The sequence below is a fragment of the Mastigoproctus giganteus genome, chromosome 8 (assembly GCF_048544385.1).
Source record: "Mastigoproctus giganteus isolate SK-2022 chromosome 8, ASM4854438v1, whole genome shotgun sequence".
Classification (NCBI taxonomy): domain Eukaryota; kingdom Metazoa; phylum Arthropoda; class Arachnida; order Uropygi; family Thelyphonidae; genus Mastigoproctus; species Mastigoproctus giganteus.
Window position 1 is genome coordinate 161,860,487 of NC_143582.1, and position 121,995 is coordinate 161,982,481.

The 121,995-nt window shown below is 37.5% G+C and overlaps 1 protein-coding gene and 1 long non-coding RNA gene across 2 annotated transcripts; one reads left to right on the forward strand and one right to left on the reverse strand.

The window, feature by feature from the left end:
• Positions 1–5,909: 5,909 nt before the first annotated feature.
• lin-52 (DREAM core complex component lin-52) lies at positions 5,910–55,225 on the forward strand. Its single transcript, XM_090379858.1, has 6 exons — positions 5,910–5,979; positions 11,040–11,111; positions 16,229–16,263; positions 32,813–32,888; positions 40,113–40,196; positions 55,126–55,225. Exons 1-6 carry the CDS (start codon positions 5,910–5,912, stop codon positions 55,188–55,190), a joined length of 402 nt encoding a protein of 133 aa, XP_090235984.1. The 3' UTR covers positions 55,191–55,225.
• A 12,342-nt stretch (positions 55,226–67,567) lies between these two features.
• Positions 67,568–116,643, reverse strand: LOC150081969 (uncharacterized). The gene is made up of 3 exons (XR_016547272.1): positions 116,529–116,643; positions 92,298–92,391; positions 67,568–67,667 (listed from the first exon to the last, which is right to left on the reverse strand). It is a non-coding gene; the product is annotated as an uncharacterized LOC150081969 (long non-coding RNA).
• Between the last annotated feature and the right edge of the window lie 5,352 nt (positions 116,644–121,995).

The window sequence follows — 121,995 nt, forward strand, 5'->3', positions numbered from 1 at the left end:
TTGAATTTGCTGTTGGTAACAACATCAGTTGGTCCCACTGTATAGAATTTAAATACTGTCTCAGTCCATCGTAGTCGCCTTTACGGAAGCAATAACCCTTCCCTTTACAACTAATGGTAGTTACCTCTTTGAGTAAATCCCACTTCAGCACACTGTGATCACTGCCACCTAGTGGTTCATTTATCTGCAGATTCTTAATGCATGAAGAATCACTGCCAATAATCAAATCAAGAGTATTACTCCCTCTAGTTGCCTCCCGAACATGCTGATGTAGAAAACAATCATCCAATAAATCCACAAAAGCCCTGCTAGTGTGTGAGTGACCAGCCCCCAAATTCCAGTCAATATCTGGGAAATTAAAATCTCCCATTATAAGACTCTCTTATTTACTGGCCCACTCTATTTCCCTGTACAGTTTCTTATTATACTCTTCAGAGTCATTAGGCCTATAGCACACTCCTACTCTCAATTTTGATCTCCCAATGCTTATGTCACACCAAACTGACTCAACACTGCACTGTCCAGCGATGTTGACTGTCTTCACTTCCTTGGTTTTTATGTGTTTCTTAACTAATAGCCAACCCCTCCCCCCCCTTCCTATCCTGTCTATCCTTTCTGTAGACGTTGTACTCCCCAAATTCCAGTTCTGCATCCCTTATATCTGTGTGACACCACGTCTCTGATATCCCAACAATATCTGCCTTTGATGTTTTGAGCAATACCTCAAATTCATCAAATTTATTTACTAAACTCTGAGCATTGGTGTACACGCAAGTATACCTGCACCTGTTTCTATTCTTAGCTACCCTAACACAACCCATGTGTTTACTTGTACCGCAATGGCTCCCAGCAGTTTCTGAAATATCATGCATCTTGTTTTTCAAGCTTCTGCTCATTCTAATAGAAGCAGTGCAAGAATCTCTTTCACCTCTGCCAGTGGCTACTGTCAATCTATTGGTCTTTGTCTCCCCCCAAGCTAGCAGTTTTCCGACCCACCTAACACTGCCTCGATAGCATCAGCAAATATTCTTGCACCCTTTCTATTTCCGATTCACTCTCATGAATCATGGCAGGCAGGCAGACGTCTGATGCTGAGAGCGAGCTGCCACCATCTGGGTCATCCTTGGTGCATGGGGAAGCCAAAATTTCCATATGACCCACTTCAATAACCAGAATTCCCCAGCAAAAATCCGTCTAAGATGCAAGCTCTTATGCGTCCTTGTGTACATTAGGCTGGTAAACCCAAGCTTTCATGATAATAATAAATAAAATAATAAAAAAAAAAGAAATCCAAACTGGCATGATCTCTTATTTTATGCACTTTACTTCGCCTTTTTTCATTATCACTTTAAGGAACAACACTTCTCATTTGAATTGTCACTCGCCATTCGTTTGAAATACTCTTGTCAAATAATCCCTTCAGCGATGCAAGATTCTTATTGGGAGTGCTTCGGCTGAACATTAGTGAAAGGGCAGTGTACCATCAGTTTCTTCATCCAGAAAACAAACTTCTCTTTTTAAAGTAGGGACAAATAAACAGACAGACAAATAAGTAAAAAAATGCAGACAAGACTTTACTCATAGAGTTACAGTATTAAAATTCTCTGGATCGGTATTAAAACCTGTCTTCCAATTTTATTTTGTCTAATAATTCTGAAGCTTGGTTTTTTTGTAAAGATTATCTTTGAATATGCAAAGGTTGCAAGATTTAAATTGTAACTTGTTAGAAGTCATTAAAAAATGGAAACCTTGGCTAGTGAGGATTTTGCTGAATACGAAGAAGACTAGTTACATTTCTACGAAAATCAGGTGGTGTTCCACCTTTTTGGAATATTCTGTCAAGGAGTCTTCATGTACCTAATTTAAATAAAACGATCTATTAGTGAAGAAATGTTAGCAAAATCCATTCTACTCCCATGGTCATCAATGTTTTTTTTATTAAACAGATTTTAAAACCGTTCTTTGTGGAATAATCAAGCCTCATCGAATATCCCTGACACTGTAGACACCTAAACTTGAAGCAGTTCATTGCAGAGTTTCGGGCAATCTTTTGGCTCTTCATCGGGTATGAGCTAATGATTTATCACTTCGGAGGGGCATCAGACACACACTTCTCGTTCTGTCATATCTTTTCACGAGGGCATAGTGTTCCATGACTTGCGGCACCGGCGGGAGGAATTTCCTCTAACTTCGAGAACTTTGGGGAAACTTAACGTTATGAAGCAATACAAACTCTGCGAAGGCCACAAAATGTAACCGTGTAGTTTGTGACATATTGTGTTCGGTTATGTTGGGTCTGTTACTCATCTGGTATGAACCATGGGGCTCATGGAAAACCAAGGACTTCCGTTGTGCGTCCACAAGAATGGCCCGGGTTCGAATCCCGTCGATGACGCGAGGAACTTAAATGGGCTTTTTCACTCCGTGGCTGGGTGAAAGAGGCTGAGGCGTAGATAGCAAAGTTTTTACCTCAGAAAATAGGGTTTTTCGTCCAGCAAAACAGGCAAATCGACCAGATAACACACACAGTTTATAGACACAATACTTAAACCGGTATATAGAAGAAATTCTGGGTGACTTTAATAAAATTAATTTTACTAATTTTGTTGCTATTCTCTGTACCTGTTCAACAGGACGACGTCCTTCTTAAAATGAGGCTTCGACACATGTATGCAGTATGCTGATGTGACCATTATGTTATACAACAATATAATCACTCCCAATCCATGCTCGCAAAATTCCTGAATATTTGGCTTTAATTATGTCTTTAAATGATACGTTTTCTTGTTGGGTGTTATTCATCAGGAATTTTTTTTTTGATGCTTTATAAGCTTGCTTTCTTGCATCATTTTCCACTACTAATAATAACTGTTCAAACACGTTTCATACCACAATAAATTTAGTGAACAAGAATTACGTTGCAAACCCTTTACAACGTTCTTATTCATATGCATGCCAACAAGAACCCCGTAAAGCGGTTTGTAATGATGCTGGTTTGCTGACATTACGTATAGTGGTGTATAAAGTATTTTAATAATTTTTTTCTTACCATATATCATTGGCATAAACCCTATGATTTGCCCTGGGTGATTGGTTGTTTAAGGGTTTTAGGCACATCGGTAACTTAGACTATATTGCGTCTTATATAATATGTCTGTTAGACGAAAAATCCGACTTTCGTGGAGCGGAAAACCATACTACTCTCGCCTGAAATCAACTAATGCACCCACATTGTGATAAAGACCAATAAAAATTACTTGCGTCATTGACGGGATTCGAACTCAGATCTTTTCCACCCTGTGGGGAAAAGAGGGGCTCACATCTAGTGAGTATGAGCTTGGCACACCCAGGACTCTGATCTCGATATCATCATTTTTCTCTTTCTTGGTGAATCTCTCTCTCTCAGGATAAATCAGAATTTTTTTTTTTTTGGTTGGTGCAGCAAAGGCCTGAGGCTTTCTTGCACCATATGGCTAATGATAATAATAATAATAAGTATGGCAGTTATGGATATAACCTCAAAGAAGGAAGAAAGAAGCTGTACACCTTCACCCACCTGATGTACATGGATGGCATCTAGCTCTACACGGAAACTGAGAAGCAACTCCAGCAACTACTCCGCATCATCGAAGAATTCAGCAAGGACATCATGATGGAATTTCGTCTAGACAAATGGAAGACACACACACTCTACCAGGGAAAATTAGTCGGCTGATGGGATGATGCAGGCTCAGCAGTTAGAGCACAGGGAAATCAAGAAATGCCTGACCGAAAAATATCATCAGAGACTCAGAAGCCTGATGGAAGCAAAATTGAACGGAGGGAACACAGTTAAAGCCATAAACACCTATGTAGCTCCAGTACTAACATAATCCTTTGGAGTCATAGATTGGACTAACATCGAGCAAGAAGATACCATGCTAAAGAGAAGGACGATGACCAAGAGCCGCCAACACCACCCGAAGTTAGCAGTGGAGAGACTACCAATAGCTCGGAAAGAGGGAGGAAGGGGTCCTCATAGACCAACAGAAAACGGTGACAGTTAAGCTGAAGGATTACTTCGAGAGCAACACAGCACCACTCCACCAGGCCATAAGGAAGATAGATAAGTGGAATACCTCGCTCAACCTAAGCGAGGAGTCCCCTCTCGCCCAGACGGCACAACAAACGAAGCTAGAAAGATGGGCCAAGAAGACACTCCATGGCAGACACTACAATGACCTCCATCAAGATCACGTCGATAACATTGCTTCCAATGCATGGCTCAAAAGCGGGACGCTCTTCCCCGAGACTGAAGGATTCATGCTAGCCATCTAAGACCAGGCAATCAACACCAGAAACTATAGAAAATACATTGCAACGGAGTCCGGAATGTCAGATGACACATGACGGTGCCACCTGGCCTCAGAAACAATCCAACATATCACCCGGGGATGCAAGGTGATCACTCAGAATGAGTACGCTGGTAGACACGATTACGTAGTCAGGATATAATACATCAGAAGCTAGCGAGGAAATACCAATTGACGAAAGAAAGTGTACCATACTACAAGTACGAACCGCGGGCAGTACTAGAGACCCCAACCCACAAGTTGTACTGCGACCGCGCCATAATAACGGATAAGACCATCCCGCACAACAGATGCGGGATGGTCTTATCCGTTATTATGCATGAGGTTGTGTCCGGACATAACCCTCGTGGACAAGATGGAACAGGTATATTGTTCACAGCTATATAATGTTGATATAGCTGTGCCCAACACTAGCAATGTCCAGAAAACCCATGAGGAAAAAATTAGGAAGTAAACGAATCTGAGACATGAGGTCAAGGAGATGTGGCATATGCAAGTAATAACGACCATCCCGATCATTGTGTCGACCGCCGGTATGGTGCCAAAGACCCTACATAACAGCCTAGCAGCAATATGTCTCCTAGGGAACACCTACAAGGAACTCCAGAGAGTCGCAATCCTGAACAACTGTAGGACAGTCAGATTTCCTCGACCAACAGTAACACCAGACATAACAACAACAACCACCCTGTGTACTTGGTAGCAGTAACCGTCACGGGGTGGAATCCCCCAATCAGGGAGAAATAATAATAATAAGGCCAACTGTGCTAACCACGAGGATATCTGTCCCTAGCAACCTCTCTGCATTGTTCAGAGAATTACATGTCTGACTGTCCCCCAGTTCGTTTTCGATCTGCAGCTACCCTCAATGTCGTACCACACAGTTGGTATGTTATTCTGGTATGACTGCTCTCCACATGCAGTATTTTGGATTTGTTGGTGATTAAGTTCAAGTTCTCCACCCAACTGTCTTCTATATCTTGTTGCACTAAGATACCCTGATTTTTTTTTTGTCATTAATCACCCTGCCAACTTCTGTATAATCTGAAAACTTAGTCATTAAGCCTGAATGTTTTCAGGCGGCTGTAGCCGAGGGGTCACTAAAGGCATCCGTACTTATGCACGTGGGTTTACGTACGTACTTATGCACATGCCTTTAGTGACGGGAGTTCAAGCCCGTGACTGCTAAATACGGTGCGTTTCTTGTATTCTGTCTATTTATGAACTCTTCTGATCGTTCGGTCGTCCCGGAGTGTAAACAGAAAATTTATTTATTTAATATCATTAATAAATATTAAAAAGACAAAGGGCCTAGCATGATTTTAAATTGTAGAAGTGGGTGTAATTTTTAGCCGCTGTTAACCTTTTTTTTTTTTTTTTTTTACTATATTAACTAACATAGTATTCTATAAGGACACGTTTTTAATTAATTATCTTTCCGTTACTAAGTTTTTTTAAAGTTTTCTGCAGTTCTGATACTATGTTCTTAATGTGTAGCCATATTAAAAGTGAAAATATTGCAAAGCTAAGTGGCATGAGCACGTGACGAGTTTCAATATGGCGTCTCACCGTGGAGGTAAATCTAAATGCCGTAAAGATGACGAAAACATCTTATTAACCCTTGCAAGTACGTACGTGTTAGGATTATTCATTTTTATCCCCCCAAAATATATATTACCCTAATTGTTGTAGTTATTATGTATATGCCCGTTTATTACGTCTATAATTGGTTACATTTATATTAATATGAAATGAAACTGCGAGTATTAAACTGTTGCAGGGCATGCGGAGAATAGAATAGGATGAGATGGATGAAATCCATCCCGTACTATTCTATTTCATCCTTGGAATGAAAGGTTCACCCCTAAAAGTTTTTGGAGATGAACATGAGAAATATTTACTTGCGCATACGAAAAATGAAATTGAATAGTTGTGACCAGTTGGGGGTATACAAACTTCAGTAGTGAAACAGAATTTTGATTTTACTTGTACAGGATGCACTTTAATGGGGAAGGAACAAAAGTTAAATTAAAAAACAAATGCATATAATAAATGACAAATATTAAATAGATAACAGGCATCAAGTGAATTGTAGTATTATTGTAGTAATCGTTTGACCTTGCTTTTGCTTTATTATTTGTTAAGTTTGTATTATTTCTTAAGTTAATAGTAATGCGCATAATAAAAGTTATTAATACTGTATTTATAAAATATAGTAAGTTTTTTTTTTTTTGGCTGGCTCCAGAGGGAGAAAAAGGAATTGAAAGGTGTATCTTGATTTGGCCTCATATGATACTCCTGTGCAGTGTAAAACCTTGCATGTGATGTGACACATCCCCAAGTTCCATTGTGTCCTATTTCAAGATTTGAAAATATGGTAACCCTAGGAGTAAGCAAGAGTCCCAACCCTTCTACAGCCGAACTGCAACTGTAAAATTAGAAATTTTGAAGGTGTAAAATTTAGACTTCAGTGCAGGAATGAAGAACATCATTAAGTTATTACTCATAACTGCCACTTTAACAGATAGGGCTTGTGAATTTAATCTTTGAGTTTGTTGCCATTATGAATAACAGGAGTTAGAGGCCTTTGTGCCCTTGTGGTAGCACTGTTGATATAATCACCGTTTTTTCCACACCATGTGGACCCGAATTTGAATTCTGTCGGTGATGCAAGGTATTTTGTGGGCTATTTTCACAATATGACTGAGTTATTTGGTGTTCAGTAAGATAACATTACTTCATGCCTAACATGGCACTTATAATTTTTATTTTTTAAATTGAGAATAAAAGCATGCCCTTCCCCACAACTTTTCTCCTCAAATAATGGTGGTGCCTGTATTTTCTAGTTTCATTTGATTTACTAGAATTTTGAGGTTAATCAGTGGCTGTGTTACTGAGTGCAGAGATGGGTCCAAAGGGGTAAAAAAGAGAATTACAGTTGCATAAAAAAAATAAGTAAATTACATACAAGTTATATACATACAATAGCTAGTATGAATCAGAGCTGTAATACTCAATATGTTCTACATTGATAATAATATTAGTAAATTAATAAGAGGAGTTTACCTCAATATAGTACGTGGAACACTTCCGTATGATACCCTCCAGAAATTAAAACGGAAAAAACGAAAAAATCGACAACTTACCGGTACATTAAAGTAAAATACAAATAATTAAATAATCAATTTAACACAATTCAAAATCAATTGAAAACAATTAAAATTCAAATTAACGCAATTAAAAGAATCTAACGAAAATATTCAAAACGATTTTCCTTCCTGAAGCTGACAATGCTTTTCGACCGACTGTCGTGATCACAGGAATGAAAATTGATCAGCTTCAGGAAGGAAAATCGTTTTGAATATTTTCGTTAGATTCTTTTAATTGCGTTAATTTGAATTTTAATTGTTTTAAATTGATTTTGAATTGTGTTAAATTGATTATTTAATTATTTATATTTTACTTTTATTATTTAATTATTTATATTTTACTTTAATGTACCGGTAAGTTGTCGATTTTTTTCGTTTTTTCCGTTTTAATTTCTGGAGGGTATCATACGGAAGTGTTCCACGTACTATATTGAGGTAAACTCCTCTTATTAATTTACTAATACATACAATAGCATACAACAAGCTGAGCACCAGTGCTCAGCTTGTTATATACTACTGGGTTGACTGTCTGTTTGGCATCTAATGTAATGTGAATGATTGCATTTCTCCTTTTTTTTTGGAATTAGCTTTAGTGTACTCATTCAGCAGCCATAAACTGTCCCTCCCTGTCCCCCTTTTGCAAGATGTGTGGGTAAATTATGGGAGAAATTTGTAATTAGTTTAATGATATGAAAAGATATTCTGGTATTCCCATCTTTAGAAACTTCCTCGTGTGAATGTAGTTGCAGAATACTTATTCAGCTTGTTACCAACCCAAACAAGATTGTCAGTAGTTATGCCATTCACATCTAGTAGTCCAATGTGGTTCATCCCTTTCCTTCTACTTTAACTTAAGAAAAGCATTCTTTGCAACTTTTCTTTGCATTCTATGCAAAGAGGTTCTTGCTTCTCTTGTACCTTAGCTTGCCTAACCTATTTGGTGGCTTTATTGAAGATTAATTTGTACTTAGTGGAGGTTGCTGTGTTTCCTGATAATTTATAATCATACCATGCATTTTTCTTCTCTGCCACTATTATCATTTTGTGTGACATCCATTTAGGTATAAACCTTGAACAGTATTTCTTAGTTGGTACAAAAAGCTTAAAAGCTTCCTTAACATACTTCCTTAGATGCTTCCCATTTAGAATTTGCAATTGGTAATATCATCAGTTGGGCCCACTGAAAACAATTTAAACTGTCTAGGACCATTGTCATCAGCTTTATGAAAGCAAAATCCCTTCCCTTTACTCTTGACAATACTTATGTAGCTCATCAATATTTTAATAGAGGAACCTCATGGTTCCTTTATATGGAGATTCTGCTAAGTTAATATTCTCTATTATAAGATGTTCTGATTTGCTGATCCACTCTATCTGTATAGTTGTTTGTTATGCTTATAATCATTTTGCCTATGACATACTCCTACACTAATTTTTGTTTTCCAGTGTCACACCAAACTAACTCAGTATTGCACAAGCTGCCCCCATCAATGTGATGGACTGCCTTAGATTTTATGTGCTTCTTAACCAAGAGCATAACTTATTTTCCCTTCCTGATTCCTGTTTGTCCTTCCTATACGTATTGCACTCACCATATTAAATGGCGCCTCCGTAGCCAGGTGGGAAGGAGCAGCAGTGCGTAGCACACGCTTCTTGATTAGACCGGGGTTCGAGCCCGTCACCACCAAATACGGAGGATGCGGAAAGGTCATTCAGGGAATGACCACCGCATATCCCGGAGCAATATGGCCTTAGTTGCTAATGCTCCTAAAAACCAAATAACAACAACCATATTAAATTTTCATATCCTTTTTATCTGAATGGCACAAGGCCACTCAAACATAAGGGATGTGGTATTTGTTTCCTATTTTGCGATGATTGAACCAATACTTCATATTTGTCAAAGTTGTTTACTATACTTCTAATGTTGGTGTATAAGCATGTACCTTTTATTTTTTTGCTCCTGTGTTTCCATTATCCTTACTATGTCTGCATGTGATGACTTGGTCAAATTCATAAAATTTGTTTACTCTGCTCCTAACATTGTTGTACAAAAAAGCAAATATATGTGTTCTCGTTTTTTCTTTTAGCAACCACAGTTTGTTCATGAGGGCCCTCAGCAGACCTTGTAATCCCTGACACTTAGCTCTGGCTGCTGCATGTCCCAACAGGAGCATCACGGGAATCACTTTCTCCTTTGATTGCAGTTGCTGTTAATCTGTCTGTGTAGACAGATTAACACCCTAAGTTATCACTTTTCTGACCCACCAAACACTGCCCTCGATATCATCAGCAAATATCTTTGCACCTCTTCTATTTAAGTGTATCCCGTCCCTGTAAAAGCAGTCTCCTATTAACAAGTAGACAATGCTGAGAAAGAAGCATGCAACCTCCCACATGGTTGAATTAATTGACAAGGCTCTCATCCTGTATTCTCTCAACTTGCAATTTCTCTATTTCTGTGCAAGTGTATATTCATGGGCCAGTCTGCATGTTGTGCAGGCTGAAATCAACTCACAGGGAGGAGGACCCTCTGATCTAGCTAATATGCCCCTGATTGAAGAAGCCTTTAGAAATTCCTCCATTTTATGACATTGTTTGAATCCATACCTCTTTAAAAAGTGACTAAACCAATATATTATCACTAAGGTTATTTAAATATTTAAAGGATTATGCAACTAATTAGAAGGGATGGGCAAACAAGGTTTTTTTTTTTTTTTTATGCTGATGCTGTTTCTGCTTCCTTTCTCTTATCATTTTTGCCATTGTGCTAATGTTGATCAACTGTTAGGCTCAAAAGAAAATGCTCCACAGACTAAGACATCGTTATTCGTTTATGTCTAGCAACTTTCTTCCCTATTGAGTAAGGTATTGGAACCTTAGTACTTTTAGTATCAACTTACACATTGCACTAAGAGTACTAAGGTTCCAATACCTTATTCATGCCAGTATCTAGAAAAGGCGACAATAGAAAACTGAACATCTTTGTGATGGGAATTGAAGAGAATTTGTAAGTCAGGAATTGTTAATCTGACTGCCCTTTATGGGTAGTCTAGGACAGGGACATCCAGCATGTGGCCATTGGAGCCAAACAAGGTCTACCTGACATTAGAATACAAACTGTCTAACACACACCACACCACAGTATGTTAAATACAAGTATTCACTAATCAAAACTGATCAGTGACACCAGAACTGTAACTCTGCACTTTTGTTCAAATAAAGTTGATTAAACAGTTTATTATATTGCTTTTGCATTATTGATATTAAAAAAAAATCCCTATTTTTGAATAGCTAACAGTTATACTAAATTCTATTCATTTATAACAAAAATAATGTTGTGGAGTTGTGTATGAGATGCATTAAAATAAGCTTGAATGATATTCTGGTATTCAGTTTTGAAAATCTTGTTCTGCTGATATGTTTCCTTTAAAGTTAAATTGTATAAATTAATCTCAAGACCAAATCTAAATGAATAGAATTTAATTTATCCATCTTGTATTTTGTAGTATGTTTAATTCATGCACTCTGTTTATAGGAGATTTGGATCCTACTCTTTTAAGTCAAGAAAAACTAGACAGGTCATCTCCAGAATTATGGCCTGAACAGAGTAAGTGGGATAATTCTGTTAAATTTGCTTTAAATAACCTGATATGTAGGTAGTAGTTAAGTATGTATTGAGACTGAATATTGTAAATAAATTAACCCAGTGGTGGGATGAATGTTGGAATCTACTTTAACGTGCTCTCTGTCTTGAGACGTGGCAGTTATATTTCAGCCTTTTCATATGAGCTTCTTCTCACTGCACAGATGTTTCAAGTAGTGGCCTGTGAAACTGAATATAATTTTAAACTTTAATTACTTGCAGCTATCTATTAGATTATTAGGTAGCTTTATATTTCCTTTTATTATACAGTGTGTTTCATAATGGGCCATACTTTTTCTGCACTGGCAAAAAAAAAAAAACCAAGTAGATAAGAAAATACCAATTATATGCATCTCTCCTCATATAGGTAAGTATTCAGTTGACCTTTGAATTTATTCAAACTGTCAGCCTCAACCACCTGCGAGGGCAAATTGTTCCAGCAATCAGTGACTCGCTGGCTAAAAGAAAACTTCCTACATTCTAATCTAAACCTCAACCCCCTGTAATTTGAATTTATGATCCCTAGTTCTGGAATTCTTTATAAGAGTGTGAATTCCACCTTCATTCATTTTACTAATTCCTCCCAGAGCCTTATAAACCTCAATGAGGTCACCTCTGAGGTACCTGATTGCCAAGCTCTGTTGCCCACATAATCAGAGATTTTCTCGTACGGTCGCCCTTTTGCCAATGCCACTATTCAAGTTGCCCGTCTTCAAACTCTTTCAAGAAGCTCACTGCCTTTTTTTTTAAATAAAATCTCCATAATTGAACACAGTGTTCCAAATGTGGTCTTAGAATTGCTTTATTCAACGGAATTATGATCTTCCTATCTCTACAGTATAACATTCAATAAATCATCGATAGGACACAGTGGACTTTCCTGGCTGCCTGTTAATACTGTCCAGATCGTAACCCCCACATCCCTTTCTTCCTCCACTGTTTTTAATTCTACCCCACCAAGTGTATAATTTATTTGGGAATTGCTATTCCTCAAGTTTAAGACCTTGCATTTAGCTGCATTAAAACAGTTGCCACTTCTCTGACCATCTCTGAAGTCTGTTCAAGTCATCTTGAAGAAGCACTGCTTGGCACTGATTATTCACGGCTACCAATCTTTACGTCGTCTGCAAATGTTGATGTTATGCCTTCTAACGTCTTCTTTGTCAATATCATTTATGAAAATGAAAACAACAGTGGTCCAAGAACCGCTCCTTGGGAGAACCCACTCACGACATTACACCAATCGGAAGAATATTCATTAATCACAACCTTCTGCCCTACAGCCACCGAGCAATCCACCTATGAATCTTTCCAGTAATTCAAAGCTGTTCCAGCTTATGCAGTAACCTCTCATGAGGAACTGTCAAATGCTTTGCTAAAATCCAAATAAACTGTGTCATATCCTACTAAGTTAGTTAAACATGATTTTCCCTTAATAAAACCGTATTGTTGCCCATCAGAATGCTGTATCTATCTGAATGTCCCTGGATTGTACTCTTAATCATTGCCTCTAAGATTTTCCCTACCACCGAAGTCTGACTAACTGGTATGTAGTTACCAGTTAGTCAAACAGCTTTACTCTTAGAACTGCCTTTATGTGTTGGTGATACATTAGCACTTGTCTAATCCAAAGGAATCTCCCCTTGAGTTTAAAGATGCCCTCATAATTAACTGGCTCCTCCGTAGCCAGGTGGGAAGGAGCAGCACTGCGTAGCACATGCTGCTTGATTAGACCCGGGTTCGAGCCTGTCACCACCAAATACAGAGGATGCGGAAAGGTCAGGGAGTGATCACCATTATATCCTTGAGCAATATGGCCTTAGTTGCTAATGCTCCTAAAAAAAAACAAACAATCATAATTAACCTGAATGGTTTGATACACTCCCTTGTTGTCTCCCTCAAAACTACCATCAGCTCCAGGAGCCTTACTTGCTTTTTATGATCAAAGATTTTTCTAATAAACAGTCATCTGTACTTATGAAATCACTAATTTTATATTGCTCAGCCTCTTTTCAGCATAAAGGGTCTTTCATCGGTAAAGACTGATGCAAAGTACCTGTTCAATTCATCTGCAACATTAGCTGGGTTACCTAATACTTTCCACACCTAGTGCACAAGGGTCCGATCTTATTAGCTTTCTTCTTCATTGTAATCATGTAAATGAAAAATTCCTTGTCCTTTGCTCTCTCAGACAATGTTTTCTTACACACAGCCTTGGCCTCCCTAACTTTATTTATGGTACTATTACGTAGTATATGTTTCTGATGAATGGCAGTACCTGGAACGTCAGTTTAACTCCGCTGTGTTTCGCTGTGGTAATAATGGAGATGCCTGTAGGTATAATAACAAAGTAAACCTGAAGAAAACCATTTCAAATTACATTAGGAATTCAAATTGAAGAAAATTTGGTTTAGAGTTAGACTTTCTTTAAAAATTAGAGAAACAATTAGAGACAGATAACCTGAAATAGTTAACCACTCAGCTGTTTGCAAGAGAAGGAATTATACAGAAAGTTATACAAAAGAAATTACAAGTAGTTCCTGACTTTACGAGTTAATTTGTTCTTAGCGCGCTTGTAAAACGGGAATTTTTTCCTATAGCTGTAATGTTAAAAACAGGGGTTACGTTCTCAACAGTGAGATTTGACCATAGTAATGTTAAATAAAGGTCAACAAAACAATATTTAATGCTTAAACAATGATTTATTTATCCAAAGAAATGAAAACATATCCTTTAAAATCAAGCAACTTATAATAATAAAGAACTTATGTCATACAAATATTAAAGAATGTTTATTCTTCATCATCATCAACTAAATGCACACTTGTTGATGGTGTTTACTTGTTGGCCCTGCACTCATTGGTTTGTTGGAAACACAAGCATATTCTTCTTCTTCTTCTTCGGAAATGCTTCAAGAGTTATTTGTTTCCAAGAAAGTCTTCTGTTTTCTTTATAAATTTCACGATAGCATGCATAAGCATTTTTTTAAATCTGTAGTAACTTTTCTAGTGCGCTTGAAATTTGAATCTTGTGACTCAAATCTCAATTGCTTTTTCTGTGTTGAAAAGCTTCGTCAAGCCCCTTGAGAGTGAAGGAACGAACAGGAGTTTCAGTTTTTAAATCTTCTCCTTCCTCAGCTTCTTCGCATTTTTCCATTTCAAGGAGGTCTTCATTTGTGAGCGCTCCATTGTATGTTTGAATAATGTTCATATTTTTGATTCTGTTGATATTTGAAAAAAAAAAAGAACTTGTAAAGCAAAAACTCGTAAAGTGGGAACTGCCTGTGTACAGAAAATTTACAGAGTTAGCAAAATTATACAGATACAAAATATTAATAATAAAATAAAAAAAATTACATATTTAAATGGGGGGGATAATCATTACAGTGGATAAATATCCTAGCCCAGAATTAATGTCCAATCAGTTCAAGACATGAACAGGTGTTCAGCACAATAAATTTTTCAAGGTAATGACATAAATTATATTATTGTCATACTTTACCACAAAATCTAAGGAAACAAGTTGCTATTTAAATGGAAATTTAATCACTATTTTCACAATATGAACATACAGTAGACTCAGAATAACGGCACTTTTGGGGATTCAAGGTGCCGTTATTTAGATAATGGAAAAAAATTTTCCATTATCTAAATAGTTTTATTTTTAATATATTTAATGCAGAAATAATAAAACTAAATAAGAAATAGAGAGATTAAGAATGCAATTTTATTATATGCACATAAAAAACATAAACATGTTGATGATCCAATGTGATATATATTCTGCCATTGATACACTCCTACTTACTCCCCATTCTATTTTCTTTATTGTATCAAGTTTATTCTGCATGGGGAGCACAGTGGTATCGTCACCGTCCTTCCTGCACCAGGTGAAAAAGACCCGGATCCCGTCAGTGACATGAAGAACTTTAACATTGACAAATGCAAAGTACTGCATATGGGTAGAAGTAACTCCAGAGAAACGTGCCAACTGTGTCATACTACACTTAGGGTGGTAGAAAATGAAAAAGATCTGGGAGTAATTTTGCAGTTAGATATGAAGTTTTCTGAGCAATGCAGACAGGCCGCCAGAGCAGGTCATGGGGTGTTGTCAATGATATACAGGAATTTTACTAGTAGGGAAAAGATGATTATACCTTTGTATAAGGCAATCGTTGGGCCATGCCTTGAGTACTGCGTACAGGTCTGGACGCCTCATTTTAGGTACCATATGTATGGAGAACTATGGCCATAGTTGCTGATGCACCTAATAAATTCCTAAACAAACATACATACAAACAGCCTCATTTTAGGAAGGATGTAGAGTTGCTTAATTGTGTACAGAGAAGGGTAACGAAGGGGTCCTCTTACCAAGAAAGGCTTACGTTCTGCAAATTGTAGCAGCTGGAGACTGGGCACCTGCGAGGTGATCTGATTGTATAAGGCTTTAAATGGTTTGAGCAAGCTCAATGCTGATTGGATTCTTCCTCTTGCTTAGATTACACACTTGAGGGGGCATAAATTCATATTGAGGAAAGAGTTGCAGAATAGATGTGCAAAAATTTGCCTTTATGCCAGATGGAAGTTTGCTGGAACAAACTTCCATCTGTTGTTGTGGAAGTTGATAGCGTAAATAGATTCAAGGAAGAACTGGAGAAACTTTTGGAGTGGAGAGGTGAATGAGAAGTGGATCATTTTTTTTTTTTTTTTTAGTTGATGCTGTATAAGCTTGCTTTCTTGCATCATATGTCACTTCTAATGCTAATGCTTTTCTGTTGACTATTTTTGTGGATGTGTTTTTATAGTCACATAGAATAAGCTAAATAAGTTTAATAATATTATTTATTTTTTAATAAACATTTACACACATTCTTGAAATACTTCTATTGTTGGTAACTTAAAGTAGAAAAATATCCATTTTTCTATATCTTCATGGTAGAAAGAGCAAATTATGAATTGCAGTGAAAAGAAACAATTTATTATAATTACTATTAGCAATAAATGGGGATAAGTAATTTTATAATCATGTATTATTATACTTCCCTTAAAAAGTGACCTCTAACCGTAGATTTTTTTTTTTAGTTCCTGGTGTTTCAGAGTTTGCTGCCATTGTATCTGTAAGTACATGTTTTATTAGAATTTTTTTATTTTGTTTTGTTCTGCAAAATACAGTTCCATTGAATTAATCATAAAATAAGCTTCACTAAAACAAATAAATGTGACATACTAAGCAAAAATGAATACTCACATGCTGCTTTAACCAATAAATGCTGAAACTGGGGTTACATTTTTATTTATTTATTTTTTTATAAATAATTTCCACCACTGTAAATATTAATATTTCAAGATTTGAAAGCCACTCTTTCATTGCTTTCTTTATCTTTAAGTAGCAGAATTTGATTCTCATCCTGCTGTGTACTTCCCCTTGCAGTGACCTTGGAAAATCACTTGCTGTTTTAAATATTGGCATGTTGTACCAGCACTATCTTATTTTAATTGACCTGAATATCCTGTGGTTTTCCTGAAACATGGTGCACTATGACCAAAATAAGCAGTCCTGTTTCCAAAGCAAACAACTATTTTCATACATTTTTACAACTGGAACATCTTTATACAGAGTCACCAGAAATGACTGACACATTTTGTTAATGTTTTTCTCTTGCCCAGGTAAAGTAGGAGTCACTGCTTTTAGTGAGATTGTGCAAATAGGCTAGGGAGAATCAGTTCATTATGGAGCATTGGTACATTTCAATGGTACACAGGGCGCCTCCGTAGCCAGGTGGGCAGGAGCAGCAGTGTGTAGCACACGCTTCTTGATTAGACCAGAGTTCGAGCCCATGCCCACCAAATACGGAGGATGTGGGAAGGTCAGGGAATGACCACCGCATATCCCCAGAGCAATATGGCCTTAGTTGCTAATGCTCCTAAAAACCAAATAACAAACAAACAAACAATGGTACACAGTGGTTTTCACAATTAAGCCACTTGTAATACAGCATAATTTTTGGCAGCATTTTAATGTTTATAATGTGCCTTTCATAACCACAATCCAATTATGGATAGCTAATTTTATAATCACTGACATTATAACAGACTTAAAGCTGTCGAGCAGTCCACGTACTGTAATGTGCCTGAAAATGTAGAAAACTTGCGAGTGTTGAACAGAGTCCGAGGTGATCCATTCAGTCTCATGCCTGTATGTTACATTTGTCAGAGGCTACTTTAGGATGTATTCTTCATGCACAAATTTCTTTCTTACAAAATGGCTATTCAAAAACTCAGTGCAAATGACAGTGAATTGACCAAACTTTTGTATGCCCTTTATGAATATAAAGTGGACAGTAGCAGGAACTTATAAAGAAACTGTTTGTGAGTGAAGAGGTACATTTCATTTGAATGGCAATGCCACATAAAGAATTATGCTAACTGGGCTACTGATGATCCATACATCAGTTTGATGAACTGCCACCGGTCTGCTGTTTTGATTTTTAAAATAATTGGTCCTTTCTTTTTCCAAAATTAAAATGACCAAACAGTTTCAGTAAATGTAGAATTTACTGTGATATGAATTTACTGTGATATAACATATACAAGAGCAATGTCTCATATGGGAAGAGGGAGTATGAACCTTTTATGTGAAGTCTTTCCATCCAGACTAGCTCATTTCTTGCATTAGAGATGCCTGATTCCCCTGTTCTTACATCACTTGACTTCTTTTCAGGATACCTCCAAGAAACTCACAAATGTGTAAATAAGTATATGTGAGTGAGTTTGTTCTGCATTTTTTTCAATGAAAATTTTCCTATCAAAATATGTCAGCTGTTTCCAATATTCCATGTATAAAGTTGTGCATGAACTGAGCAGCTAGCTATTATTGTATTAGTTAGTGACATCCATGGAGATTGGTGACTTTTTTTTATATATGTCTTCTTTTTTTTTTATCATTATCATTAGCATTAGTTGAGGCATATGATGCAAGAAAGCAAGGTTATGCAGCATAAACCAAAAAAAAAAAAAAAAAAATTCCCATTCAACCCATCGAGTCACTCCAAATGTTTGTCTAGTTCAGCCATAATTTATTTAAGCTATCAACTTCCACAACAACACATGAAAGTTTGTTCCAGCAGTCAACCATCCATTGGCTGAAGGCAAACTTCCGCACATTTATTCTACAACTGTCTTTCCTTGATTTGAATCTATGCCCCCTCGGGTTCTTAGTCCAAGCAAACGGACGTTTCCCGTCGGCATTGAGCCTGCTCAAACCATTCAAGCCTTTATACACCTCAATTAGATCACCTCACAGGTGCTTAGTCTCCAGCCACTGCAATCTGCAGAACTTAAACCTTTCTTTGTAAGAGCATCCCTTTGTTCCTCTAACCAATCTTGTTGCCCTTCTCTGTACTCATTCTAGCAACTCTACATCCTTCCTAAAAAGAGGCCTCCATACCTGTATACAGTACTCTAGGTGTGGCCTGACCATTGCCTTATACAAAGGGATAATCACCTCCTCTAGCAAAATTCCTATATATTGACAAAACTTCATGACCTGCTCTGGCAGCCCACCTGCACTGCACAATTAGGTCTTTTTCATTCTTGACCTCCCTGGTTTTAGTATCTCAGAGTTCTCTTGGGTTACTGCTACCCATATGCAGTACTTTGCATTTGTCAATGTTAAACTTCAGTTGCCACTTCTCAGCCCATCATCCTAACTTTTCTAGATCCTGTTGCAGTAGCATACTATCTTTAGTGTCATTAACAACCCTGCCAACTTTTGTACTATCTGCAAACTTGGACATTAAGCCTGATATACCTTCATCGATATCATTGATAAATACACAAAACAACAATGGGCCCCAGCATCGAACCCTGGGGGACTCCACTAATAACATTAGTCCATATAGAGCAGTGTCAATTTATTATCACTGTCTGCCTTCTCCCACTCAATCATCCTTTTATCCATTGCATTAACTTTCCCTTAATGTCATACCACTCCAATTTGTAAAGCAGTCTTCCCTGTGCAACAGTATCAAAAGATTTCCTGAAATCCAAGTACAGTGGATTCCGGTTATTTGGGCCACCAGTTAATCGGGGCAGCCGTTTATTTGGGCAAATCTAAAAAAAACAGAACCCAATTGAGAAAATAGCCAGGGTTTACTTCGCTTAATTGGGACAACATGCCATTTAATCGGGGAAGGAGACTGCAGCACTGAAGATTACCCTACAGTTATCTCCGACCCAACCACGTGGTACGGTCGGATTTCTGGAGGTCACAACCATAAAACAAAAACAATTAGCAGTCGCCTATTTATTGGGCTTTTCTGTTTAGTGCAATCTATTATAAATGGATAGTAAACTCGATCTTATTGAATTTGCGGTAATACCGACATCTAGAATTCTGTGGGTTATTATTATGGTGTGGGTTAAATGTGTTTACACTTTCATGGAATCTTCAATCATATAAAAAAATTAATTTTCAGAATCTTCTCTTCATTCCTATTTTTAAAGCTTCGTAATTTGTTACTCCGTTCTCACTTGCATGTATTGTGTTACTTGCAATTTGTGTGTGCCGTGTTCTTGGTTATGGATTGCTTATCTTTTTACTGTTTTAAATTTTAACCCCCACCCACAAATGTCAGTTAACAGAAATGTCAACCAGTTAGTATGTACATATTACAGTACGTATTAATTATTCCGATTATCACGTATATTCTTCCGATTTTCAGGTATCATTTAATTTTTTAATTGGTAAAGTAATAAAGGGTAAATTTGTGCTTAATATATCTTTACTTTTATAGCCTGGATAATATTCCTCCTATTTTCGCTAATTAGAATCGCTGTTTAATAGTACTGTATTAAAAATCAATTCACAAACGTGATCACAATGACTGCTGCTTACTGTACATCGTATAGTGAATGGTGCTTTACTATGGTGACTCCATCATAACATGATTTGATTGTACAGTGAATCAATTGTAAAGCAGGGGTCCATTGCATTTTTAACTTTTTTTACGTGAAACTTCGGATAATTGTGGCAGCCGCTTAATCGGGCCAAAATGCACTAGTCCTGATGTGTCCCAAATAACCGGAATCGACCGTATATGATATCAAAATTATTTTTTGCGTCCATTTCCATTGTGATCACATCATAGTATCCAATCAAATTGGTGCCTCCGTAGCCAGGTGGGAAGGAGCAGCAGTGCGTAGCACACGCTTCTTGATTATACCGGGGTTCGAGCCCGTCACCACCAAATACTGAGGATGCGGAAAGGTCAAGGAATGACCACCGCATATCCCAGCGCAATATGGCCTTAGTTGCTAATGCTCCTAAAAACTAAATAACAAACAAACAAACAAACCAATCAGATTGGTCAGACATGACTTCCCCTTAACAAACCCATGCTGCGTCTGAACTATTGCTGCTGTCTTGTCTAGGTGATCCTGTATCACCTCTTTAACCAGTGACTCCATTATTTTCCCCCGAACAGAAATTAAACTAACAGGTCTATAATTATGTGTCACCCTTTGAATCCCCTTTGTGAATTGGGGATACATTTGCACATCTGGTCCATGAGGACCTCCCCTGTCTCTAAGGATGCTCTCATAATTATGGCTGAGGGTTTACTTACTTCCCTTGCTGCCTCCTTCATTATAAATGGATAGATTCCATCTGGCCCAGGTGCCTTTTTTATGTTTAACTTCAATAATTTATTCTCCACTTTGCTCTCGGTTATCACAAAATCACTTAGCTCCCTGTTAGAGTTTGATAAACTTCTGGCATTCTCCTCCTTGAATAACTCCTCATGTGTGAATGTAGATGCAAAATACTCATTCAGTTTATCAGCTACTTGAGCAGGATCATCAATAGTTGAACCACCTATGTTAAGTGGACCAATCTGATTCATCCTCTTCCTTCTAAAGTTTACATAAGTAAAGAACTCTTTGCTGTTTTTCTTTACATTCTTTGCCAAAGATTTCTTGTAATCTGCCTTCACTTGCCTAACCTCCTTTGCGACTTGATTACAGGCTAGCTTATATCTGTCGTCGGCTTCTGTATCGCCTGATAATTTATATACATCCCATGCATTTTTTTTCTCTACCACAAGCCTCATTAATTCATTCGACATCCATTTAGGCCTGGACCTTGAACAGTATTTCTTAGTTGGTATGAAAAGCTTATATCTACTGACTAGCTGATGTGTGTTTTCGGCTTTTGTGTGGCTTGATAATTTATATGCATCCCGTGCATTTTTCTTCTTTGCCACGAGCCTCATAAATTCATCCGACATCCATTTAGGCTTGATTCTTGAACAGTATTTCTTAGTTGGTACGAAAAGCTTATATCTATGCTGATGTGTGTTGTCGGCTTCTGTGTGGCTTGATAATTTATATGCATCCCATGCATTTTTCTTCTTTGCCACGAGCCTCATAAATTCATCCGACATCCATTTAGGCTTGATTCTTGAACAGTATTTCTTAGGTGGTATGAAAAGCCTAGTAGCCTCCAAGATTAAGCTCCTAAAGGCTTCCCATTTAGAATTCACCGTTGGTAACATCATCAGTTGATACCACTCTATAGAATTTAAAAACTGTCTGAGACCTCTGTTGTTACCTTTACGAAAACAAAAACCCTTCTCTTTACCCTTGATCATAGTTATTTCTTTAAGTAAATCCCACATCAGTACACTGTGATCACTGTCACCTAGTAGTTTCTTTATCTACAAATTTCTAATGCATACATCATCACTGCGCCCTCTGGTTGCCCCTCAAACATGTTGCTGTAGAAAACAATCCTCCAATAAGTCCAGAAAAGTCTTGCTAGCGTGCAAGTGACCAACCCACAAGTTCCAGTCAGTATCTGGAAAGTTAAAATCCCCCATTATAAGTCATTCTGATTTACTGGCCCATTCTATTTTTCTGCAGAACTGTTCATTGTCTTCATCAGCATCATCAGACCTATAACATACTCCTACTCTCATTTTCCCTTTCCCAGTGTTTATGTCACACCAAACAGACTCAACATTGCACTGTCCACCCGTGTCAACTGGATGCACTTCCGTAGGTTTGTTTTTCTTAACTATCAGCATAACCCCTCCTCCCTTCATACCCTGTCTGTCCTTTCTGTATGCATTGTGCTCCTCAAATTCCAATCTGCACTGCTTGTATCTGTGTGACATGTCTCTGATATTCCAACAATATCTGCTTTTGATGTCTTGATCAGCACTTCAAATTCATCAAATTTTATGAATGCTGCAGTTTTGTTTAAACTGATTTCTTTTTCTTTGTTTGGGTCATTAGGTGGCACTGCTCTTGTCTCCACATGGAGGGGCTGGTAACCAGTGAGAAAAGACCTCTTAGTGCCAAGGAAAAAAAAAAAAAAAAAAACCTTGAATAATTCACACATTAACTTCTGTAGGCTGCCAGATACAACCCAAGCAACTTAAAAAAAATAATAAAATAATATATATATATGTATGAGGTAAAATTAATAAGTCTGTTAAAAAGTGTGAAGATGGTTGTGTAAATTACACAAAATGCTAAAACTAATAGGAGAAGGATAGCAGAAATTAGAGATGTTGAAGGCATAAGAAAGAGAGAAAGAATGTGAATATCCTATTTTATATAATGAATTAAGCAAAATTATAGGCTGAATGTGATAATCAATTAGAGAGAAGGGAACTGTAAAGCACAAATGATTAAATTAATATATGGAGTCATAGCAAGCATCAGATAAGGGTGGGACATTTTGGTTATAAGTCCAAGAAAGGGGTAAAGAAATTATAAAATTAAAATCTGATGTTAGCTAAAATTAAATGTTGAGACATAATCAGAGAGTACATCCTGGTCATTTGAAATGTAGACTATCAAAAACTGCATTTCTATACTTGTCCATACTTGTGGAAGAAAGGCAAATTTAAGAATAAAACTAAGTGAGAGGAAATAGGGGATTAAAGTAGTAGAACTTCCACAGAAATATGGACAAGGTAGTCAAAATGCAGTGTATGTTGTAGAACAAAATAAAGTAGAAGAAAGTAAATTAAGAAGTAAAATGGTAATAAAATTGAAATAAGTGCTTATGGTAACCAACAGTTCGACAACAGCAATATTTATTATGGGGGGACTCCACTAATAACATTAGTTCACGAAGAGCAGTGTCCATTGATTACCACTCTCTGTCTTCTCCCACTCAAGCATCTTTTTATCCATTGTAGCAACTTGCCCTTAATGCCATACTGCTCCAACAATTTGTACAGTAATCTTCCATGTGCAACAGTATCAAAAGCTTTCCTAAAATCCAAGTATATGATATCAAAATTATTTTTTTCATTCATTTACTTTGTGACCACATCATAGTATCCAATCAAATTTGTCAGACAGGACTTCCATTTAACAAACCCATGCTATGTCTGAACTATAACTGCATTCTTGTCTAGATGTTCTTGCATTGCTTCTTTAACCAGTGACTCCATTATTTTCCCTAGAATAGAAGTTAAACCAACAGTTCTGTAATTACTCGTGTCACCTTTTTTTTTTTTTTTTTTATCTCAATTTGTGAATTGGAGACACATTTGCACATCTCAAGTCCATGGGGACCTCCCCTGAGTCCAAGGAAGCTTTCATAATTATGGCTAGGGGTTTGCTTACTTCTTTTGCTGCTTCCTTTAATATAACTGGATAGATCGCATGCAGCCCAGGTGCCTTTCTTATGTTTAACTTCAACAATTTCTCCTCCACTTTTCTCTCAGTTATTACAAATCATTTAACTCCCTATTAGAGTTTGATAAACATCTGGCCCTCTCCTCCTTGAATAACTTCTCATGTGTGAATGTAGATGCAAAATACTCACTCACGTTATATCAGCTATCTGAGCAGGATCATCAGCAGTCGAACCATTGATATCAAGTGGACCAATCTGATTCATCTTCTTCCTTCTAGAGTTTACATGAGTAATAAGCCTTTACTGTTTTTCTTTGCTTTCCTAATGTCCTTTGTGACTTGCTTACAGACTATTTTATATCTACCATACGCACCTGTGTCTCCTGATAATTTATGGCCCCATGCATTTTTCTTGTCTGCCACAAGTCTCATTAGTCCATCTGACATCCATTTAGGCCTAAACCTTGGACAGTATTTCTTAGTTGGTGTGAAAAGCCTTATAGCATCTAAGATTAATTCATTGAATGCTTTCCATTTAGAATTTGCTGTTGGTAACATCATCAGTTAGGGGAATCTAGTGGTCACTCGCACACTTGCAAGACTTTTGTGGATTTATTGGATGATTGTTTTCGGCGGCAGCATGTTCGAGAGGCAACCAGAGAGGGTAATACCCTTGATCTAGTTATTAGCAGTGATTATTCGTGTATAAAGAATTTGGATATGAAAGAACCACTCAATGGCAGTGATTCACAGTGCTGATGTGGGATTTACTTAAAGATATAATTACCATCAGAGGGTAAAGGGAAGGGTTTTTGCTTCTGTAAAAGTGAGTACAGTGGTCTCAAACATTTTTAAATTCTGTAGAGGGATCAACTGATGATGTCACCAACAGCAAATTCTAAGTGGGAAGCATTCAAGGAACTAATAGTGGAAGCTATTGGCTTTTCATACCAACTAAGAAATACTGTTTGGGCTTAAATGGATATCAGATGAACTAATGAGACTCGTAGCAGAGAAAAAAAAGGCACAGGCGCATATAAATTATCAGGAGATACAGGTGCCTATGGTAGATATAAGATAGTCTGTAATCAAGTCACAAAGGACATTAGGCAAGCAAAGGCAGATCACGAGAAATCTTTGGCAAAGGATGCTAAGAAAAAAGCAAGGACTTCTTTACTTATATAAACTCTAGAAGGAAGAGGATGAATCAGATTGGTCCACTTGTTAGATTTGTTGGTGCATCAGCAACTTAGGCTATAATGCACATTGGTGCACTTGATGTCAATGGTTCGACTGTTGATGGTCCTGCTCAGATAGCTGATAAGTTGAATGAGTATTTTGCTTATACATTCACACATGAGGAGTTATTGAGCAAGGAAAATGCCAGAAGTTTATCAAACTGTATCAGGGTGCTTAATGATTTTCTTAATAACTCTGAGCAAAATGGAGGAGAAATTGTTGAAGTTAAACATAAAGTCACCTGGGGTGAATGGGATCTATCCAGTTATATTAATGGAGGCGACAAAGGAAGTAAGTAAATCCTTAGCCATAATTATGAGAGCATCCTTGGACTCAGGGGAATCCCCATGGACTGGAGATTTGCAAATGTATCCCCAATTCACAAAAGGGGGGAATCTAAGTGATACAAGTAATTACAGACCAGTTAGTTTAACTTCTGTTCAGGGGAAAATAATAATTGTCACTGGTTAAAGATCCGTTGCAGGATCATCTAGACAAGACTGCAGTAATCATTCAGACACAGCATGGGTTTGTTAAGGGAAAGTCTTGTCTGACAAATTTGATTGGATACTATGATGTGGTTACAAAGGAACTGGATGCAAAAAATAATTTTGATATCATATACTTGGATTTCAGGAAAACTTTTGACACTGTTGTATATGGAAGACTACTGTACAAATTAGAGCAGTATGGTATTAAGGTAAGTTGCTACAATGGATAAAAGGGATAGTTGAGTGGGAAAAGACAAAGTGGTAATGGATGCTGCTCTTTGTGTACTAATGTTATTAGTGGAGTTCCACAGGGTTCTTGCACCTGTTGCTGAGAAGCTTGATTTTTTTCTTAAATTTTATTATATTTTTTAAAGGTAGTATATTAAGCTGTACTGTTAATATGGTTGCCATTGCTCCTTTGGAGTGGGCAACAGTGTTCTGGCAGATCTGCACCTGTGTTGACTGCTGAGAAAGAGTGCTCCATTTTCCCTTACTGGGGGGGGGGGGGTATTTTCCTGCCTCTGATTCTTTTGAAGTTCTTGGATGCACTGACTGAAATTATTAAGACACTTGCTTCTATCCATAGGTATGTAAGGGGTGGACAAAATAATGAAAACAAACTGTGATAAGAGTTATAAGTATACAGTATATGGTGTTGATCCACCTTTTGCTTTTAAAGCAGCTTGTATTCTATGTGGAATAGATTCAGATAAATCTTGAACTGTCTTAAGAGGAATATTGGATCATTCTTCATGGAGGAGCATTTCAAGCACCTTGAGTGATGAAGGTAGAGGAAATCTGTTTTTCACTCTCTTCTCCAAATATGTCCACAATGGCTCATTAACATTCAAGTCTTGTGATCGTGCAAGCCATTGGAGATGCTTACCCTCAGTTTCGTACTCCTCTAAGCAAGATTGGACACATTTGGCTCTGTGTATTGGAGCATTATCATCTTGAAGCATGCTATCGTTTGTGGGAAACAATGTTTGCACCATGGGAAGAACTTGATCACTCAGAGTATAAAGGTAATCAGTGGCAGTAATTTATCCATTCCAGGTGATGATAGGACCTGAAGGATACCAAGGTATTGCTGCCACCATCATTGATCCTCCTTTATGTTTGACTGTTGGCACTGGCACAAGGCAGTCAGGATGATGCACTTTGTTTTGCATTTGCCAAAACTAAACTCTCCCTGATGTTGGAAAAAGTTTGAACAATGATTCGTCTGAAAATGTGACATGTTTCTAAATATCAGTTTAGTTTTTGTGCTCCTTATGCCATTGCATCCTCTTTCTGACATTACATTCAGTAATAAGTGGCTTGGAAGTAGTGGCTCTACCACAAATTTCAGCTTTATGAAGTTCTGCAGTTATTTTTGAGGCAGTAGTTTTATGTTTCCAGGCTACAGTCCTTTTCAGTGTCCCTCAGTCTCTTTCAGTTAGCTTTGATTTTCTGCCACAGTTCATCCTGTAAGATTTTGTTTTTTCATACTTTGTGAATGCAGACATCACTTTTGATACAGTTACACTGGATGCATTAAACAGATCAGCAGATTTAGTAATGACTAATGCCCCTGTTAAATGTGCACAAACAATTTGACCTCTTTGGAATTCAGACAGGTCAGTCATTTTCTTCATGTACCTTTTTATATCACCTCCAAATAAACATCAGCTTTTATGATCTTCCCTTCACATTTACTACCTGCAAGAAATAAAAATAAATAAATAAAAATCATTATGTTCATTATAAAATCACACAAATACACATACTTTCATATCAGATATTTCCATTATTTTGTCCAATCCCCTCCCCACAGTATTATATCGGTAAATTGTGTGTCTATAGGCCAATTTGCATGTTGTGTGGACTGAAAAACCCAAAATATACTAATGCTACTATACTGTCATGTAAGATAATTGACACACACAGTATTACTGACAAAATTTTTTGAAAAGTGTATCATTCTTATCACATTTTTCAGCCTCTTGGACAGTCACCCCATGTAACACTTGACACACTGGCAACAACTTAGTATACTGTGTTCCTGACTTTTTATTTATTTAGTTATTTTTTTATTAAAACCCCAAAACGAGAGGTATAAGAACCTATAGTACTCAGTACTATGCTTGGGTTAGAGATTGAGAAGACGAAAGAAGACATTTGTTGACATTAGATTTGAACTTCTGTAGACTGTAATTTTCAGAAATACGTACGAAGGAAATTTGTTCCAGAAAATGGCAGTTGAATGAATAAACAACGAAAATGAAAAGTTGGTTCTGTGAGTTTTAAGTTGGACAGTAAATGGATGTTGGCTGATGGCAGCACATGTTCGGACTGTTTTGAAAGGGAGAGCGGGAATTATAGTAGCCAATTCAGAAGAACAGTCCCCATGGAGGTATCTGTAGAAAATGCATGCAGCAGAAAAAGTACATCTATGAGACAGCGAGTGGAGAAACTCTGTTAGAGATGAGTCATTAATTAACCTAACTGCCCTCTTCTGAATGGAATCTAGAAACCTGAAGAGAGGGGGCACTGCCCCCTCTCTTCAGATTTCTAGATTTTTTGGGGGCACTGCCCCAGATATGGGAACAATATTCCATGGTAGGACAGATTTGTGATTTGTACAGAGAGAACAGCTGTTTGGAAGAAAAATAACTAGAGAGCAAAAGAGAAAACTAAGTTTTTTAGATGCAGAGGAAGCAATATTTGTAAGGTGCTTGTGCCAAGAGAGATTAGAAGACAGGGTAATCCCCAAAAGAGATATATCATCTTGCCTAGAAATTGGCGTCACCAAAGGTAAACATAGGAGCATAAGAATCCTTTTTGCAAGATATAAGACAAGACTGAGTTTTAGAAGTATTGAAATCAACTAAGTTGTCTTTACCCCACTTGAGAATTACCTGGAGATTTGCATTTAAGGAATTTGTAGCGTATATTCGAGAAGTTGAAGCTGATTGAGTGGAGCAAGGTTTCTCAAAATGGAAAGTGGAATGCAATGTGCTATCATCGGCAAAACTGTGGATAGGATTTCCAGCCAATGGAAGAAGGTCATTAATATACATGAGGAAAAGAGTGGGAGAAAGAACTGAACCTTGGGGGACACCAGCATTAGTGGTGAAGTTAGAAGACAGAGCCATCTACCAACACCCTCAGTGAGTGATCAGAGAGAAAACTGAATAACCAATTACAAAAAACAGTTAGCAGACCATGAGATGGAAGCTTGTTTAGAAGACTTATGGCAAACACGATCAAAAGCCTTTCAGATGTCAAGAGCAACTGCTTGTGTTTCACCAAACTTTTCCATTGAATTAGTCCATAAATGGGTAACATAAGCCAGAATATCACTAGTGGATCGACACTGGCGGAATCCATACTGGCAATCATTGATCAGATGGAAGATTTCTAGGTAGTTTAAGAGTTGACAGTTAATTGATTTCTCCATTACTTTAGAAAGAGTAGAAGTAATTGCAATGGGAAGATAATTGGATGGGAGGGATTTGTCACCATTTTTAGGAACTGGCTGGATATGAAAAAATTTCCAAGCAGAAAAAAAAACACCTTTGGAATAAGAAAGTTGGACAAAAAAGGTTGCAAAGAATAGGAGTAAGTTCAGGAGCACAGGTTTTGAGAACAAATGGAGAAATACAATCACGATCTGGAGTTACCCTTCTGACATCCTTTTGGCAGAAGACCACAGGAGGTATTGAATGGAGCATTTTGGGAATGGTGAGAGGTGTTTTACCAAGATCATTAATACATGAGTTGGAAGAAAAATGGAATGCTAGCAGGTCAGCTTTATCCTTGGCTGAAGTGACAACAGAACCATCTGGTTTTGACAGAGGTGGGAGAAGAGATGGGCAAAAGTTGTGGCCAATTGCTTTGGAGACCAGAATGCTTGGCTACCATTAGGGCAAGAAGCAAGTGTTCTACTATTAGCCTGTTCAAAACCTAGTTTGGACTGACTATAACCGCTTTACAGTTGCGAGCTTTGGTGTAGGCAGAAAATGAAACGGAAGAATTGGAAACAAGCCAAGTACAGTATGCAACATTCTTCTCTCGAACAGCCTTAGCACATTTATTGGAAAACCAAGGTTTAGATAAGGGACGAGATTTTAAAGTGGAGTGTGGAATAAAGGATTCCATTCCTACAATAATAATTTCACTGACACGATCTGAGCAGACGTTGATATCAGAAGTTTTGAAACAGTAATCCGAAGAGCAAAAGAAAAAAGGAAATCTTGCAGGTCATCCCATTTTGCGGCGCCTCCATAGCCAAGTGGGCAGAAACAGCAGTACATAGCACACGCTTCTTGATTAGACGGGTTCGAGCCTGTGACCATTAAATACGGAGGATGCTGAATGGTCAGGGAATGACCACCGCATATCCCCGGAGCAATATGTCCTTAGTTGCTAATGCTCCTAAAAACCAAATAACAACAACAACATCCCATTTTGCATCCTTGTAATGCCAGACAACACAAGGTTGGGAATAGCTATGAGATAAAAGCTGCATTGGAGAAGAGACAGTCACTAAGTTGTGATCTGATGTGCCTAAAGACTACCTCACTCACTTCGACCATGTCTTAGATCGGGTGTTTGTGAGAAAAATATCAAGCGTATTGGCTGTATGATTGGGATTGTCTGATATTCTGGTAGGTAAATGAACAATCTGTGTGAGGTCATTAGTAATTGCAAAAGCCTCAGCATCTTGACCAGCTGGATCGGTGTGACTAGAAAATAGAAGCCAGCTGGAGTTGTGAACATTAAAATCACCAAGGAAAATTACCTCACTGTTAGGAAAGTTGGACTGGAGAAAGTCAAGTTGCAAAGAAAGGAAGTTCAAGTGATTAGTGGAGTTAGGAGAATAGTAGAGAGGACAGATGAATTTGACAGAATGACAGATTTTAAGCCAGAGAAGATTGAAAAGAGGAGATTCCAAATTACCAAGTCTCTGACACGGAATATCGGGACGGACGTATGCACAAGTACCACCTTTGAGGGAAAAAGAATCATACAGCAAATCATTTGGGCAACTGAGATGAGCTTTGGGCAACTGAGATGAGCAGTAGTTGAATCAACCAATAACTGAGATTTTGTCAGAAAAAGGACTGGAGTTTGGCAGTCTGCAAGTGGAAAATCGACATCGTTGAGATTAGAACTAAGACCTTGTATATTTGTGAAATGAACTAGGAAGTGTTTGAGAGGTTTAGATATTTTCACAGATAAGCTTACTCTATTAGTTTGACAATTCATGGTGTATTTAATAGTAAGAAAAGGTGTGGGGGGGATGACATGCTGTGTGAAGTAATGAAATTTTTGGATATAGCATACACATGGTAAGAATATACCCAGATCCTTGACGTAATGTGGCCTCAGCAATGTCCCCTGCCTATACATTACTTGGACTCCCTCCAGTCACTATCTGGCAGAGTAGAGGTAACAAGATTATACACTAGCTGATCTGGAAGCCTCCTAGAGAGTTACCAGTGGGTTTGTTCGGTGTACTAACTAGCGGCTGGACTGCAAACACCGTTTCAGAGCTGTTCCCTCAAAATGTAAGGAAGATTAGATCTCGCCATGATGTCCATCATAACCTCAAAAGTCATCAGTCATACTGCATGATGGAAGAGATGGGAAGGGTTGACTTGGGAATATCTTAGATTCTGCTTTGCATCACTTGTGTAAAACACTTTAGCATTGTGTTTTCCTTATTGTGCCTATTCTTAGTTTATTTCGTGTATTCTTTCCCTAACCTGGGATGATAGGTGAAAGAGTGAATTCTTGCTTTGCCGTCTTGCTCAGAGATGGGAGTCAGAATTTGGAAGAGGTGCTGGATAAAATCCTTTCATAATACCTGTCTTGATGTTGTTGAGGTGGTTTGAAATACCATCACATCCATTCTTCTTAATTTTAAGAACAGATGTGCTGCATTTCTGTAAACTGGGGTTAATAAAGGTTCCTGATATCCCCAAAAGCCTAGAAAGGAATAAGATGCTGTGGTTTTGATTCAGCTCCAGGATAACGTTGATTTTTATATTAATTGTTATCAAGGAAGGGAAATTTTTCTGACTCCTCCCTATTATGACATCAAACAATTAGTACATAATCATCATTCTGGAAATGTAACTTACAACTTGGCATATGTGCTTATATGGTTGAAGAGAGTGTTAGTTGTGTGATGTCACCAGAGGTTTCCCCATCTCTGCTGGTTGAAGAGAGTAGTGGATTTAAAATCTAAGGCAAGCACTTCTGCTAGGAAGTGAAAGAGTGCAGTAGTACATGCATTTTAGCCAATTATGGTTTGAGCTCAAATGACTGCTAAATGTGGTTAATGATAGAAAGTTATTAGTTGTAAACTCCTCTGATTTGTGCACTGTGACATAGTATAAACTGAACAGTTCACCACACCCATGCTTACTTCCTTTTGAATATACAGATTCCTTCAACCCAGAAATAGATATTATGCAGTGGTAAATAAGAAGTGTGATATCACTGGTAGCTATTACAGTAGGATGGTCTACATGTTTCTGTGGCCATAATGCACCTCCCAAAGGTTTTGCATTTTACTCTGATCCAAGCCCGAGGCGGGATTCGAAACTGCAACCTTTGGGTCGCCAGGCAGGCACTTTTTCCACCTGGCTAGCCCGTTCGGCACCGCTACCCTTCTACACGGTTTTGGTGTGTTTACAAATACACACCAAACCCATGTGGAGGGGTACTAGCAAACACTTACAATATGTATGTATGTCCCTGTGTTGTAAGGAATTTTATTGGAGTGTGTCTCTGAGGTGTTTAGAATTTTTTTTTTTGGGGGGGGGGGTATTTCTTTTTGGAAAGACAGGAGTTCCTCCTTCTGGATTTTGGTGTTCCCAAAAATAAGCAGGAGTCCTGAATTATTAGGTTTAGAGCTGCTTGTATATCTTGTCATTCCAACTTGCTTTCATTTAGAAATGATTGCAGTATATTGATTATTCTTACAATTTTGCAAGGTCATATTTCAGGGTGTTATAGGTCTGTTATTGCATGATGGGTGCAGTTATGTTGTATAATTTTATTTTTTTGGGATGATCCCTCCACTACCACCTTTGTCAGCTTTGAATGGAAGGATTGAAGAGCTTTGTTTCCTTGGGAGTTGGTCTGGAATTTTGGTTGCAGGTGTGGTTCCTTTAAACAGGTTCTATTTCTTTGTAGAACCCATTTAAAGCTTGAACTTTGTCTGAGGACAAATTTATATGTAATAATAAATTGCATTCACATTTTGCATATCTTGCTTTCTATGTAGCCATCCCTATCGGGTGATACTCCACAACCAGAATGGCTTAAAGATCTTGATCAAGAAGATGTAAATATGTTACAAGGTAAGCAACTTTAAAAAATCTTATAAGATTAATTTATATAATGTCAATATATAGTAAATCTGAGTGAGGGAAGGATAAATTGTCATTGGTACATTTCCTACTCAACCAGCTTTATTTTAGATAAAGTGTCCTGAGATTCTTGCGTAGGTCTCATGGTGCCACGATTTGAAAGAATTTGAAATTTTAAAGAATAATACCTATATAACAGTGCTGAAACCAGGCAGTGTTGAAATTAAGATTTTGACACCCATAAAAGCACTATTTTCTACAAAACCTTTAATGAGTTATGTTTATAAGTCAATATAAATAAATAGTCACAAGATGATAAAATTATGACAAGTGTGTATGAGTGTGTGTTCCAACCCTAACATGTGTTGCACTGCCACCAGGTCAGAGTTTGTTTGGGTAATCAAATTCTGTGCCAGAAGCATTTTTTTAGTTATAAATATGGGCTTGGAACCAGGAATAATAAAGACTGCTGTGTTGGTGTACAGTCTTTACGCCCAACCAGGGTGTTTGGTTTGTTTGTTTTTTTGTTATTTGGTTTTTAGGAGCATTAACAGCTACGGCCATATTGCTCCAGGATATGCGGTGATCATTCCCTGACCTTTCCGCATCCTCCGTATTTGGTGGTGACGGGCTCGAACCCCGGTCTAATCAAGAAGCGTGTGCTACGCACTGCTGCTCCTTCCCATCTGGCTACGGAGGCGCCCAACCAGGGTGTGGGCACCTAATTTGGTGTCCCCATTCCTCTGATGTGACTTTAGATGGAGATCTAAATGACTGTGTTAGGAGTTAATTGTTGCATCAAAGATGGAGGAGGAGGAGTAAAAACTGCCAACTTTTATAGTTTATCCATAAAATTGATATGTAAACTATAAAAACTAAGGCAGCTTTGAAGATGCTGGTATGTGACTCTAGCTTTAGATGGTTTGTTTGTGAATAGTGAGATTACAGATATTCTTACATAAATATATTCAACAACACTGAATAATAAGAGTAAGAAGCATTATTCTGAAATGTTTATGGATGCATATACTGTTGTTTCTCGACATTTTTAAGTCAAACAAGAGGAAGTAGGTCTGAACTTTGTAATAATTTGTGCTGATGTGAGGAAAATTATTTATAACCATATATTATTATGTGGTTATAAATAGTTATTATAGGAACATGTAACCATCTGTGATTACATGCTCCATATGAAACATGTTTGCAACAAAAAAAAAAAAAAAAAGTGAAAAGTAAAAACGCCAGTAAAAATATCTCAGGTATATTAACATATTGGTTTATGGTTATCTTTGAACATAATTTTAGCAGGACCCCAACCTATGAAAAAAAAAAAAAAGATCCAAGAACACAATTTTTAATGGGCAGAACTGTATTTTAGTATTGACTGTTTTAGTGTTTACATGCTTTTAGAACATAAAACAAGGTAGAATCAAAAAGCCCCATCACTGAATTTTTATTTAAACAAATGCAGTGCTAAGCTCGTTCGGAGGAAAACCAATGTAAAATGCATATTATGCAAAAAGTAATAATCTTTTATCAGATAACACTACTCTGCATTTTGAAAAAACTTCACTGATGTTTTCTCAGAGAAGCATGTTTCTGAATCATTTTCTAATGCTGGTTTAAAAAATTACTTCCATTTGTTTCCATAACATCAGGTGTCTTCAAAAATCACGAAACAAAATTTGATTTTTCACACAAATTTTTATTATTTTTGGCAGAATTTGTGCACTAAAATTATAACAAACTGCTACCTTTACTACACTTTTATATTTAAATACCTGTTGAAAACACTATTTAAAAGGGCAGTGTGGTAAAAAGTTCACTAAAACTCTCCTCTCATTTTAAAAACTGATCTACTATGGATCAAATTTTCATTTCTTTGATTTTCTTGTAGATCCTTCAACCTGACAGTCTCACTTCAGCATCTGCAATAGTCAGCCATCATGTTGACATTCTACCTCCTCTAGTACCTCATCTCCATGTCTTTTTTAATGTCCTGGTGAAACCTCTTGCCCTGTTCTTTACTAAAGTTTCCTAGATTTTCTCAGAAGCAGTTGATGTGGGAATGTAAAAAATGTACGTTGTCACTCGCATTGCAGCTCAGCTTCTTGATGTTTGCCAACACGTTTTCAACTATATTCTTGTAGTCAGCCTGGATCTGGATCAAATTGTCAACAACAGATTTGAAGCTATAAGTGGAGGGCATGGAATCGGCAGGTTATCTCTATCTGGGACTGGGCTAATGTTAGATGGAATATTAAGATACACAGTGCCCTTCTTACTCTTCACATTGTACAGTAAACCCCCGCTATTCGCGGGGGTTACGTTCTTGAGAAATGCCGTGAATACTGAGTTATTGCTCCCATAGTAATAAAGGGGATCCGTTCCAAAGTATGAAATATATAAGAAAAACTAGTCTAAAATTTTGTCTATGTATGTATTATATGTACATTCATAATATAACTATGTACATAGACAGTACATAGTGAATTGCAAGCATATGGCATCGAAATGAAAATAAGAAACAATTTAATATTAAATGTAATATTTATTAGAAATTTCAAACAAATCTTTCAAACCAGCGTCTTTACTAGCTAAAAAACTTATCCCGCCAGTGCTATCACCAGTTTCGCTAAAGTGTTGATAAAGGAGTTTTGCCTTTTCATGAATGATAAGTGAACTTAACGGAATTTTATTTTGAGTTCGGTCTTCTATCCACAGATTTAAAGCCTTTTCCATTTTTTTTAAATTTAACATTACGAGTTACAGAGCAAATTTTTGAAGCAATTAGCGCGTTTTCACGGACACTACGACGGATTTTTTCTTCCGATTTTTTGATTGATTGTACCGTCGACTCATTGATTTTATAATGTTTTGCCACTTTTGTGCCACATTAGAAATTTTGTCTAATAACTCAATTTTATTCGCCAATGTCATCACCTTCTTTGATAATTTCACATTCACATTTCCCTTATTATTCGTAGCCATATTTTTGTATGGGTTAGAAGAACGTGTCCACAATAAAGTCACTTTCTTCCGTTAACACTGTTTTACACCCAAAACGGTAGATTTATCACTTTTGTAAGCATATCAATTTATAAATTGATAAATTTATTCAATTTATAAGCATATAAATTAAAAGCAAACGACGAAACCGTCCATGACAAGCGCATAACACACTGAACAAGGATTAGCGAGAAACATCCAAGCTTGCGATTTTGTCACCCCTCTTCCCCCACCCACTGAGCGCTGTTTTGACCGGAAAAGATAATTTTAGCCACGCCTATGTTTTTTTATGGCAGAAAATGTTCACGGCGCTTTAAAATTCACATTTTTTTTTAGGTTTCATTTTATATTAAATCAGCGACCGCCAATATGCGAAACCGCGAATACAGATAACGCGAATAGCGGGGGTTTACTGTATTCCTCTAAATTAACTAAGCAAAAGTAACAGTCATCACAGTGGTTTGTAGGCTCCTGCCAAATCATGGGAATTGCAACTGGCATAGCCTTCTTTTTGCCATTTTTCCACAATCTTAGTGCTTCAACACAGTTTCAGCAAACTTTATGTGGAGCCCAGTGTTTATCTTGGTCACAGAGTTGCACTCCAAAATAAGCACATATGCATTTTTTACACATTCTGTAATATCTTGTCTTTGCTTGTGGGCTATGTAACTTCCACAGATATAACAAAATAAGTTTGGATTGTTCAAACCCTTGCTTGAAGACATTTTACTCACTTTTCAGCACAAGTTTGACACAATAACCTCAAAAATAAACTTAGCCCACACTGATAAATATCATGGTTTGCTGTCCTTGAAATAGTCTTTATATACTGCTGCATAGAGCTCTCAAGGTCAAGAAACCACTGAAGGCAGTGTTGCCAACATGTGGAGAATTAGTTTACAAATTCCCAGCATTTACTTGTAACTTCAATAATACATTACATTCAGTAATACAACTCATGACATTAACTTAAGCAATTTGTGAAAAAACAGTATGTGATAGGGACAAAAAAACGAATAACATTTCTGAAATCAGCATAAAAAAACTGAGTTAAAAACAGCCATTAGTTTACAAACATTGAAAACCATGCAGAGTGGTGTAATTAAACACATTTGGCAACAATGAGTGCCCCCTTGTCACCATCTGCTGGTGTTACTTGGAAACATTAATTTTCAAGATGGCAGCACTCTTGTAGTCATATGCCAAGGTAGAGATCCAAGCTGTAATCTGATTTTTGAGTGCAAAAGGAATAAAACCTATTGAATTTTATTGCTGAATAAAATTCAATAGGTTTTATTGACTCAGTATGATGAAATGTGCATGAGTCAAAAGCAAATTAAGATTCTCCAGGGCAAGACATCATGTTGTGACACCAAAAGTCATAATGGCAGAGGAAGAACTGATATAAGTTCTTCCTCACATAAGGAAACAGATGCTATACTATTAAAGAAATTACCACAGTGGGCAAGATTAGCATTGGTTCAGCAGATGCAATCATTAGCAAGGAGTTATACCTTCAAAAAAGCCAGCTTGATGGATTCCACAGTGTTTAATGCTAGAACTGAAAGGACAGCAACTTAGTGCATGTTCCATGCTTCTTGGATTGTATGAGTGCAAAAGAGAAGCCTCCTTAGAACACAGTTACTAGAGATGAATCCTGGGTAGAGTATTACACACCAGAAAGCAAATGAGCAAGTTTAGAGTGGCACTATACAGCTTCAGTTGAAGAAAGTCTGTATCTAAGCATCATCTGGGAAAGTGTTACTCACTGTATCAGTTGGAAAGTGTTACTCACTACATCAGCTGGGAAAGTGTTACTCATTGCATTAGCTGGGAAAGTATTACTCACTGTATGCTGAGATCATAAAGGAGTGATTCTGGAATATTACTTGGGTGTGGGGGGACGATGAGAAACAGTAATGAATGACATTAACTGCAAAACTTCTGAACCAGTTAAAGCCATCTTCAAAAGAAATATCTTGATTTTCTGTCCTTGACATAGTCTTTATATTATAAACCATACAAATATTTTCTGTTTGCTTGAAATGTATTGTATTTCCTGCAAAATAGTTAGCATTATCACTTTTATATTTATTATCTCAGAGATCTGAATAAACTGTTGCTGTACTAGATGAAGTTGTAACCTGTTCTGATATTAGCTCTAAAGGACCAAACTACTGTGAGTTCCAAGAATTATTTCTCATTAAAGTTGTAATCCATAGACATAATAATTATTATATTTTAGCATTGAAATTTGAAACTTCTTCATTAAAGCTAGGAGCTTACTATTTCTGTGATAGTTTCGAACACACACACACACACACACACACACACACACACACACACACACACACACACACACACACACACACACACAAATAGAATCTTATTAATACAAACTCTTTATTCACAGTTCTTATTTATACGAAGCACATGTCATTCCCTTGCTAAAGGATAGCCTTGTCTAAATAACATATTAGTTTATTACAAAATTTAGTTAATATATATTATAAAGTCCATTTTTGCCTCATGAGATATAGATTATTTTATTTTGTGTGGTTAATACAATTCTGATTAATTAAAGTTTTAATTTATTTCCAAAAAAAAAAAAACATTTCTTCAAACAGTCTTGCAATGGTGGAGAATTAAGTGAAGAAAGCATTACTATTCTGTTATACAGCAAAACAGATTGCAGTACAAAACTAAACCAACTTGTGATTAGAAAATTTTCAAGCCAAGATTTTTTTTAAAGTAGTTAACCAACTTTATGCAGTTGTGAGACCAAGCCAAGGAACACCAAGTTCCTTGGTTTGTAGTCAAAAAATCTTTTTCATTCTTAGTTATTGAATGTTTAGAATAGCATTGGGGGGGGGGGGGGGCAGATTTAGATTTTAGATCATTGTACAGTGCTCAGACATTCAAGCTGATGTACTTCAGCTTGAGTGGCTGAGCTTGTAGTCAAAAATTTTTAGCCTTGATTATTGAGTGTTTAGAATGGCTTCAGGTAAAAAAAGAACATTTGATAATTTTAGATCATTGTACATTGCTCAGGCACTAAAGCTGAAGATGTTGTTCAGCTTTAGTGTCTCAGTCTTTACTTTCTAATACCACCAGTTCTATGAAGTGACTGGATTATGGCATTATTTAAACCTGAAGAGAGAGAGAGTATACAAAGCCTGTCTGATAAGGTACTTGATCCTTAATGTAGGAGAGAACAATTTGCAGACAAAGTGGAATATCTTGGATGCTATTCATAGTTATTTCTTGAAATGGTATTGCATCAATGGCTTTGGTGAGAATATAATTTAAAAACATGACCGAACAAATGAATGTGATAGGATGGGATATTGAAGGACTGGGACTTGGAAGGAACATAGATTTTGGTTGGAGAATTTGGGGAGTTTAAGTTAGATTATAATGCTGCTACTATGGGAACACCAACACTAGAAGAGCTGCTGAACACCAAGCAAAATGAAATTTTTGTTACCAGTGATGAAAGCTAATGTGTGTGCTCTTAAGAATGCCTGAGACAAACTATGCAGATGCAATTGGATTCTTCCTTTAAGTTAACTTATTAAAGAGTTAATACTGCTGATCTTTTCTCAGGGCTACTCTTATAAATGAAGAAAAATCTAAACAAAATACAACAGGACAATTCAAAAAGAATGATACACTTTCATATATTTTTCTTGTGAAGTAACTATTGAACCTACAATCATGTAATATGCACCAGTTGTTAGGAAAACTTTAAAAAATTTTTTATTCAAATCGACATGGGAAAGCATTACGCATTTTCACTGCCAGGGGTAACCTTGTTACAAAAATGGCATAGCCAGGTGGGAAGGAGCAGCAGTACGTAGCACACGCTTCTTGATTAGACTGGGGTTCGAGCCTGTTGCCACCAAATACGGAGGATGCGGAAAGGTCAGGGAATGACCACCGCATATCCCGGAGCAATATGGCCTTAGTTGCTAATGCTCCTAAAAACCAAATAACAAACAACAACAAAGCTACTACTTTCCCATGACGTTTCCGGTTATGGGTTCCTATGCGATTCACATAGGCTCCCCCTAAACGTTTGTACCAATATTTTTGAGACACCCTGTATATGTTACATTAAAATTAGTTAATATGGGGTATAATACCCCATATTAACTAATTGTAGTATATTTTAAAATCATTTTTCTGAATTTCTCTATTCATTAGGATTTGGAAGCTTGACAGCTGCAGCCTTGCTAGAGAAGGTAAAAGACTTGCAAAATTTGGCATATCAGTTGGGATTAGAAGAAGGTAAATTTTTTTAAAAAATATTTGTTAAATAATAAAATTCTTCATTAAAACTATCTGAAACTAAAAAAAATTTCACATAAAATGCAAAAAAGCTGGAAATTATTAAGAAGCCATTCACAAATACACTGTGCTGCCACTTTATTAGGTACATCTACCTAGTAGCATGTTGAGACTCCTTTAGCCTTCAAAACAGCCTGAATTCATCTAGGCATGGATTGAACAAGATGCTGAAAACGTTGTACTGGAATGGAGTACTATGCAGACATCAGTGTGTCATGCAGTTCCTTGAGATTTGATGGAGGTGTAGGCCTTCAGCGAACGACCCTTTCCAGCTCATCCCAAAGATGTTCAATAATATTGAGATCCGGGGAACTGAGCAGGCCACTGCAGCAAAGAAAAGTCATTGTTGTGTTTCTGGAACCATTCCATAGTGATTCGGGCTTTGTGCACCTGGCACATTATCCTGCTGGAAGTAACCATCTGGCTGAAGATAAACTGTCAACATGAACGGATGCACTTGGTCAGCAACAATGTTTAGGTACGATGTGGCATTCAGACGTGAATCTATGGGTATCAATGGACCAATGTGTGCCAAGAAAACATTCCCCAAACCATAACACTGCCCCCACCACATTCCACAGTAATCGTCAGACATGATGGTCCATGGATTCATGTTGTTTTCGCCAAATTCTGAGCCTTCCATCAACATGAAAAGTTGGTTCTGTGAGTTTATAGCTGGACAGTAAATGGATGTTGGCTGGTGGCAAACTGTCTTTCAAAACAGTCTGCGATGTCAGACTGTTTTGAAAGAGAGCGGGAATTATAGAAGCCAATTCAGAACAGTGCCCATGGAAATATCTGTAGAAGAGGCATGCAGCAGAAACAGTACATCTATGAGACAGCGGGTGGAGAGACTCTGTTAGAGATGAATCATTAATTAACCTAAATGCCCTCTTCCGAATGGAATCAAGAAGCCTGAGAAAGGTTTTGGGGGCACTACCTCAGATGTGGGAACAATATTCCATGGTAGAGCAAATTTGTGATTTGTACAGAGTGAGCAACTGTTTGGAAGAAAAGTAATGCTGAGAGCAAAAGAGAAAACCAAGTTTTTTAGATGCAGAGGAAGCAATATTTGTAATGTGCTTGTGCCAAGAGAGATTAGAAGTCAGGGTAATCCCCAAAAGAGATTATCATTATGCCTAGAAATCGGAGTGTCACCTAAGATAAGTATAGGGCAGAAAAATCCTTTTTGCGAGATATAAGACAAGACTGAGTTTTAGAAGGATCGAAATCAGCTATGTTGTCTTTGTCCAACTGGAGAATTACTTGGAGATCATCATTTAAAGAATTGGTAGCAGATTTTCGAAAAGTTGAAGCTGATTGAGCAGAGCAAGGTTTCTCAAAATGGAAAGTGAAATGCAATGTGCTGTCATCAGCAAAACTATGAATAGGATTTCCAGTCAATGGAAGAAGGTTATTAATATACATGAGGAAAAGAGTGGGGGAAAGAACTGAACCTTGGGGGACACTGGCATTAGTGGAGAAGTTAGAAGACAGAGAGCCATCTACCATCACCCTCGGTGAGCTATCAGAGAGAAAACTGGATAACCAATTACAAAAAACAGTTGACAAACCATAAGATGGAAGCTTGTTTAGAAGACCTTTATGCCAAACATGATCAAAAGCCTTTGAGATGTCAAGAGCAACTGTTTGTGTTTCACCGAACTTTTCCATGGAATTAATCTATAAGTGGGTAGCATAAGCCAGAATATCACAAGTGGATCAACACTGACGGAATCCATACTGGTGATTGTTGACGGAAGGTTTCTAGGTAGTTTAAGAGTTAGCGGTTAATTGATTTCTCCATTACTTTAGAAAGAGTAGAAGTAATTGCAATGGGACGATAATTGGATGGGAGGGATTTGTCACCGTTTTTAGCAACTGGCTGGATATGAGCAAATTTCCAAGCAGAAGGAAAAACACCGTTGGAATAAGAAAGTGAAAAAAGTTGGCAAAGAACAGGAGTAAGTTCAGGAGCACAAGTTTTGAGAACAAGTGGAGAAATACCATCGGAACCTGGAGCTTTCTTAGCATCAAGATTCATCGACATCCTTTTGACGGAAGACCACAGGAGGCATTGAATGGAGTGTGTTGGGAATGGTGGGAAGTGTTTTACCAAGATCATTAATACACGAGTTGGAAGAAAAATGGGATGCTAGCAGGTCAGCTTTATCCTTGGCTGAAGTGACAACAGAACCATCTGGTTTTGACAGAGGTGGGAGCAGAGATGGGCAAAAGTTGCGGCCAATAGCTTTGGCAAGAGACCAGAATGCTCAGCTACCATTAAGGCAAGAAGCAAGTTTTCTAATCTTAGCCTGTTCAAACTCTAGTTTGGACTGATTAATAACTGCTTTACAATTGTTGAGAGCTTTGGTATATGCAGAAAACGACACTGAAGAATTAGAAACAAGCCAATTACGATATGCAATGTTCTTCTCTCGAACATCCCTAGCACATTTATTGGAAAACCAAGGTTTAGATAAAGGATGAGATTTTAAAGTTGAATGTGGGATAAAGGATTCCATTCCTGCAAGAATAATTTCACTGACACGATCTGAGCAAACATTGATATCAAAAGTTTTGAAACAGTAATCCGACCAAGGAAAAGAAGAAAAGAAATCTTGCTGGTCATGCCAAAAAATACGAGGTTGGGAATAGCCATGAGATAAAGGCTCCATTGGAGAAGAGACAATCACCAAGTTGTGATCTGAGGTGCCTAAAAGACCTCTCACTTCGACTGTGTACTTAGAAGAGTTGTTTGTGAGAAAAAGATCAAGTGTGTTGGCTGTATGGTTGGGATTGTCCGTTATTCTTGTAGGTAAATGAACAATCTGTGCTAGGTCATTAGTAATTGCAAAAGCCTCAGCATCTCGACCAGCTGGGTCGGTAAGACTAGAAAACAGAAGCCAGCTGGAGTTGTGAACATTAAAATCACCAAGGAAAATTACCTCACTGTTAGGAAAGTTGGACTGGAGAAAGTCAAGTTGCAAAGAGAGGAAGTCAAAGAGCTCCAAGTGATTAGTGGAGTTGGGAGAACGGTAGAGACAACAGGTGAATTTGACACAATGAGGAAGAGAGATTTTAAGCCAGAGAAGATCGTAGAGAGGCGATTCCAAATTACCAAGTCTCTGACAGGAATATCGGAACGGACATATGCATAAGTACCACCTTTGAGGCGAAAGGAATCATACAACGAATAAATTGGGCAACTGAGATGAGCAGTAGTTGATTCAACCGATAACTGAGATTCAGTCAGAAAAGGTACATGGGGTTTGGCAGACTGCAAGTGAAAATGGACATCGTTAAGACCACATATATTTGTGAAATGAATTAGGAAGTGTTTGGGAGGTTTAAATCTTTTTGCAGATAAGCTTACTCTATTAGTTTTACAATTCATGGTGTATTGAATAGTAAGAAAAAGTGGGTGTGACGTGCTGTATGAAGTAATGAAATTTTTGGATATGGCATACACACATGGTAATAATATACCCAGATCCTTGACGTAACGTGGCCTCGAAAATGCCCCCTCACACACACTACTCGGACTCCCTCCAGTCACTATCTAGCAGAGTATAGGTAGCAAGATTGTACAGTAGCTGATCTGGAAGCCTCCTAGAGGGTTACCAATAGGTTTGGTCCGGTGTACTAACTAGCGGCTGGCCTGCGAACACCGTTTTAGAGCTGTACCCTCGAAATGTAAGATTGGATCTTGCCACGATGTTCATCTTTACTTCAAAAGTCATCAGTCATATTGCATGATGGAAGAGATGGGGAAGGGTTGACCAGAACTTAGCTCTAGAGACTAATCATGGGTTCCACCACTTCAAGCCTCCAATAAGCAAAGTGTTGGTATTCACCGGTTGATGAGAGTCATGTACACCTAGTACTGCCTGGTAACACAGAGGGACAGCATTCCTCCATGTGGTGTGGGTGCCAAACCTTGACCCCTGCTTACGTTAGTTCACACCTGGGTGGTCACCCACCATGTGTTTGTGCATGGAGATTATACGGGTGTTGCCCTTGAAACTGTGGTGTGCGAAAAGTTCAGGAGAACTGCCGTGTCAGAGATGTTTGGCCAGCACATCTTGTACCTACTACCATGCCATGCCATGTTCGAAGTCCGTTAGATCACTCCTTTTCCCCCTTCTTGCTACGGTTTGTACACTTAACTGATACTAGAAAGGTTGTTCTGCTGCATTTATATCCACAACTGTGGTCATGTGACTTGCAACGTTGTGGGATAAACCATTTGTGTGCACAGCAGGGGTGTACCTAATAAAGTGGCAGCACAGTGTAGATTATGCTATAAAGATTTTTTGTGAGATATCACAAAATATAATATTATTCTTATAGTAGCTATCTTGTAAATATATGACCATTCCAGAGTATAAACAGTTTGTTGCATTTAATTTTATTTGATTATAAACGTATACATTGTTAATATTGTTTGATGTAATCTTCTTCCATTGATCAAAATATTTAGAGGTCTTTTGTGAGTGCTTTTAGATGGTCTGTTATGTTTGATTGGATTTCTTGGATCTAATGAAATTGTTTCTATGTCCTGTTTTAATTTTGAGAATAGCCAAAAGCTGTATGGTGCCATGCCAAACCAGCAATTGAGGTGGATGTGGCTGAGGGAAATATTTTCCAGTTAAAAAATTGTCTGATGGCAAGTGATGTGTGATACAGCATATTGTCATGGTGAAGAGGCCAACCATTTTGCCATTTACAGTGGAACATTTCTCTTAACTGTTTTAAAACTTCCTGATAGTAGAATGCATTAACAGTGACATGACACCTTTTGGAATAAATTCTGATAACACCATACATTCATTTTTCAAAAAATGTAATCGGCATAACCATTACATGATTTTTACCTGTTTGCACCATTTTTGGCCTTAGTGATGATGTTTTCTACTGGGAGGATTTTGGACCTTGGTCTCTGGGTCATATTCATACACCTAAGATCATAAGCTGTTGTAATGTTTGCTAACATTAATGTTCATACATCCAAATTTTGTAATTTTCAGTACACAGCAACTTTTCACTTGGCACGTAACAAGTTAAAACTTAGTGTGCCCATGCTCAAAAAAATTTACAATTTTTTTGAGCCCAGCTCACAATCTTTTAGTTACCACTAAGCATTCAAGAGCGACTGAAATGGCCGCTTCCAAGCGTGCACGTGTGTGTCACAGCTCCGTAAATTGTGACCTGGTTTACTAGTTTAAAGTTAGCGCCAAACTCTGGATTTGTGTTAGATCAAAGCCATTAAGGAACTGGAACACCTTGGTGAGTTTTGTTTTAACTTTTTTTGGGTAGAAGTGAGATTCTTTTGCGTTATTTATCCAACGCTAACGACAATGGGTCTGCCGTTAAAAGCGCCATTGGCTTAGAATTGGAGAGAGTGACCACGTGACAACATACGGTTACCACGCCTGAATCACATTCTTAGACTGGGGATTAGTGCACCCCTGTGTGCTACCATAGCGTAGGAATGTGCTCTTCACTCTGACCTTGTAAACAACATAGTGAAGTAAATGCGTCTCAAGTTATCCCCCTACCTCCCTTGCTCCCTAAATAGTCAGTGCATGGGCGAGCTACAACTTTTCTTCCGTGCTCCCGCACCGAAATAACTATAATTTTTGTGATCGGCGTCACCACAACTCAACCAAACTGTACCGTTTCAGTACTTCTGTTTTTATAGGAGCATCTTTTTCACATCCATTTATCCCCCCCCAGTGACCTAAACAGTTAGGGGAATTTCTACACTCGGCTGTTTCCCCCATGTGTTTCGGTGGGGGAAGGAAAAACACACACATAGTAGTGTACCTCTCCAAATTAACGTACGGACTCGTGTGAGGCATCTTTCAGCGACTCCCGAAGAGGCCTGTGTAGGAAAACAGCAGCACCTCGATAAACCAGACAATTCCGATTATCCGGAAAACAAATAAAATGCATGAAAACGACATGGAAGTCATTGAGATTGGTACCCTCAGCCAAACTGAAGAGAAACAGGAAGAGGCTGAGGATCATAGACCAATTGCCAAAAGAAAAAACAAAAATGGAACAGTACCAAAATCTGACCGGAAAACCCGGAGCACCAGCCAAATAAAGGATCAGCATGAACACCCAGGAGGGACAGATGACCAACCCATGCCTTCAGAAAATGCTAAACTCGATCCAACATTACCAAAGGGAACCGTACCAGAGCAAACATTACTGCTGAGAACGGCCTTAGAAAATCTGATGAAGGAAAACTGCAGCAAAATAACATCCGTATTACGAGCAGAAATCGTACACCAATGGAATAAACTTGAAGCCATCTTAATGAACACATTCGGCCAACTACAGAAGGCAGAGGCAATATTGGAAGCACGAAACATGGATGGAGACAACCAAATGCTACAGCGCGCTCCGTCGTATGCACAAGCGCTGAGGACACCAGCAAGTGACTCGATAGTGGCCGGCAAAGCACCCGAACCCGAAAGAAAGATCCCACCTAAACAACCACACTTAGTGGTCCTACGACCAACAAAACCCCACGACAACCAGTCCAGTGAACAACTCAAATCCCAAATAATGACTAACCTAAACGAAGAACTTAAGACAACAAGAATAAAGGCCGTAAGGAAAACAAGAAATGTCGGACTACTGATAGAAACGGAAACAAGAGAGGAAGCACAAAGAATAATAGAAAATCCGAAAATACCTGAACTAGGACTAACCGCTGCTGCGCCCAAAAACCGAGGCCCTTCAATCGTAATATATGACCTGGCCAAAGACCTTACCCCAGATCACCTATCAGAGGAGCTATTCCAAAGAAATCTACAGGCCATATTTCCGGACAGGAATAAGGAAGACCTAGTGACGCCCAAGTACATAACCAAGTCAAGGGACGGAAGCCGCCAAAACTGGGTTGTCGAGCTCGCGCCCATGGCATGGAGGGCTTTAAGCACCCAGAACAGAATCTTTGTTAACTGGGGCAGTCACCGCTTTCGGGAGCATGTGACTGTGCCCAAATGCTACAGGTGCTGCAAATTTGGGCATACAACCCACACATGCACCCAGACAGTTCCCACGTGCGGGCATTGTTCGGCAAAAGGTCACGCCTTCCGTGACTGCCCAAACAAAAACAACGACCCAACCTGTGCAAACTGCAAGAGTTTAAAGTTAGATAGCGCACATTCAATCAGAGATGGTCAATGTCCTACATACCTGAAAGCAAAGAGTTTATTCCAATCAAGACTCAACTATGGGAACACATCCTAAAAAATATAACATCACAGAGGTTAAATTCATGCAGATAAATGCACATAGAGCCAAGGCGGTCGCCGACCAAATCCGCAAGAAGGCGGAAGAAGAAAACATTGATGTAGTAATATTACAAGAACCATATGTACACATGAAGGCTGTCAGGGGCTATCCCATAACATACAAAGTAGTCCAAACGGGGGATGACACCCCATGGGCAGCAATTTTGGTAAGAAACCCAGATATAACGGTGACCAAAATCACTCAGCTATGCACATCTTGGGCCGCATGTGCCCAGCTCACCACGGCCTTGGGCGCGTTTTATGTCATAGCCCTTTACTGCCGTCCGGGTGAGGACATCGACTTCGCAGTAAGGTACCTAAGTCTGGCTAGTGATATGCTCCCAAATGCTAAAATCATCGTGGGAGCAGACGTTAACTGCCGGTCGCCAATGTGGCACAGCCATACCCCAGATAGACAGGGTACCAGAAACGGGACCAAGTTGGAAGAGTTCCTGGCAACCTCAACATTAACTGTACTAAACTTACCCAACAATCTGCCTACATTCTGCAACACATTATGGGAGGCCACTATAGACGTTACCATGGCAACGAGGAATGCTGCCAACAACATTTCCAAATGGACCGTCCGTGAGGCCTGGACAACGTCTGATCATCGTGCCATTACGTTCAGTCTAAACAAATCACTGGCCACAGTACCTGTGAACAGACAAACTGCCCATAGATATGCCATAGCAAAGGCAGACTGGGAACTCTTCCAGACCACCCTACGGAATAGCATACAACAACGACAGAGAGAACTCCAATGTATCGAGGACCCAAGAATCCTCCAAATTAAAACGACTGAAATCATAAAACAAGCCAGCGACACAGCCATCAGGAAGAAAAATCCAACACCAGGGAAAGTGCCCTGGTGGAATCAAAACCTCCAGCGACTCAGGAAGGAGGCACAGGAAAGAAGAAAGGCCTTCCAGCGAGCCAGACGCTCCTGGCCGATGGCGGAAATTGAAACCCTACGACAGAGCTACAAAGAGGCGAGAAACGCCTATACAGCACAAATTAGAGAAAGCAAAAACCAATCTTGGGAGCGCCTGGTCTCCACCACTGGAAACAAGGACCCTTGGGGACTTGTATACAAGATCGTCACCAACAAACTTCCCAGAGGGGAAGTAGTTGAAGCCACTAAAACACCTGAAGGAAACTTGACTATCACTTGGGAACACACCATCAACAATATCCTTGACGCTGCCTTTCATCCAGAGATACAAATAATGACAACAGAACAGAGCCGAGTTTGCCAGGCCAATGAGACTCATCAAACGGCAACAAAAGAGCACCCTTTCACCTTGGAAGAGATCAGCAATGCAGCAGACCTAATAAAGGGAAATAGATGCCCTGGACCGGACCTTCTGGAACCCGAAATTATCAAAAAAACGGTAGAGTACGCTCCGAACTTACTACTAAACCTATATAACCTCTGTCTCAGAGAAGGTATCTTCCCGAATTCCTGGAAGATGGCAAACGTTAAACTCATCCTAAAGAATCCAACAAAGCCACCACACCTTCCGGACTCCTATCGGCCCATTGCACTTTTGACAGTTATCAGTAAGCTATTTGAACGACTACTTTACACACGGATCCAACATTACTATGATGAGGCAGGCCTGGCCTCAGCAAACCAATTCGGCTTCAGACGAGGAACCTCCGCCGTGGATGCCTTAACTCACCTCCTGACCAAGGTAAACAGATGTAATACAAAGTACTTCCTAGTGATAGCCGTGGACTTCGCTGGGGCGTTCGACTCACTTTGGTGGCCGAGCGTCCTGGCGAGGTTGCACGAAGCCAACATGCCGGAAAACCTCTATAACACCATCAAAAGTTACCTAAGCAACAGAACCATCAAAGTCACTGCCCCCTATGGCACACTCTCCAGGCATGTCCATCGGGGCTGCCCTCAAGGTTCGGTCCTTGGCCCACTACTGTGGAATATTGTCTTGGACACCTTTCTTAACATCGATCTCAATGAAGTACAATCTCAGGCATTTGCGGACGACCTCATTCTGACGATACAGGCAAACTCAAGGGCTGCGTTAGAGGTCCTCGCAAATCGGGCCCTGACCACTCTCCAAGAATGGGCAAAGCGAAATCAACTCAAAATATCCTCCACAAAAACAAACTCCATCCTACTAAAAGGACGCCTTGATCTTAGGCGGCCTCCGCAAATAAAAATTGGACAGGAAACAATCAAATTCTCCAACCAACTGAAATACCTAGGCGTGATATTGGACCAAAACCTGTCATTTCAGGACCATCTGAAATATCTCCTTAAAAAAATAAGACGCTACGCAGCCATGGTTGCCAGGGTCACGCGTAAAGAATGGGGCTTGAAAAAGCGAGTCCTCAAACTGTTCTACAAAGCTATCTTCACTCCGATCGTCACCTACGCATCCGGTGCATGGTTTCAAAAAACTACAACAGCAGTAAACAGACGTATCACGGACCAAATTCACAGATCCATCCTCCTAACAATCACTCGCGCTTGCCGCACGGTGAGCACCCACGCCCTGCAAGTGCTCGCAGGCACTCTCCCGCTGGACCTAGAAATCATACAACGCGGCCTACTATACTACCTAGACAAAGGCACCCCACAGACTTTTCTGGGGTTCACTATTGACCTAACCAGCAACAGAAATGTGGAAAAGAAGAGGATACAAACTCACCTGCAGCAGGCATGGCAGGAAAGGTGGAGCAACTCTCAAAAGGGAGAGATCACAAAGAAATTTCTACCCAATATTGAACAAAACTACCCAACCTCACCCAACTGGTTCTCCCCAGGTCTACAAGCAACGTACCTCTTAACTGGACACGGAGCTATTAATGCCAAACTGTCTCTACTTGGGATTCAGGTTGATCCAACTTGCACTTGCGGGGGGCTGGAGAGCTGGCAGCACCTAATGTATGACTGCAGGCTCTATGAAGACCTACGTGGTGTTTTACTCACCAGAATCCACTACTTGCCACAGGGACAAGAACACCACCTCCTAGACACGAAGGAGGAGTATCAAGCCTTCTCGGATTATGCACAGGCACTGTTCACGAGGAGGAGGACGAGGAGAAACCAAATGGCCGCAGCCCACAACCCACTACCATTATAACCAAAGAACATCTGTTCTTCAGCTCACCGGGCTCCCTTGCCTGGTGCCTTTCCACCCCCTCCCCTGCGCCGGTGGTGGGACGGTCACCCCGGCGCCCCCTGCTTTCTCCTGGTGAGGCATGGGCATGCCTCACTGACTTCTGGGGTTGCCTACTCTATCATCCCCATATTTCTGCCTTAACCCCCCCAGCCTTCAGTCTCCCACCCACTCTATCTTTATGCTAGCGAATGTCCTACACACAAAAACTTAATTATGTCAAAATTCCCGTTCGGCCATTCTTTCGGCCGTTATTATGCAAGCATTATCCCCCTCACCTAACGATCATCAAACCGACGATGATGGATATATGTCTCAGTCTGTACGTACGTGCATATAAAAGAGTGCGCGCGTTTTTTTTTTTTTTTTTTTTTTTAGGTCCTAGCCTCTGAAATCTCAGGAAACTAGGTGGCAGGACCTGCCAGAGTGAAACTAAAACTACTGGGTTCCTGGTCTGCCTCCACGGGGCGAAGGTGGGGCAACGTTGGGCCTCAGCAGGGGTCCAGCGGCTAAACGACCAGATGAACAACGGTACACGACATCACACAGATACAAAGCCCACACACTTTTAAATCTCTGGCATTTCCCAGTGAACTGGTACACCCACAATGAAAGCAACACGGAGATGGGGGAAACCCCTGGTGCCGTCTGACACTAAATACACCTTACACCTTACACCTAAGCATTCAAGAACTGTTTTGATCGAACCTTGTATATGATGTGTACTGTGCGAGCTGGTACACAAATAACCAGTAGTCACTGCGCCAAGGGTGATTCTTAATTGCATACAATTAAGGTTCATGTCTACATTTAAAATTATCCAAAAAAATTCTTATAAACATATAGTCGCAGGTGCTTTGTTAGGGTTGGATCAATTACACTATCTGAAGATTATATTTATTAGACTATATGATGTTAAGGGCACATTTATCTATTTTCATTCAACATATCAGCAAATTAATGTCAAATGAATGTTTGCAAAAGATGTACAAACTCTGATGAACACCTTTTGTAAACATTTGTTTATTTTAATATTGGGGGACATTGGCTGTGCAATATGTTACTATTGAATTTAGATTGTTCATTATTTTCCATTCTGTGTCCACATCACATAGGGACATTGATAACATTTTGCAAAACAGCAGTCGACAACTGGAATTCTTGAATTCAGGGACTGCTCTTCTGTCTTAGTTTCAATTCCTTTAACACGTTGACTGCCAAGGCTTATTTGGGTAAACTGGTTTCTGACGCCAATTTGAGTTAGGGATATTAAATTATTCAAAACCCAAATTATAATATATATTCATCACCAAAACTAGTAGAAAAAGCTTATTGTTGTAAAAAAAAGCCTCGCGAATTATCTCATAGTTGCTGTATGTAATAGAAAATTCTTTGTGACAGCCAACTAAGAGTTAACTCAATTAAATCAGATGTGTTGTAACTTGCAGAATTTAGCATTAGTAGAGGCATTTGATGAAAGAAAGCAAGCTTATGCAGCATCAGCCAAAAAAAAATAAAAATAAATAAATAAAAAATAACCACTTCCACTTCACCCCTCTGTTCGTTCGAAATACTTGTCCAGCTGAACCTTAAACTTATTTAGGCTATCAACTTCCACGACAAGGGATGGAAGTCTGTTCCACCAACCAACCACCCGCTGGCTAAAGGCAAATTTCCACACGTCTATCCTACATCTGTCTTTCCTCAATTTGAATTTATGCCAGGTGTAGCTACGAGTATATTATTTGCTGTATATGAGTCAGTGCTGTGTGTAAATCTGCTGCAATGACACAGACTTTGTCGGTTTTTTTTATTTTTTTTTTAATTATCCATATTTATCTAAAATATGGATAAGAAGAGACCACTGACCGAAGAAGCGCTTTTTGATGAGTCATACGGTTCTGGTTCATAGCTCGATCGGATCAAATACTCTCGTGTTATTCAGCGCCAAGAGTAGTGGAACCCGTAACTTGACGGAAAAGTTACATTGAATCTTTGATTGGAGGAAAATTCTAAATGTTCCAAAGAAGATTAGGTCTGAATGTAAAATTCATTATTTATAATTTCAGTTGGCTATACCACCAACTGAAAGAAAAACGTCCGACTAATCTATATTGAGTATGTACAAGAAATAACAAACGCCGCAGAACACGCTATTATTATCCACTGTGCCAAGAGAAACTAGCTCTTTTGTGTGAATAAATTCTGTTTTCTGATGCCATTATTGATTTTTCATTCTTATCCCAGAAGCCTGCTATCCATCTGTTGCACATATTTGCTATGAATATACTCATAGCTACGCCTGAAAGGCAAGTCATACCAGTCTGTGTCATGGGCCAGATCCCCAAATACGAATTAACTCATAGTTGGCAGTAAACGTATAATGTAATATTTATTTTGGTGAGTGTGAAAGTGTGCTTTATTGGCTGTAGTCTTGCATTTGCACCAATACAGGTGTGTGTCACTTTAGGGTTTTTTTTTTTTTTTTAATTTGATTTGGGATATCTTGGTACTCAGGTAGCAGATTGTATCTTGCCAGTATAATCCTAATTATTGCATTTACCCTTTGTGGTCCAATGTCATACTCACCACTTAAAGTCCAATAATGTGTCCAGTACACCCATTAGCATTTCTGATTACAGAATTTGGTTTCCCCTCTGTGCTGGTGCAATTATTGCATTACCATCTATTTACATTTCATATAAACAATCTGAAAAACTAGATTCTTATTTATTGATGTTTATATTCATTCTTAAACAGGTGGTGGTGTGTTCCCCCCTCTTTCATTAGTGGATTGTGGTGCCATAAACATAAGCATTTCCAATTATGAAATTTGTTTTCAGCTGTACTAGCTCAATTATTGTACTGACATCTGTTTATACTTCATGTAAAATATGAAGTATAAATCCAAATCCTAGTAAAGGCCTTCTGAGGGCAAAATTTAGAAATGTTAGGTCTTTTAAAGAAATTGAAACTTACAAATAAGATAGTTTCCAACTGTTCCATATCTTATGACTGGAGTTTAGGTTTCACTAAATGAACTAAGGGAGTTTTTTTGGAGTTATCAATAAGGGACTAAATGAAAAAAAAAAATGTTATAAAGAATGGATAGACAGAATTAAATTTGTCAATAATGTATTTAGCAGGAAGAGACTTCTGCAGATATTAGAAGTTGCTCCTCTACCTACTCACAAAAGGATAATCAAGGAATTCAATTCAAAGTAAAAGCTCTAAAGTAAAAAATATTGTCAATTATTCAGATGGATGGTTTTGTGAATATTTTCTTCTAGGAAAAAATATTGCATTAGAGCTTTTAAACTGTTTTCTCATGCTGTTTTATATATTTGATCATGTAAACCTGAAAATAAATAATTTTTGAGGATCACATTTCAGCTAGTCAGTTATTATTATTTATTATTTATTTTTTTATTGATAGAGCTGGAATGTAGGGTGTTAATTTCATGGTGTATTAGTGTTCTTTTTCTAGAATACTTCTGATAGTGTTTCTCAGCATTTCAATTTTGTCACATGTTCATAGCTGGCAGAAAAGACAATATAGTTTCAGTATGAGTGCCTACTGAGACAAGATAGTTTCTGTAGTCACACATATTGACTTTTAATTTCTGCTTTGTACAATCCATTAAAAATAGAACAGTGTAGCATAAAAAAAAGTGAAACAATACACACAAAGCAAGTTTTTTTCTATTAGTTGGATAGTTCACTAATAATGAAAATTTAATATAAGACAACAAAAGTTAGCTTTGTGGCAAAATGTTTATTAAAATAGCTCCCAGTCTTTAAAATTCAAAAGTTCCAGGTATGATTTCATCTCAAGGTAATGAACCTGTAGCAGGGACTATTACAAATTGGTTCTCCTTTAAACTGTATGTACGTTTGTCTAGGCAGTTCCCAGTGATCACTCTATGGTCTGTCTTCTAGAATGTCTGCATAGCCAATCATGTGTGTGTGTGTGTGTACACATGCGCACCAGCCAGCAGAAAACCACGTGGAAAGCACTGGCGAGCTCCAATCCCTTGCTACAAGGTGGGCTGTTAAACACCATTTGTTGATACTCTATACTGGGCTGCCCTTTGGGAACTTAGGGTTCCAGAGGGTATCCAATGAGGATTTCTAGTTTGTCCTTGTGGCCATGTTCATTTAGCTGTTTTTATAGCTGTTGAGAATGTCAAGTTGTGTCCTAGCAGGAGTGGGTAGCCAAGGGAGCAACCAGCAGGAGTGAGAGGGTTAACTATTTTTAAGTATCTGAAGTGTCTTTTGATCTCATAATTCTGTATTGCTCAAAGTAATGTATTGGCTTAGCTTGATTGTTCCCCCCCCCCCCTAGAATTTAAATCATTATATCAAAATAACTCCTTTGTTCAAGAAAATTGTAATTTTTCTTTTTAGCTCATGAAATGACTCGTGGAAAGTTTTTGAACATTTTGAACAGAAATCCTCAACAGAAGAGGTAAACAGCATCAGCAACATGTGAGATACTCCATCTGTAATTGCCTCATTAGTGTTTTAGCAATATATTTAAATTCTACTAAAAACATTTATAAATATGCAAATTTAAAATTTTATACAAATGTACATTCTGTATATTTTTCTGCATGTTCTCATTCACATTAGGAATGATTAGGGTTTTTTTTTTCCTTTCTCCAGTCTCTTAAGTTTTATGCCAACCCATAAGATTTGGTAGATATATTTTTATTCTTCTTACAGGTAAACTTTGATCTATTGTTAAGTTATAATTTTAAATGTAAAGAAATGTGGGATATCACTGTAAGAATACTGCAGATAGGTAGGCCTTAATTACTTAATGGGGAAAAAAAAATATACCTTGTTTAAATATGCTATTAAATTATTTTGCACACTGACTGTAAACAGAGTTTATATATTTTTTCTTTTTATACTGTAAAATACTTTGATACACAAATAAATTTTATGATGTCATGAGACTTAAATCTTTAATAGCTGCATAACTGAATTTGATATACAGGGTGTCTCAAAAATACACAGGATAACTTCAGGAATGAGTTCCTCATATGTAGACAATAAAAATATTTTATATCAACATAGTTCCAGAAATGCTTGGTTCCCGAGTTAGTAACCGGAATGTCTTATCTGCCACAGGTGATTTCCTTCATCACAAGGTACTGACAGAATCTGGTGGTTTTCCATTCCGACCATGTACTCAAATCAGGTGCAAGAGGATATGCACTTTATGTACGGTTTGGCAGACGGCAATGCTCTGGAGGCTCGTCATTTGTACAATGAAAGGTTCCCAGAACGAAGATGTCTAGACAGGAAAACGTTTGAAGGTATCCATTGCCGCCTTTGTGAACATGGGACCTTTACACCTCATGCTTGTTTGTTTGTATTGAGGTTTAATGGCGCATGGACTACGCGGGTCATAATGTGCCAACACCTCATGCTGCCAACAGAGGATGGCCAAGATCTACGACTCCTGAAGTAGAGGAAGAGATTTTGGGTGTTGTGCATGCCACTCCTGGAATCAGCACATGCAGAATAGCAATGCAACTGGCTGTTCAACGTTTGACTATTTGGAGAGTGTTGCAAGAACACCAACTCTATCCTTACCATCTGCAATGGGTACAGGCCTTGTCACCAGCAGATTACCCTGCTTGAGTGATGTTCTGCAGTAGTTCTTGCAGCAGTGTGGTACAACTCCTCACTTTCCTGCCTTAGTTATATTCATAGATGAAGCACAGTTCATACGAGACGGAATCCAAAACTTTCATTACTCCGGTAGCTAATGTGGAAACTCTCCGCAATCAAATTGTGGCAGGTTGTGAGACAATACGAAACATGCCAGGAATTTCGCATCGTCTTCGCGACTCTATGAGACATCGATGTGAGGTCTGTATTCAGGCAGAAGGTGGACATTTTGAACAATTACTATAAGGCAATGTGAACAGTTAAGTGTCATAGACAGACCTTCAAAACTCGGAAACCAAGCATTTCTGGAACTATGTTGATATAAAATATTTTTATTGTCTACATATGAGGAACTCATTCCTGAAGTTATGCTGTGTATTTTTGAGACGCCCTGTATAGTAGAAAGAGAGCAGTACATCTTTAGAAGACTAGTTTTTTGGTTATTTCCTAATAATGTATATAACATCTGTGTTAAGATTTGGATTTCAAAGAGCTCATACAAAGGAGTTGCATACAAAGTTATTTGGAGTAAAATATTTGAGATTAAAAAAATGTTTTGCAGAACAGGCCTATTTCAGCATGCTCTGTATCCAAATTCAATATTAGTATGAGCTAGCTGATTAAATATTTGGAAGATTTTTTAAGCTTTCTTGATATGTAGAATGAAGCATTGAAATGTTCTGTGAAATTATTTATCATAAGTTGATAAATTTTTATTTGTGAATGGTTGCATTCACTATAAGAAAAATTCCAGGACTAAGGAATTATTTCCTGGAAAAGTGATGCACTAAATTCCACATCTAAAAAGTAGCACGATTTTCCTATTCATTTGTTTTTTTTTTTTTAGTTGGCAGGATTTAAACTGCATAATTAAAAAAAATGCAGGGCTATTTATGATCACAGCAGAATGATCTGCATGCTGTCTGCTGCTCTACCCCCTCCCCTGTTATTTTCTGAAATTTGAGCGGGATCAAATCCTGCTATGTGATAGCAGGATTTATATTGCTATCACATAATACTGCAAGTTCCAGTGGTCGTAAATTACAGGCAGTTCCCACTTTACAAGTTTTTTCCCCCCAAGTATCAACAAAATCAAGATGAAGATTAATTGCAAAAATGAACATTAAACATTCACATACACCGCATTTCAAACTATGCTTGTAGCTATACAATACAATGCACCCCGTTTTACGATATTAATCTGTTCCAGGGACATCATATTGTGACCCCAATAACACTTTTTTCCTCTTTTTTTTTTTGTAATTCATTCCAAGACCTCGAAAGTTGAATTTTTTTCTATATAACTATGCTTTCATCGTTATCATAATTATGTTCTCTTATAAGAATCAATTTTGAACGACTTTGTGATATTTTTCTAAAACACATTTCTGGAGGTCATGATCATAAAACAATAAAAACAATTTGCACTTTCCAGTTTATTTTGGGCTTTTCTGTTAGTACCAGCAATTATAAAAGAGTAGTAAACTCCATGTTATTGCATTTGCGAAAATACCGAAGGCTGGAATTGTGTGGTTTTTTACGTTATTATGGTGAAATGTGTTTCCCCTTTATTGATCTTCAATCAGAAATCTTCAATCATATAAAAAACAAATTTTCAGAATCTTATCTTCATTCCTTTTCTTTTTTTTTTTAAGCTTTGTGAACTTGTTACTCCGCGTGTATCATGTTAGTTGCACTTTGTGCATTCCATTAAAAAATGCTTATGCATGCTATCCTGAAATTTATAAAGAAAAGAGAAGATTATCTGGGAAACAAATGCCTCTTGAAGTGTTTCTGAAGAAGACTACTCCATTTTGTGCAACAAACCAAGTGCTGAGCCAATAATGAGTGATCAACGAGTGTGCATTGAGTCGGTGATGATGATGATGATAAAGAATAAACATTCTTTAACATTTGTAAGTTGTTGTTGATATTTGGTTTTTAGGAGCATTAGCAACTAAGGCCATATTTCTCTGAGGATATGCAGTGGTCATTCCCTGACCTTTCCGCATCCTCCGTATTTGTTGGTCACGGGCTCAAACCCCGGTCTAATCAAGAAGCGTGTGCTACGTAGTCTTGCTCCTGCCCACCTGGCTATGAGGCGCCCATTTGTAAGTCATAAATCATTTCTCTATTATTATAATTTGCTTGATTTTACAGGCTATGTTTTCATTCCTTTGGATAAATCAATCATTGTTTAAACAAACTAATTAGCTAACTAATCTCACTGTTGAGAACGTAACCCTCATTTTTAACATTATGTCTATGGGAAATGAATTCCCGCTTTATGAGCACACGCACGCTAGGAATGAACTACATGTATTTATGACCACTGGTAATTTACAAATTCTACAAAAACTTCAAGCCAACTCTGTTGGGATAGCTTGTATGGCATATGTGGTCACACATATCAAAAGGACTTTTTACTTTGATCCCAATACCTAAGTGAATACATGCCCCAGCTCACTAATTAGAAAGGTTTATGATGGTTTTTATCATTATTCAAATTTTATAAAAGAAACATCTAAGTTGTGTATATCCCCATGTTTCTTGCATGGGGGATATACAACTCAACCTAACACAGAAATGCATCTAACATATGAATCATTCTTTGAATTTTTTTGGATTTTCTTTGGTGACTAAAGAATTTTCTTAAATATTAGTCCCCTATTTACAGCAGAAAGATTTTTTTTTCAGCATAACCTGTATGCTGAATCAAAACATACTCCATGTTTCCAGACTTTTTAATATCTGTAAAGTGTGTTTTACTGGTGCATAGTTTTTAAAATTATGCACCTCTGTTATTTGATTACCTTGTCCATTTCCATATGAACTGAAGTAATGCTCCACTATGAATACTTCTTCCAGACTATATTTTATAATGCATCACAGTATAATAGAATAATATTGTAACATAGGGACTTGTTAAAGCATTAAAATGAGAGATTCTTATTGCACATGATAAGTTTAAGGCTGTTCAAGAATACGGCTGTGTGCATTTGTTAATACTTCCTATGTTTTCAGATTTTTTCACTAATATCTGTAAATCTCCTATAATGTGGATTTGATTTTTGGGAACATGTAATAGTCGGGAAGGGGAGGATAAATCAGGCAAATAAGGGAGTGTTTTAGTTCCATGATCTTATACTGCCAGAAGTCCCTTAATAATCAGTGCAGGATCCAGTCTAGCCATGCAACAGGAACCAGTTCCCCCCCCCCCTTTTTTTTTTTCAAAACAGGCCTTGGTGAATTTTTTTTAACTAAACAATCCAGAACTTGTGCACAGCACTCTGTATTCACTGTCTTGCTTGGAAAAACAAATTTCCTTGTGAATGATTCTCTTCTCCTACCATTGAAGAAAGTGATGAACATCACTTTGGTTTTTTGGAAAAAAATTTTTGTTTTACAGAGCATCTCAATCACTGTGCTATGTAGACTGTACTTGAAATACCATGACTTTCTACCAAGCAAGGAGAATCACCAGCAGCTTGAGTGAGTTACTTGCATGCTTCAGGTTTTTCAAACATGCAACTGTTTTTCAAATTATTTGAAATGAAAGCACTTCACCTGTGTGTAGAGTTTGGATCTGTTTATTACTATTAGGCTAAAAATCAAATTTTGAGGATGTTTTTTCTGCTTCTTCAGTGGTAACTGCAAATTTAAAAATAAAATGGTTTGCTTATTAATTTTGTTTTTCAGTTACCTTAATTTCTGGTAATTGACTAATTACCAGAAATTAAGTAATAATTACTTAACAGGTTATGGCTATATATACACGTGGTGACCACTTACTTAATACTGTGTTAGGCCAGTGGTCTCCAAAGTTGGGTGCACGAGATAATCTGCAATAAATCAATATTTATAAATTATGAAAACTTTCATTTTTCAAAACTCAATTGAAAATAAAAATTATAAATAAATGTTTTTTTAATACTTCAATATGCAGCTTTATTTGATCATGCTGTCGGTTTCGCCCATGTCCGAAATGAAGCAGCCACGTGCTTGCTTTGGCTCTGAGGATATCTTCCATCCTTGTTTAACTTACTGAACAAATGTAGATTAAGAAAGGATGGATCGAGCTTGCTGCTATCACTGAGCTGTACCGCCACCACGAGCATCGTAGCTGTATTCGTCCATAGACTGCCATTACTTATGGAATTGTGTTTATATTTAAAAAAAAAAACTATGGTAAGAATCTTCATGTGTATTTATCACCAGTGCTGGGAAGAATTTAAAATAATATTAAATAGTTATTCTCAGTATCTTGTATTTAAAATGAAAGATAATTTTGAAAAATATTTGGTATATTTCAGAAAAAAAAGTATTTAAGGTACTTAAAATGTATATTAAGTGCTTTGAGAGTATCTTAAATACTTAAAAAGTATCTAAAATACTGTAAATTATTTAGATGAAGTATTTAAAATACTTTTGGAAAAAAGTATCTTGTATTTCATATTTAAAATACTTTTAATAAGTATCTTTCTCAGTTCTGCTTATAAGACGTTAATTCACTAATTAAATTTATTTCTTATTAGACACCACCACCACAAAATGGACAGCTGGCTTATTAAAATAGGTGCAAAGAAACCTTGAATTGATACTTCCGCAAACACTCATCAACAAGAACATACTGAGACTGATATTTCTCCTAGTACGAGCACTTCATCAACCACATTGTGAACTAAGAATGATGCCAACTTAATTTTGAACAAGAACCTTTCTAAGAAAATTCAAAATTATCAAGCAGGCTTTTAAAATTTGGTTTTACATTTATCATCATCAATTGTGAACAATGTCCCATATGTGTACTGTCTTGAGATATTAGCTAACGATAGCATGAAATTATCATGCTTAACAAGACATTTAAAAACTAAGCACCCAGAGCATGAAGAGAAACCTGTACAATTTTTCAATGACATTTAAAGTCATACAATAATCAGACCACTGTTTTTCAAAACTTTACGAAAATTAATGACAAATGTTTGCATCTCTTGAGATTTCCTACCTTATTGCAAAAGAGAAGAAGCCGCACACCATTAGTGAAACCCTAGTTCTGCCTGCTGCAGTAAGAATGATGGAAATCATACACGGTAAAGAGTACACTGACAAACTTAAGTCAATTCCGTTGTCGGCAAATACTGTTGGAAGACAAATGGAAACCGTAGCCAGGTGGGAAGGAGCAGCAGCAGTGCATAGCACACGCTTCTTGATTAGACCGGGGTTCGAGCCCGTCACCACCAAATACGGAGGATGCGGAAAGGTCATTCAGGGAATGACCACCGCATATCCCGGAGCAATATGGCCTTAGTTGCTAATGCTCCTAAAAACCAAATAACAACAACAACAAATGGAAACCAGTACAGAAGATTTAAAGATGCAGATAATAGAACAAATAACTGTGTGGAAAATTTTCTCTGCAGTTGGATCAAAGTACAGGCATAGCTAACATGTCTCAGCTTTATTTGTTAGATTCGATTTTGATAACGAAATACAAGAAGACTTGCTTTTTTGTGAGCCACTCAAAGAAAGGTGTACTGGAGAAGATATATTCTCAACAGTGGACAGTTTCTTCAATAAAAACAAAATTGTGGAAAAACTGTTTGAGTATTACTAGCGATGGAGCTGCTGCTTTGACTGGAACAAAAAAAGGATTTATGGGCAAAGTTCTTAAGATAGCACTACACACGAAATTCATTCATTTTATCATCCATGGGCAAGCTATTGCAGCAAAGAAGTTGGAACCCGAAATACACAAAATGTTGCAAGATGTGATTAATGTGGTTAATTTTATTAAAAATAGCCCTTGGAGTAATAGAGTTTTCAAAATACTTTGTAGTGAGATGGGGAGTGACCATGAATATCTTTTATATCACACAGAGGTACATTGATTATCGCATGGTAAAGTTCTCAAAAGAGTTGTTGAACTCAAAGGTGAGTTACGGATTTTTCTTTTAGAAAAAGAGAAAGGTTGCAAATGGGCCGTTTTTTGTGGCGAGAAGTGGTTGTCAGTACCTCGCACACATTTTCAAAAAAGTTAACAACCTTAATCTATCTCTCCAAGGTAAAGGCGATGTTTTAAGGATGTGCGAGAAGGTAACTGCTTTTAGAAAAAAACTAACACTCCGGAGAGAGCAGTTTGAAAAAGGATGTTTGGAAATGTTTCCATTGTTAAGTGATTTTTCTGTCAAAAATGATTTGAATATATCACTAATAAAAACAACTATATTTGGGCACTTACAAAAATTGGAAATATCAATGTGTTTTGAGTCCATTTGTTGAAACTGTAAAGATTCAACAGCTGATTGACATCAGGGAAGATGAAAATTTAAGAGCTGAATTTCACAAAAAACTGTTGCATAATTTCTGGATGGGTTTGAAAAATGAGTATCCTGTTGTAAGCAGAGCGAGCGATTCAATCCTTCCATTTGGATCAACATACCTATGTTTGTTATTTGGTTTTTAGGAGTATTAGCAACTAAGGCCATATTGCTCCAGGGATGTGCGGTGGTCATTCCCTGACCTTTCCACATCCTCCGTATTTGGCGGCACGAGCTCGAACCCCGGTCTAATCAAGAAGCGTGTGCTACGCACTGCTGCTCCTGCCCATTGGACGTGCCACATACCTATGTGAGGTGACTTTCTGTGGAATGACTATGGTTAGAAATAAACTTAACTTGAAACCAGATCTTCAGGCAGCTATGTCCCAAAATATGAAACCAAGATATACAGCAATAATGAAAAATATTCAAGCACATTGTTCTCACTAAAAAGTGCTGTTGATTTGATTTATACCACTTTGTACTTTAATTTCAGTTTTGTTTTGTATTTTTGGATGGAATTAGATTGTGATCTTTTCAAATTATGTGATTTAGAAAAAAATATTTTGAGACCACTGTGCTGGGGCACTGTTTGCCTGGATAACAGCCACTATTTGCCTAGGCATTGACTAGATGTCTGTAGCCATACTACCTGCAAAGTTTTCCACAGTGTTGGAATACATGAAGGATGCATGTCCATATGCTTCACTTCTCGTTTCATTTTCCTCACTTTGGACTGGGGTCGGGTGAATTTGGAGGCCATTCAAGATTGGTGATATCTTCATTGTGTTCCTTGAACCACTTGTGCATGGTGCAAGCCCAATGACACAGCACACTGTTGTCTTGGAAGATCCCGTTTATGTCTGGGAAAAAATGCAACAAGAAAGGGTGCATATGGTCTTTTAAAAGCTGGTGGACCTCACCAGTGAAATGTTATTCCATATGCACCAGGGGTCCTAGTACTTGCCAGCAAAACAGTGGGAATCATGCATGATTGGTCTGTGGACTAGCATTGCTTGCACCGCACAAAGGACATCCTCAGTATGTTGCACCAGGTATTTGGACTCATTTCTAATCTTCCAGTGTCCAACTGGTATGTTGTTGACACCGTAGGGAGGAGAGGATGTCTCTTGGGTTATCTGGTGTGGAACTCTGTGCGTTTGAGTGTGTCACACAGTAATTTGAAATATTGTTCTTGCATTCCCCACATTGTATTGCAGTGTCAACTGTAGCATGGTGACTTGCCATTCAGTCCATACAATGTACTGCACTCTTCACTCACCACAAACATCCACCTTACATAATCCTTTACAGTCCTGTCGATGGGAAATGGTGCTTGACTTGTTCAACACTATTCTTTGTGCCCCTTAATGACGGTGAGCAAACTACAAGACATGCCGTCATTTCTGACATGCGAGCATGTCCCACAACTGTTATTTTATCAATTTGACTTGCATGACCAGGTGCAAATTAGCACTGCTCTAGAGTACAAAGCTGTTTGGCATGGTCCATCATGGATGAAGTGGTCATAAGTGATATGATCACTGATAACACAGTGATCATATCACTGTGTGTACACACAGTGATCATATATATGATTACTCTGGACCCATGTGTTACATTTTATTTTTATGGCTAAAAGTTATTAGAATTAACTATTGAGCATTAAGTACTGATAGATAAAGATCTCCAGGGTTATAGGTTGCCTTGAAGCATTTTTTTAGGGATTAAGTGGGATTTGCTAAAAAAAAAAAAAACTTTAGGATGCGGGGTTAGGCTCTATACTGCCTCAGGGCCATTTGTTGGGATCTCCTGGGGTTATTGATTGTAGTGTTATTTGTATTAGTCTGTTTTTGAATATGTGGATCTGAATGTGATTTATTTGCATCCCTTTGTTTCAGTACCCCAATCATAAAATGCTTCTTTATATAATGTTGTTTAAAACAGGTTTGGGAGAACTTTCAACTCTGCCCCTCTGTCATAACTGGAAGGTGGTATCTGATTTGTGTGTTCCCAAAAATCTAGTTACTATGTTGGGTAGTTTTTTCTGTTTTTTCATTTGTTAAGGATACATATGGAATATGTATAAATTGGTTATTGTTCTTATCTTGGGGAGTATTGGGGTTGTTGAATTTTTTTCCTATAGTGTTGAGGGTCCTGTTTATGAAGTTGCTAGGATACCCATTGTTTGATTGCCAAGCCACTCCACAGGCATCCACCAAAGCAGAACTTACACCAGCTTTAGAAGGCCCATTCATCTAGAACTATAAGTGAGATGAGATAATCTTCACAGACAAGAACATCTTACAGGTAAGATCTCCGGTTTCCATTTTTAATAATAAATAGAGCCACTGCTCCCGTCCCTTGAGAAACCATTACCAAGCATAATTAACCTCAGTGACAAATTAACTGAAGTAGCATCATAAACTCTAAACCCAAGTCTAATTTTGCACCCCCCCCAAGCAAATTCTATACTTAGGTTTCCTGGCTCAGATCAACACCAGTATCCAGAATATGCATAGTACAATTAACTTAAAAGTGATGCAATGTTTACTCAGAACCAATTATAAACAAACATGCAAAAAATAAAAATACAACAATTTTTGGTCATCGTGCACAACGATAAAACAACTACAAGTGACAAAAGAATAGACATCTTAAAAGCAGATAAGAGTAATGCACCAGTAATAATTAATACCAGTGATCATGCTAACAAAATTAAACTTCTAGAGGATGAAACGTATCTGAAAATTAATAATCTGACAAATTTGATCACCAAAAAAGATCAAAACAAAAATAATAAGGAATAGATTGCCACTTTCATAATCCATGATATTGTGCTCTTTGAAATAGTACAAGACTGGGGCAACTTAGTGTGTGATAGAGTTGTCATTTATATGAACAAAAGGGAGAAAAATAATTTTTTTTTATGTGAAATACCCAAGCAACTTATTGTTGCAGATGGAGCTTGCTTTGTTTGAGAAATAATATTTACTGAGAATTGCTTTTTTTTTTTTTTTTCTTTCTTTCTTTCTTTTCTAATTAAAATGTGGAGTTATGTATACAGCAGGCCCCCGTTATAACGCGGTTTGCTTTACGCTGATTCGCTATAACGCTGTTCTTATATTATAACCCGTATCTGACTATAACGCTGTCACAGATCACTATAACGCTCTTTTACAGATCACTATAAAGCTCTTTTACAGATTACATTTTTTGACATATTTAACGAAATCGTTTCATTTGATGGAGTCGATAGCTTGAAAATGAATAGCAAAACAGCATTAAAACGTTTCCCACGCCGACTTGAGGAATTTTCCCACGCTCAGTGAAATTTTCTCGCACGCTAATTTAATTGCAGTACAGTGACTTGTTACGTAGTTCCGAGATCAACATTTTAAAAAATGATCAAATATATTGCTTGTAATATTTGGGTTATATGCATTTATCCGAAGTCTAGTCATCACTCAGTACAGTATTAGACATCGTGCGTAACGGAAAGTTCACTTGAACATTGTATCATAATAAATTCAACCAACGCGGTTATATTTTCGAAGAGCTAATAATGACCGACAGGAATGAAAAAGCAACAACGTCTGGGCGCAGTACGAAGACTATAAATGTAAGAAAAAGACTGAATTTGAAAATTAAATTACACGTTTTGAAGCGAATCGATTCCGGTCAACGACAAGCGGATGTGTGCCGTAATTTAGGACTTGCAAGTTTAACTGTAAGAACAATTATAAAAAATTAATTTTATCAGCGGGAAAGATAGCTGTTCCACTGCAAGCAACTAGGGCTAGGCCGGCTATTAGGATTGAAATGGAAAGACTAATTTTATTTAAGATAATATTCCAATGCAGAAGTCAGTTAAGTTAAATATTTAAAAAAAAAAAAAAAAAAAAAAAAAGAGAGAGAGAGAGAGAGAGAGAGAGAGAGAAAGAGATTAGCCAATATGATGATCTGAAGAAAACTCGCCTAAAAAAAAAAAAAAAAAAAAAAAATGTGGAACCATTTAAAACTGGTAAGGGCTGGTAGAATATATTTAAAATCCAGGGAGAAGCCGCTAGTGCAGATCAAGGAGCCGAAACTTTCAAAAAAGAACTTGTTAAAATTATTGAAGAGGGGTATTATGTGTTATACTTCTCAACAAGTTTTTAACATAGATGAAGCGGGACTTTTGTGGAAACGAATGCCTAAAAGAAGCTTCATATTGAAAGAACAAAAAATATGCCAAATTTCAAAGCGGCGAAGGATCAGTTGACTTTATTGTTGGGTGGTAATTAAACTGCGGGCCATTTAAAATTAATACCCCTTTTAGTTTATTTGGAAGAGGGCCAAAGTTCAACTCAAAATCCACACATTTTTCATGATTAAATTCATCCATTAAATTAAATCAAATAAATTCATTATTTTAATGGAATTTTAAGTTTACTTTTGATACACAAGTAGTTACTACATAATTATACGTATGTAATGCAAAATATTTTATATGTGCAAATATTTGAATATTAAATATTTTGACCGACATTTGTGCATCTTTTCATTACCGTTTATTGTTGATTAGGAAATATCCTATGGCACCGACCGCAGCTCACAAATACATATGTTACTTTATGGGAAAGCGGCGCTCGCTTAGCGCGGATTCACTTAGCGCTCTGTTTTTCCGGAACGAATGATCAGCGTTAAGCGGGGGTCACCTGTAATAGGATACCATAAGACTGGACTAGGAATTGAATGTATGTATGGCTATCATTTACATATTTAATGGTTTTTTTTTTTTAAATTTCAAATAGACCAAAGGCTACATCACACCGAGTAAAGAAGAGCTATAATAAAGCAGTTTATTACACAAATCAGAATGTTGGGTGGTGCTGAGAATGAATCAAAGGCTTCTTTTCAAATATACAGTAGTCCTTTTCTTTGCCTTTCTTGTTTCTTCTCTAGATCCTGAAAGGTTGAAACACAATTAACATAAATGTTTTTTAAAAAAAACATCATTTTAATGCAGTAATTTAATTTTTAGCCTACAAAAAAAAAAAAAAAAAAAAAAAAAAAGTGACATCCCCTTGGAACAGATTCATACTCTGAAATCAAGTAGTACACTATACAGTCAAATGTAGTCCATTGCAAGTAAAGCCCCCACCTTAATATATTCATGCCAGAGGCATATCGTGTAGTTTTATGGGGCATTACAGAAATTTTTTGATGCTGTTTCCCTCTCTCTGTATTTAATTAGATTATTTCTCTCATCCTCCCACCCATACAAATTGTAATTGTCTTGAACCCTCAGTTGTCCTCTGTGAGAGGTGTGGTGGTTTCATCACGTTGACTTTTAGGTACATCAGTGACTGAAAAATTTCCTACAGGTATACCTGAAACCAGCTAATTACAAGCAGGGCTGTAATTAGCTAATCTCCGATAAAAGTAGAGTTTCCTCATTAGTTATTTTGGATTTATTTTCAGCCTGCAAAACATGTAAATTAGATTAACTGGTGCTTTATGGCATGAAGGGATAATGAGAAGGATATGCACCAAAACTCTTCCAGTATTATTCATTTAGTGAGTAGCACAGAAATTGCCTTGGGCTGTGTAGGTACTGTAAAAAATCTGGTGAGGTTTTATATGTAGCAGTTGGTGTGTTTGGGAGTGGCAAAGAAAGAGGCACCCAAAAGTCATTCTGCTCTTAGTAAGCATGACACTTATGATGTATTGTAATTTTGGAGAAATAGAAAAAAGAAGTAGAGGGGGAAAAATGAAAAAGAGGAAAAATTGGTTCTGCAAGTTTGGAGTTGAACAAGTGAATGAGTGCTAACTGACTGCAGCATGAGAACAGCACCCATAGAACAGGCATGCAGCAGAAAGTGAACCTCTATAAGACAGGGGGAGAGATGTACGGGATGGGTCATTGATCAACATAACTCCCCTCTTTTGAAGAGACTAGGTTCCTGAAAGGGGTTTTTGGGAGACACTATATGAGAACAACCTTCCATGGTAGGGAGAATTAGAGATTTGTACAGAGTTGGGTAGTTTAGAAGAAGCAGTATTTGTGAGGTGCTTAAGCCAGGAGTGGGAGTGCAGCGCCACACACTCTATAAGTAGACCAGTGTTCAAGCCCCTTACTGCTAAATATGGTCAATCTGTCAATCCACACTGGACCAGTGTGGCAGATTATGGTCCATTTCCCTCAACATGAATTGAGGAGGCTTCCATCCTGCAGTGGATTGATAACGGCTACTGCATACCTTTTATGTCAAAAGAGATTAGAACTTAGTGTAATTCCAAATAGAGATATGTGACCTTGTCGAGAAATCTGTGTATTATTGAAGATAACTAAGTTGTCCTCACCTCGTTGGAGAAGTTGAGGCCGCTTGTGCAGGGCAAGGTTTCCGAAACTGGATGGTGAAATGTATATAGTTCCCATCATCGACAAGGTCATTAATATATAAGAGGAAAAGAATCTGGGGGAACAACAGCATTAGTGGAGAAATTAAAAAACAGCTCTCTACAATCACTGCAGTGATTGTAGAGAGTAAACTGGATACCCAATTGCAAAAAAACAGGTGGCCATAAAATATGATGAAAAGCCTTGGAGATGTCAAGTGCAGCAGCTTGATTTTCACCAAATTTTTCTAAAGTAACATAAACCAATATAATATTATTACCAGTGAATTAGCCAACCGGGTTAGCCGAGTGGGTAAAGTACCTGCCCAGCAACCCAAAGGTCGTGGGTTCGATTCCCGCCTCGGGCTTGGATCAAAGTACTGCAAAAACCTTGGGAGGTGCAATATGGCCACAGAAGCCGATGCGCCAACAACTACCAAATCAAAAAAAAAACAGCGAATTAAAACTGATGGAATACAAGTTGGCAGTTGGAGTTTTCCATTACTTTGAAAAGACAATGCAATGTAAATGCAATGGGATGATAATTGGAAGGGAGGATTTGTCACTGTTTTTAGGAACTGGCTGGATATGAAAAAGGTATAAAAAGGAGTAAGTTTTAAGAACAAGTAGAGATTTGCCATCGGGATCTCAAGCTGTTTTGACATCATTCAGAATTCTTCTAATACCCTACTGTTGTGAGGCCACAAGGTGCACTGAGTGGAGTGCAGTAGGGATATTAGCATTAGTAGAGGCACATGATGCAAGAAAGCAAGCTTATACAGTATCAGGCCAAAAAAAAAAAATTCTTCCCATTTCACCCATCCAGTCATTCCAATTGTTTGTCTAGTTCTGCCTTGAATTTATTTAAGCTATCAACTTCCACAACAACAGATGGAAGTTTGTTCCAGCAATCAACTACCTGCTGGCTAAAGGTAAACTTTCACACATTTATTCTACAACTGTCTTTCCTCAGTTTGAATCTATGCCCCCTCAGGTTTGTAATCTGAGCAAGAGGGAGAATCCCATCAGCATTAAGCCTACTCATTATAGCAACTCTACATCCTTCCCAAAATGAGGCTTCCAGGTCTGGAAGCCTCACAAGCTAATATATTACTGCATACACAGGATTTCAGACACTTTCAAATTTAACCCTAAAGTGTGGCCTGACCAATTCCTAATACAAGAGGATAATCATCAAATTTATTTACTATACTCCTAGCATTGGTATACATGCACCTGTTCTTACTCTCAGTTACTCTTAACACAGTCCATGTATTTACTTGCTTTAATACTCCCAACAGTTCCTGAAATCCCCAGCAACTTGCTTTCCGGACTGCTGTTCATTCTAATAGAAGCAGTGCGAGAATCATTTTCACCTCTGCCTGTGGCTACTGTTAATCTATTAGTCTGTGAATTCCCCCACCCCACCTAGCATTGCTTCGATAGCATCAGCAAATATTCTTGCACCCTTTCTATTTAAGTGTATCCCATCCCTGTAGAAGCAATCTCTCCTGTTAACAACCACAGACCATGCTGAGAAAAATTTTACCCCATGAGCCCTGTACAATCAATCTCTCCAGGGCTGAATTGATTGACAAGGCTCTCATCATATACTCCCTCCTATCGTGTCTGGGCAGGATTGCAGACACTTAAATTTAACCGTAACTTGTGAATTTTTTTAAACATTGACTTGTACTTGCTAAGTAAATCTGCACATCTCCTACACTTAATGTCATTAGTGCCAATGTGTACAACAATATCACCTTTTCTTTTGTGCCCTTAAAAGATGATATCTGCTCTACAATATAATTAAGGCACCTCCATAGCCAGGTGGGAAGGAGCAGCAGTGCATAGCACATGCTTCTTGATTAGACCGGGGTTCGAGCCAGTCACCACCAAATACGGAGGATGTGGAAAGCTCAGGGAATGACCACCGCATATCCCGGAGCAATATGGCCTTAGTTTCTAATGCTCCTAAAAACCAAATAACAACAACAAACATAACAATATCATTAACTTTTGCCCCTGACAGACATACCCTGGTCCTACTCCACAATATATTTCCCATTTCCCTTACAATTGAGTCACCAACAATAACTAGCTCCTGTGGGACCAGCACATTCTACCCTGAAGGTTGCCGCTGTGTTGCATGGCACATAAGAGTGAGCTCTGGCATTGAGTTAGGCAGCTGAGAACTTGATGGGGCCCCATTTTAATTCCTTCGAGGGCATCTAGCCGATGCTTCAAGCTCTCATAGGCGCCTAATTTCTTTACATCCTCCATGGTTAGATCATGTCCTGTTCAAGAGAGATAGCAAACATGTCACACTTTGCCCATTTTTTTAAAAAAGACTGTGATGTGTTGGAAATTGCACCCTTTGGTTCTCCCCCGAATCATAACACTTTTGCTACGTTGCACACGTTGCTTTGCTGATCTAGTCTGTGGCATAATTTCCATTTAAAACAATTTAATTAACAATAAAAATTAAAAGGATTTATAAATTTAATTGATTAATTGCCAATACTATACTAAGCTAACAGATTCCTACAACAGTGCTACATATTATGCTATCTAGTTTTACGTTATACATTATACTGTTCTGTATCGATACTACACAGTGACCTACAAAATTATATAATAAAATAAACTATCGTGACTAGGAATATAAAGCTACTTCTAGAAAATAAATTTATATGCCAATTAAGTCAAAATGGTAAAAATTTAAGAAAAACTTCTCTATTAGCTGAAGCCGTAAAAACTTCACCTACACCAAGCTAATCTTGTTCCCAAAAAAAAGCATTAGCATTAATGCTAATTAAAACAATGGCAGTTCATCTACTGTGGTAGGTGAACATTTTATACGTTTACTACGTATAAAAATGATGTAATTACACTAAACCGTATGTCAGTAAATTGTTGCACAATGTTCTGATTGATGCATTTGGGTGTGGAAATTATCTGAAAAGCACTAACCTTTAAGAAGAATCCTTGGTATCTTCATGTCAGGTTTATACTGCTGTTACAATTTCAGTTTCAGATATTAAAATAACAAAATGCAATCCAAATAATAAAGGGGTATGTCAGTGAGAAGAGAAACAAGATTATTAACAAGAATGCTGAAAAAAAAGCAATAGGTTGGGATTTACCACGATTATTGATACAGGAATTTAAAGAAAAGTAGAATGATGCTAGTAAATTGGTTTCATCTTTAGATGAGGATGCAATGGAACCATTACATTGTAACAGGGATAGAAGTTGCAACTGGCAGCTCTGGCAAGAGATCAAAATGCTTAGCTACCATTTGGAAGCAAAGTTTCCTATTCTTATGTTCAGAATATAATTTGGATTGATTAATAACTGTTTTACAATTGTTCTGAGCGTGGGTTTAGGATGTATGGAAGATGAAGCTGGAGATATCTGGATGTAAGCCAGTTGCGATATGCTACATTATTATCTTGAACAGCTGCAACACATTTATTGGAAAAAAAGGTTTAGATAAAGGACTAGATTTTAGGGTGGAACATAAAATAAAGAATTTCACTGACATAATCTGAGCCAATTTTTTTGATTGGAAGATTTAAAACAGCAATCTAGCTGAGGGAAAGAGGTGTAGAAATTGCACAGATAATCCCATTTTGTATTCTTGTAATGGCAAACATGAGAATGCTATGAGAGAGAGGCTTCAGTGTAGAAGAAACCATTGCCAAGGTGATCTGAGATGCTAGTATACCTTGAAGGGTTTTTTCAGAGATAAAGGTCAAGAGTGTTGGATTAGGGTATGTGGTCAGAATAGAACAACCAGATAACTAATCTGGTTGCTCTTCTCTGTACATGTTCCAAGAGATTCACATTTTTCTTAAAATGAGGCTTCCGGACTGTATTCAGAACTCAAGATGCAGCCTAACACAATGGGATAATCACCTCTGTCTCTGCTGGCAAATTTCCTGTATATCACTGCCAAAACTCCATGAGCTATTCTAGCTGCACTGCTCAGAAAATTTCAAGTCTGACTATACAATCATCCCTAGATCTCTTTCATTCACCAGCTTGGATGTGGTATGTTTTTCTTGGATAACTGCTGCCCATATTCAGTACCTTGCATTTATTTATCAATGCTTATTTTTATAATCCCACTGCTTATTTTTATAGGTTTGTTGCCGTAGTATACATTATGCCTGTTAGCAGAATAAAATTTTCTGATGCTATTGGGGCACTGTTAACAGGGTCAGAAAACTACTAGTCTAGGGACTAGCAGTTTACAAAGACTGTTGTTGTTGTTGTTGTTATTTGGTTTTTAGGAGCATTAGCAACTAAGGCCATATTGCTCCGAGGATATGCGGTGGTCATTCCCTGACCTTTCCACATCCTCCATATTTGGTGGTCACAGGCTCGAACCCCGGTCTAATCAAGAAACGTGTGCTACGCACTGCTGCTCCTGCAAAGACTGAAAGTGATTCTTGCACTGCTTCCACTGTGACATGCAGCAGCTTGAAAAGTAAGTTGTCTGATATTAAAGAGATTAATAATGCAAAAAGCAAATATATCAGTTCTGATAGAATACTGAAAACAAAACCAGCAAAAAATAATGCTTGCAATATAGTCAACAAATGCAGACCTAGTAAGGATATCAGAAACATGATACTACTCAGACATAAGCAATGTGGAATTTGAATATGACAAGTACAATCTGTACAAAAAAGAGAGGAGGGAGGAGGCTACTGCAATGTTGAGTCAGTTTAGTGTGACATAAGCACTGGGAAAAATAAAATGAGAATTGAAGCCTGCTATAGGGCAAATGACTGAGACAAGTATAGTGAACAACTACAAGGGCAGGTAGACTAGATCAGCATATCTTATAATGGAGGAATTTAACTTTCCAGATATTAACTGGAATGTATGTGTTGGTCACTAACACAGAACTTTTATGGATTTACTGGATGCTCTTTTCTACGGCAACAAGAGAAAGTAATACTCTTGGTCTGATTATCAACAGTGACTCATACATTAAGAATATCCAAATAAAGGAACCAATGGATGGGTGGCAGTGATCACAATATACTGATGTGGAATATACTTTCAGGGGTAAAGGCAACTACAGTGGTCTTACTTTTTAAATTCCTTTCAGTGAGACTAATGGAAAATTCTAAATGGGAGGGGCATTCAGTGAAGTACTAAAATAATAACAGCTACTAACTACTTTTTATATGAAGAAATACAGTTCAGTCATTTAGGTGTTGACCTAAATGAATTTCAGATGAACTGATAAGACTAATGGCAGAGATGAGTAGGATGATTATAAATTAGCAGGTGACATGGAATCCTACATCAAGTATAAAACAGTCTGCAATCAGGTTGTGATAAGACCTTGGCTAAAAATGCAAAGAAGAGTTGATATGAATGGCATAACTATTGTTGACCCTCTTTAGGTTGCTGACAAAGTGAATAAAGGTTTTGTATCTCTATTCATGCATGAAGAAATTTTTGGAGATGGGAACACCAGAAGTACACCAAATTATAATTGGGAGTTAAATAATTTTGTTATAACTGAGAAAAAAATGGAAGAGAAATTGCTGAAGCTAAAAATAAATAAGGCACCTAATGGGATCTATCCAGTTATATTTAAAGCAGCAGCAAAAGAGATAAGCAAACCCTTGGATTTTGGGTAGGTTTCTATAGGAGTTGTTTAAATGTATCTGCTATTCACAAAGGAGGATAAAGAGTGACATGAGCAATTATGGACCTGTAAGCTAGACTCCTATTACAAAGATAATGGAATTATACAGAAATCAAAGCATACATTTGTTGGGGGGTCAATTCTGTCTGACCAATCTGATTAGCTATTACAATAAAGTACAAAGGAACTAGATGCAAGTAATTTTGATATCATGCATTCAGATTTCAGTAAAACTTTTGAGACTGTTCCACACAAAAGTCTGCCATACAAATTGGAGTAGTGCAACATTAGGGGGCAAGTCACTGTATGAATAAAGGGATGGTTGAATGGCAGAAGACAGGGTTGTTATCCATGGACACTGGTCTTCTTACACTACAGTTATTAGTGGAGTACCCTTGGTTCTTTACTATATTTATTAATAAAAGCATGTCTAAGTTTGCAGATGATATGAAGGTTGGCAAGGTGTTTAATCACAGGAATCAAAGCATACTACTACAGCAAGACCTAGATAGATTAAGCAGATGGACTAAGTGGCAAATGAGATTTAACACTAATAAATGCACGATCCATATGGACAGAAATAATACCACTTAATGGCCACAGTCCAACATGAGTTCTCTGAACAGTGCAGTTGGGCTTCTCAAACAGCTCATGGGGTTCTGTTAATGATATACAGGAACAAGCATATGATTATATCATTCAATAAGGCATTGTTTAGTCTTCATTTTGGGAAAGATACAGAATGGGTGCAAAGAAGAGCAACCAGATTAGTTAAGAAGGGATACTCTTATCACAAAAGATTTTGGTTTTGCAAGTTGCAGCACGTGGAAATTACATGCTTGTGAGGAGACCTGATTGAAGTGTTTAAGGCTTTAATGGATAAAGTAAACTTAATGATGATAGTAATCTAACTTTTTTTTTTTTTACAACAGAACATGGGGATATGTAGGCAGTTTTAGCTTTATGAGTTTTTTCCCCCCAAGTATCAAGTATCAACAAAATCGAAAATATGAACATTAATTGCAAAAAATTAATGTTAAACATTCATAAATACCGCATTCCCAACTACTTGCATAGCTATACAATACAATGTACCCTGCTTTATGATATTAATCAGTTCCAGAGACACCATCGTATCGTTAAAATACCGTAATGTGAACCCAATAACACATTGTTTTTTGCTAATTCGTTTCAATATCTCAGAAGTTAAAATTTTTGCTGTATAACTAAGCTATTTATCTCTCTAAAATGTCATTTTTAAAGTCACAAGTGTGACCTTAAAGCCATATAAAAGGTTGTGAGCGTGGTTTGTAAATTGTATTAGTTACCAATTCAATCATTAAAATGCACTACACTTTCATCATTATCATATGTTCCATTATAAGAATCAATTTTAAACGCCTTTGTGATATTTTTCGAAAGCACATTTCTGGAGGTCACGACCATAAAACAATGAAGAACAATTTGCACTTTCCAGTTTATTGGGCTTTTCTATTACTGCAGCAATTATAAACTCGATCTTCTTGCATTTGCGAAATTACCAATAGCTGGAATTGTGATTTTTTACTTTATTATTGTGAAATGTGTTTCCCCTTTACTGAAATCTTCAGTTGTATAAAAAACAAATTTCAGAATCCTCTCTTCATTCCTTTTTAGCTTCGTAAACTTGTTACTCCACACGAATCGTGTTAGTTGCAATTTGTGTGTGCCATTAAAAAAATGCTTATGCATATAATCATGAAATTTATAAAGAAAAGAGAAGATTTATCTTTGAAACAAACGCCTCTTGGAGTGTTTCTGAAGAAGACTACTCCTTTTTGTGCAATAAACCAACAAGTGCCGAGCCAATAATGAGTGATCAATGAGTGTGCATATAGTTGATGAAGAATAAACATTCTTAACATTTGGAAGTCATAAATAATTTCTCTATTATTATAATTTGCTTGATTTTTTACAGGCTACGTTTTTATTTCTTTCAATAAATCAATCGTTGTTTAAACATGAACTAATTAGCTAACTAATTTCATTGTTAATAACTTAACCCCTGTTTTTAACCTTATGTCTATGGGAAATAAATTCCCGCTTTACGAGTGCGTGCTAGAAACGAATTAACTCTTAAAGTTGAGAACTACCTATAAACTAAAAAGGATAGCTATAGAATAGATGGGTGTAAATTTGCTTTCAGCCACAAAGACAACTGATTGTTGGAACACTATTTGATGTTGTGAGAGGGGATAGCTTGAATAAATTTCAGAGAAAGAATTAGACATAATATTAGAGGGAATGGACAAAAGAAGTGTCCCTCCCTTGCTGATGCTCTATAAGCTTACTTCCTTACATCAATTGCTAATAATAATAACAATAATTAACCACCCTACCAACCTGTGTATCATCTACAAATTAGCACAGTAAAACTGATATGATTTCATCAATATTGATAATAGTAAAGGGTTCAGCACTGAATCCTGACAAACTCCATTAATAACATTAGTACAAAAAGAGTAGTGCCCATTTATAATCACCTACTTATTAGTATTGGGAAATAATGCAAGGAAGGTAAATTACACAGCATCAACAACACACACACACACACACACACACCTCTTCCCTATATTTATTCAAAGAGCCCATGTCCACAAAAAAAAAAAAAAAAAAAGAAGTTTGTTCCAACAACCAATCAATACCCTCTGGCTGAATGCAAATTTCCACACTATAATATAAATATAAATTTATGCCCCCTCACGTGTATTGTCTAAACAGGAGGAAGGATCTCATCAGCATTTAGTTTACTCAATCAAATCTTGCGGGTGCCACAGTATCCAGATGCAGCAATTTGCGGAATTGAAGCCTTCCTTGGAAAAGTACCCTTTTGTACCCTCTCACTAATCCCATTGCTATTCCCTGCACCTATTCTAACAGATTTGTGTTCAAGACCTGTATGCAATACTGAAGTTGTGGCCTAACCGTTGTCGTATACAGCAGGATACCTCCTTGCCTCTGCTGGCAATGTTTCTGCATGTCATTGACAGAACTGAATGAGCTGCCCTAACAGCCTGTCTACACCACTCAGAAAACTTGATGTCTGACTGTATAATTACCCCCGAATTTCTTTCATTCTCTATTACCCTGAGTGTAGTATCACTCAATTAGTGTTATGATGGGATGACTGCTACCCATATGCACTAGAACCTTACATTTGTCAATGTTAAATTTCAGTTGCTACTTCTCATCCCATTTACCTATTTTTTTTTTAGATCTTGTTGCACTAGCACATCCCGACTATTGTTATTAATCACCCTGTCAAACCTTTGTATCATTAATAAATAAGATAATGATATATTTGCTTTCGTAAGGGTGACTATAGTGGGATATTCCGATGGTGTTACCAACACCAAATTCTAAATGGGAAGCATTCAGGGAAGTAATTGTAGTAACTAAAGACCTAAACAGAATGCATAAAAATTATCAAGTGATACAGAAGCCTATGGTAGATATAAACTAGGCTGTAATCAAGTCACAAAGGAGGTTAGGCAAGCTAAGGCAGATCAGATTACAAGAAGTCTCTGACAGGGAATGCTAAGAAAAGCAGCAAAGACTGCTTTACTTATATTAACAGTAGAAGGAATGTGTCAAATCACACTGGTTCACTTGATGTCAATAGTTTAACTGTTGATCTTGTTCAGATTGCTGACAAACTGAATATGTATTTTCCATTTACATTCACACATGAGGAGTTCTTTAGGGAGGGGAATGCTAGAAGTTCATAAACCTCTAACAGGCAGCTAAATAATTTTGTGATAACTGAGATTAAAGTGGAAGAGAATTTGTTGAAACTTAACATAAAAAGGCATAGGGTGGATGGGATCTATCCATTTATATTAAGGGAGGCAGCAAAAGAGGGAAGCAACCCTTGGCCATAATTATGAGGGTATTTCTGGATTGGGTGTGGGGGGGGGATAAAAAGGTGACAAGAGTAATTACAAACCTGTTAGCTTAACTTCTGTTCCAGGAAAAATAATGGAGCCTCTGGTTAAAGAAGAAATGCAAGATTATCTAGACAGGAATCCAATTATACTGCAGTCACAGCATGGATTTGTTCAGGGGTGATTTTTTTTCTGACCAATCTGATTGGATACTATGATGCAGTAACAAAGGAACTGAATGCAAAAAATAATTTTGATATCATATACAGGCAGTTCCCGATTTACGAGTTGCCAGGTTTAAGAGGTTGTTTTTTTTTTTTTTTTTTTTGCAAATATCAAGAAATATGAACATTAATTCCCAATAAATAAATGCTAAAATACAGCATTTATTTATTGGGAATAAATACAGCATTTCAAACAACACGCGTAACTATACAATACATTACTATTGTGCTTGCATTTATTTGTTCAGGCAGAGACTTACTTTTGTAAAGAATTCCATATTTTAGATGCAATCAAAATAAAACAAGCCTGGGACAGAATTACAGAGAACATCAAGAGTGTTTGGAATAAACTCTGTCATTGGTCTATTTATAATTTTGAAGGATTTCAAGAACCAGCAGAGATCATACAAAACGGAACAGAAGCAGTTGTTAATATTGCTTTAACCAATTGCAGCTTGAAGTTTCTGCAACTGATGTTCCTGATCTGCTTCAAACACACAATGGAGAGCTCCTTGAAATGGCAAAATGTGAAGGTTTTCAACACAGAAAAAAGCAATTGAGATTTTCGAGTCACAAGGTTCAAATTTCGAGCGCACTAGAAAAGTTGCTACAGGTTTAAAAAAAATGCTTATGCATGCTATCATGAAATTTAAAAAGAAAAGAGAAGACTGTCTCGAAACAAACGACTCTTGAAGCATTTCCGAAGAAGACCACTCCTTATGCTTCCAACAAACCCAACGAGTGTGCATTTAGTTGATGGTGATGAAGAATAAACATTCTTTAACATTTGTATGACATAATTTCTTTATTATTATAATATGCTTGATTTTATTATTATTTTAATTTCTTTCGATAAATAAATCATCATTTAAGCATAAACTATTGTTTTGTTGACCTTTATTTAACATTACATCTATTGGGAAAAATTCCAGCTTTACAAGCGCACGCTAGGAACAAATTAACTCATAAAGTTGAGAACTACCTGTACTTGTATTTCGGGAAAGCTTTTGAAACTATTGCACATAAAAGGCTGCTTTATAAATTGGAGCAGCATGGCACAAAGGGAAACTTACTTGAACCATAGAAGACAGGCAGTGGTTATTAGTGGAGTGCCCCCCAGGTTCAGTGCTGGGGCCCCTTATTGTTTTCTATATTTATTAATGGAAATGATGAAGGTATATCAGGCTTAATTTCTCAGTTTTCATGGTGGTTAAATGATCAGGGTAAGCTACTGCAACAAGATCTAAAAAAAGTTAGGCAGATTAGTTTAGAAATGTTATTTGAAGTTTAACATTGACAAATGCAAGATACTTTATATGGGTAGCAGTAATCCCAGATTAACGTACCAACTGTACATTAATCTGGGATTACTGCTACCTGTGGCAGATGAAGATGTGGAGGTAATTGTGCAGTCGGATATGAAGTTCTCTCAGCAATGCAGACAGGCTGTCAGGACAGCTCATGGGGTTTTGTCATTGGTATACAGGAACTTTTCTAGTGGGAATAAGGAGGTGATAATCTCACTGTATAATAATAATAATATAGAATACAAACAATGGGCCTAGCAGTGTATCATGGAGAACTCCAGCAATAACCACTGTCTCCTCCTACTCAACCATCCCTTTATCCATAGCAGTAACTGCAATTTGTATATCAGAACAGTGTCAATATTATTATTTTGCATCCAGTTCCTTTAGTCCTACATTACTTCTTTAAACCAGTGATTCCATTATTTTCCCTGGCACTGAAATCAAGGTAATAGGTCTGTAATTACCCATGTCACCCTTTTATCCCCTTTTGTGAATTGGGGATACATCTCCAGTCCATAGGGACTTCCCTGAATCCAAGGATGCTCTCATAATTAGGGATAAACTTTTGCTGCCGTCCTTAATATAAGTGGATAGATCCCATCCACCCTAACTTGAACAATTTCTCTTTCCTCTCAGTTATCACAAAAATCATCGAGTTTCCTGTTAGAATCTGATATATGCCTGGCATCCCTAAGAAATTCCCCCTGTATAAACATAATGTAAACATCTGATATTTTACATGCATTCCATCTATTTTTATTCTCTGCCACAAGTGTCATGAGTTCATCTGACATCCATTTAAATCTAAGCTTTGAACGGTACCTCTTAGTTGGTATAAAATGCTTAATAGCTTCCATAATTATTTCTCTGAATGTCTTCCATTTAGAACTTGGTTTTAAATTCTTTTCAGTTGTTCCCACTGAAAGGAATTTAAAAACTGTGGAAGACCAGTAGTCACTTTTATGAAAGCAAAACCTTCCCCTTACCTTTGACGCTAGTTATGTTTAAGCTTAAGCAGTGCTTTTTTTTGTAAAAAAATAGGTGCCGGTACTCATTCTTTGCTATCAGGAAAAATTGAAAAGGATATGAAAAGTACTCCTGATATTATTACTTTCGTAGTAATGCTTTTGGAATAAGAACAAAAAATTTAGTATATTAACACAGTTTATTAAGTATAAATAGAAAAATAAGTAAAATGTGAATAAAATAAGTAAATAAATCGGTCAATTACTGAGTGCCGGGCACTCAGGATGACATGAATGGTCATTATTGTAGTATCTCAAATAGAGAGCTTTTTGGTAACTGAAAAAAAGTTTCTAGTACCCCGGCTTGGCCTAAAACTTAGGAAATAACGAAAATGTTGTCTATTTGAGTCTTTCCAGTTGTTGTGAATGCCAAGGGTGGGAGAAGCAACTGGCAGGTGAGGGCTGTGCAAGACTCCGCGCAGGCGCCTCTCCACCACCACCGCCTCAACGCTGGCTTTTTGAGTACCTCCTTGTCGGGACAACTGCAGCTTTGAAAATTGTTAAAAAATACTTCTCTTCGCAATATTTATAAATGACCTTTATAGAATTATTAACTAAACCAAAAGGAGAGTTACTTAATACAAAGAAGTGCGCTATCGAAGTGCAATAAAATTATTATTTTTTTTTAATTTTAACACAAAAAGTAAATGATAGATTCAATCGGAATACTTTTCCCTTGATTAAGCATCGAATAACACATAGCTAATGTGATTTTTAAATTTTTTTAGCTCCATTAGTGACGGAAATAGAGTGGGGAACATGAAAATATCTTCACATTTTCCTGTCTGGCGCTGCCATTTTTAATTTTAAAAATATTTTAAACATACTCGTTGAGCTCTTTCCAACGGTGTAGCTATAGGGGCTGTCGACAACATTTTTATCCCCCCACATTTTAACCCCCTCAAATTCTCAGACAAATTTTTTTCAACAACGATCAATATGGCATTATGTTGGCTCACTTGATGTGCAAACCCATGCAAAATTTCTAGTCAATAGGTTGAGTGGTTCCCGAGATACAATGCTGTGACAGACGGATGGATAGGCAGACATCCGAGTGACATTTTAAGGGTCCTTCGTTAGACTATTTCCCCTAAAAATAATAAGTAAAAATAAATAACAAGTAAAAGTTTTTGTAGAATATTCCAAATTTTTATTAAGTTTTCATCCAACATCCTATGCTGACTTCTTTTCTTCCTCTTTGTGTGTGTGTCAGTTGCTGAATGACGTTTCCGAAGCAGCCACGAATCGACGTATTTTGCTGGATCGAAGCGGGTCAGCAGTGGGCATACAATTTTAAGAAACAGTAGTGAAGAAACTGTTTTTGTCATAAATGAAGCTCTGGTTGGGCTGACAATCAGATTCATTTGTGAAAATCCTTGTTAACATTCACTCAATGAAATTGATATCATACTCAGAGCGTCCATAAAATTCTTCAATTCTTCTGAAACCATCTTTTAAATTAGGTACCCCTGAAATCCACGAATTGCATTTAACTGTAACCTAATTGACAATTTTCTAACTTCATTTTCATCAAATGCCAACAATTCATGCTTAGAAGGTTTAATGCCTTCGTTGTCCTCGTTTTCCTTCTCTCATCATCGGTATTGTTACTAGTTCTTAAATTTAAAAATATTTTTTTTTTTTTTTTTTGAAACCGTCCAAAATGTCAGTGTCATTCGGATATTCAGGTACTGTGACCACGTAAACAGAGATAGGGAAAATGTGGATAACGCACTTCCGCAAAACAACAGATGATTATTTGTCGGGGTAAAAGAAAATCACTCTCTTCTAATTCTCGAATGGGGTGCTTACAGTTGATTCGCAGTGGTGTCCAACCTACGGCCTGCGAGGAAAGTGAACTAAAACAGCATTTTAAATTTTGTTAATTATCAAAAAAATTCTCATTAAATGTTTTTGTTCAGTAAATGTAATTGTGTATTGTACTTAATAAAATTTTCGAATATTTTCAATTTTACTTTTACATGCAACAAGATATGGCAAATGTAACACACTAAAGAAATCTAACTTTGAATTTTTTTGAATATGGCCCCTGTACAGGAAATGTTTGGACACCACTGCAGTAGCAGGTGGACCAGAGCCCATTGGGAATACACCTTGATCTGCTCGCTGAAGACTAGCGCGACTTCTTCGTATGTGGGAAGGGTGGTCAGATAGTTTTTACCAGGTACCACTAAGTTGTAGAATGGTAATCCCTTCATCTCTCTTAATTCGTGCAGCAGCACTAACTGCCTAAATTGCCTGAAGGCGAGAAATGCGAACAGTGCATACCGAGTTAATTCACTCCTAATCCATTCGCTATATGAAAATCTTCTCGCTCAACGGAAACTATTTTAAATGTAACTTCCAAGGGGAATTGAAAATAATTAAACAGAGGTCTGACTGAGTAATTTAGAATTATAGAAATGGTTATACAGTTTTATATTAGCATTAGCAGAGGCATATGATGCAAGAAAGCAAGCTTATTCAGCATCAGCCAAAAAAAAAAAAAAAAAAAAACCCATTCCAATTTCACCCCTCCGTTCGTTCGAAATACCTGTCCAGTTGAGCTTTAAATTTGTTTAGGCTATCAACTTCAACAACAAGTGATGGAAGTCAGTTCCACCAACCAACCACCCGCTGGCCAAAGGCAAATTTCCGCACATCTATCCGACATCCGTCCTTCCTCAATTTGAATTTATGCCGTCTGAGGTGATTATTCTGAGAAAGATGAAGAATCCCATTGGCATTGAGCATGCTCAAACCATTCAAAGCCTTATACACCTCTATCAGATCACCTCGCCGGTGCCTAGTCTCCAGACTCTGTAATTTGCAAAACTTAAGCCTTTCTTCGTAAGAGCAACCCTTTGTTCCATTTACTAATCTTGTTGCCCTTCTCTGTACCCGTTCCAGCAGCTCTACATCCTTCTTGAAATGAGGCCTCCAGACCTGTATACAGTACTCAAGATGTGGCCTTACCATTGCCTTATACAAGGGAATAATCACCTCCTTATCCCTGCTAGAAAAATTCCTGTATATCATTGACAAGACACCATGAGCTACTCTTGCAGCTCGTCTGCACTGCTCAGAGAACTTCATATCTGCCTGCACAATTACCCCCAGGTCCTTTTCATTCTCCACCACTGTCAGTGTAGTACCGCAGAGTTGATACGTTGCTCTGGGGTTACTGTTTCCCATATGCAGCACTTTACATTTGTCGATGTTAAACCTCATTTGCCACCTCTCAGCCCATCTGTTCAACCTTTCCAGATCCTGTTGCAGCAGCATAGCGTCAGTATTGTCCTTAACGACCCTGCCAACCTTTGTATCATCTGCAAACTTGGACATTAAACTTGATATCCCATCATCAATATCATTCATAAACACCGAAAACAACAACGGACCCAACACTGAACCTTGAGGAACTCCACTAATAACATTAGTCCACGTTGAGCAGTGTCCATTGATTACCACTCTCTGTCTTCTGCCACTCAACCATCCCCTTATCCATAGCAGCAATTTGCCTCCAATGCCACACTGCTCCAATTTGTGCAGCAGTCTTCCATGTGCAACAGTATCAAAAGCCTTTCTAAGATCCAAATATATAATATCAAAGTTATTCCCTGCATCCAGTTCTTTTGTGACTACATCATAGTATCCAATCAAATTGGTCAGGCAAGACCTGCCCTTAACAAAACCATGCTGCGTCTGAGCTATAACTGAATTCTTGTCTAGATGATCCTGCAGTGCTTCTTCAACCAGTGCCTCCATTAATTTACCTGGAACAGAAGTTAAACTAACAGGTCTATAATTACTTGTGTCAGCCTTTGAACCTCCTTTGTGAATTGGGGTCACATTTGCACATCTCCAGTCCATAGGTACCTCCCCTGAGTCCAAGGAAGCTCTCATAATTATGGCTAAGGGTTTGCTTACTTCCTTTGCTGCCTCCTTTAATATAACTGGATAGATCCCATCCACCCCAGGTGCCTTTTTTATGTTTATCCTCAACAATCTCTCCTCCACTTTCCTCTCAGTTATTACAAAATCATCCAGCTCACTGCCAATGTTTACTTTACCTACATCATTCTCCTTCCTGAATAACTCCTCATGCGTGAATGTAGATGCAAAATACTCGTTTAGATTGTTAGCCACCTGAGCAGGATCCTCAACTGTTGAACCATCAATATCCAGTGGACCAATCTGATTCATCCCTTTCCTTTTCGAGTTCAAGTATGTAAAGAACTCTTTTCTGTTTTTCTTTGCATCCTTTGCCAAGGATTTTTCATAGTCTGCCTTTGCCTGCCTAATCTCCTTTGTGACTTGGTTACAGACCAACTTATATCTATCATAGGCTTCCATGTCACCCATTAATTTGTATGTATCCCATGCATTTTTCTTCTCTGCCACATGTCTCATTAGTTCATCTGACAACCATTTAGGCCTAAACCTTGAACAATATTTCTTAGTTGGTATGTAAAGCCTGGTAGCCTCCAAGATTAGTTCCTTGAATGCTTCCCATTTTGAGTTTGCTGTTGGTAACATCATCAGTTGGTCCCACTGTATAGAATTTAAATACTGTCTCAGACCATCATAGTCGCCTTTACGAAAACAAAAACCCTTCCCTTTACCTCTGATGGTAGTTACCTCCTTGAGTAAATCCCACTTCAACACACTGTGATCACTGCCACCTAGTGGTTCATTTATCTGCAGGTTCTTAATGCATGAAGAATCACTACTGATAATCAGATCAAGAGTATTGCTCCCTCTTGTTGCCTCACGAACATGCTGATGTAGAAAACAATCATCCAATAAATCCACAAAAGCCTTGCTAGTGTGCGAGTGACCAACCCACAAATTCCAGTCAATATCTGGGAAATTAAAGTCCCCCATTATAAGACTCTCTGATTATTGGCCCACTCTATTTCCCTGTACAATATCTTATTATACTCATCAGAGTCATTAGGCCTATAGCACACTCCTACTCTCAATTTTGATTTCCCTATGCTTATGTCACACCAAACTGACTCGACGCTGCCCTGTCCATCGATGTCGACTGGCTTCACTTCCTCGGACTTTATGTGTTTCTTAATTAATAGCATAACCCCTCCTCCCCTCCTGTCCTGTCTATCCTTTCTATACACATTGTATTCCCCAAATTCCAGTTCCGCATTACTTATATCTGTGTGACACCACGTCTCTGATATCCCAACAATATCTGCCTTTGATGTTTTGAGCAATACCTCAAATTCATCAAATTTATTTACCAAACTCCTAGCATTGGTGTACACGCAGGTATACATGCACCTGTTTCTATTCTTAGCTACCCTAACACAACCCATGTGTTTACTTGTACCGCAATGACTACCAGCAGTCTCTGAAATATCCTGCATCTTGTTTTTCAGACTTCTGCTCATTTCAATAGAAGCAGTGCAAGAATCACTTCCACCTCTGCCACTGGCTACTGTTAATCTATTAGTCCTTGTATCCCCCCCCCAACTAGCAGTTTTCCGACCCACCTAACACTGCCTCGACAGCATCAGCAAAAATTCTTGCACCCTTTCTATTTAAGTGTATCCCATCCCTGTAGAAGCAATCTCTCCTGTTAACAAGTACAGTCCAGGCTGAAAAAAATTCTACCCCTTGAGCCTTGCACAATCCCTTCAGGGCCGAATTGATCGACAAGGCTCTCATCATATACTCCCTCCTATCGTGTCTGGGCAGAATTGCAGACACTTTCAAGTTCAACCCTAATTCACGGCTTTTTTTCAACAGTGACCTGTACTTGCTAAGTAATTCCGCCGGTCTCCTACTCTTAATATCATTAGTGCCAACGTGTACAACTATATCACCTTTTGTGCCCTTAAAAGATGATATCCGCTCTACAACGTCATCAACCTTTGCCCCTGGCAGACATACCCTGGTCCTATTCCACCTATCCTTTTTACAAAGGATGTTCCCCGTTTCCCTGACAATAGAGTCACCAACAACTACTAGTTCCTGTGGGACCAGCGCATTCTGCCTAGGGGGCTGCTTCTGTGTTGCCTGATGACCAAGTGCAAGCTCTGGCGTTGATGTGGGCAGCTGAGAGCTTGATGGGCCCCTCAATTTATTTCCTTCGAGGGCATCCACCCTGTCCTTCAAGCTCTCATAAAGGCCCATAACAACGCTGAGTTGTCGCCTGATTTCCTTGCACTCCTTACATCGTGCACACACAAAGACATCCCCCTTGGCAGTATCATGTCCCGTACCCGACTGCTCCGCAAACATCAAGCAAACAGTGCATTTTAATAGACTGTGATTCAGAGGGCAACTGCCCCCCCTCAGTTCTCCCCTGAACCACAGCACTCCCATTAGCTTGAGCCTTTTGCTTTGCTGCTCTGGTCAGAGTCATGATTCCGATTTAATTCAATAAAATTCAAAACAAAAATTAAATCCTTAAGTTATATCCCAAAACAGTTATGTTATATATATTTTTTTTTCGGTATCTAGTGTTTTCTACGAGTTCCCTTTATACAACTTCCGTATCACGTGTACCACTATAGTTATGTATTAATTATTTGTTAGATTAAGTCGTTATATATATATATATATATATATATATATATAGAGTTAAAAGTACAATTTAATTGACAATAAAGTTTATCAAGATTAATAGATTTACTGATTAATTGACAATATTATATTATGCACTATACGACACTAAGCTTATGCTATCGTGTAAAAATGGCGGGAATTCACGAATGGTATTTCTACGGACTCGTAAGTATTGATTAGCTTCCAAATCTCGCTATCTCAATTTAGAATAAACTAATATAGAAAATATCTTAACAATAGACAGTGAAAATGTAAATTTAGTTAAAAAATTTAAACTTATTTGAATAGTAGATAAACATGTGAAAAAAATAACTGGAATATTACAAATTTCAAAGTGCACTGCATCCAAATGTCACACATCACTGTTAATAAAGGTGCCGGTATGCCTTACTGTTGCGTACACAAAAAAAAGCACTGTTTGAGTAAATCCCATATCAATACACTGCAATGTAGTGATTTCTTTTATATGCAGATTCACTGCTGATAATCAGATCAAGAATATTGGTGCTTTGCTACTGTGAGGGACAATCCCACAAGTTCCAATCTCCTATTATAAGACATTCTAATTTACTGAAGCAGAAATTAGTGTTTAAGCACTGATGTCTTGATGAAACCCTTCACCTTCTCTGCACCAAGGTGACCTTGTAAAAATGAAGCTTGAAACTTATGGTGCAGACTTTCCCCCAAGCCTTTGACTAAGATTTCCACAAATTATGGTTTTAAAGGAAATTAAAAGCACCACTACACCACGTGATAGAGTTTTAAACATTTATTTAAGTGAATCATGTCAGTTTACACATAATACTTTGTTGGTGACATTAGCAAAGGCACATGATGCAAGAAAGCAAGCTTATATAGCATCAGCCAAAAAAACCCCTTATTTCACCCATCCACTCGCTCCAAATGTTTGTCAAGCTCTGCCTTGAATTTATTTAAGCTATCAACCTCTACAACGACAGATAGAAGTTTGTTCCAGCAATCAACCACCCTCTGGCTAAAGGCAAACTTCCGCACATCTATCCTACAACCGTCTTTCCTTAATTTGAATTTATGCCCTCTCAGGCGATTATTCTGAGCAAGAGGAAGAATCCCATCCGCATTGAGCATCCTCAAACCATTCGAGGCTTTATACACCTCAATCAGATCACCTTGCAGGTGCCTGGTCTCCAGACACTGTAATTTGCAAAACTTAAGCCTTTCTTCATAAGAACAACCCTTTGTTCCATTCACTAATCTTGTTGCCCTTCTCTGTACTCATTCCAACAGCTCTACATTCTGCTTAAAATGAGGCCTCCAGACCTATATACAGTATTCAAGGTGTGGTCTGATGATTGCCTTATACAAGGGGATAATCACCTCCTTATCCCTGCTATAAAAATTCCTGTATATCACTGATAAGACACCATGAGCTACTCTTGCAGACCGTCTGTACTGCTCAGAAATTTTGATATCTGCCTGCACAATTACCCCCAGGTCCTTTTCATTCTCTACCACTGTCAGTGTGGTACCACAGAGTTGATACATTACTCTGGGATTACTGCTTCCCATATGTAGTACTTTTCATTTGCCACCTCTCAGCCCATCTGCTCAACTCTTCTAGATCCTGTTGCATCAGGATCTAGAAAAGAAATGTACTGTCATTAACAACCCTGCCAACCTTCGTATCGTCTGCAAACTTGGACATTAAGCCCGATATACCATCATCAATATCATTTATAAATACAGAAAACAACAATGGACCCAACACTGAACCCTGAGGGACTCCACTAATGACATTAGTCCACGAAGAGCAGTGTCCATTGATTACCACTCCCTGTCTTCTCCCACTCAACCATCCCTTTATCCATAGCAGCAATTTGCCTCCAATGCCACACTGCTCCAATTTGTGGAACAGTCTTCCATGTGCAACAGTATCAAAGGCTTTTCTAAGATCCAAATATATGATATCAAAATTATTCTTTGCATCCAGTTCCTTTGTGACTACATCATAGTATCCAATCAAATTAGTCAGACAAGACTTCCCCTTAACAAACCCATGCTGTGTCCGAGCTATAACTGAAGTCTTGTCTAGATGATCCTGCAATGCTTCTTTAACCAGTGCCTCCATTAATTTCCCTGGAACAGAAGTTAAACTAACAGGTCTGTAATTACCTGTCTTCCCCCTTTGATCCTCCTTTGTGGATTGGGGTCACATTTGCACATCTCCAGTCCATGGGTACCTCCCCTGAGTCCAGGGAAGCTCTCATAATTATGGCTAAAGGTTTACTTACTTCCTTTGTCACCTCCTTTAATATAACATTTTGAGGTTCTACTAAATTCCATCATTAGGCCTGAATTCTGGGAGTGGGAGAAGGCTTGAAGTATTGAAGTAGACTTTCACAGTAATTTCCTTTAAATCAAGTTAATGGCTAACCATGTATCATTCCCCTTCACTCTATTACCACAAATGTTTTCAACAACATTGTCTGGATGATATCCAAACAACCATTTCTGTGAGATATTTATGCAGTGAAATTCTTTCACCAGCTGCCTGGAGTATGGTCCATCAAGAAAGAAACTCCAGCTTGCTATGAGTTTGTTACATTTATCTTGGAGAACTTTGACAAATTGCTTTAATAAGTTACAATTACTTTGCTTGGAGGCAAGTGCCTTGTTGATCACATTTGTTGCTTTCAGCGTTTACTTCTATCTTTGCTGATTCCATCTCAGCAGAAAAGGGGAGTTTTGAGTAACCTTATCACAACCAGGGTAATCACTGCATTTTGCTCAATAAAATTTCAGTGTCATAACTTTCTTTTACTGCACAAAATGGAAAGTATTTTATTTCCATTATGTAGCTAAACACCCTTCAAACTATTGATAAATCATATGCAGCACCAATGACATTGACTGGTACATACTACACTCTAAAAAGTATCTAGGACCCCCTGTTTTCATAGTACTTTTTCAGATAAACAAGTGAGTCAAGCATAGGATATAAGGAAAGCGCATGAGCCACACAAGTCGTGGCATGTAGAGCCAGGTTTAAGTGATCTTGAAAGGGATGTTACTTTGGGTATCATATTACCCGCTTTTTGGTTTGTGCAAGTGCTGTACCACCACCATCCAGCAATGCAAAGGAATGCCATGTAAGATCACTCCACATGATACTCAGAAGAGTAGTACGACAAACTCATCAGACATCCCTAATCAACCCAAAGTTTAAGGCCTATATAAAATGTGTTTATGTAGGATATCAACAGGGGTTGATATCCTATATAAACACATTATACACCACACCAACTGCGATCAGAAGCTGCACTTTGCATAGTGTAACAGTCACCATAATGGATCCACAGAGCAGTGTAAATTGGTTCTATAGAGTGATGAATTCTGCTACCCTATTCTGGTCAGATGGGTGAATGTCAAGAATGCCTGAAGCATGTTTGCTGCCAGGCATAATACCTCATGTCACAATGGTTCATGTACACAAACATGAGAAATCCTGATTTGAGGTCTGACAAGCAAGGCACTGACTCTGACGCTCATCTGATGTTCCAGAACAACACATCCCACAGCAGTAGCTCAACTGATCATTGTTCTACAGACGAATGGACAGTTTGATGTCAGCAGTGACATCAAGATGCGTCTAGATACTTTTTTGGAGAATAGTGTATGTCGTATAAATATACAAGGTAGTATTCCTTTGTATAGAAAGGCTTTTTTTTTCTAAAATGTTTCTAGATACACAAGATGGTGAGTGTTCTTTGGGAGATTAAATCCTGCAGTTCAGCTTTTGGGGTGGGGACCACAACACATGCCAACGGTCTCAAAGTCAACTGGATATAGTATTAAAAATGTAAATTTAAGAGGGACATATCCTGTCCCCCTCATATTTGATAACAATGGAGATGATAAGTTATCCTTCTGCCCTACGAAGTTCACAGTAGCGGAAGCATTTGAAGGTAACTTCTAGGTTCTATATGCTAGGGCTGAAGACACTGATGCATAAATCCAATAAACTGACAATGTTAGTCTTTCATAAACATATGAAGGGAAAAAAATGAAAGGTCATACCTTAATCATACTTTATGTATTAAAGCATAGAAACAAAGATTCATATGAACCTTTGTTTCTATCTGCTTTGGTGGGACATGCATCACAAAAAATTTGCAAAACCAAAATATTGGTAATTCAGAATTTGGGGTTGTATGAATTTTGAATCACCCTGTATAACAAGGATGATTGACCTCTCTCAAATTAAAAAAAAAAAAAAAAAAAAAAAATTTAAGTGTTCTTCATAGAGTGACAACTTTTGTGATTGAAAGCCTGTGTAACGTAATTTATTGTGGTTTGCACAATATAAAGGAACCCATATTTGTAAGACAAAAATATAATAATAAAAAACTATACAAACAATACAATTTACTCAAATTACTTACAAATATCCTGATAAACATGATCACTTACAGATTGCACTTTTCACTGACACAAACATAGCCAGCTCTGCAAGGGCAATAATTCCAGTATATACTGTTGTAGGAGATGTGTCCACAAGCTTCATCTAATAACAAAAATAAGAATAGAATGATCAAAAAATGATGGCATTGTATGAAGCATACAAACAGACAAAAAAGGATATCAAGTCCGTATGTTGTTAATTAGAGGCTTACCTTTCTACATACTGGTGCTTAAATAGCAAGCAGCACTACGTTTCTAAAATAATGGCCTCTGTTTATTAGAATTTTCCTTCAATCGTGGATTTTTCTTTCAGTTTGTGAAAAATCTCAAATTATATTTTTTGACTTTAAATTTAGTTATTTGGGATTTAATTGACTAATAAACCTTACCTGTACTTGAAAGTCTCACAATGAAATTTTTCGGTTTAGAAAATAACACTACTTTGTATTATGTTTTACTGTCTGGGGAATTATAAGAAATTTCCTTCGATACAGTACCTCCACTCATCAGTGGGTCATACTAAGAGGGTTTCTGAAAAGTAAGGTAACACATTTTTTCCCCCTTAATAATAGTGAAAGGGAATGAGATGAAATGCAGTGTTGCAGTACTGTTGCCTCACAGCAGATTCCAGTTGCAAAATGGCAGCTACCTTGCAGTGATCCACAACAGGTGTTCGTGAAGTTATTCGCTTTTTGCAAGCAAAAGGGTCTTCACCAAGTGATATTCACCATGAACTGGTTGCTGTGTATGGCAAAAAGCTGATGACAAAGAAGCAGGTGTATTTTTGGTGCAATGAATTTAAAGCAGGCCGTGTTGATATCGTGCAGGCAGGACTTCGTCGAGCAAGGCAGAAGGCAACATTTCGCACATTAAGGGCATTGTTCTTGAAGTCCTTGGCTTTCAAAAGGTGTGCTGCTGCTGCTGGGTGCCCCGACAATTGTCAGAGGAGGACAAAGCAAAACACATGGGGATGTGTCTGGAGAACCTGTTGCGATACAGCGACGGAGAGGATTTTCTCGCTCGCATAGTCACAGCAGATGAAACATGGATTCATCACTTTACCTTGGAGAGCAAACAAGACTCCATGACCTGGAAACATCCACAATCTCCTGTGTGCAAAAAATTCAAAACTGTTCGCAGTGTCCGAAAAGTCATGGCCACAATGTTCTGGGATCGCCAAGGCATTCTGTTGGTAGATTTCTTGCTGAAGGGAGGAACAGTCAATGTACAGCTTTAATGTGCAGCGTTGGAAAAACTAAAAGCCAACATTCGACACAAAGATGAGGACTCCTAACAAGCGGTGTGATTTTGTTGCACAACAACGTAACTCCACACATGAGTGGTTGCACCATAATCGTTGGGAAACTCTGTAACATTTCACCCCCACAGCCCAGACTTAGCTCCTTCAGACTTCCATTTGTTCGCCCCTCTGACAAAACATCTTTCAGGAAAGCATTTCACCATGGATGACGAAGTTCATCAGGCGGTGCGATGTTGGTTACTGCATGTGCGCACGGACTTCTTCAGTACTGGTATTGATAAACTGATCCATCATTGGGACAAGTGCATCAATAAAACTGGAAATTTTGTGGAGAAGTAGAGCATGTTCACTTATTTCTTAGTGTGTAATTTCAACTTCGTATTATTAAACATCATTGAGAGAAAAAATGTGTTACCTTACTTTTTGGAAACCCCTCGTAGATTATCATATCTAGCTATATACAGTGGAACTTCTATTTAACGAATTCCTCTATATTACGAATTTTTTCGCGAAACATTGCACCTTGAAACGAAATTACATGTAAAATTAACCCCACGTAATGAAGTGTTAGTCTCTCTATAACGAATTTTTAAAAAAAATTAATAAAAGCATTTTTGAAGATTTTCAAGCATTTACTGCTAAACAGACGATCAAATATACTGCCTCCTTCCTTCCGAAATTGCACATTAGCATCTGGAATTAAATAATCATCCTTTTAGTGAACACTTGTGGCCATTGACACCTGTAGGGGAGGATCTTTGTTTCATTTTTGTTACAGTTATTAAACCAAATGGATTTTCTTAAAAGTGGTCGTAAACTTTACAATAAATAGGGTAGATTTGTAAATTGATGTTGGCTCAGGGGGAAACGAAATTCGCTGCGGTAAACCTTTAGCATGCTGTGGCGGCAATACATAGAATGCTACCATAGTCAGTTTTTAGTAACGCCTACTGAGTGGCATTTGCTTTTCACCTCAATTGTACCACATGACCTTCATGTCAATCATTATATGATATGTCCGTTCTCGTCTAACTGGACTCCCAGTAGATGGTTTTCATGATTTTTTTTTTTTTTTTAATTTCGTTCGTCATCAATCACATAGGCTATATGCTCTTGTATTTTTTTTTTTTTTTAAAAGTAACATACAGCATACATTAATCATAAATTTTCTTTCGTTATATATGAATGAAAGCAGAATAAAAGAAATTCACAAAGTCGTATATTTCTTCAAACGTCATTGAGTAGGCGGTACCTGTACTAACAATTCTCTATATGGCCAGCGCAGCGAAGTTTGCGGTGTATGTATCAGCAAGAGCTGCAGTCCAGTAATTTTTACAATTGTGAAAACAATGTCGAAGAGAAAGTGTTTAAGTATTAATGCTAAAGCAAAGATTGTTATGATATTGACCAGGGTTTTAAGAAAAAAGATGTTGCGGAGAAATGTGGCATATCTCCAATCAGTTTATCTACGATTTTAAAAAAATCGAGAATCAATTTTAAATGCAATTGAAGGAGGAGCAGACAAGAAGCGAATTAAGTTGTGTATATACGAAGATGTTATACAGCTGTTCTAAAATGGGTGCAAATGATACGTGAAAAGAATATCCCAATATCGGGCCTAATAATTAAGCAACAAACTCTGAAATTTGCACAGTCCCTTGGACATACAGAATTTAATGCGAGCACTGGGTGGCTAGATAAATTTAAGAAGTGCCACAGAATTGTAGAAAAGGTTATTTGTGAAGAAAGTGTTAATGTAAGTGAAGAAGATTGCAACAGTTGGAGGAACAATACCTTAAAGAAGACTTTGGAAGAATATGAGCATAAGGATGTTTTTAATGCTGACGAAATGGGTTTATTCTTTAAATGTTTACCAAATAGAACACTTGCTTTTAAAAACGATAAATGTTTTGGCGGAAAACAAAGCAAAGAAAGAATCACTGTGCTAGTTGGAGCAAATATGACAGGAAGTGAAAAATTAAGACTTTTAGTCATCGGAATATCAAAAAACCCAAGATGTTTTAGAGGCACAAAATCTTTTAATAAAAAAGCATGGATAACAAGTGATAATTTTGAAGAATGGATATTAAAACTAGACAAGCGTATAACAAAAGAAAAAAGGAAAATCGTGTTGGTTTTTTTTTTTTTTTTTCTTTGTTAGTTGTTGGCGCATCGACTTCTGTGGCCATAATGCACCTCCCAAGGTTTTTGCAGTACTTTGATCCAAGCCCGAGGCGGGATTCGAACCCACGACCTTTGGGTTGCTAGGCAGGCACTTTACCCACCCGGCTAGCCCGGTCGGCAATCGTGTTGATAACTGACAACTGTCCAGCACATCCTGCCAGTATTTCTGCCAAACTTAAGTGTGAAGAAGTTGTTTTTACCACCAAACGTAACGTCAAAACTCCAGCCAAGGCATTATTAAAAATTTTAAATTTCATTATTGAAAGAGAATAATAATGAAGATTGTCAATGCATTATCAGAAAATAGAAACTTGGAGGTTATAATTAACCTTAGAGATTGCATCTCTGAACTGGCAAAAGTTTGGACAAACGATGTCACTGAATATACTATTCAAAATTGTTTTTCAAAAGCGGGATTTGCATTGAATACAGAAGTCGAACAACGATTGGATGAACAAGATGAACTGCCCCTTTCACAACTGAAAAACTTTTGGATATTATTAGAATCATCCAGAAACATCGAAAATGAAATAACACTGGATAGTTATGTTTATGTAGATCACAGCAGAACATCCAAATGAAGATGAAATACTGCTGAACAGTGTTAAACGCAACCATGATCACAAAGAAATTAACGATGATGCATCAGAATAACCCGTAGAAAAGCCAACTCGTGAAGAAATGATTAATGCTTGATTAACGGTTTGTATGGGTCTACAGTTTTGTGAAAATATTCCTGATAATGTTTTTAATGCTCTGAATAAATGTGAGGTTTTCTCTGAGAATCAGACAATTTTTGATTGTACTGTGCAAACGAAAATTACAGATTTTTTTTTAATTTGTGATACTTACCGGCGAAAATTGTGTAAACGTAATTGAAATAAGTATGTTTTTGAAATAAAATACATCAATAATTAATGTAGATTTGTTTTCATTTTCTAATTAGATAACAATTTCTAATAAAAAAGGTATTCTCTGTATAACGAATTTTTTCGCTGGATTTATCGAATTCGTTATAGGGAAGTTCGACTGTATATATATATATATTTTTTTTTTTTTTTTGAAAACCCCAAACACGAGAGGTATTAGAACCTATAGTACTTAGTACGGTGCTTGGGTTGGAGGTTGAGAAGATGAAAGAAGATATTTGTTGACATTAGACTTGAACTTCTGTAGACTGTAATTTACAGGAAATATGTATGGAGGGTTGGCAGTTGAATGAATAAACGAGGAATATGAGAAGTTGGACAGTAAATGGATGTTGGCGGCACGTGTTCGGTCTGTTTTGAAAGAGAGAGCGGGAATTATAGAAGCCAATTCAGAAGAACAGTGCCCATGGAAGTATCTGTAGAAAAGGCATGCAGCAGAAACGGTATGTCTGTGAGACAGTGAGTGGAGAGACTGTTAGAGAGGAGGAGTCGTCATTAATTAACCTAACTGCCCTCTTCTGAATGGAATCTAGAAGCCTGAGAGAGGTTTTGGGGACACTGCCCCAGATGTGGGAACAATATGCCATGGTAGGGCCGATTTGCGATTTGTACAGAGTGAACAGCTGTTCGGAAGAAAAGTAATGCTGAGAGCGAAAGAGAAAACCGAGTTTTTTAGATGCAGAGGAAACAATATTTGTAATGTGCTTGTGCCAAGAGAGATTAGAAGTCAGGGTAATCCCCAAAACAGATACATCATTTTGCCTAAAAATCGGGGTTTCACCAAAGATAAGCATAGGAGCAGAAGAATCTTTTGCGAGATATAAGACAAGACTGAGTTTTAGGAGGATTGAAATCAACTAAGTTGTCTTTGTCCCACTGGAGAATTACTGGAGATTGGCACTTAAGGAATTGGTAGAGGATGTTTGAGAAGTGAAGCTGATTGAGCAGAGCAAGGTTTATCAAAATGTAAAGTGGAATGCAATGTGCTATCATTGGCAAACCTATGGATAGAATTTCCAGTCAATGGGAGAAGGTCATTAATATACAAGAGGAAAAGAGTGGGGGAAAGAACTGAACCTTGGAGGACACCAGCATTAGTTGAGAAGTTAGAAGACAGAGAGCCATCTACCATCACCCTCAGTGAGCGATCAGAGAGAAAACTGGATAACCGATTACAAAATACAGTTGGCAGACCATAAAATGAAAGCTTGTTTAGAAGACCCTTTATGCCAAACGATCGAAAGCCTTTGAGATGTCAAGAGCAACTGCTTGTGTTTCACTGAACTTTTCCATTGAATTTGTCCATAAATGGGTAACAGAAGCCAGAATATTATCAGTGGATCGACGGCACCTCCGTAGCTAAGTGGGAAGGAGCAGCAGCTGTGCGTAGCACATGCTTCTTGATTAGGTCGGGGTTCTAGCCTGTCACCACCAAATACAGGGGATGTGGAAAGGTCAGGGAATGACCACCGCATATTCCCAGAGCAATATGACCTTAGTTGCTAATGCTCCTAAAAATCATATAACAAACAAACTTAACAAACAGTGGATCGACACTGACAGAATCCATACTGGCAATAATTGATCAGACGGAAGGTTTCTAGGTAGTTTAAGAGAGTTGGCAGTTAATTGATTTCTCCATTACTTTAGAAAGAGTAGAAGTAATTGCAATGGGACGATAATTGGATGGTAGGGATTTGTCACCCTTTTTAGGAACTGGCTGGATATGAACAAATATCCAAGCAGAAGGAAAAACACCTTTGGAATAAGAAAATGAAAAAAGGTGGCGAAGAACAGGAGTAAGTTCAGGAGCACAGATTTTGAGAACAAGTGGAGAAATACCATTGGGACCTGGAGCTTTCTTAGCCTCAAGATTCGCCAAAATCCTTCTGACATCCTTTTGATATAAGACCACAGGAGGCATTGAACGGAGTGTGTTGGGAATGGTGGGAGGTGTTTTATTAAGATCATTAATACATGAGGGGAAGAAAAATGGAATGCTAGCAGGTCAGCTTTATCCTTCACTGAAGTGACAAGAGAACCATCTGGTTTTGACAGAGGTGGGAGCAGAGATGGACAAAAGTTGCGGCCAATAGCTCTGGCAAGAGACCAGAATGCTCGACTACCATTAGGGCAAGAAGCAAGTTTTCTACTCTTAGCCTGTTCAAAATCTAGTTTGGACTGATTAATAATCGCTTTACAATTGTTGCGAGCTGTGGTGTAAGCAGAAAATGAAACTGAAGAATTGGAAACAAGCCAATTAAGATATGCAATGCTCTTCTCTTGAATAGCCTTATCACATTTATTGGAAAACCAAGGTTTAGATAAAGGACGAGATTTTAAAGTGGAGTGTGTAATAAAGGATTCCATTCCTAGAAGAATAATTTCACTGACACGATCTGAGCAAACGTTGACATCAGAAGTTTTGAAACGTAATCCAACCAAGGAAAAGACGAAAAGAAATCTTGCAGATCATCCCATTTTGCATTCTTGTAATGCCAAACAACAAGAGATTTGGAGTAGCCATGAGATAAAGGATCCATTGGAGAAGAGACAATCACCAAGTTGTGATCTGAGGTGTTTAAAAGACCACTCAATTCAAATGTGTACTTAAACGGTTGTTTGTGAGAAAAAGATCAAGCATGTTGGCTGTAGGGTTAGGACTGTCCAGTATTCTTGTAGGTAAATGAACAATCTGTGGGAGGTCATTAGTAATTGCAAAAGTCTCAGGATCTTGACCAGCTGGATCGGTGTGACTAGAAAATAGAAGCCAGCTGGAGTTGTGGACATTAAAATCACCAAGGAAAATTACCTCACTGTTAGGAAAGTTGGACTGGTGAAAGTCAAGTTGCAAAGAGAGGAATTCAAAAAGCTCCAAGTGATTAGTGGAGTTGGGAGAATGGTTGAGACAACAGATGAATTTGACACAATGAGGTAGAGAGATTTTAAGCCAGAAAATACCAAAGAAAAGATTCCAAATTACCAAGTCTCTGACAGCGAATTTTGGAATGGACATATTATCTATCAAAAATGAACATGCCAGTAAAATTAATTTTGATGAGGTTATTGGTAAATTTGCTGAAATGAAGACACTAAAATGGAAACTAAAAATCTCTTTTTATTATTTTAAATATGTAAATACACTCTACTTTATTCACTGAATTTTTAACATTTCTTAGTTTCCTGTGATTTCTTAAATCAATTAAGTTATAATATTATTTAGGGGGTGAAACAAGAAGTATGCACCCAAGTACTGTACCGTAATACATATGAACAGTCAACTAACAAATGTGGTAAACACAAAGGCACATGAAGTGAACAACTACTTAGTATTAGGGCACTGAATGCTTTGCAGTAATGCTTGGCTTGAGACACAGTTTTATTTGTTCTTTGCTTATATTGATATTTGTTTACGTACGTGAATAAGCTCTTTAGAAAATTTTAAGATTTGTTCCGATTTACAGCTCAGCACAAAAAAGTGTTTGCTTTTACCAATGAATTCCAAACTTTTAATTTTCAACCATTATGTATTAACTTTCAGAATGTTTTTTTTTTCCAACATTCTGAAAATTATGGAACATTGAACATGTTCTCTCACATTTAGGTGGGAGCAGAAAGAGATGGCATGGAAAAGTTAGAGTGATAAAATAACAGCTACAAATTAATCTGTAACGATACTACAGAGGTAGATTACGAGAAACTGCTGGCTAAGAGAGCAAAAAACAGGGACAAGGTTTTTTCTTGTACATGAATACTAAGAAGAAAGGTGAATCAAATTGAACCCTTACATAATCTATACAGGAAAGTTGTAGGTAACTTCGTGGCAAGAAGACACTGAGTTAAACTGGAAAGTATGAAATTAGCGTTACTGAAATTTCATATTATTTTAGAATAACTTTCAAGCATACAGACAAGTAAAGCTGGAGTGCATTGAACCACTGATATTAATTATGAGGTTGTTGCTAGACTCAGGAGTCATTTCCTTGAATTGGAGAAATGCCGTGCCAATACATAAAGATGGCTCTAAGAGTGAAGCGGGTAACTGCTGACCAGTGTTTGACTTCAATGGCAGGAAAAAATCATGGAGGCAATGATAAAGAATGCATTATAGGTCATTTAATTAGAAATGGAATTCTAAATGGAATTCTGAAAGAAATGCAGTTTTGTAAAGGGAAATTCATGTTTAACCAACCTGGTTAGCTATTTTGACAGAGTTACTCATAAGCTGGATGTAGGAAATAACTTTGCCATTGTTTACTTGGATTTCAGCAAAGCATTTGACCCACATGATGGGTTATTGTATAGGTTGGAATATGTTGGAATCACAGTGAAAATCTCAGATGGATAATAGGATGGCTGTAGGGCAGGAGGCAGAGGGTTGTGATTAATGGTTATGCTTAGATTGGGCTTACATAAGAAGTGTGGAACCTCACTTCTTATGTAAGCCTAAGGATTGATACTGGGACCCTTTTTTTGACTTTAAGTGACAATGATAAAAGGATGTGATGTAAAAATTTGCAGATGACAATGATCAGTAGTGTAGTTCAATCACTGCCAAGCACAGCTTCTTCAGAGTAACTTGTATAGACTACAGAGATGGTCAGAAAAATGGAAGCTACCTTTAATTGCAGCAAAATACAAGGTCTTATACTTGGGGAATAGTAACCCGAAAGTAATTTGCACACCAAGTGTGCAAATTATTTTAGTGAGTTTGAAGTAAAAACAGTAGTTTTATTTGGGTGTTATTATACAGTCAAGCTTGAATTTCTCTATGCAGTGTAGACAGGCATAAGTGAGGAGTCCATGGTGTTCTATATATGATATATCAACTGGACATCATATCTGATATATGCACCTGGTGAGATCAGCAGCACCATACGAGGAAAGACTGAATATGTGGATTACAGAGCTTGGACGTTAGAAACCTTAGAGAAAATCTGATATAGGTATATAAGGCTCTGAGAGGTGAAAGTAAAATGAATGAAGGTGAAATTTTTACTGTTATAAATGATTCCAGATCTAGGGGACAAATTCAAATTATGAAGGGGAGAGGTTTAACTGGATTGCAGTAAATTTTCTTTTGCCAGCAAGTTGTTAATTGTTGGAATAATTTGGTTGAGGTTTGAGAGCTTGGGGAAATTCAAAGCTCAGGGCTTGCTTGCATTATATGTTTAATACTAATTACATAAATAATAATAATTATATTCATGTAGGTTGGCTGAATAGGTATGTGAGTGGTATAATCAGTCCTCATCATGTTCATGTCACAAAAATTAGACATTACAGTAATTTAGAAAGCAAAACATTTGGAATCAATATCTAAAGATCTATCTAATCCACATTTTATTAAAAAATTTTCTGATGAAAAATACTTGACTTGCATTATCAACGGTTTATACTATACTATCTGATGTGACACACAGACAAGCAAGCAACTTAATTGACAGATTACAACCACATCCTATACCAGCAAGTTGTGATGTAGAGTTCCCCAGAATCCCTTTCTCCCACATAAAAAAAGAAGAAGAAAAAAAAAGTCTGAAATGCTATTTTCCATAACTGCCTACCAACATCTCTAGGCCCCTTATAGACCTACACTTCAACTTGGGAACTGAAGTAAAGTAACAAATCCATACTGTTCCTGGACATATAATCACTATTAAGAATAACAGTAATACAGCATACAGATGGGCTTGAGCAGCACTTTTAATTTAAAATCTAATCACCCCTACTCGCTATTTAAATCTGCAATGGTGAGGTACTTAGCCCCGAGGGCTTTAAGCATTTGCAGTGCTCCAGATCTGGACTCAGAGCTCTTTGCCATCAAGGAGATTCTCACAGACAACAATTATCCTCTAACAGAATCATCCAGAAAACCCAGGGACAAAAGTTCTCCAGGATCACTGGGAAGCAATGCTAAAGTGCTTTTCTCAGGAAAAGCAGATCCTGAGGACTCTTCCATTTGAACCCTGCCTAACCAGTTATCTTGTAATATAGGACAAATATGGTGGAAGCTCAAATCCATTAAAGGGCTGTTCCTGTGCTATGACAGCCAAAACAGCCGCAAGTGATTTGGCCTTCCACTATCTCAGAAGGCCACCCACAATATGCCAACCAGAGTCCCACATAAATGGATGCAAGAATTTTCTGAATTTTACCACATACACCATTCCTAATAATGTAAAGAGAAACAGCATGAGAATCAGTCTCCCTTCCTTCTAGCTGGAGGAGAACAATATGTAGTAACTTGCAGTCATTCTTTCTGTCCAGTTAAATTCAACCCTAAGTATAAATTTTTTTTATTTCATTGTGTATATGGGAGAATGTCTTCTAATTAAGTTTTCATTTAGAGATGGTGATAAGTATATAAATTCTATTTGTACACTGTGTGGCAAAACCAGAAGAATTTACAACTTCAATATTTTGTTTAAAGGACATTATGTGGGTGACTAATATGATTAATCAGAGATGAGAAAAAGCACTTAACTGTATTTAAAAATATTTTTTCCTTATTTTACATTCCTGTTGGTGCAATAAACCCAAATAAATATAAGGCATACTCTCATTCTGTATGAAGAAGTGAGAACTAGGTTTGCTTCTGCCCTAAGTTTACTTGGGTTTATTTCACATATTGCAGATTTATCACATTAGGTCTTCACAGTGCCCATTGACAAGACCCCACCTAGGGTTAAGACTGCAGTTTAGGTACTGGCATGCATGCACACTTTAAATAAATAGCAATATCGTTCTCCATTCAAGCAGTGATTTTTATTTAGAATACTGTGATACCAAAGTAACTCATGGCAAGTGCCTCCGCAATGATATCGATGTAGTAAATAGCAAAAGTAGTTTTACTGCTGCATGAAATAATGTTATTAGTACAGTAAATATAAGATGGTTAAAAAAAAAAAAAAAGGTAAAGTGCAGCCATTATCAACCCACTGCAGGATGGAAGCCTCCTCAACAATTCATGCTGAGGGAAATGGACCATAATCTGCCACGCTGGTCCAGTGCGGGTTGGCAGATCGACCGTATTCAGCAGTCAGGGGCTTGAACCCCAGTCTACTCAAAGAGCGTGTGCTACTGCACTCCTGCTCCTGACCACTCGGCTATGGAGGCCTCAATATAAGATGGTCCAACCTATAATCCAGTAACTGGCTAGAAGCCATTTTCATGCTCAAAGGAATGAGCCTGTTTTTAAGGGAATAAAAATGTGAAAAAAGAAATAATTCACGAGATGGCACTTGGTGTTCATACATCTTATGAATTCCAGAAACAGATAATTTAACCCACACAGTCTGTAAATTGAGTGGTTCAACACAAACCATGAAGAGATGGTACATAGCTTATAATACATAATTACTGGATTTCTGTTCTCAAATTGGAAAACAAAAATCCAGGAGTTATTTTTAAGCAGTGGGGGGGGTGAGGAAAAGACTTAACCATGGGTTAGTCATGGGGAATCCTCACCCCCCCCCCCAACAATATTTCAGCAGTTCGTACTTTACCTACTCCATCCACACAGCTGAAACTCCTAATAGTTTTTTAAAATATTTTCTTTGAATTCTCCACTGAAAATTCCAGAAATTGCTTGTTAATTATCACACAATTAGGAAAAGGTCATGATTAAGTTACACCTAATTAATATGCACCTGTCATGTACAGTTATTGATAACAATCTCGCTTTGCTGATATGTGTACATGCTTCATACAGAAAGTACTCCTTACCAACAGGCTGGCATCCAATTGCAGGCAGTTGTTAGCGTGCACAGATTTTAAATTTGCATTCTCTTGCTGACAGGTCTAAAGGGAGTTTTAATTTCAAATGTTTTTAATATAGAACATGGATTTCAGAAAAGATTGAAAATAACAGTGGTATCAAAAAAATTAATTTTGAATTTTTTTTTTAAGGAGTTTTAAATTTTCATATGCCTGCATTAGGTTATTAGTACAATCAGATAGCTAGGAAGGCACATGTCATGTCTATGATTCACAGAAACTCTACAAGTAGGGAGAAGGATGTCATTGTCCCTCTATATAATACAGGGTGAACCTTTAGAAGAATGTTGTATTTGGATCTGGAAGCAACAACACACACACACACACAGAGAGAGAGAGAGAGAGAGAGAGAGAGAGAGAGAGAGAGAGAGAGAGAGAGAGAGAGAGAGAGAGAGAGAGGCTAATCAGTGTTCATAATGTCGTTAACAGGAGAGACTGCTTCTACAGGGATGGGATACACTTAAATAGAAAGGGTGCAAGGATATTTGCTGATGCTATCGAGCCAGTGTTAGGTGGGTCGGAAAACTGCCAAGCTTGGGGGGATACAAGAACTAATAGATTAACAGTAGCCACTGGCAGAGGTGAAAGTGATTCTTGCACTGCTTCTATTGGAATGAGCAGAAGCCTGTAAACCAAGATGCAGGATATTTCAGAGACTGCTGGGAGTCATTGTGGTACAAGTAAACACATGGGTTGTGTTAGGGTAGCTAAGAATAGGAACAGATGCATGTATACTTGCGTGTACAACAATGCTAGGAGTTTGGTAAATAAATTTAATGAATTTGAGGTATTACTCAAAGCATCAAAGGCGGATATTGTTGAGATATCAGAGACATGGTGTCATACTATAAGGAATGCAGAACTGGAATTTGGGGAGTACAACGTCTACAGAAAGGATAGACAGGATAGGAAGGGTTATGCTATTAGTTAAGAAACAATTAAAATCCAAGGAAGTGAAGCCAGTCAACATCGCTGGACAGTGCAGTGTCGAGTCAGTTTGGTGTGACATAAGCATTGGGAGATCAAAATTGAGAGTAGGAGTGTGCTATAGGCCTAATGACTCTGAAGAGTATAATAAGAAACTGTATGGGAAATAGAGTGGGGCCAGTAAATCAGTCTTATAATGGGGGATTTTAATTTCCCAGATATTGACTGAAATTTGTGGGTTGATCACTCACACACTAGCAAGACTTCTGTGGATTTATTGGATGATTGTTTTCTACATCACCTTTTTCAGGAGGCAACTAGAGGGAGTAATACTCTTGATTTGATTATCAGTAGTGATTCTTCATGCATTAAGAATCTGCAGATAAAGGAACCACTAGGTGGCAGTGATCACAATGTGCTGAAGGTAAAGGGAAGGTTATTGCTTTTGTAAAGGTGACTACGATGGTCTGAGACAGTATTTAAATTCTATACAGTGGGACCAACTGATGATATTACCACAAAACAGCAAATTCAAAATGGGAAGCATTCAAAGAACTTATCTTGGAAGCTACTAGGCTTTACATACCAACTAAGAAATATTGTTCATGGTATAGGCCTAAATGGATGTCAGATGAACTAATGAGACATATGGCAGAAAAGGAAAATGCATGGGATACATATAAATTAACACGTGACACAGAAGCCTATAATAGATATAAGTTGATCTGTAACCAAGTTACAAAGGAGGTTAGGCAGGCGAAGGCAGATTACGAGAAATCTTTGGCAAGGGATGCAAAGAAAAACAGCAAAGAGTTCTTTACTTATGTAAACTCTAGAAGAAAGGGGATGAATCAGATTGGTCCACTTGATATTGATGGTTCAACTGTTGATGATCCTGCTCAGGTAGCTAACAAACTAAATTAATATTTTGCATCGACATTCAAGCATGAGGAGTTATTCAGCGAGGGGGGGGGAATGCCAGAGGTGTATTTAACTCTGGCAGTACGTTAGATAATCTTGTAATAACTGAGAGTAAAGTGGAGGAGAAATTGGTGAAGATAAACACAAGAAAGGCACCTGGGGTGGATGGGATCTATCCAGTTATATTAAAGGAGGCAGCAAAGGAAGCAAGCAAACCCTTACCCATAATTATGAGAGCTTCCTTAGACTCAGGGGAGGTACCCATAGACTAGAGATGTGCAAATGTGACCACAATTCACAATGGAGGATCAAAGGCTGATACAAGTAATTGTAGACCTGTGAGTTTTAACTTCTGTTCCAGGAAAATTAATGGAGCCACTGGTTAAAGAAGCACTGCAGGATCATCTAGACAATACTTCAGTTATAACTCGGACACAGCATGGTTTTGTTAAGGGGACGTTTGCCTGACCAATTTGATTGGATACTATGATGCAGGGAATAACTTTGATATTATATACTTGGATCTTAGAAAGGATTTTGATATTGTTGCACATGGAAGACTGCTGCATAAATTGGAGCAGTGTGGCATTGGAGGCAAATTGCTGCTATGGATAAAGGTGTGGTTGAGGGTAAGAAGACAGTGGTAATCAATGGACACTGTTCATCGTGGACTAATGTTATTAGTGAAGTCCCTCAGGGTTCAGTGTTGGGTCCATTATTGTTTTCTGTATTTATAAATAATATTGATGATGGTATATCAAGCTTAATGTCCAAGTCTGCAGACGATACAAAGGTTGGCAGGGTTGTTAAGGATACTACTGATGCTATGCTGCTGCTGCAACAGGATCTGGAAAGGTTGAGCCAATGGGCTGAGAGGTGGCAAATGAAGTTTAACATTGACAAATGTAAAGTACTACATATGGGAAACAGCAACCCCAGAGCAACGTATCAATTCTGTGGTACTACACTGACAATGCTAGAGAATGAAAAGGACCTAGGGGTAATTGTGCAGGCAGATATGAAGTTCCTCTGAGCAGTGCAGACGGGCTGCAAGAGTAGCTCATGGTGTCTTGTCAATGATATACAGGAATTTTTCTAGCAGGGATAAGGAGGTGATTATTCCCTTGTATAAGGCAATGGTCAGCCACACCTTGAGTACTGTATACAGGTCTGAAGGCCTCATTTCATGAAGGATGTAGAGCTGCTGGAACGAGTACAGAGAAGGGCAACAAGATTAGTGAATGGAACAAGGGGTTGCTCTTACGAAGAAAGGCTTAAGTTTTGCAAATTACAGTGTCTGGAGACTAGGCACCGGCGAGGTGATCTGAAAGAGGTGTATAAAGCCTTGAATGGTTTGAGCATGCTCAATGCTGATGGGATTCTTCCTCTTGCTCAGAATAATCACCTGAGAGGGCATAAATTCAAATTGAGGAAAGATAGATGTAGGATAGATGTGCGGAAATTTGCCTTTAGCCAGCGGGTAGTTGGTTGGTGGAATAGACTTCCATCTGTTGTTGTGGAAGTTGATAGCCTAAATAAATTTAAAGCTCAGCTGGACAGGTATTTTGAACGAACGGAGGGGTGAAATGGGAGTTTTTTTTTTTTTTTTTTTTTTTTTGGCTGATGCTGCATAAGCTTGCTTTCTTGCATCATATGCTAATGCTAATAACAAAAATGCTTAGAATGTGTACTCTGCAAAGCTTGGTACTTAGATATCTTACGATGGAACCTGAGGGAGGTATATTTTCACTGGCAGGAGAAACAAGAACTATGGGCATTGAATATAAATAAAATCTTAGGTAATAAAAGAAAGCTGTAACTGATTTGCTAAAAAATCAAATTACCTTAGCCACAGAGCCATTTATAAAGTATAAATGGAATTTTTGTTTTTAATTATTCATTTTACAATAATTTCAAAGTACATTTACAAAACTGTATAATAAAATTATACTAAAAAAATAGTGAGGCCCACTGCATTAGTATGTTAACAGAGAACATACTCTTAACCTAGCAATGATATTGCATAGCCTAACAGTCCCTGCAGAAAGGTATTTATTACTTGTGAATCATCACTGATTTGGAATTATGTTGTAGTGGTGGTTGTTATGTCTTTAACCTGTTTGCTTTGCGTAAACTGAGGGGTCCTGAGAGGATAAATTATATAGTTTACATTACTCCATTATATACAATCATGTATAACTCATCATATAGTGAAATACTGCTTTTCATCAAAATGGGAGGTTCCCTTCTTCAAACAGGCCTCTGAGGTTGGGTATGTTCATATTGTAGTTTTAAATGTTTTTCACCAACCTTATGTAGAAATAAAACACAAAGAAAACAAAAACTGGAATCTTGATAACTGTATTTATAATAAGTTATATTTGTCTGTATTTACAATAAATTATATTTAACTTTATAACTAAAATATATACATATAAAATATACATTAAAATATACTGGGTTAAGAACAATAAAATACATTAAAATATACTAAATTAAAATCGATAAAACCAAAGCTTTCGAAGGCTCCTGCCTTCTTCTTCTTCGACCGCTGAAGAAGAAGGCAGGAGCCTTCGAAAGCTTTGGTTTTATCGATTTTAATTTAGTATATTTTAATGTATTTTATTGTTCTTAACCCAGTATATTTTAATGTATATTTTATATGTATATATTTTAGTTGTAAAGTTAAATATAATTTATTGTAAATACAGACAAATATAACTTATTATAAATACAGTTATCAAGATTCCAGTTTTTGTTTTCTTTGTGTTTTATTTCTACATAAGGTTGGTGAAAAACATTTAAAACTACAATATGGGAGGTTCCCACTATCAGAAAACTTCTCACAAATCATAATCTTACCTATCTGTAGGACTATGATTTGTGAAGGTACCGAACTTGCAGAAAAATGCTTAAGAGAAATTCTGGTAATATTTGTGGTCATAAACAATAAATCATTTAACTACAGTGTATTTGCATTGCAAGGTGCCATCATAGTATTCTATGTTGCAAAAAAGGGGGGGATAGAACATCTAGTATGGCAGTAAAACTGATACTTCAACAGGAGAGGGAAAAAATCCAAACATCACATTTTACAATTCTAAAGGGGAGATAACACAATTGTATGAGTCATCATGGACTAGCATATAGTATTCATAACTGCCAACTTTTGACTTTCAAAAAGCTGGACATCAGTCATTTGTAAATGGATAGAAAACAAAAATTTTTTGGCCAAAACAGGATTTTTGCAAAATGCAGGATGCTTCCAAAAAAATCTTATTTTTTTGGAAAAAGTGGGAGGATTGTTTAATGTCCAGACTGCACTATAAATTAAATTTCACTGGCAAAATACACACTTTATGTTAAAATACAATAACCGTAGGATTGTTTATCAATACAGTATGCTTTTAAACATTAACTTACCTAACATTTTTCTTTTGGAATATCCTATTAGACATCAACTGTCATTGCTCTTCATGGACTAATGTTATTGGAGTACTCCAGTGTTCAGTCCATTATTGTTTTCTATATTTATCAATGATATTGATGAAAGCTATCAGGCTTAAATGTCCAAGTTTGCAGATGATACAAAGGTTGGCAGGGTGGTTAATGACAGTATGCTACTGAAACGGGATCTAGAAAAGCTAGGCAGATGGGCTGAGAAATAGCAATTGAACTTAAACAGTGATAAATGCAAAGTGCTGCATATGGATAACAGTAACCCCAGAGTAACATATCAAGTGTGTGGTACTACACCCAAGGTAATGGAAAATGAGAAAGACCTTGGGGTAATTGTGCAAGCAGATAAGGAGTTTTCAGAGCAGTACAGTCAAGCTGCCAGAGCAGCTTGGCAGTACAGATGGTCGGGCCACATCTTCAGTAAATACATACAGGTCTGGAGGCCTCATTTTAGGAAGGATGTGGAGCTGCTGGAACAAGTACAGAGAAGGGCAATGGGATTGGTGAGCTGAACAAAGGGTTGCTCTTCCCAAGAAAGGCTTCATCAGTTCTGCAAATTGCAATGTCTGGAGACTAGACATCTGCAAAGTGATCTGATTGAGGTGTTTAAGGCTTTTGAATGGATTGAGAAAGCTCAATACTGACTCTCAATGAAACACAAGGAGGCATAAATTCAAACTGGGGAAGGATGGTTGTAGGATAGAAATGAGGAAATTTGCCTTTAGCCAATGGGGTGGTTGATTGTTGAAACAAACTTCCATCTGTTGTTGTTGTCGAAGTTGACAGCTTAAATAAATTCAAGGAAGAACTAGACAAACTATAGCGAATGAATAGGTGAAATGGGAGGCGCCTTCTTTTTTTTGCTAATGCTTTCTTGCATCATTTACCACTGCTAATCTTTGTCCTCTTTAATATTGAGTCAAAGTTTTGCATATAACATGACACTCTGTCCAGACTTTACTGTCAAATGCTTACAGAGCTTCACGAGGAAGAGAAGATCTGGTCAGTTCTTTTCACCTAGTTAAATATTCTTTGACACTCAGCATTGTTGTGAAGAATTATTAAAATCCAAGTATAATCTGTTATATTTCAAGCTTGTGCTCTTGTCAGTTCTTTCTTATTTCATATAGGTTGCTGAAAAACATTTATTTCTTTATCTTAATGACACCAAGATGTATTGGAAACTTGCCCAAAAAAATTTCAAATTTGAATATGATGATGCACTGCCAATTTGTGAAATTTGTGTTACCTCAGCATTTTATAACAATCATTTTTCAGTGGGAATTTGTGTACCATGTAGTCAATGCAGTCATAAAGTACTTCCTCACAGAATGAAAGAACAGAATCTTCTCTTTCCTTTCTTCTGTAAGGTCATGGAGAGTATAAGACGCCATGACCAAGTCAGAATCATCCATCTGGTTTAGTCTGCTATGGTAATCAATTTCAAAAGAAAGACTTAAACTGTTAGTAAAATAAATTTGAACATGACTTTCTTCAACATGATGTTTTTACTTTAATACACATCATTGAAATTTATGCTTTCTTTTACCACATCTTTCTAGACTAGTAAAATTAAGAGCCAAAACAAGATTTCCTAAGATCAAGCAGAGAATTAGTCACTGGGAAGAGGTGAGCAAGATTTTCAAAATCCATGCACCAAAGACTTGTAAAAGCGTTCCAAGAACACTTTTAGTCCCAGAGTGCTGATGGGATTAAAGCCTGTTCAGATCATTTTATAGTTTTTTCCTAAGCTATATTATTTAGTGTCCCAATACATGTTGGAGAAAAATGTATTGTATAGTTTATGATAGGTCTCTAATCTGAATTCTGCTTAATTCGTTTGGGGGAAAAAAAGAAGTTATACACATTTTGAAATTACAAAACAGTTTATATTAATTTAAACCTTTCAAAAATTATGAAAAGTAGGACTGTCAGCCTCTTGTGGCTGCAGGATTTTAAATCCCAGTAAATGTAATGGGCAAATCAGAAAATCTTTTCATGGGGATTTTACCTTTCTAGAAATATTGCTTGTGGGTTGATAACAGAATGTTAGAGAGGCACTAAGAAAAAGAGGTACTCTTGATCTGATTTTCAGCAGTGACTTCATGCCATGCATTAAGAAACTCCAGATGAAGAAAGCTTAAGTATATCCCACTAGGTGGGATATACTTAAAGATATAGCTAGTATCAATGGTAAAGAAAATGGATTCTGCTTTTGTAAAGGTGGCTACAATAGTTTCAAGTTTTTAAATTCTTTGTACTGGAATCAACTGCTAATGTTACCAACAAATTCCAAATGGAAATTTGAAATTTCATTCAGGGAAGTAATCATAAAAGTTGCTAAGCATTTTGTACCAAATAAGAGGTATTGTTCAAGGTTTATCTCTAAATGGATATCAGATGAACTGATGAGACTAGTAGCAGAAGAGACAAATGCATAAGATGATTATAAATTATCAGCAGACAAATTTACGATAAGTGCAGACTAGTCTTGAATTAATTCACTAAGGGTAACCTAAGGCAGATTTTTTTTAATTAAAGAAGGCAGTTCCAGCCAATTTGCCTGGAAACCCCACCATCTACTGTACAGGTAATTTCTAGCATAAGATATACTACCATTAGTTGGTTATCATTCCTGGCACGTAGGGATGGCCAGGGGTCATCTATCTGCATACAGATGATATCATGAGAAGTCTCTGGCTAAGAATGCAAAGAAAAGAATCATTTGCTTAAACAATGGAAGAGATGAATGACATAACTACTGATGATCTGGTTCAGGTTGCTGACAAACTGAATAAACATTTTGTATCTACATTCATACATGAAGGAGTAAGTTTAGAGATGCAAACATCAAAAGTATACCAAGTTATAATTGAGAAATAAATGATATTTTTATAGCTGGGAAGAAAGTGGAAGAGAATTATTAAAGTAATAAGTAAATAAGGTACTGCGGTTGATCAAATCTATCCAATTAAAAGCAGCAGCAAAAGAGATACGCATCCTTAGGTTTAAGAGGAGGTCCAGATTAGAGACGCACAAAGGTCTCCATATCTGGATCTCCCTCTGCATTCCTATCAAAATGGGATCAAAGGATGAAATGAGAAATTACAGACCTCTATGCTTGACTTCTGTATCAGATAAAACAATGGAGTCAGTGATTTAAGGTAATGAAGGATTGCTTTGACAGAATGCTGTTATTCAGAAATCATAGGGATTAGATAAAGGAAGATCATGTATGGCCAATATGATTAACTATTATGACACAGTAACAGAGGACCTAGGTGTAAAAAACAATTTTGATGTATACTTGGATTTCTGTAAAAAGTTTTTAGCATTGTTTCATATGAAAGACTGCTGTACAAACTGGTAGAGTATGGCATTAACAGCATGTTACTACTATAGATAGAAAGGATGGGTTGAGTAGCAAAAGTCAGAGAGTGGTTATCAATGGACACTGATCTTCTGGACTAATGATATTAGTGAAGTTCCTCAGAATCCAGTGCTGGGCCTTTCCATGAAAGACTTCAGTTCTGTAAATTGCAGCACTTGGAAACTAGGCATTTGTGAGGCAATATAATTGAAATATTTAAGGCTTTAAATGGAATGACCAAAATTAAGGCTGATGGCATCCTTACTCATTCTCAAACACATAAGGGGACAAACTTTAATTGACAAAGGATAGATGTGCAGAAATGTGCTTTCACAACTAACTGATTGTTAGAACGAACTTCCATCTGGTGCCATGGATAGTTTGAATAAATTTAAGGGAGTATTAATCAAAATTTTAGAGGGCATGGACAGATGATATGGGATTTTTTTTTTGCAAATGATACAAGGAAGCTAGCTAATACTCACAGCAGAACATATAAGTACTTCATCCTCATGGCAATGCATTCATTTTAAACAAATAGCATTGTCAAATGTTTCTTCTATCAACAGATAGCAGGTGGGTCATGAAGGTCACCTGCTATCTAATGTAGGAACTCTTGATACCACTGAGATGACTTTAGTGCCTGTCTTTGAACTGCCATAACATGTTTGAGTGTTATGAGAACCAAGGTCAGTGATTCACTTGCAATTGTAGAATTCAACTTGGGAGAGTTATTTCCCAATTTCTCAAAACATTTACTTTAGATACAATGTTTCACATGGTGGATTTCCTGGGGATGTGTGGAAATACATTGACTAATTTAAGATTAAAATTTATTAGATAACCCTTGTAGCCAAATGGCAATGGACCTATTTATTTTTTTTATATTTGGGTAAATGTTTTCCCATTTTAATTCAGACAAGTACTTCCACACTACAGGTGATTTGAGTGAGTTTTTATCTTTGTCGCATAATTCAAAAAAGACCTAAGAGAAGAGCAAATGGACATTCAAAGGCTTGTGTTCATATGTTCTTGTGTTGATACAAATTTGTATGATCAAATATCATATGTTCATAACACCCCCCATGTGCTATGAATATATGATATTTGTATTATTTTTATTAATAGTAGTACTGATAAAGAATTCAAGGAAGCAAACTTATACAACATGGGCCCACTTCATCCCATTTTTTTTTTCATTACATTTTTGTGAAAACAAATTTTTGCACATTTATCCATAGCCATCCTTTCTCAATTTGAGTTAAGTCCTTTTGCAGGCAGTGTCTGAGAAAAAGTTAGAATACTATCATCATTCCTCACAAATGCCTAGTTTTAAAGCAGTGCAATTTGCAGAACTGAATATTTTGTGGTAAAAGTACCCCTTTATGTTTTTGACTAATCTGGTTACTATTCTCAAAATTTAGTTTGACTTTAACATTATCATGTACACCTTTTGGCATCTCTCATATTGTGCGATTATCTTCGCAACTGGATTGTCTTGTCTGCAATACCAGGGTACCTGCCCACCTACCGATGAGAGGCCAACCAGCCTTGAAACGGTGCCATCTGGGTGGTGGTGCCAACTGGGAATAAGTAACAATAGTCTTCTCTTTTAGTGAAGCGTTACTTATTATTCGAGGTAGTGCAAGACATGGCAACTCGTTGTGAAGGAGGTGCACAATATGAGATACCACTTATAGATAAAATGATGCCCTTTTCACACTACTACCGTAGTTTTTTCATTTAAGAGTTATCTATAGTGTATTTACACTGATATTATATAGATTATTGTGTAAGAGTACACCAAGAAATCTAACAGAACATATGGAAATTCTTTGAGAATTTAGGGCACATTTGTCTTTGATGTCCTTGTCCATTTTATTTAATGTACTATATAACTATCTTTCTATTGTGCATATATTTTGTGAATGACTGGAAATGGCTAGATCATCAACACATGTATGAACAGCATTATGCATGTCTAGTTACAGAATTCAGGCTGCAAAGAGTGTAGCTGTAAGGACTGAGCCTTGAGGAACTCCCTCTTGGACAAATGCTTAGAAAAGTGTTATGAATGTAAACTTCAAAGGTTGTATTGCTAAAAAAAAAAAAAATTATAGAATTTGGTAGATGGCCTAACAATCAAAATTTGTATAGAACATGCAATACATCATATTTCCAGGTTATACAGTGCTTTCTCTACATCAAAGATGCCATAACTAAGTGCTCAAATGGAAGCTTTTACTATTAAGTCTAGTGGGAATCTTGATTTTCAAATGCATATCAATGTGGATTTAGGAAATTATTGGTTTCTAGGAAGCAGGTCAGTCTAGAAAACAGATTTTTTTCCTAATGTCTTGTCTAAGCAACTACTAAGCACAATAGGTCTATAACTGAGAGTACCCATGTGATGGTTTTTTAAAGGGAGAATTACTTATGAGAATTTTAAGGGGAGAATCATTTAAAGGGAGAATTACCTTGACAAGAGAAGGTTTATACCTAAGCATTGGGGAAATTGGTTTGGAAGCACATCAAAAACACTGATGTGCTTCTTAACCAATCAAAGCCAGCCAAATAAAATAAAATAAAACCAATCATGTTGTAGTTTGCTGTCCTCAGTTGTGTGTGCTTTGGGAAAAGCTAGATCAGGGCACATTTGTCTTCTGGATGGAGATGTGACACCAATTGTTTTTGATGCCCTTATCCATTTTGTTTAATGTACTATACAACTGTCTATTGTGCATATAGTTTGTGAATGACTGGAAATGGCAAGATCCTGTTTTCACATTTTGGGGACTAAAACAGGCACTAAGAGAGCATCACTTCTCATCAGATGAAGAGGCTGGCACATGAATAGCTTCATCACCAACCATAAAACTTCTGAGGAATTTAGGCATTGGAGGGTGTTGAATATAACATGGACTGCAATGAAGATCAACATGCACAGTTTGTTAAATAACTTTTTAACATTTTGTGGTTTTCATTTGAATGACCTTTATAGATTGTAAAAATTTCTGAGAATCTTATTATTTGTAAAAAAGAGCTAAAGTAAAGTATATCTTTGCATTTGTTTTGAGTATGTTTTTAATTAATTTATAAATAAAATTACAAAATTCATTTTGCTATTTAATAGTTCTGTATAATTTTGAGTTGGCTCTGATCCTTACTTTTGATTCGTCAAAACTACTGTTCCCTAAAATATCAGCAAAACATGGTGTCCAAAAAAAAAAAAATAATAATAATAATAAATTTTTCAGAAACCTTTGTGAGTCACCTGCAAAGATGATTTTGATTGCTATTCTTTGTCCGATCATATACAAGTTGCATTTATTTCATCATTTTAATCTAACAATCCCAAAAGCATAATGACTAAGTTTCTAAGATATTACTATACAGTTTTTAATACTTACTCTTTTGTGATAGGGATCTACATTCACCATGTGATCGATCTTTGCTCTTCACACAGCATTCAAAAAAAGCCTTACACTCTTCATCTTGTAGACAAAAGGCATGGGTGTTACTCTGGAATATAAAAAATTTAGTTTTTTTTAATTAATAGTAGTTACTAAATAGAGATGAGTTTCTAAAACATACAGCAATCTGTGTTACAGGAACAAACAAATTATATATACAGTATTCAAAAGATGTAAAAGTCATGGAATGCATTCCTGGGTCCAAAATAAAGAAAAAAGTCATAAAACATTAATGCATAACTTCAATTATTACATTAAACTTTCAAAATGACATACAAGCATATCTTTAGTTTTTTGAAGATATGCAAAGTTTTTTGAAGACAATTTTTAGTTTTGAAGACTAAATGCACAAGGCATAATGTTATGGGTTGAAATTAACTATATAATATCGGTGTAAATACATCATAGTTTACCCTTAAATTTAACTACGTAAGTAGTGTAATGGCATTTAATTTTGCCCACCCATCGATGAGTGAGCCAACAAGCTCTGAGACACCTCTGGGTGGTGGTACCCACTGAGAATAAATAACAGTAGTCTCCTCTACTAGAGAAGCTTTATTTATTCGAAATAGTGCAATACCTGGTATCTTGTGAAGGTAGCCACAATATGAGATAAAAATCAAACGATGCAATTACACTACTTATGTAGTTAAATTTATGGGTAAACTATGGTTTAGTTATATAATATTGGTGTATTTACACCGATATTATATAACTAAATTTTTAGTTTATATGGTGATTTTACAAATAAGTGACATTCTTGCACATTCAATGCAGACTTCAGCTAATTGTATTAGTGAGTACTCAACATGACTGATTATTCCTGCAGTGGCACATTGTTTCACAGCCATATTCTATTTTTCTATGATATGGGACCTTCCATTTCATACATCAGGCTCTTCATCTAATCACTCAAGAAGTAGGAAAAAAGATTCTCATTGGCTGAATAAATAGGAAGAACTGTGATAACATTAGCTATTGCAGAAAGGAACACCTTTAAGAAATTGTAGCAAAATATCTTCCAAAAAAAGTGTCGGTAAACTTGGCCAGTCAATCACTGTGGAAGGACATTCAGTCCAATTACCTGATAAACAAGTTGAGCTAATGTTTAGAGATCCCAGCATAATGTTTAAAGTACTAACTTTTAACATTTAAAAGTTGGTACAGTACTATGATTGCACATTCAGTATACTTCTACAACACACAAGCAAAGTAGTTATTTTACTTTACCTAGAAGGATGCAGGATTTTGCAATCCAAGTGGATTGAAGAATGCTATGGGAGTTGGTTCACAGCGAAAATAAATCACTAAAATTCAAAAGACACGAAATTTTCAAAATAATTAAATGGGCAATATTTCTGGCTGCACGAATTGTAACTAAAAGCCACTATATTTCAAGTGTCTGCATTTTCATTTAATGAGTTTTAGGCTCCCTTTATTTTCACACAAACCGTCTCTTAATAGTGTTTCACACAAATGGGCTACTTGCGAATAATTCTTTGTTTGTATCGCAAACAAGACAATGACTGGATTACAGGCCGGGACTAGGTTCTCCTGAATTGGTTCCCCAGTGACGGATGCTACTTGTAATTAGAGTGTGTCCCACGGCTTTCGTGGTGAACCATTATAAAGTTATTTGATCATGAACCAATCGTAAAGTGTGGGTCCACTGTAGCTCATCAGAGTGAACATCACTTTGTGTATGTTAGAGAACACAGAAGTGGAGGAGTTGACTTTTTGTGTTGTGCAATAGTGTTCCATATTTTCTATAGGTATGAAATTTAAATATTTTTAATGCTGTTTGTTTTGTTTTGTATCACTTAGCACTTTTATGGGTTTAACTTATAATAACAAATAGAATTATTCCTCGATTATGGCCAAATAACCAGTACAAAAGATTTTTTTTTTTTTTTTTTTTTAAAGATTTTTACCATTTTTTTCTAAAACGCAAAAACTTAGTTCTGAAGCAGAAAAGAAAGGTATAATTACTATTGAGGAAAAAGAAGATGTTGTTATTTGGATTTTAGGAGCATTAGCAACTAAGGCCATATTGCTCCAGGGATATGCAGCGGTCATTCCCTGACCTTTCTGCATCCTCCGTATTTGGTGGTCACAGGCACGAACCCTGGTCTAATCAAGAAGCGTGTGCTACGCACTGCTGCTCCTGCCCACCTGGCTACAGAGGCACCACCACCTTCCCTAGAATTGAGAGGAATGCTATGGGGAGGTAAGCTATGGAGGATCCTGCAGTGGCTGAGAGGATTTTGGCTGTTTCCCCAACTTTGATCTTAGTAATAGCTTCACTAACTTCTTGGACCATGAAATCTTCCTCCTAGCATGATGGAACATGAAGCTGGGAGGAAGATTGTCATTGATTATGGTTTATTGCAGATTATTTTGAGTTAAGTTATCTATAAATAGCTTTCTGATGCATATGAGGGTCCTCTACAGCAATAGAAGTGATTATTTATAGGGTGGTCAGACTATTTTATGGATTAAACCTAAGGGGCACTCTTTCCTTTAATCTGTACCAGTCTCCCCTAGGTAGTCTGTTTCTGGTGATAAAGAGTGTCTACATAGGTTCTCCGAAGTGCCTTAAACTGACTGATTACTATGCACCATGCATTAGCTCATATATGCTTTGGCAGTAGATGGCCGTCATCGGTACCTATACTCAGTGCGAGACACAAGAAACTGCTCCTTGTTCAAGAGCACATCAGCACCAACACTAGACCACCAATGCAGAAACCTGGCGCCTATTCTAATGAATCCCATTTCCAACTTTGTCATAGTGATGGGCGTATTCGAATTTGGAGAAAGCAACATGAGGCCATGACACCTGGATTCATCACTGTTAGTGTGTGTGGCAGACTGGTGGTGGTGTTGTCTTGTGTGCGGTGGCACCTAAACGTCAGTTCAACTCCGTTGTGGTACAGTCATGAATCAGAACTTTAAAATGGCCAGATAACTATAGGGAATCTGCATAGTGTGCGCAGTTGCACAGTGGTATCGTTACCGTCCTCCCCACACCGGGTGGAAAAGGCCCGGTTTTAATCTCGTCGATGACCCGAGGAACTTAAGGGTTTTTTTCACTCCATGGCTAAGTTAGTCAGTCTCAGGCGTAGATAGCAAGGTTCCCTCCCCCAGAAACGGGTCTTTTCATCCAGCAAAACAGACAAATCAACCAGAGACCATAGGCATATGTAAGAAATTACCGGATAACGCTAATATAAAAGTTTGGTTTTTCTCTGCGAAGTGTGTAACTTTCCTATAACAAGGTATAAGGCACTGTTATTTCCAAATAGATCCCACCATAGGGATCTCCTTCCCTATGTTCTTTTATTCTTACCACCTGGAGTGGTTGAGTCCTTTCCCCCACCCTAGGTGGCCCTACCCACTTTTACCTGGTGGCCCACCCCACTTTCAACTCCCACCCTCTGGGCCAGGACGGGTGTCCTATACCAGGGGTCCCCTTACTTTCCCCCCTTCAAATCAGGCAGTTTCCTCAACTATTGCCCCCTTCCGTTCTCTACCCCTTTTATCCCACCCTCTTCCTATTATCTCCTTTCAAACCCACTTCTATCTATTTCATTTCCTTTCCAATAATTTTTTTCCTCTGGGCTCTCCCTGGACGCCTGGGCTACCCCTTCCCCACAGGGTTTGTTCCGCCAGAGAATTTTTCTCTGGCGGAACACATTAGGAGAGAATTATTCTCTCCTAATGTGTCCTGGTTCACCTCGGGGCAGTGATGGAAACTGGGTGTTGCTGGTTCTCCGCAGGCCCTGGGCTCAGTGGCCAGAAGAACAACACAACCACACTAATGCCTCACAAAACACACACCCTAGCCTTATACAGTGGCCAGAAGAACAACACAACCACACTAATGCCTCACAAAACACACACCCTAGCCTTATACAGAGTATTGAACTCCACAAAAATGCAGAGTTGGGGGAAACTCCTGGTGCCGCCAGAAAAAATACACTATGTCACCATAATAATAAAAAAAAAAGTCTGCGAAGTGTGTGGCTTGTTCTCTTATTTTGTTGTTTCTGGCCATTTAGCTATTAGAGAGCAGTGATCACCGGATGGTTGCTCCCTAGTACTCGTCCACGCCAAGAGGAGGTGGGTCAAAACAATACACATACTCTCAAAAGAAAGTGACAGGTAAGAATCCCGCAGAACTTGGGGCCCAAACCGGTGGTACCAGCAAAAAAAGAGAAAGGAGTAAAAAAATTAAATTGGAAAAAAGTAAAATAAATGAATGTTGAAAATATCTTTAAGAGGGAAAAAAAAGAAAAGAAAATAAGATCATCATCAGGTGGTGTTATGGTTTGGGGATCAGAGGAGGACATGCCACTGCTTCTGTGGCATGTCCTCCTTTGATCACTGTTCAGTAACGGCTTTATGCAAAAGCAAACTTTCTAATGTCGCCGACCAAATACTGTACATGCTCCTTCGTGTGGCAGCAGTCCGGCTCTACCAACCAGAGAACGGGCCATACCACAAGCCCCAGCAGGTTGCTAGCTGGTTTCAGAAAACAAATCCTCTGTTTCCGATTACATCTTCTAAGGAAGAAAATCCTCAGTTGTTCGGTGCGTATAGCGTAGTGGCAAAGTATGTCACTATTTTACTACGACCACTTTCCAATTGCAAGAAAATCTACCAGCTTCCGACTGCATTGCATTATGCAGAGAAATGGGAATGCCTTTTATGAAGTCGTATTTGATATTGAAAATAAATTCATACCAACACAGATGATAATATTGCTCTGGATAAGCCATTAACATTTAAAACTTCAGAAAACCGTGTCACCAAAAAAAAAAGCCAAAAACTAATGCAGATCCCGGAAAACTTGGACATCTGGTCACTCTATTCTAATAGCATTTCTCTGATATAGCCGGAATAAACAGAAATTAAGATAACAACAGACTGGCTTCTCATGGCCTTAGTTGCTTCGGTGAAAAATCTAAAACAATCGATTAACCAAGCTCAACGCAAAAAGACTACAAGGTATCAAATATATGGTGTAATTTAAGTGGTTTTGCTATGTTGAAATATAGTGAGGCAAAGACACCGCTGAAAGCGTTGGGAAAAAATGTAGAAAATAACTCTTTACTTAATTTAAAAATACAGTAAACCCTCTCTAATCCGGATTAAGCGATAATCCGAATTAGTGAAGCAAAAGATAGGCTTAAAAGAACAAAAACTTAGAACACAAATGAATGGAAAATTTAATAAATAAAATATAGGTAGTGTTGATGAAAATAAATAAAAAATATCACTGCAGAGCCTTTATTTAAAAACTATAAAAAGACGTGTGCGTGTAAAAGACACACACAGACGTGATTATAGTTGTGTGTGACACAACTATAAAAAGACAATACATACATTTATCCATCGATGG

Bases quoted from the DNA above. Each gene is read 5' to 3' on its own strand.
- lin-52 (XM_090379858.1), top strand. From the start codon at position 5,910: ATGGCGTCTCACCGTGGAGGTAAATCTAAATGCCGTAAAGATGACGAA. The intron at 16,264-32,812 runs GTAAGTACATGT...CTTTCTATGTAG, and splicing joins AGTTTGCTGCCATTGTATCT to CCATCCCTATCGGGTGATAC. The intron at 32,889-40,112 runs GTAAGCAACTTT...TCTATTCATTAG, and splicing joins AGATGTAAATATGTTACAAG to GATTTGGAAGCTTGACAGCT.